Source organism: Pungitius pungitius, chromosome 3 (genome assembly GCF_949316345.1).
Source record: "Pungitius pungitius chromosome 3, fPunPun2.1, whole genome shotgun sequence".
NCBI lineage: Eukaryota > Metazoa > Chordata > Actinopteri > Perciformes > Gasterosteidae > Pungitius > Pungitius pungitius.
The window spans coordinates 26,512,323-26,635,437 of NC_084902.1; the positions used below are offsets into that span (position 1 = coordinate 26,512,323).

A 123,115-nucleotide genomic window follows, 5' to 3' on the forward strand; every position below is an offset into this window, starting at 1 on the left:
AGGACAACAGTTTTTTTTATATAAACTGATGATGTAAGGACCTTTTACTTGTTATTTCTGTTAACATTGCGCTGATATATATTCTGAAGTATATGTATAAAAAAGGAAAAACAAAATAAATCAGCAGACAGGCTGCAAAACAGCAGCAGGTAGGGTGCATGCTGACATGATGGGTACTTAAATGGGAAGGGCCAACGGGGGGGTCAGCAAGTCAATCCAACCCTGGTGTGTGTGAAGCAGTTGTACAATTAGGGTTTCATCAAGTAAGTGTAGTTAAAGCATGTGATATTGTGAAGGTTGAAAGTCATGTTAGGCCACAATGAGCGAAGGGAATCTTCTTATTCAGGAAATTCACTTCATTCCAGTTTCCACCTAAATCTGTCATAATTTAGATTTAAACCCCACTGGGTGCAATGTTTTGGTCCTGAGAAGAAGGGGAAAAAATGAGGTCAAGAGCAGGTGGTGACCGCCACCCACGCAACCATGCACATGCAACGCGCGCACACACACACACACACACACACGCACGCACACACAGGCTTGCAGCACAGAGGAAGCTCGGCCCTGGTGGGAGGTCTGAGGTCTGGCCCTCCACATTCCACAGACAAGTGTCTAGCACCTGCTAGGCCTCAGTCAGCCTTTACTGGCCAACAGATTAGGACGGACGGACACACTCCAAATCCGTTTACTTTACAGTCTGTGTATTTTTACATTGTGTGTGTGTGGGGGGGGGGGGGGGGGGGGGAAGAGTGAATGCAAATCCATTTGGAGAAGTTACTGCTTGAAAAATTTGGTCGATCGCTCACGGAATAATGGACGGTGTGCGGCTCATATATTAATTTGGTTGCAGTAAAAAAGAACAAACAGTGAGCATACATCACAACGCAACAAAAAGCCTCGGAGGAGGAGAATCATGAACACACACACACACACACACTGTACTGCATGGACAGTAGAAATGCACACACCCCTTCAGCAGCCCATGTCTGACAGGTGCACATGTCAGTGGTTAGTTCAACCTGGATAAGAGCATTTGGTCTCACTCTGTAGCAGCCAGGCCCCAAGGGTGTGTATGTGTGTGTGTGTGTGTGTGTGTGTTCAGTACGCAGACACTACCCGTATTGTTTTCTTCAGTGGAGCTAGGAGAAGGGGAGCTGACTTACAGAGCTGTCTGGCACTGGAGCACACAGTGTCATGACTGCCTCAGCCCCCTGATGGAGTTTTCAGCATTTGGATTTACACCTCTCCGTCTCCGGGAGCAACCGTCTCCATCTCGGTGTCTCTCTGTTGTCTTCTCTTTTCAAACATGGCGGCGTGTTCGGGCTAACCATCGCAACCCCCCCCCCCCCAGCTAGCCTCAGACAGCCGCAGCCCGATAACGCTGGGAATCCCACATTTGCGTGTCAACAGGCCTTAAAAATCGGTTTTGTGTGTGTCAAATTGCTGGATTGCCATTGGGGGAGGACTGTGTAACTGCGTACAGCTGCCCCCCCCCTCCCAAAAAACTCTGGTGTCAACAAATGACCCATTTCACAGCTCGCAAAGCATTTAGATCCCAAACTATGTGAACAAATCCATTCCTGTGCTTTGGGAAGGACACCCACTTAGATGTGGATGTCATATTTCAATCACTTCATATTTCCATCATGGTCCAAGACCTTTATCAATCTATCTGGCTATCAAAACATTTAATTATGGCACTACGCCGTCGGCATGATGGCGGCTTTGAAACAAAGAGTCTTTTGATTGTTGATTTGCAGTCAGTTCAAAAGGTGTGGAACACACTGTTCAATGTGTGTGGTTTTTGTAAAGCACAACATGAGGGGGGGGGGGAGACGCAGGTTGGTAGTATAGAAAAGTCAGAAAGAAACTTGAGCATAAACTACTATGGGGACATATTGCAGACTGAAGGAGTGTTTGGTGGGCTTTCTCTATCTGGACAGAAAGGCCTCCGTGCATCAACGTGACAAATGTCAGCAGCCAATCAGAGCGAGAGAGAGAGCAGACGCCATCAGATCCTCACACACAAAACTCGTCCCAAAGTGACAGCACTGGTCCAACATCAGGCTAATGAGCACGATATTGAACTGATTTTCTTAATCCACTTACATTTCTGCAGATTCCCTGGCGCAGTATAAGCCTATTAGGCCGCAGAGCTGTGGCGAATCGCTACGATGAAGGAGGAGCCTCGGGAGGAAGATCGTCTGCCGAAGGGTCCGAGCGGTGAAATGTGAGCTGCAAAAGAAAGAAATTAAACTGATTTATTCATTGCCCACAAATAAAATAACTAAATATAAACATATAGATGTATGTATATGTATTGAGAGATAGAGTAAAAGTATGCTTGGATTTTCCTCTGCATGGATATTTATTAAGGAAAAAAAAAGAGAGAGACGGATCAAGGTCCCTCCCTATAATTACAAAGATAGGACGGTCGCACCCTCTGGTCGGTGGAGCCTCCGAGGCGTCACTCCCCGTCCCCCCGTATTGTATAAAGACTGTTCTATCAGCTCCGGGAACGGCACCTTTGCTTGTAAATTAATTTGGGGTTCCTGTCAGTCGGGGCCCCTTCTCTACTCTTATCTGGCAGCGTAATATGGGAGGCTGGGGAGATACCGCTGAAGAGTTCTGGAGGAGAGGGTGGAGGGTGGAGGGGGGGGTCATGGGGGTGGATATGAGTATTAAAGAGAAGAGAGATAGATGGGAGGGAGAAGAAAAAAAAAGACGAAACAAGAGAGGCGAGTGAGAGCGGCGAAGTGGGTCCCTGCTGGATGTCAAGAGCGGACTCGAGTACCTGACTCGGTGATAAGTGAATGTGGCCCGGTATCCTATTTTCACACACACAAGTTATTTGTTATCCAGACTGGACTCTACACCAAAGAGGCCTTCACCTATGAGCACTATTTGTCCCCAGTGTCACAGCCGGTGGATAAATCTTCTCCTGAGGATCCTCTTTTTCAAACCCACCTCCCTATTACCAAAGGTCCAGCCCTCTCATGACCACATGTGCTCAACACACACACACACACACACACACCTCTGACCCCTTCAGATGTTTCTAATTAACCCCTCACACACTGTATGTAGCCTCAATTCCCTAAAGGCGATGAATAGGCCAGCCTACAATCCCATTAGTGGCCGGAGTGATGATGGCGAATTAGGGGGACATTGACTGAACGGCGGGCCGCCTGGGAGGCGCGGCGAGAGCCCCGAGAGTCACCGCCACGTTCTCTCGGGTGGACTTTAGCTGCACAAATTTGTCCTTTTTCCCTCAATGGAATCATTTCTAAAAAATATCTAGAGCAGGTGGCAATTATATAAAAGGCGTTCTCAAAAAAAAAAAAAAAGACCATGTTGAAATATTTGGAGGCTTGCGACAAGCAGTGTGCGTTGAGCTTGAATTGTTTGTGGGCGGCATTAAAAAGGGAGGAGGCGAAGTGCAAAGACAGACGCTAATTAATAGAGATGTGTTATATCTGAGAGGCTTTTATTTTGCTAATTCAAAAATGTCTGGAGCTTTTTTTTTTTTTTTACATTCAAGCCAAATGTGTTGTGAGGAAAATAGCGGCTCCATTAATTTACGAGCAAATGGGATTAATTGTTGTGGATTACAATGCTAAACATGATGTAAAGTAATTGGCGACACATTGACAGCGTTTAAATGCTTCTTACATGTTAATGCATTCGTTACAATATTGTGGTAATTTTACTATGACTGGGGACATTTTACAAATAATAGATAATAATTTTTAAACCGTGGTATTGGAATTTTTTTATGTGTTAATACTCAACACGATTGATTACAAGGGAAGTAAACAGGTTGCAGGGGGGAGAACAAATAGAAGGAAACCAGTAGAGTTGGTTCTAAATACATAACTCAACCACAGTTTCCACTGCTGCTGAGGCGGCTCTTTGCCTCGGGGCAAACATTCCTGCAAATAAACTGAAACTTTTCAGCATAAATGCACAGTGTGAGGAGACATGTGAATACTGTCTGTAGCTCCTAGACTGTGCTAAAAGAAAAATAAAATGTAAAATAATATATTTCAACCAGGACTAGGTAATTACAGTCATTTTTGTGTGTGTAAACAATAATTATTGCCACATGAAAAAATAAAAAAATCTGTTCTCCGGCGCCAAAAACATACAAACTATTATTTTGAGTGTATACACAAGGCAACAATAAGCAAAACAATCGTGGAATTTGTGCACGCTACATCTTCCGAATTTGGGCAGACCTCCACCAAGGCAAAAAACAAACAAACAATAAGACATACGTCATCTATTGTGGCCCATTCTGCTCAGCTGGAACTGAATCCACAGGAAAAAAAATTGTTTATATCCAAAAACTTTAGGGTACAGCGGTAGAAATCCTGCTGTATTTACAGATAAATAAAAACAGAGCATTTTTGGCAATTTTGAGGACACTATTAAATTCAGTAGTTGCAGTTTATCAAGCAGCTCCATACATACATATTTAAAATAATGTTGCTGAAAACCTACAAAGAAAAAAACATGTTTTAACATGCAATAAGTGCCTTTCATGGTTATTCCGACAGCTACTTGATATGATGGAAAATAAAAAAGGAAATTAACAGGGCTCAGTAGGGGGGAAAAGGATCAAAGTGATCCTCTTTTTTTACCTTGTATTTGCTGAATCTCGCTCGTGATCTCCTGGTAACTAGTGCCACCTGGTGGCCTCCAGCAAACACGCATGCACACAAATATCTACGAGAGAAAAGCCTGCAGTTCGCAGAGTCAAATGTATTCAAATGTATTGTGTTTCATAATTTAAAATGTAGGATTTTATTTAAATTAAGAATGAGATATGGTAGTGATAACAGTCGTCATGGTGGATATCCCATATTTTAAAGATCCCCTTTATAAAGACTTTTACAATGATGGTTGAAGCCAATGACACAATAATAATAATAATAAACTTATTAAATGTGGGATCCATCCAATTTTCTCTTGGTCAACTGGCAAATCAAAAAACGGAGGATGTTTTAAAGCAGGGGGAATGACGGAATGATACAGAAGTCGCAGGGTGCAGAGCAGAATTAAGATGAAGCTGCTGCAGCTCAAATGAACTTCTCATATTCGCGCTTCAATGTGGATGCACTGAGGTTTGCATGTTGTCTAAGAGCGTGTGCACGCTTGTCCACCGTCCAGCCAGCCATGCACGACACAGATTCATCTGCCTGCGTGCCACAGGGAATAAATCATTTGCAGGTAATTAGCAGGGGCAAGGTTATGACTGACAACCAACTCCATCTTAATTACAGCAGGGGGATTCGTTCCGTTCATTTTGTGGAACACACATCTCAACTGAGGTAAATGTTCACAACGACTGGACGTTGATTTATCCTCGTGTGAGCTTTTCATCATTAATAATGAGCAATTATAACGCATGCATTAGTCCGCATTAAATTAATCTAGCCGCCTGTGCATATGGTGTTGGAGGCCAAACTAGGGCCAGTTTATGAGGGGCCACCTAATTCCCTCCTTAAATTAAACATGCATTTTAGCATTTATCCGTTAGGAGTATTATAATTTCACCCACAAGCTACAGTATGCAGTGTGCTTAGCATCCACAAGTGAGTCCACACAGTACGCCAGCGATTAACGATAATGACTCAGCTCAATTTGAGAACAAAGCTAGCAAAGTGAGGCCTAATGACCTACACGACGTCAACGAGCACACACAGGTCAACACACACACACACACAAACACACACACACGTGAAGCCACGGAGAGATGGCGGGCAAGCGAAGAGAAGGATGCACAAAGTTTGCTACTCACGTCCTTGACGTCGAAGGTCATTCTCCCTTCTTTCTTCCCGTCGCTGCTAGCTTAACTTCGGTGTTACTTGGCCTCGAGCTGATATCGTTAGCAGCGACGATAAATAATGCTAATGTAAGCTATTATTGCCAAGTATAGGCGTACCATAACCCTCGGCTACACTAATGTTCATATAAATTATGTTAAATAAAAGTCAAATAAAAGTGTGTTTAAAAGGAGATATCACACTTTTCGCAGAGACGTTCGTTTAAAGTGGCAGGGATACAAGCCCAGGTTGTGTGCCGCTTTTACTTAACTAACGGTAGCTAATTGTTTTTAATTAACTTCTTCCTCCAGATACTGATTTCTGTAAGGGTGCAATGTCGCCTTTTCACCACAGAGCGGGCAACGTTAACCAGATGTAGAACCCGGGGGCGCTGTTTACCCCATTTAAGGAAGCACCTAAGCCAACAAAAGGAAACAAACGTTACATCAATCTTTTTTCAGTATATTTTTTGTCAACGTGACAGCAATAGCTGTTGTGGATAGTAGATCGTGCCACAGAAATGCAATTAAATATACACGGACTTTATTTTGAAAGATTGAACAGGATGTTTGCATTTGGTTAGCCGAGCCTCTCGAGCCGCCAGCCAATCACGGCGCGTGGAAGCTCTTCCTAAGCCACGCGTCTATTTTCATATTTTCTACACAAGCACTGGCCGGGTGGAGGAGTCGCAAGTCGTCTTTTCATTTTTTTCCGATTGACATTAAAGTAAGACATTAATGTACTATCGACACGCGCGTTCTCCAAGCCGCTCCGCTAACGTTCACGGCTAAATTAAAGCTAGCCCGGGTAAAGCAGAAGACCTTCAGCTAGCTAAAGTCCATGCCAGACTGCTACCTCCGATGCTAGCTAGGCTAACGTTACCTGTCTAATGTCCAGCAGCAGGTGGAGAGGCGACGTTACGGCGGTCCGACCCCACACAGGGTCATCTGTCTATCGGGTTAACGTCGGTTAGCCACGTCCGTGTTTCCACACGGGTGTAGTGTAGTACTCCTAAAACACGACGTAATACATTTTAAATAAACGTATGGGTCTTGTACAGCCTGGTAGTGAAGCTGCTGCACCCTATTTAGTCACTGAACATAAAGAATATGGGAATTAGTAATGCAAATGTATACCGTAATTAGACCATAATAGGTAGTACTTCATTATACAATACACCCATTTAATATCAACTGCAGGGCTATTTATTTCTGAATGGGATTATTTTGTGGATGGGATTTGGTTACTTTATTCTGACTCTTCCCCATATGACTATAGGTGGTCTGGAATACATATGATCAAGTATTAGTCAGAAGCAGTAGCACGCTGCCAGAAGCTAATCTTAGGTGTTGGGATAAGACGAGACTCCATTCGCACATAATGTGTAGACTTGATGAACCCTAACATGGGGCGGCCCACCTTTCTGTTCCACGCTCTTTTTTTTTAATGTATTTTTGATTGAAGAAGGTGTGCGACGCTGGGGATGCAGTTGCTGAGGGGCGCAGTGAAGCATGCTGGGAGCGGCGTCGAGACGTTGACCTCTGCAGTACGCGGCTTCGGCTCGTCCTCGCAGCACTTCCGGACAAGTCCCCCCCCCTCGTGCACCGACGCCGATCCCCCCAAAGTCCTCATCACTGGTTTGTCGTGTGCCACCATACATGTTTTTTAGTTTCCGTTTTCTTCTATCATATCGAGTCAAACGCAGTGTTCCTTCTCAACCTTTTCCTCTCACAGGAGGACTCGGCCAGCTGGGGGTGGGGCTCGCCAAGTTGCTGAGGTGAGAAGTGTGTAGATAAGCTCAGATTTCAAATGTTTATCTTGAGTTGGCCCTGTTGCTTTGTATTTGCTCGGGGGGGGAGGAGAAAGTGCCATGGTCTCCACCTCAGTTGCTTCTTTGTCACCCATGACCATGTTGGTGTTTCGCCCTCAGGAGACGCTTTGGAAAAAGCAACGTGATCCTGTCGGACATCAGGAAACCCCCCAGCCATGTCTACCATAACGGTGTTTGTTCTAGTACAACCTGCTCTCTCAAATTCTTTTCCCGGAAAAATAATAAATTGCGTTTGGGTTTTTTTGGCGCCGGGGTCCAGGTGGATAAACGTTCTGTGGACACATCTCCTCCTCCGCAGGTCCGTTCATCTTCTCGGACATCCTGGACTACAAGAACCTCAGGGAGATCGTGGTGAACAACAACATCAGCTGGCTGGTCCACTACTCGGCCGTGCTGTCCGCTGTTGGGGAGAACAACTTTGCGCTGGCCAGAGAGGTCAACATCACAGGTACACGCTCGTACTCGCCGTATTTGGATTTGCATTTAGAGCCACCTCCCCGACACAAGACACTTATGCGCAGCCTCTCTCTCTTCGTAGGTCTCCATAACATATTAGACATAGCAACCGAACATGGTCTGCGTGTGTTTGTCCCCAGCACGATCGGTGCCTTCGGCCCGTCCTCGCCCAGGGACCCGGCCCCCGAGCTGTGCGTGCAGAGGCCGCGCACCATCTACGGCGTGTCCAAGGTCCACGCGGAGCTGATGGGCGAGGTGAGGCGGCCGCGTCTCCCGATACCTCCCTGCGTTTTATCGCGCTGTTTTTTTTCTTTCTTTTTATAAAGCTTTGCGTCTTCCTTTTTGTGGCAGTACTACCACCACAGGTACGGGCTGGACTTCCGCTGCCTCAGGTACCCGGGCATCATCTCGGCCGACTCGCAGCCCGGAGGAGGAACCACAGGTGAGCGCGTCGACCTGACCCCGCCCAGGGACGTGAAAGAGGGCGGGGAGAGAGGTTGTGTAACGATTTTTACACCCTGTGGTGTCTATGGTCTTGATCAGTTTATTTTGCCGTCCCCCAGACTACGCGGTGCAGATCTTCCACGCAGCCGTGAAAACGGGCTGCTTCGAGTGCAACCTGCGCAGCGACACGCGGCTTCCTATGATGTACATCGGTAATGCCAGACTTCATTTTACCTTTCCAAATGCAATCCACCTCTTTCCCCTTCGCCCGTTTCATCCTTTTGTATTTCCGCTCCTCCTCCTCGCCCTTCACTCCGCTTGCCCGTCCAGACGACTGTCTCAGGGCGACCCTGGAGTTCCTGGAGGCTCCGGCAGAGTCGCTGCTCGGCCGCACCTACAACATCAACGCCACGAGCTTCACGCCGCACGACCTCGTCCGGGAGATACAGAAAAGCCTGCCCGACCTTGAGGTCACCTACAACGTGGACCCGATCCGGCAGGCCATAGGTGAGGTTCGCCGCTCGCCAAAGATACCAGCGCTTCACCAGCGCTACTGCTCCTAAGGGTTACAGAACGTGTGCCTGTCCCCCGTGTGTGCAGCGGACGGCTGGCCGATGGCGTTGGAGGACACCGCGGCGCGGCGGGACTGGGGCTGGAAGCACGAGTACGGCCTCGCCGAGTTGGTGCGGACGATGCTGACTCACATCGCTACGGGCAACCAGCTCGCGCAGACCTACTGAGCTTTCTCTAGCTAGTATTCATTTATTTATTTATTTATTTTCCTGCAAAAAATAAGCTTTCTCTGACCGTGAATGTGACACGGAGGATTTAAGAGGACGTCTAGCCCTCACTGTCACACTTCAAACAGTTGAATTCATAAAGAAATATTGCCACACCAGTGGCATCGAACCATTCCAGACCTCCTCACCCGTCCTCCTCCTCTCTGTGTTCTTGTCCGTCCATCCAGCTTTGACGGGGAAACCAATCTGATGCAAGTACATGCTGGGTACAATCGCCAAGTTACTGAGCCGTTAAAGAGGGCTGAGTCCCCTCTCTGTATGTATTTAAGTCATGTATGCAGATGACGCTGCCAGCCTGCAGTTCACGCATGCGTCGTCTGTAGCAGCTAACCGCTTGCCTTTTAAAGCCGCCAGTTATTCAAAGGTTTTGGCCGTTGGCTTCACTCCCGGCCGGTTACAAATATGTACTGTAAGCAGAAACCCTGAAAGGCTTCACCTCCACCTCCACCCCAGCTAGTGGACCTGTAGGGGCAGCCTCAAGGTGCTCAGACCATAGTTGCCTAGCAGAAAAATGAGTGTTTTAGTTTGTGAATGGCTTCTGATGGCCACGTCACTTCTGAACCACCGTAGGTGCTTTTAATATTTATTTTGTTGGGAGTTCTGTTTAAATGGGTTTTTTTGTCGCTTTGCGTCCTCTGCGATAAATATTTATGATTGTTGGATCAACGAATGCGTTACCGGTTCCCTTTTTGTTTATTAAGGCGAGAATCGAGCTCTTCTGTTTGTCAGCTGCACTCCAAGGGCTTATATCTGTCAAGTAGTTTAAAGAAGAAGAAAAATATGTTCTTTATCGTGCTATTCTCTGCAACTTTTTTCAAAATGACTTTTTTTTTTAAATAAATACTTGAATGAAGCCAGCAACCCATCACAGGTCTGTTCTCATTGTATTTGACGATAAATGTTTCTTAAATGTCCAGCACAGCAGCCCACAAGTGGAAGGTTAGATGTGGTTCCATGTCTGACAATACATTACATCCCAAAACACGATCACCCACAAGCTTCTGCGTCTGTGTGTGAGCAAACAGGATCTGCGTTGGAAGCAGCTGCACCGTCCAGCTGTGGGAAGATGCCTTTACTCCTGGGGGAAGCCCCGCTGCTCGAGGAGGTGGCGTCCGAGCCTCTGCACGTCGGATTCTGTGGGGAACACACAATCATTGTTTGACGGGTTGTTTTCAAAAGTCTTTGGATTATGATTCAGTCACTCCACACATTGTCGTTGCTGACGCAGGTGTAGCATTACAGATACAATTTTCACAGAAAACACTTCATATGAGGTCATAGCATTGTGCTGTGGATTAATCTGCAAAGTTTAGCTGTCAAATGAATATAGTGGAGTATAATATTTGAATTCGAAATGTAGTGGAGGGTAAAAAGTGAAGTACTCAAGTACAGTATTTGAGTAGATGTACTTGTGAGGGTTGGTTGCCAATGCAGACAAAAACGGGCGCGCCGTTAGCGTGATTACGTCACATTCACGTACTGCGTGAGGCAGCTGATGGAATGTACGGATCCTTTGCTGCGAAACGCTCATTGTTTACGTTTCTGTCGGGTTAATAATAATCGTATGGCGGAAATGAAAATGCACTACATTAGTACACATTTAAGGTACAAATTGCTCATAAAACATTACGATTTGAGGTTGAGGGGACACCTGTGTACCTAGGTTTAATGGCGGATGTTTTGTTTGACACTAAACAAAAGCCTGTTTAAATCTAAAAGGAGCTTTGGCCAGACACGGTTCTTTAACGCAACAGGCTTTATTAATCCGCCTCAAACAGATGGCTCCTGCTCGGGATAATCCTCTTTGAAGTGAATCCCACTCCTCTTCTCCTTCAACCTCCTCCCTATTTCTCATCCTGCTGCTTCTCCTCCTCCTCCTCCTTCCATGGCTTTTCAAGAAATAAAATCGAATGGAGAGTTGTTTTTTCTAATGTAAAGATAACAGCTTGAGATGAAGTCAAAACAGCCGTCTATAGACCACTTCCGGTTGCGTATCTCAAAATAAAATACGTATTAGTTGAAGAGTTGTCAATTTGTTTAGTATATATTTATACAAATTATTGTGTATTAATCACATTAGAGAGGTAAATATAGTTTTAATTCAGATTTTAAAAAAGGGTGGTAATTAATAAACTGTGTTGATGCGTAATCTCTGCTAAATTTCGGAGCATTTTCTACAAGCTAAATGAATCAGGATAATAATATCTGTGTTGCCTAACCACTCCCTCTTCTAAAAAAAACGTACTCAGGTTGAAGTACATTAGTTCTCTACCCCTTATGATTTGGTAAATTATATCAACTCCCTAAAATATATCATATATAACAAACCAAAATATACAATTATACTGCAAACATGTTTCAGTATTTATACTTTTTTTAATGGCTATTTATGACTACAGTGGCTTTAAAGATCAGAAAATCTATTCCAAATTGTTGTTGGCTTGTAACTACTGTGATAGCCTACAATGGTTCCCATATAAGTATTTAGCCGTTTATTTTAAAAGAGAGTTGCTGATTGTGATGTTAATCATAGGGTCGCAGTTAAAAACTGCGACGTGCGGACGCAGCGCGTTTATTTCGGAGGTCCGAAGCTGTGTACTTCCGGTCTGAATGCCGCGAACCTGACGCGTGTCTCAAGGCGCGCGCTGAAGATCTGCGGTGAGAACTGAAACGCGCAACTTTTGCTCGGGCTGTTCCAGGTGCGTCTCCTGGCTCCGGCGGACTTTTAACATCCTCTATCTGAACATTTATCCTCCGGATGCGCCATTGACCGTTAACGTCCCATCATTCTTCTCGGTATGTGTTTATTTCTTTTCCCTTAATTCAAATCAACCGGGACCTTTAAACTGCTTTAGATTTTGCCAAACACAGATCTGCTGTTGTGGAGTGCATTCATGGAGGTGACATGTTATAGCTATTTAGCCTAAATACACACATACAGTTTGTTTGTTTGTGTGATTGTCGTAAGGCGGTGACAATGAGGTGAGTCACGCACGCTTATTGGATGAGAGACAGGGATTGAGGAGGCCCAAAAGAGTCGGACCTCCTTAAAGTAGGCCAAGCATCCTCGTAATAAAAAAAAGAATCCCCTCTACCCTGGTTTTCTTCCCTCTTTTGTCCTGCCGAATGCACCAATCACACGTCAGCAACTGAGAGGACTTTAGTTTGTATTTACGAGGTGGAACAAAGGTGTCTGCTTGACTTCTCCACAAGGAATACTCATTAGCCCCAACAGTCTTCCTGTCAGCTCGCAACTTACTCCCCCGGCTTCCTGTCTACCCACAATCCTCCTGAGGCCCAACGAGCCGTGAGGCAGACACAACATATGGAGTTGAAACAAGTGGTGTAAATTGGGGTAGGAGGGTGTGGATTGGTTCCTTCATATTCGTGTTTTATAACCTGAACTCACTCTGATGGAATTATAAGTTGGGAGGTAATGTTGTGACAATTATCTCGTTAGATAATCAAATTGTTGCCTTTGCGAGAGAGAAAAACAGACGTTTTAATTTATAGGCCCAGATTCGCGTTAACGAGACAAGGGTTAGTGTTAACGGCACTATTCATCTTGCAGGATTTGAAGTCGGTGTGTGTGTGTTTGTGTAAGAAAGGCATATAAAGAGTGAGAGGGAAGAAGAATACAACAGGAGAGGCCGATTTGCACTGAGAATGTATGATCTCAGAGCGCACGTTTACTCACGCACGGAGCACATCATGTGTCATATTTGTCCACGGGTGATTTTTTCATTTTGCGCCCTCCCGTCCACCGAGTGATGAATTTGAATAATAACATTGTGAATTAGCATGTGCCTCCTCTCCGGGTCAGGTGCGGGGCCGTTCGTAATAACGTCACTTGTCTCACCATAGCAACCACACACACACACACACACACACACACACACACACACACACACACACACACACACACACACACACACACACACACACACACACACACACACACACACACACACACAGAGGCTCTTAAGCAGGCTTTTCATTCTATCCATGGCCTCTCCTCCTATCTTCTCCCTCCCCCTCAGTGCACCTGATTGGACGGCCATTTTGCCCCTAGAGTGGTGGAGACGAGGGCTTTGCTGTACATCCTGGTGTAGCCTGCGACACACACACACACACACACACACACACACACACAGAGACCCAAAACAGTTAGTTTGGATTTGAGCTCTCAGACTCGGCACGGACAGTTTCCATCCCGCCGTTTTCTCCTTTCCTGGGATCATGTTTCCTGAATGTGTGAGTAGTGCATTGAATAGATGGCCGTTCCGTGCAGGAGTTCTTCTTAAGTTTGATGTAGTGATTCACATGTCTTACATTGGGGTATAGTGGTAAAAAATTGGTTTGTAAGTTAACTTTAAAGTTAGAAAGATGGGTTAGTAATTCATATAATAGTGGTAAAATCTGTTTTAAAAAACTATATATGTATACTATATATATATATATATGACTCACCTCATATATATATATATATATATATATATGTGAATATATAGTGATTTATAATGTGCCATAAAAATGGGTCTACAGTGGAATAGTGATAGCGGTTCTAGTTCAAAGTTATTCTCAAATGTCTTATCAATGCTATCACGGATGTTTGGTGTCAACGCCAAGTAAACTGGGCTACTGATTCTGTAATTGAATGCAATTATCCATTAATAATAATAATGTATTTGATTTGTACAGAGTTTTGAAAGTTACTACATGGTTAAAAAAAGAAACAATATATTACAATATAAACAAGAGAGATGACATAATAGTAGGAAACAAAATGAAACACTAAAATATTAAACATACAGAAGTAGAATCACTGGTTAACAGCAGATTTCTTCAGATGAGCTGAGTTTTGGATACATTGTAGTTTGTTGAGGATTCTTGTCTATTGTGACTTTTAAAGAAGGCCTCATTAGGGGGAAATAATTCAAAGGCCTTTCATTGTCGGGCCATTAGCTAATCAAAGATTTAATCAGCATCACCTTAGAGGCCGGTGATTAGCAGCACGACACGTGGTGATGTTTTAGGTATAAAGTGGTTAGGAGACAGGAGATTAAGAAGGAGCAGCAGCAGTGACCTAAAGTCCAGCCTCATTTGACTTTAAAGCCTCGCTAAGCCTGCTGATAATAGTCACCTTTTCTTGTTGTTTTTTTTTTTATCACATGGTTGAGTAACATCATCATGACTCCATCGAATGTCTGAAGCGCACCGTCATTCTCTGAGCGGTAGCCTCACAGAACCAAACTAGACGTTACGCAAGCTGCTCGCCAGCAGGACAGAAAGTTTTCACGTCCGTTCCAAATAGGATTTCTCGAGGAGGTGTCCTAGGCTGCTCCACTTTAGCAGGCTGAGGGGAGATCAGTCCTTAACGTGCACTGAATATAGAAACACACGCATGTGCAGCCGCGTTTCATATTACGTCATGTGACAATGTTTTATCCCTTGTTCGATTGAGAAATGGGAGGGAATCTGGACTCTTTTTGGCACATGGGGCTTCTCGTTTGATTTAGACGACGTTGCTCAAAAGGCTCCCTCTGTGGATTTGTGCAACAACTCCTCTACGTCCTGCGCGTGTCCCTTCAGGTGCGCGTGAGGCCGCGGCATGCACTTGGTCCACGCGGAGATGTGGGACCCCCGGCCCCCGTGTAAACATGCCTCGCCTCTCACCCCGCGGACCCCCTCCAACCGTCTGACCACAGCCAGCCCGGCCAAGCGGATCACCTTCTACAAAAGCGGCGACAGCCAGTTCGGGGGCGTCAGGATGGCCGTCCACAAGCGCAGTTTCAAATGCTTCGACGCCCTGCTGGACGACCTTTCCCAAAAGGTTAGTGGGACCACAGATTTCTTTTTGAAGCTGACTGAATACATGCACCCGTGCTGCGCTTTTCAATCGGTTCAAGGTGCTTAGAGAGACGTGATAAAACTAAGGGTTTCCTGCAGAGCGAATGAAGGTGTTTGAAATGGGATATTTTTATAAAGCACGTGCAAGTAAAAAACAAAAACAAATTCAATTCATGAACCCTAAAAAGGAGAATAATAAATCTCCTTTAAATTACGGACTTCTGAACAAAATGAAACGTGTGTGTGTGTGTGTGGACGTACAGGTGCCCCTGCCATTCGGCGTGCGGACAGTGACCACCCCCCGAGGTACCCACGCCGTCAAACACCTGGAGCAGCTGCAGGACGGCGGCTGCTACCTCTGCTCTGACCGGCGGCCGACCAAGCCGGTCAACATGGAGCTGGCCGGCAAGCGTCCGAGCGGCTGGTACCACCACAGCCGCGGGCCCCAGCGGCCCGAGTCCTCGTCCGCCACGCCGCCGGGCCACTCCTCGAACAGGCAGCGGCGGATCCTGCTGGTGAAGAACAGCGAGCCGGGCGTGAGGAGGAGCCTGGTGCTCAGCAGGAGGTCCACAAGGAGCCTGAGGGCCTTTCTCGACGAGGCGTCCGAGGTGATGCAGTTTCACATTCGCAAGCTCTACACTGCCGAGGGACGCAGGGTACGAATTCTTTTACTAATGTGTGGTCATGATTTAGAGACATTTGTTTTCGCAAATGAGACCCATTTTAGTGGAGAATGACAGAGTGGGAATTTGTTTTCCAGATTGACAGCGTGCAAAGCCTCACGACCTGTCCTGGCGTGTTGGTGTGTGTCGGGCGGGAAGCCTTCAGCCCGGTGCTGGTGAACTTCATCAGGAAGAGCTCAGAGGAAAAACTGCCCGGTCTCGGCCCCAGGACCCCAGGTAACGGGGCCAGATCCCCAGCGAGATCTCCGCCTCACGGAGCTCAGTCCAGCGAGTACAGCGAAGGGCCGGAGAGCAAGAAAAATGGTACGTTTGATTGGGTAAATACCCTGAAACACAAGCCTCAATTTCAAACAAGAACTCTAAGGTAGGTTAAAACGGTGCATTAACATTCCCTTTTCTCTCTTTCCTTCTGTTCAGTAAACTTTGGTCTGGAAACCAAAAAAAGCATCATCCATCCTCGCTCAGATTCCTCCAACCGCTCTGCCCGTTTCTCCCTGTCTTCGGAGAAGTCGTATGGCAACGGTGTCAGCGCCTACTCCCACGCTCGACCGGCCATTATGAACGACGACATTGAAAAGCGGGTCCTGGTCAATAAAGACGGAAGCCTCTCGGTGGAGATGAGGGTGCGTTTTCGCCTACAAAGTGACGAGACCCTCCAGTGGTCCACGCAGGTAAAGAAATCCCCATCAGTGACCAATGAATGCTGCCCGCCGAGCCAGGCGGAGGCTGATTACCTGCAGCAGGGCCAATCAGAAAGCTGCTCGGACCCGGGTTCCGCATCCTTCGACCCTGAAGGCGTGGACTACTCCAACCAACCTCCGCAACAAGTGTTGGAGGGTAACACCTGTCCCTGCTGTTACCAGAGGCCCAAACAGCAGTACGACCTGTGGGAAAACCCGGCGCACAGCCACAGGAAGCCCCCCGTCCCCCCCCAGCACGCCTCTGGCCGAACCCACACCGTGAGGAGACACACACACTCTTCCAGCTCTTCCTCGTCGTGCTCTTCCTCCAGGAGGGTGGTGCGCTGTCGGGCACGGGTCTCCAGCGGCGCCGGAGGTCCGGAGCAGAGCCAACTGGTGCGGGAGGAGATGTTTGTGTCGGAGCACGTGGAGCGCAGAGTGGAGGTGGAGCAGGATGAAGAAACCCACGTCGAGGTGTGCACGGTGAGCCGATGCTGCAGCCGAACTGAAGTGGTCGCCATCGACGAGGACCGACGACCGCTTAGCAGGAAGTCGGTCGAGGATGAGGTAATGATGGAGGAAGAGGGGCAGCGTTCAATGTCTGCCATCAGCTGCTCATCGCACGTCCTCCAATCGCTGAAAGGGGACCAGGATGACGACCTGCCAGCCAGCGCTTCACAGTGCTGCCATAGCAACAGACCATCAACATCCCCGACTCGCCAGGATGACGAACCAACCAGCAACGCAGGTTCCGTCCACTCAACAGAACAAAAGGATGAGGAGACAGGAAGCCGAGCCGTATCCGCAGCTTCTTCCTGTCACTGCGGAGCAGCTGACAAGCATTCGACAGCCGAAGCGATTGATCGAGCTCGAAGCTCCATGTCCAAAACGAGCAGAGCCTCTGGCAGGTCCAGCACAGCCGTGATCACAGAGGAAAAAAGGGCTGCAGAGGAGGAGGAGGAGGAAGAGGGAAACCGGGTGGTCAGTAGCTTGTCTGGTCACTCTGGACTTTCTCTGCAGTCAAGGGCATCCAGTGTATGTCCTAATTGTGGCGGCTGCAAACTCAACTCTGATGCTGACAGTAGGGCATCACAGAAGTCCCATCATTCCAAGCAAGCTTCTCCAAAGCCCTCGAAACCCTTTCTTGGCCAAACGGATGTAAGTAATGGCAGCGACGATGATGATGGCTCCGAAGGTTCAGCTGGGTCAACGCGATCCAACAAGAGCAACCTCACCCAGAACGGGCGCTGCTCTGCGACACCAAACGGCCTGACGGGCGGCGCGCACAGTGCCACGTCAAGAACGTCCAATCCGGAGTTGGCAGGAACAGAGGACGTGAGGACTCCTAGTGCTTCCTCAGCCACAAGTCAAAGGTCCAATAGGTCGCACACGTCTGGCTGTAAAGAGAGTGGTGCCGCGGAGGGAGAGAGGAGAAGTCCCAGTGCCCTGTCAGCTGTGTCCCACAAGTCGCACTGCAGTGCAGCAGCTGGCATAGAGCCGAGAGAGGAGGCGGAGGGAGACAAGACGGAGGAGAGAACGCAGACCTCCTTGTCAGCCAAATCTGGTGCTTCGGCAAAGAGCAGCGCTTCAGCCAAGAATAGAACCAAGGTCGCCTCCCCAATCAACATGGCAGCTGTAGAGGACGATGACAAAAGAACTGCCCATTCTGATAAGCCGGGGCGTCAGGAAAGACCTGAGAGCGTTCTATCCTCTAAATCTGCTAAGTCAAATGCGTCGGCAACCTTCTGCGCCGCTTGCAGTCAACCTGAAGCAACCGGACAGGACGAAGGAATTGAGAAGGAGGAGCGAGCAGTGAGCGCCATGTCGGCCAAATCCAATATTTCTGTGAAGTCCAATATATCTCAAAAGTCCACGAAAGCTCCAGAAAGACCACTTTCTCCCCGGTGTGGAACCGGAGCCGACGGAGAAGAAAGGTCAGCGAGTCAAGTGTCAGGCAGGTCGGTCAGTGGACGTTCTTCTCTATCAGCCTCCTCAGCAAAGTCCCGACGCACAAATTCTCCAGCCAAAGACGTGGCAGAGACAGAGGGCAGAACCCCCAGCGCCATGTCGGGGAAATCGCACGTCTCTGCAAAGTCCTCCACGTCACAGAAGTCCAACCCAGCCACAGCATCTCTAAATCCAAATGATGCTGATATTCCTCCTGCTGAGATGAACGGAGATCCGCAGACAAATGAAAATGGCCGGGTGGCCAGCGTCCTCTCTGTGAAGTCGAAAGCATCAACGAGGTCCCGTGCTTCTAACAAATCTGGCAAGTATCTGAAACCGTCGACACCAAATGCAAATGTCACCATTAAAACACCAGATGGGGTCGATGAGGAAGGAAATGTGCAAACAGAGCGGCCACAGAGCGCTGCATCTGTTAAATCTACCGTTTCGACTTCATCGTGTAAGTCCCAGCACAACGCAACTGCTGAAACGGTAGATAAGAATGTGGTGGAAGAAGACCCACCTAGAAGCAAGTCTCAGGGCCGAGAGCTCTCACCCAGGAGTGCGTGTCCCTCACAGACCCGCTCACCTAAAGCCGAATCTCCAGTGCAACAGCTGTTTCCTGCCCCCAGCCATGGAGAGACCAGAGGTCCCAGTGCCTTGTCGGTTCCCTCCACCGTTTCTGCAAAGTCTAGCAAATCCAAATGCAGCTGTGGAGCAGCTTCAACAAAGGATGAAAGGCAGAGGGAGAAAAAGCGATCTGACGAGGAGCTGGACAACGAGGCTGCTTCAGATCGGGCTGCCAGCATCCTGTCGTCCTCAACCAGGAGGTCGAGGAGAGAATCGGGAGGCACCGAGCAGCCGCTGAGTCGGAACTCTTCAGGGTCAGTCTCGCTCGGGTTGCCAGAAGACCAGGACAGTGCTGACTCAGACAGTGGGAAGTCCAGTGTTTCTTTTCACACAAACGTTGAGAGAAAGAGCAAAGTGATGACAGCTACTCCTCTCGTCCCCGAGAGCACTGAGCAATCTTCTCCGAAGGAGGAAACCCCCCACAATCACAGAGCAGTCGATATCCCTACGATTGAAACACCAGGAGGGAGTCAGCTCAAAGGCGAAGAGGATGGAGAGCAGACGACCGAAAGAGGAGCCAGTGTGTTTTCGGCCAAAAGCAGCAGGTCCAACAAGTCATCATGTAACTGTGGAGTCAAAGCAGCCGAACCAACCGAAACAGGAAATTACCTAGAAACCAGCAGTGTGAAGTCTGGTTCATCGTCCAGCAATGCGGGTGCGGTTGACGGCGGGAGGTCATCGGCACGCGCTAAAGGTCGGAGCAAATCCCCTGCGAGTGCTAAAAATGCCTCTGTGAAGAGCAAAGCAGACGATTCAGTCAAAGGTCACAAGGCCAAAGCCAGTGGCAGTGTCCGATCGTCCAGTTCTCAAAAGAGAGAAATCAAATCCTTGAGCCCGAGCCCCGTCCACAGCAACGGAATCGGCGACATCAAGGTGGAGACGCACACCGAGAGCACCCTGTCTCACTCGCTGTCCGCCGCCGACCTGCTGAAGGAAACCATGGCCATGGGTGTACGGCCCCACAGCCAGCAGTCGAAGGCCAGTAAAACCAGCGCGAAGTCCGCCGCCAGAAAGGGGGCGAGGAGCAGGAACGGGGCGGATCGGGAGGATCCGGAGCTGTCGCCCGCCTGCCTGCCCAACGCCTCCCCCAACGAGGTGGTCAGCGACTGGCTGCGGAGCATTCCAGCCAACGGCGGCATGCTGTCGCTTGGCGACGAGCCAAACGAGGAGGAGGAGGTGGAAGAGAACCCCAAAGAGGGGGGCGCGGAGGAGGAGGAGGCTCTCGTTGAGGTTGAGGAGCAGGGGAAAGAGGAGGCCGAAGAGGGGGAAGAGGAAGAAGCCGAATGCGGTGGCGTCGAGGAGAAGCAGGGCTCAGGTGTGGCTCCGCATGATTCAGTGTCATCACGCCCCAAAACCCTGCTGTTGAACGACGACTCTCTGCCCAGGAGCTTGCGTTCCTCGGCTGCAGTGATGAAAATACTCCTGAGGTCCTCTCTGAGTCGATGTCAGAGCATGCCAGAGGTAAGCCAATGAATGGGTGTCAATGGGTTGTAATCACAAAAAAAGATTTGTGTCTCTTGGATAAATCTTAATCAACTGTTTTGCACTTTGACAGTAAAGATTCATAGCCAAAATGTTTAAATAATAAGTAAATAATATTTACATCAATTCTGTAGGTGTCTCCGGTTTATGGGCGTAAACTGAGCTCGTCAGCCCGATGTCTCCTAGACTGTTTGGCCCAGCTCCAGGTCATTGATCCGTCATTGAGCCCTGGCTTTGACCCAAAGAAGGACCAGCACTACGAGGATATCATGGTCATCCTTCAGTCCCAGTGGCTAAACGAACCCAGGAACGTTGAGATAGATGCGGCCAAGATCCCCGGCACAGAGCAGGTGTCTCCGCCGAGGTCCTCGTCCGGGTTGGGAATGAGCAGCGGCTCTGGAGGCTCGGGGAAGGACAAGGAGAATGGAAACCAGCCTGCAGGGGATACGACACAAAGCAAAACAAACGAGGCGGAGAAGGTTGTCCGGGGGGGGACACCAGACAAACAAGGTTCACTTCCTCCGGGTGTGGACGCAGCCAAAGGCGGCAAGAGTCCCTCGTCGTCGGGCAAGAGCTCCGCCAACGGTTGCTGCAAATCCCCCACCGACAACGAGAGGGAGACCACGGACGACACCAGCTCGACCACGCCCTCCACCGTCCTGCGGGCGCCCATGTCAAGGAGAAAGTCCCAGGACCCCGACCCGGTGTGGGTCCTGAAACTACTGAAGAAGCTGGAGAAGCAGTTCATGGACCACTACGTCAGCGCCATGGCGGAGTTCAAAGTCCGCTGGGACCTGGACGACAACCTCGTCCTGAACGCAATGATCGGCGAGCTGAAGGACGAGGTGAGCCGACGCATCCAGAGCAGCGTTGAGTGCGAGGTGAGGAAGATTCAGAGTCGCGCCGGCAGGGGGGGGAGGTTGCCCCGGCCGCCACAGAGAGGGAACCTCTCCAAGGAGTCTACCATAACGGAGAACAGGCGCCGGATATTGAAGGTAATTCCACGGAATCCCCTTCACATCCGTCCAGATAGCGCAACGGGAAGAAGGTGAGAAAGATAACATTCTATTGTGTTTTTCAGGTCATAAAGAACCAGTCACGGAAAACCGCCGAGTCCCTGAGCGACGGCGAGACGACGGGCGACTGCAGCGACCAGCGGAGCGACGACGAGTACTGCCCCTGCGACGCTTGTGTCCTCAAGAAAATGGCCGCCCGGCCTGTCAGGGAGAACCCGCTGGCGGCCGAAGCCCCAGTGATGATGGAGTTTGACCTCCTTAAGATACTGCAGCTGAAGAAAACACCTGCGCCCGCAGCTGTGCCCGCACAACCCGCCGAGGGGGGAGAAGACAGCAAGGTGTCAGTAGAGGAGGGAAGGAGTTTAGAGGTACTGCAGGAGGTAGAGGAGGAGGACGAGGAGGAGGACGAGGAGGATGTAACTAAAGAGGATATCAAAGCTTGTGTTGTTTTAGAGGAGACAATCCCAGAGGAAGATGAGGAAATGGGGGAAGAAGAAGAAGAAGAAGAGGCTGAGGCAGGAGTCGAGGAGGTAGAAGCTGAAAGGGAGGAAAGTAGTGCAGGTGAGGAGCAGGTAGAAGAAGAAGAAGGCGGTGAGGAGGCAGGGGAGGAGGAGACATCAGGAAATGGTAAGGAAGAGGAGGCAGACTGCAAGTGCCAGTCAGCAAGAAATGAAGAGGGAGAGGAAGAAACAACAGAAGGAGATGATGCTGAGGAGACAAGCAACAACTCAGGTGAGGATGAGACAGGGGATGATGGGATGGAGGAGGGGGAGACCGGATCGGGGGAGGAGGAGAGTGACATGGACACGGTAAAGGAGGCAGATGATGTCGGGAAGGAGGAGGAGGCAGAGGGGGACGAGTGTGAGGTGTCTGATTTTAAGGAGGACACAGAAGAGACAGCAGGCAGGGACAGCTTAGGGGAGGAGGCGTCCGGCGAATCGGAGGGAGACGATGCTGCAAAGAGAGAGGGGTCCACACTGGACGAGGAGGGAAACGTCAACGCCACTGCGGGAGACGAAGAGGACGGCGATGATGGCGCCGGAGAGGGGGAGTCCAATGGAGACAAAACGGGGGGAGAGAGTGAAGAACAGGGAGGAGAAGCATCTGAGGAAGAAAGAACCTCACCAAAGGTAGGATGAATAAGTTACAGCCTGAATAAACACACTTTAGAAACAGCACATAAATTATAACATACATAAGTTAATATTATATATTAACATATAATATTGGAATAATGTTCTTTAACTTCTTTTATGTGGTTAAATATTCAGCAATGTTGTTTGATGGCATAAGCGACCGATGCAGCAGGAGAACGAACTGACGATCTAGTTGTTTATTCTAATTGAGAAGCGCCTATATTTAAACACCGCCGAGTGCCTGAACATGACCCGCCGGGTTAAAGTCTGCTGCACCTCAGAGAGGAATCTGACCCACTGCAGCCTCACTGCTGATTCTAAGCCTGCAGGAAAGGATCATCTCGCTATCCAATTAGAGGGGCCGAACAAATCGGTTTTGTCCAAACAAACACAGCGCTTCTACTTATGGACGTCTGCTGTTGTTGTGGGTTTCAAACTGACATTAACTCGGTTGCTGCAGCCTCAACTGTCCGAACAATCTTTACTTTTGTTAATGGGTGGAATACTGAACAGGCTTACCGTGCTCAGACACAGGTTTCCATGGCTTCGACCCAACCGCAAAAGGAGGCAAAAGGACTAAAAGTAAAAACATCCTTCAAGAAACAATGTGAATCACAAAACAATGACTCTCAACTCTATAGAGACATAAATTACTCAAATGAGACACAAAACAAAAACAAAGACTACAAAAGGGCTTTAAAAAAAAAAACTACCAAAACTGACACAAAATGACCTCAAAAGGTCACGTGAGACCACAAAGAGACATGAAAGTATGACAAAGAGAGGCCTTTTGTCCCATAACCCTTTGTGTAAGCCACATGTAGCCATAGAAATCAGCAGCTTACAGATCCTTTCTTGTCGGACCCTCAGGGCCCGTCTGCCACCGAGGGAGAGGAGGCCGACGGCAAACGGCCGAGCGACACCAGCGGCGAGGAAGGAGAAGGCCGAGGGTCGACCATTAAGGGGGGCGGCGCTCTCCTCCACCAGTACACCAGGACCTCCGTAGAGTCCCAGCCCGGCTCCCTAGAGGACGCCGACGCAGAGGCGCGCCGTCCCGCCGTGGACTCCATGGCGGTGCCCAAAGCGACCGGCGGGGGGTCGGGTCAGAGGAGGAGCCGCTCACCGGGAAGGGTCCAACGGCGCAAACCCAAAGAGGCCGACGGCGAACGGGAGGACTTTTGAACTCTCATCCCGCTCCGTCAGCGACCACACGGGGAGAAAGAGGTCGGTTTCTGAAGACCACGGACTGAAACACTAGAAGCACTTTATCCAGATCGGGGGTAGCGTCATATCCTATTCCATTCTATTTGTATATTTTATTATTATTTTACTTGTTAACTGTACGTACAAAGGGATATCTATATTTCTGTATTCTAAGTGTATGAATAAGGTATATTTTTGAAGCAAAAAAAGAAGATTTTGACACCTATGTGTGTATTATGTGAACCCAGGTTTATTGAATCATATAGCAATTAATTTACCAAGTACCTCTGGGATATGTTAGATGGTATTGGCCTGTTTCAGCGTATTTATACTATCAGTCCAATTGTTTGTGTATATTCTTGGTCTTGTTTAATTCTCTGCCGTTAGGAAGGTCACCTCCTAGCTGTTACACAACCAGCTGTTACACAAATCTGTTGTCCCTAATGAAGCCCGCTGCTTAAACTAAAGCTCTGTGAAGTAACCTGATCACCTTAAAGGAGTAGTTTGACATTTTTGGGACGTGTTCGGTTGAGAGCGAGGTCGAGAGGTCCAGTGCCGCTCTGTAATTTAAGTATGAAGTTAAAGCGAGGAGACCGTTAACTTAGGACAGAAATTGGAACTTGATCTTTCCACTTGGTTCACTTTCCATTCCAAAATTTAACAGGGAAACATTTATAGATTTGCTTCTTACGTGCTGTATTTTAGTAGCATTATTGTATCATATGAAATTCAGCAATTGTACTTGCTTGAACAATTTATAAAATCCAATCAGATTTATTTGCAAATTTTGCAAACTCTGAGGTAAGCGTCAGATTTTCAGGATAAACTCCTCACTGCTGCTTTAGTATGAGAGGTGTGCGCTTGCATGACCAACAGTGCGGTTTGACAGCGTGAAGCTGAGGCCTTACCGTAGCCATGGTTACGTGGCTGTAGATCGACAGAAACAGAGGGGGAGATTGTGATGAAGTCTTGTTAAATGACTCACTCTCTCTCTATAACCAAGGTTGTTAAGTTGGCTGTAGTGGATCAAATCTGCTCTTTAATACTGAAAAAAACGTTAAAACAGAATTTCTCCTGTTTAACCTGCTCAGCGAGATGAGTTACAGCCTCTCTTCTTAAATGACAAGATCCTCCTGTATGTGGTACCGAGAGTGTGTGCCTATGCTGCTATCAGTGCATCAGTCTGTGACGTCACCAAGTGAACATCATGTACCTCGAGCGGATGGATGTAATAATGTTAATGTGAATAAACGAGTGCACAGGGAGAGGATTCTCGTGTTCCTAGCAAGGAGTGGCAACGATGTGCTCCCTGATCCACATCTGATGTGTAATTCACCTCCCTTTGCTCCCCCCACTGCGAGTGGCTCCGCTCCAAAGGTTTCCAAAGCTGCTCAACTGCTCTCAAGATACACGGGCGTCATGCTAATCCCGTACCTGTGAGTGTGTGCGTGTGTGCTGAGCCACAGAGGGATTGAGGGTGATTTACATCACAGGGACAGATATGGTAGAGCCTGTACCTGCAGAACACAGCACACAGGGAGAACCTGTATGCCGTGTTCTGCCTATCAGCTATAGACATTGAAATAGGATTTATATTACGGCAATCATTTAAAAAGTGCTTCAGATTGAATTTTAATCCATACACATTTCAGATTTTACTGCACACACTATAAACTGTGAGTAACTACATAATGGTTACTAGAAACATTGGTGTTTATGCTTGAGTTGTCAAGCCTGCCCTCTAGTGTTACATCATGGTGTTGCATTTAAGGCCTCTACAGGAAATCGCTTCATCTGCTGACCTATGACCTCACCTTAGAGGGTAAATAGAGGGTTGATCACATGATTGACTGTGCTGATGCCATTATGCCATGTCGATTATGACCGGCACGCTTCCACCGCCTCCCTCACGATTGGCTCTCGCTCCAGACGAGCCGCCGCCTCCAGGAGAGAGCAATCGCTCAGCAAACAGACCAAAGCCAGCGGGACCGCCTAAACGAGGAGAAGATGAAACAGAGACGAGCCTCGACCAATGCGTTCCTCTTTAGGCGCCGCGCTGCCTCCTCACCTTGGTGGCGCTCCTGGCGGCACGTGTGCGTTCGCTGACGTCGGAGGATGTGATGTCCGCCGTCAGCTCGTCCACCCGGTAAATGGCCTTTAGGAGGGCCTCCTCACACCGTGGCTCCGGACAACCGGACAGCTTCTGGAAGCAGAATGACAGCAGTGTGTCTGGGTTTTTTCCAGTCTATTTCACATCAGGTGCATTTTGTACAAACCTGGAGTAAACGCGTGGCTCGGCGGTAGAGCTTGCTGTTGGTGACCTGCACGTCCACCATGTGGTTCTGGTAGATCTTCCCCTTCAAGACGTGAGCGCCGGTGCTCACGGCGTTCAGCACCAGCTTCGTGGACAGCTCCCACTGCTGAAAGAGAGAAAGCGGGAAACAATGCAAACATGAATAAAATACACAACTGCGTCTAATGTAACATTGTGTGTGTGTGTCTTTGCTACCGCACCTTGTGCAGTGAGATCCCTGAAGCAGTGGACGGCCAAGTGAATTTCAGTGACAATAAACACAGCCTGTTGATGTCATCCTGCGCAGAAAGTGTAAAGAGAAAAAGCCGACATTAGACGGATGGACGGGCGGACGGAAAAACAGACGGAAGGACGGTTACTTGTTGGGCCGCGGCCGCCGCGTCTCCGTCCACCCGGTGGTAAACGGCGTGGACGTTGGACGTCTTTTCCCTCGCCGCGCGCGCCAGCTCGGCCACTTCGCTGACGCGGTCGGCGTGTGTGTAGAGAAGCAGAACGAGGTCTCGGTCAGAGAGAGAGGGCAGGACCTGACGCAGGAAATCCTCGTGGGCTATACTGAAGCCGGGGCCCTGGAGGATAGAAAAACCCACGATATGTTCTGAAGACCACGCAGCAGTGTAATTAAGACTCAAGCAGATTCACTGAAAGCAGACAAGTCCTACTGGGTTTCATAAAGCAGGTGAATCCTAATCTTGCTCCGGGTTAATCTATAAAGTCAAATACGGCGAAGGGAGACAGATGCGTCATCCCACGCTGCAAAATGAGAGCTGGATTTCTTCTTAAATGGATTATTCTGGATTCCAGTAATATTAATACTTTGTAAAGCCATGTAAGTCTTTTCTTAACGCCCACAGACGAGCGGGAACAAAGGGCTTCGTGTTTGGAGGTGGTAGAAATGTTAAACCGCCGGTACAAAGACCGCGCAGGTCCATCAGTGTCTTTCTATTCTTCACTTCTGGACGTTGCATGTTCATAAACTCTTTCCCTCGTTTGCTTGAATAGGTGTTAACCCGTTGCTTCTCTTCACATACCAGTGGACCTTCTTTGTTGTTCAGCTCGCTGTATCCTCCACTGATGAAGCCCCGAACATCTTCGCAGCCTCTCACACACACACACAAAGGATACATGATATAAAGATGTAAAAGTAAACCTTGTAAAACGCATCAGATCGTTGCCCACAGATGTTTCGTGTTTCAATCCAAAATCACCCAAGAAAACGTCCCGCCTCGCCTCACCTGCTCCGAACGTGGGCACACACTCGCTGGCGTCCACGAGGCCCAGGGTCCCCAGGGGCCCCCAGCCCAGGTAACACAGACGCCCGCCACGCCGCAAGCTGAAACACGCAGAGTGTTCAGGTCTCTCGACAACAAGTTAGACAGGTTTTATCGTCTTAGAGGTTTTAGACGTCGCACGAGAGGAAAGGCGCGTGGTGCATCTGTGTGGGTGTGCACGAGTTATCTCTGGCCGAATCCTCTGTGCAAAGAAAGGGCACAATCGTTTCAAGAGACTCATTTCCCACCGTGCAATTGTGAAATTGTTTGGGGGAAGAATGACGCTTGGAAAGTAGCAGCCAAAGAACCAGGGTCACACAGTGAACACGAGTTGAATAGAAAAACCGAGGTTACAGTGACAGCTGAAAAAAAAAAAAAAAGAACAGGATGTACCGACCTTTGCCCGGCTGCCTCCAGCAGAGCGCCGAGCCCCTCTGCCTGAGCGTAAGTGATCTCCAGAGTTTTCTCGTGTGCGCCCATGTGCTGCCGGATGCCGCTGTCGGAACACAAAGGGGCTCCCTTCAAATCCTTCTGCTACATTGGGTTTTCTTTTACTAGAACGACTTCTTCTTCTTCATCACTCATTAACGGAGAAAAGGCTGGTGTATTATATATAAATATAAAACCCATTAGTTTCGGTTCTGCATGAATTTTAATGAGGAAAACACTCCTTTTGGCTATTAGCTAATGAAGCATGAAGCTCACGAAAGTCTGTATCCATGAGGACTAAAGGTCCCGCCGGTGCTCACACGGGACTGATGGGTGTGTCTGCGAAGGCGGCGGCGTGGGCAGCGGACAGCGCGACCTCCAGGAGAATCTTGGTGGCGCTGCCCCCCTTCATCCTGGACGAGCCGCTGACGGCCTCTGGCTGATCACACACACACACACACACATTCAGAGCACGGACGCACGCGCAGCTCTCTCGGGGTCATGCGAGAGCGCGAGCGGAGGCTCTCACCCCGACCGCTGGGTTGACGAGGAAGGCCCCCCGCCGCTTGGCGAGCTCCTGCATCCTTCGGACCACACTGCGAAAAGTGAACGAGCAGCCGGGAATGCGCTCGTCCCTGAAGCGTGGTTCATTATGACAAAAATAAACTATAATTGAATACAAAATGGATATTTCATTATGTACTATTAATGCACACACCTGGCCTGATGTGTAGGATTGAAGCCAATCAGTACGGGGGTGTAGACCTCTGGGTGCTGCAGGCAGAAGTCCAGCTGACCTGCAACAAATGGGGCCTAAAGGCAGCCAGAAGTCACATGCACATGTAAACCAATTTATCCGCATGGTCCCGACTCGTCAATGGAGTCCAATGCCCAGCGTAGATTTCAGATTGCGACCAATTGGAGTGACTTACAGATAACCCACAGGAAATACCGATGAACAAGACACTCTTGTGTCCCTCACATGCCTGGAAAGAAACATGCAGTGGTCAGATAAGGCCCCAAATGTACAATCCTATCTTCACACACACACGTTCACACACACACACACACTCTCCCTCTCCATTGTCTCGCTGACCTTCTGTAGACTGAGCACGCCCAGTTCGGCGTCATCTTCCGGAGCCTCTTGGGAGGATAGGAGAGCTCTGGGGAAAGAAAGTTCAGACAATATAACTTATAAAAGAAGAAATAACGCTTTCTCCCTCTCACAGACGACTAAATAATGTCACCCAGCAATTTCCATCCATGGCTGAATTTCTTTCATTTGCTACCAATTGCTGCAGTAAGCAAAATAGTTTTCCAATAGTGCTTCTTGTAACAAAAGCAAGACATACCTGTCTCCTCCTGCAATAATGTAGGAATAGACCAAACTGTGGTCGAGCTCCCTCAGCGCTCTGTTATAAGCGGACTAACCACACACACACACACACACACACAGCAAAAAACAACACAAGATGTCCCTTCTTCAATAAAACAAGTGACATTTGAACAGAGATAGGTAATTATATATTACTGTTATATGATCAGTTTCAGTTCTGGAACAAATTGTTTGCATTGGGCTTGGATCACATGTGAGGACAGCTCTCACCGCCATGAGGAACGCCAGTCGACCAGACGTCCCACAGCCACTCAGTACAATCAGACTGTCCCGCGGATGCTGTTAAAGGAAGCCCACGCTTTAACAGCACTCCTCACCGAGCAGCACAAGCATAGACGGGCAGAAAAAGATACCTTGAGGATGTGCTCCACTTTCTTAGCAACCTCCGTCAATGTTTCCAGCACGGGTTCACTCAAAAGCCTCTGAAAGTTCAAATAATCACTGGGTGAAAAGAACATATTGAGGATAAAAAAAAGCCTGGTTGCTGGAACATCTGTACCTGGTAGGTGGTTCCCGTCCTGCGCTGAAACATCTGAGCGTCACAGGCCTGCAGCATCCTCACAATGCACCGGGCCGAAGCCCGGTCCATGTCCCGCGTCAGGGGGTTGGACTTCTCTGAAACGGGAAGTGCCGGCTCGTAATCTGGGGACTGAGAAATGTCAAATAATCCATTTCTAGAACAATTCAACGCATCTGCTGCATTTAAGCTCTTTTCATACTAGCCAGTCAAAGGAATGGATGAAAGTATTTTAACAACATGAATAATTTGTTAGGAGTTGATTTGAAGGATAAGGATAGCTTGTGGCTTGTGACACGCATGAGATACTGATAACATAGCTTTAAAAAAGGTTTATATACAATTATAATATATTACCAGCAATCTGTTTACCTTAGCTTAGCATAAAGACAGCAAACCAATGCCGCAGCTAGCTCCTGTATTGCTAAGCTAAGGCTAACAAGTTCCTTACTCCAACTGTTTCATATTCAATGATACAGACATACCGGACAAGAGAGCCTATATATTAGTGTTGCATCACCCTGAAAAATTACCTCCCACTCATGCATCGCAGAGAGACTGTAAGTCCACGCTGGACACGCCATGGTGAGCGCGTTTTAAAAGAGGTAATCACAAGAAATGCTCCTCTGTAGCCTGTTCTCGTGTTGCCCGGCGTGAGGGCAGGAAAAAGTGACAAAGTTCACTTGAGGACCTTTGAGACCGAGGAGGGGAAAAGGAAGCGTGGATCTCTTTGGCGCGCAAAACACAAAAGGCAAACGAGAGAAATTAAATGTAATCGTTCAAAAGAGCAAAAAATTAAAAAGGAAAAAGAGTTAATAAACAAAGTTTAAACTCCAACAGCGAGGAACAGACGGGCCGGGCAGTAAACATGCTTTTTCCAGCCGTACTGCACAAAACAACCGAAAACATTCACGCCCCAGCAGGCTGTGGAGTCTAATACGTTTCCATGGCGTTCAGAGGCAGACTGTTTGCTCCAGCGCGCCTCGCCCACCCGAAGGCGAAGAAACAACTAACGTTATTCCTCCTCCTGCTTTATAAACAAATCCATCTTTTGCTTTTTATTTTGTTTTTCCACACAAAGTGAATTTTACGCACTGTACAGGCCCGAGATTCGTACGTTTTTGCTGGCTTATCGACGATGTCGGACATCTGAGGCACAGCTTGGCGCTAACCTCTCTGAGTCACTTCGACACCGGGGTGTGATGACTTAGTCAGAGCCCTCTGTTTCTGTTTTTTTATGTGCTTCACAGCAACTCCCTCCAAGGCTTTGGACAACAACATGTTTTCAAGCTGTGTTCACAAGAGAGCTTCATAAACAAGTGGACCAGTTCCTCTCGAGCCACCAAAACTGGACTTTGACCGTGGGTCCAAAACCTCAGAGGGGCCTTGGGTTTGGGGGTCACTGCTGCTGATGCAACCCACTCTCCAAAAAAAGCATTAAATGGCTACGTTTGTCCACCGTAATAAACGTAGTCTTGTTACGTTTTTCCCCAAAATAACGTTACTATGTCACGTTTCTTTTGGTCCATTAATTTACATTGCTTTGCAAATAGGTCACGTGACTATCAAGTTTCCCGTTAGCGAAAAGAAAAACATGGCGGACGGTCAGCATATTATCTGTGAAAAACACAATATTTTAAGAAAGCATCAGCATTTGTATGCATTTCGATGGCATTTCTAGCAAGATGTATGCGTTATTCTTTCATAATCTTCTATCGTGACATAGTAACATTATTTTGGGGGGAAACGTAACAAGACTACGTTTATTACGATGGACCAACGTAGCCATTTCATGCTTTTTTTTGGAGACTGGGTTGGCTGATGGCTTATCTCTGGTTTATGCATTTGCTCATAATTTGCCATTCCCGATTTGAATATTTGTGTTCAACACAATTGAAACCAAGTCACCATGACGCGTTTGATCTCGGCGCTTCAGCAGATTGATTTAGTAATTGCCACCTTCATGGGAGGTGGGTTCTTGTCTGGTTGCAATTGTACGTAATGTGTGTAATTTCCCATGTTTTAGCTCCACTACTGTTAAAAAAAACCCAGCTGCAGCCTTGAATTAAAGGATGGAACGTTTTGATTCTTGAAAATAAACATGCAACAAACATCTACATCTATAGTTGATGATGATGAGGAGTGTGAGGGGTCGGACACACACCAAACACACACATCCATCGACTCCCTCCAGCCGCACATCCGCGGTCGTCATGGCAACCAGGAGGTAAATCTCCAGCGGACAGAGAGAGAGAGAGAGAGAGAGCGAGCGTGATTTCAATTCTCTCAATTTCTGTCTCGTTATCATTTCCTTCCCCAAATCATCCATTCTTTTATTTGACACTTCCTTTTTTGTAACTTAATCCCTCTTTTACCCTCTCTTCTGTCCCGGACCCCCTCCCTCCAAAATCTTCCAGCTTTCTCTCTCTTTGTTGTGCATTCTCCCCATCAATCCTTTCATCCTTTGGAGTAGCTCCCGCGTGAAGCCGCTTTTCTCTTTTACGCTCTCTCTCTCTCTCTCATATTCCTTTCATCCCTCTTCTAACACCTAAATCCACCCCTCTTCTTCTCTACCGGCTGCCCCGAGGCTTTCTAACTCCTTCACTTCCTATTCTCTCTTTCTCTCTAAGTCCTCTCTATGTCGCTGCAGGGATCACACACACACACACACACACACGTGTTATGCTTGATTAGGGTGGCGGAGCCACGGGGCAATCAGCCCACTGGAGGGAGGGATAGTGCAAGGGAGAGTTGGGAAGGGCAGAGAGAAGGAGAGAGGGAGAGAGGGAGGGAGGAAGGAAAGGATGATGATTGATAACGAGGTGAACGTCAGATGCTGGGAGTCTCATTTTCCCTCCTTCTATAGAAGAAACTAGTGGATTTCATTAAATTAGATCAACAACCCACCCAAATACAAACCATTATGTGCTGAAGCACGTGCGCGTGCCCGCGTCCAGATGTGAATTCGGGGGTTGAGGTGACGCGTCCGGTAGGGGGCGGAGTGAGAGGAGCGAGGAGTGGGGAAGCCAGAGCTGCAGAGGGCTGGGAGCTGCGGAAAGGAGCGGAGGCCGGCTACCTGCAGCAGGGAGTGCGGGCGGGATGAGAGGCGGAAGCCGGGAGTCCTGCGGTTCCCCCAACTAGAGTTTTTTTTTTAAACTAGCACGGAGTCGTGGCTCCTGGTATCCGGTGACTAACGCGCACATCCACGCAGTCCACTCCGCGGGTTCCCAAGAGATGCATTACGTCATAGCCCCCCATCGCCATAGATGACCGAGCGCGCAGGACGGGACGATGCAGGGCTGCGGGACTAGAGCGGGTGCGGATTCCTGTGCTGCGGGCGAGCGCCCGGTGGCTGTGTCCCGACCGGACGGGAGACAAGGGGAGCCGCCGTACCGCGGCCGCCGGCCCTGATGGCGCCGTGCGCCCGCGGCGGGAAAGAGACACAGCAGTCGCTCCTGCGCGGGAGCGAAGGGGACAGCGGGTATCTGGGAAGTGACGTGGTGTCCGCGCCCCGCCGCGTGAAAGCACCACGGTGCGGTTGTCGTGCGTTTCGCAGGAGGGCAGGAGCGGCAAGGGGAACATGGCCGCACAGTCGGACGGCGGCAAAGCCCCCGGGGGGGTCGGGTACGGCGGCGGCGGGTTCGCCCAGCTGTACGACGTGGACGGCGAGGAGCCGCTGGACTCCGCCGCGATCCACATCTGTCAGTGCTGCCGCACCTCTGCCTGCTACTGGGGCTGCCGCTCAGCCTGCCTCGGCTCCCTGCTCGGCGGGGGCCAGCCCCTCGTAGGGGTCGGCATCCGGGAGACTCACTGCCCGCCCCGGGAGCAGCTGTGGCTGGACTGCCTCTGGATCATCCTCGCCCTCATCGTCTTCTTCTGGGACGTCGGCACGGACCTGTGCCTGGCGAACGAGTACTACCGGAGGCAGGACTACCTCTGGTTCGGCCTCACGCTCTTCTTCGTGCTCGTGCCCTCCGTGCTGGTGCAGATTCTGAGCTTCCGCTGGTTCGTGCAGGACTACACCGGCGGGGGGCTCGGGGAGGTGGAGGGGCTGACCAAGCGGGGCGCGGTGGCCCTGGGGTGCTTGTATCCCGGGAGGGACCGCCTGCAGCTGGCCACCATCTGGCTGTGGCAGGCGACCATACACATCCTCCAGCTGGGACAAGTGTGGAGGTAAGACGGTGTCGGGGGTCAAAAACAACGACACGCACCTGATCTCCACACACACGCTCCCCCATCCCCCCCCCCCTCTCCCACGCAGACAAACACCCACTTAATGGCTTGAGTGGTGTCTACATATACCTGGAAGAGGACAAAGCGTGCTTCACACTGACAGGGACCCTCTCTAACCCCCCCCCCCCTTTCAGTGCTTCACTCACTATGTGGGGATGAAGGACAGTTAGCTGATTAAGGGAGACAGTCAGAGAGGCAGGGAGGAATTCAGAGACACTCTGATCCCACAGAGTCAAGCGGGACTTTATGTTCTTTTTTTGGGTCCCCGTACGAAAAGTGAATTCTGCAACTCATGCTGTACTATCTGTAGTCGGGGGAACATTAATGTACCAATGTGCCGTGATATGCCCTCAACCAAGTGTAATTTTCAGCACCATGGACAGCACCCCGATTTGGGGTCCTTTGCTTCATTTGAAGAACAGAAGTTTGGGCTGTGTGTGTGTGTGTGTGTGTGTGTGAGACGAGTGTAAAAAACGGTGTCACGGCCCTTCATTGAGTGTCAGCATGCATGGAGAGTACAAAGAGGGAGAGCATCTGCCCTTCTGGCAACACCTCTCCCTCCATCTCCGTTACTCGCAAACGCACGCACAGTTGGACAGGGGTAGGCGCTAATGTGGTGCTAAAAGCGCTGGCGGAAAAGCCCAGAAACACACATGTACTCATGGTTACGCATACGCACCTCTTATTCATGTTGTTACGACAGAAGCTGCAGCAGTGAAATACTGTGTCTCCTTCCTAGCTTAGGACAGCGTTCACCCTCCTTCCCTCCCCCTCCCCTCCCTCCCTCCCTCCCTCCAAGAAGACTCCTTAATGGTGTCCACTTGCCTCTGGGCAGACAGCAGGGAGAGTGATGAGTGTGTGTGTGTGTGTCTTGACATCCTGCTGTGCTACTCGGCTCCTCTGCCTCTCATTGGTTGTAGGGTTAAAATTGTCCCTTGCATACGCGCACGCACGGACACACCCAATTCTCCTCTACCTCTGTGCACCCCGCCCAGTAGTCCCCCCCACTCTCCCCTCAGCAGGGGAATGGACTCTCCCCCGTTGTGGGGCAGGGATAAGGAGAAGAAAGAAGGAGGAGGGGGGGGGAGTGGGGACGTTTGTGGCTGAGGAAATGGTACAGCCTGATTGAGACGGATCGCTTAGAGATGGAGAAGCTTTGGGGGGAGGGAGGGGGAGGAGGAGGGAGAAAAGGTTGCACATACACTACGAGTAAACTGGGGGAGGGGAGTAGAAAAGAGAGCAAGAGTAGTGGGAGTAGGACTACTGTATTTGGTAGGTCTAAAACCACTTCCCTTCATGTTAGGCATTAAGTGTCTGCACATTAAAGTCTCAATCCTGAACCTGGACGTGAAAACCAGGACTTCCTGTTATTTGTCCTTGTTTGTTCTCAAGTCAAGGACAAACAGAATCTCGGTGTACATTATCCTTTCAATTGGCTCTAAACGGTTTGGTTCGAAGCATTAACGTATCTGAAGAATATAGGAATGGGTTGGAATATATGCAATAGTCCCTCAGACAGGATCAAGATGCAGGAAGTCAGGGTGAATACCCTCGTGTTTATTTCTGCAGAACATATTTCAAATAGAACTTTTTCACAAAAACTGGAAATGCGTAAACAATGTGGAGGTGGACTTCCTGTCAAGCGCCAACAGGCGCCTTTTTCAGGAGAAAAAGGAGTCCTTTTTTTTCAGGAGAAAAAGGAGTCTTCACAACTTCGCTCACAGATTTACCTACAATTACATTTGCTGACATTGCAAGACTGGTGGAGGAAAACTCACAAAAAAGAATAAAATAAATAAATGGTACACATTTTTCCATGAGGAATTTGTCCATCAGTATCAAGTTTACTTAAGTGAGAGCGATCAGGCTAACTGTTAACTAACGTAGAATGACAAATCATTCCACTTAGACATAATGTAGAGTATAGAGGATATAGAATACCTTAATAAAGCTTTATAATCTGCTTTTAATTAAGCATGGTTGTCCAAGTGAACGTCTTGTGTGTAGCGACAATAATGTCAGCCGAATGCAGACGTCCCAAGTGAAATCATTTCAAGGAAAAGGGCTACAGCACATATGTCAAACCCGCGTCCGTACTGTTCGGCGGTCAGATCGCAAGCGCTACACCCCCCCCCCCGCCCCCCCGATCGCCAATCACCAGTAGCCCGCGTTTGCTCAAAGTGGGCCGTAGGGACAGGCTCTGGTTTCAAGCGGCAAACAGTGAACCCTAAAACGTAGTCATTTGATGTAAAGTGTCTGCTGCAGACATAGAAAAAGGTCTGTACCAAACTCAAAGGGCATCGTGAAATATGACGAGAAGAAGAGCTGAAACGCAGCCACAACTGCAAATACGCTCAACAACCCACCCGCCAACTGGTCGTGTTGAGTCTTAAGATCCACTCCTGCTGTCCCAGCATGAACACCTGAGACCCAAGATCAATCTGGGTCCAGACACAGAGCGTAAACATTGGCAGAGTTCAGGCCAGTAACCGCTGTGAAGATCTCAGTTCAAGGCATTTATAGGGTTGGCATTAGGCTTTGCCCTTGACCTACTTTTCCCTTTGACCTAGTTGTGCTCCCATCGCATTGGAGTTCTCAGGCGGAGGACACACCCTCCTCCACGCGCCGCACAACCAGAAGCCCACGCATCATCGACCTCCCACAAGTATCTGCCCATTTTGTATCGAGGACGCCGCATTATTTATGTTCTATGAATTGAGCCTTTATGTTTCAAACATGCTCACAGAGTCCGGCGTAATGCAGGAGGCCACACGCCATGACGCCCGCTCACCTTTTATTAGTCATGCGCTCACGGGGAACCCAGAGGATTTGCGCACATACATATGGATACATAAGTACATGCATCCACACACACACACACACAACCTGTGAGTGCCGGTGGCCATTTAATGCACACCACTGCCTACATCCCGCCCACGTGTGCTGTAGCTTCCCACGTTTAGAAAATCTACTCAGTATGTATTGATCAGAGTTCTGTCAAAGAGGTGTGTTCATAAAGATGCTCATCTTAATGAAACCCGGGAAAGATTAAACAGTGCAGGTTTTGTAGAAACATCTGAGACCGAAATATACTCAGGGTACTGTAATTAAATAAAGTAGTGAGAGAGAAAGGAATTGGAGGATCAAAACAAGAAGTGTTGGTAATTAGCGCTCCAGCCTCTGATCTCCCGCAGGTACATCAGGACTCTGTACCTGGGCATCATGTCGCGGCGGCAGAAGGAGCACCAGCGGCGCTGGTACTGGGCCATGATGTTCGAGTACGCGGACGTCAACATGCTGCGGCTGCTGGAGACGTTCCTGGAGTCCGCGCCTCAGCTGGTCCTGCAGCTCTGCATCATGATTCAGGAGAACCGGGCCGAGACGCTGCAGTGTGGGTGGACGCACACATTTACAACAACAACAAACAAACAAAAAAACACTCACAATGCCCGGTTTTCACGTAGACCGCACAGCGTGTACAAATCCACAGGTGCACAAACAGTAGTTGGCAGTTTGTACACATCACTTAGAGGTAATTTGGGCCTGCAGGTGGTGCTGGGCGGCCACAGTGCTTCTGCGTTCAGGTAGTCATACAAAGCAAGCTCAATCTTAGGTGTGAAGGGGGGCAAAGTCAAATCGGCCTCCTCTTCCATTCAGAAACTGAACTCCCTCTGGAGTTTAAGGACACTGTTAGGCAAATATGGGACTAGTATAGGGGGCGGATGCACACAGCAGCTGGGACATTAAAAATAACAACATGTTTCAGGCTCACACAATTAAGCGTCATTACCAAATGTTTCTGTAGCATAACACATCGCTTCTTATTTAAGAGTGTGCTTAAATTGTCTCACAAACCTCCCCCCTGGGTGACTCATAATCAATTTGTGTGCTTTTTGTTTCACGGACCATAAAACCCTGATTCTACTTTGTTCTGATTGAGTCACACTTACCCCCACACACACACACACACACACCACACACACACACACACAAAAAGGTGCTTAGAGGCCACCACGTCATCATCCACCTCTGCTCCCCCTCTGTAGGCATCTCCTCCCTGGGCTCCCTCCTGTCTCTCGCCTGGGTCCTGGCCTCCTACCACAAGCTGCTGCGGGACTCCCGCGACGACCAGCGCAGCATGAGCTACCGCGGGGCGCTGCTGCACCTCTTCTGGCGCCTCTTCACCATCTCGTCCCGCGTGCTCTCGCTCGCCCTCTTCGCCTCACTCTTCCACATCTACTTTGGCATCTTCGTGGTGGTGCACTGGTGCGCCATGGCCTTCTGGGTGGTGCACGGGGGCACCGACTTCTGCATGTCCAAGTGGGAGGAGGTGCTCTTCAACATGGTGGTCGGCATCGTCTACATCTTCTGCTGGTTTAACGTGAAGGAGGGCCGCACGCGCTACAGGATGGTGGTGTACTACATCGTGGTGTTGGCCGAGAACACCATCCTGACCGGCCTGTGGTGAGATTTAAGTTTTAATGAAAATATTGAGAGGTTACAGGATGAGTACAAGCAGACAGCTGATTTGTGTGTCGCCTGCTGTCCTGAAGGTACACCTACAGGGACCCGGCGCTGACCGACTCCTACGCCGTGCCGGCGCTGTGCGGCGTCTACCTGACGTTTGCCGGCGGCGTCCTGGTCATGCTGCTGTACTACGGCTTCCTGCACCCCGCCAGCGCCCACCTGCAGCCGAGCCCCGCCTCCTCCTGCTGCGCCCAGCTGCTCTGGGGTCTCCCCTTGCCCCCGTCGGCCCCGCCCACGGCCCCGCCCACCCCGGCCCACATGTCCAAGTCGCAGACGGACGAGGACGTGGCCGAGACGTGTCTTCCCGTCTTCCAGGTGAGGTCGGCGCCCATCACCTCCAAGCCAGAGGGCCCGCTCATAAAAATCGACATGCCCAGGAAGCGCTACCCGGCGTGGGACGCCCACTACGTGGACAGGCGGCTGCGGAGGACTATAAATATCCTGCAGTACATAACACCGGCCGCGGTGGGCATCCGCTACCGGGACGGACCCCTGCTGTACGAACTGCTGCAGTACGAGTCCTCGTTCTGACGCACGCGCGACGTCACCACCGTCGCCGCACAAACATTGAGCACACACGAGCACGCCCCCCCACCCCCCCTCCCCAAGAGAAACACGGACGTACACATGGATGTTCAGATTTAGAGGACGGTTTGGACGCACAACGTCGCACTTGATGAAAGCACACAGACACAAAAGCAATCGACCCCACTTTGACGCACACACATTCCGGCGCGAGTCCTTCTCCTTCTGACGCTCCATTTCCAGCTCCCCTGATCACTCGTCACCTGGTCTCTATGAGCTGTCACCTCGAGTTGGTGCTCCACTGTGAGATATATAAATACATATAAAATTAAGAAAATAATAAAATAGAAGAGGCGAGCGCGGCTTCACGTCGAAGCCGTTTACGTTGTGCCGCTCGCGCTTTCACAGGTTTCGGTAGAAGAAGACAAAAAAAGATGTGAGAACGTCACTAAGGAATTTGTGAACGTGTCGTCGTTAGTCTAGTCAAAAGGTAGTGTATTTATTTTCTATCTACGGAGGGGATGTTGTTTTTTATTTACCGTGACGTTATCGGCTGGAAGCAAAGCAGTTTTTCTTGGGGGGGGGGGGGGGGGGGGGTATGTTGAAGAGGGAGAGTAGCAGAGCATGATGGGAAAGATGAAGAGAGAAAGCACACAATCAAGGAATTTCATAATTTCACTATAAGTTTGCGCTACAGGAATATTTGGACATAGTATATAATAGTAGTGCTTTAGCTTAGCTTAGCATTGAAACTGAAAGCTGGGGGTGATCCAGCTAGTCTTGTTGGATAAGATAGTTGAGATATTAGCGTATATCATGTTCCCAGCTGGAGCCATGATAGTAATGCGCCCAAAACTGAAACAGAAGAATTGAATAAAATCGAAGTGGCACCATCACCGTACAAATGAAGAAATGAAGTGTGACTGGCTCACTAATGTGTGGTTACATCATAAATATTACCAAATGCAAGAGGGAACATAAGGCCGCACATACTTGTTTCACGGTTTGTAAACAATTACGCCGTCTGGTGATCCAAAAGTTCATCCCCATCCACTCCCGTCATGCTCGGGGCTTTTATGTTAGTCACTCGGTCTTAATCACTTGTTTACCACATCTATGTATACGAATGAGGTCTGTGTTGGCCTCACGCTAAGCCAATCCGACACACACCAGTTTGTCTCCGATGGTCCGGACCCCCGCAGTGACTCGTCACTTACTGGAACGAGCTGTGATGTACAGCTCATCGTCTATGTCTTCGCTTCGTTGGTCCCTGTGATCCAAGCTGTTACATTGGCAGACGACGAAGCACGAGACGAGACATCGGAGGACGATGGTACCGACACTACGCTGAGGGGAGAGATTCGGGGGGAAGGTTTTTGTTTTGTTTTGTTTTTTACAACAAATAATACATGCATGCTTCTCGTTATGGCCGCTGTCCAAAAGGGTCGGGCATGTGGAGGAGGGAGATGCATTTCAGAGCAGGTACGTCCACATTTTTACATTGTTCTCAATGAGTAAAACGGACCATACATTGTTTTTGTGCTGAAACAAGAACTTGAGTAGTTGGTTGACAGAAAGATATCTGGCTGAGCGCTAACAGGGTTTATAAAGTTCAAAGAAGATGGTGGAGGGATTCTTCAGTAGTCAGCCTCAACCCAAAGCAACTCTGACTCGATTAACATCACTCGACCTTCCCTTATCATAATCTAGCGCCCCTAAGATTTATCTAGGTAGCATCATTGGGTTTGGGGATCAAGAAACATGAGACTGACCCGCAAAAATGTTGACGTACCCCTTTAAGTTATACCAACGTAAACGGACAGAGAGCTTACAGTAACTTTTTGTGGTGCTATAGCGGTTCGAAATATTTTAAAAATTGGTCAGTTTGCTGCCAACTAGATTCATTAGGTGCAAACACGCAGCAGCAGCATCGGTGTTCATATGGTGCAATGAGCTACGGAGTCAATTTGCTGCTAATTCTACTTCCTATGGTGCAAATATTACACACACACACACACACACACACACACAGACACGCACTTATGGTGCAAGAAGGGCAGATTGTCTCTTTGAATTCCATGGTGCAACTTGAGTACTACCTTCAGTCACCGGCCAAGGCTGTGCCAACGGCTCCGTCCTGCAGAAGCTATGCAAGTCTACCACGCAAGGAGATGTGCTTAGTATGCACACTTAACACACACACACACACACGGTTTCCCCCACAGAGTACACAGTGAGAAATAGTGCACACACACACACACACACAATGTCCAATAATCTCATACCCATTTATAATTTGGGAACAATATTCACATGGTGCTATCCAGTAAAGACAGATGTTTTTTCTATCGCCATGGTCACAGTGGGATGAAGGAAGCCAGATGTGTTAAGAGTGTTCCACATTCAAACGGAGTCATCCGGTCAATCGAGTGTATGGGGTTAAAGATGAGCTGTTGGAGGGTAGTGCTAATTCTTTGGTACACTCTGACATGAACGTTAAGCGTGGGTTTAGATGTGTCTGAGCACAGAAGTCAAAAGGGCAAAAACACAACAGCAAACTTCAGATGGTGATGTCATTGCATGAATGTCTTACGTTTTGAGGTAATAGATGGTCACGGCTCTGTACCTACTTCTGTGTTGTTAAAAGGGAGATTTACGTTGACCTTGTCTCGCTAGCTTCCCCCTTCTCGCACACTGACCTCTGACCCAAAACCACGGCCAACCTTCCCAGAGCTCCAAACAATCAGGGAACAGGTTCAACCCAAATCAGGTCCGACAGAACCAAAAAACATCACCAAACAGAACAGCATTGCTTCGCTTCTTTACGCACACATTTTCCCATGTGGCATTGAGACTCGGCAGCAAACTCCTGATCAAAATTGCAAGTGTCATACCTTCTTGCTGTCTCCATTTTGTTTTGAATCCCCACTCGCCTTCATATCTGGTAAAAAAAAGAGGCAGAAAGAAGTAAATCCTCAGCCCAAAACCAGGAGCCTTAGCCAGATCCACTATGTAGAAGACACCAGAGTCAGTATATGGCTTCGCATCCACAGCCATGCAGGGTTACAGAGAGAAAGGTTCTGGGTTTGAATGACCTTCACAAAAAAAGAAAAAGGACATTGATGTAAATGTTTTCACTTTTCGTCTTTGTTTGCAGGAAGAAATGACAAAGTGTTTATGTGCAACGAGTGATACGCCACGAGTTGACTTTTGACATTCGGTTATCACGCATTTCATTTCGATGGAGTTAATAGGCGCTTTTCTCCATCGGGTTTGCTCGTTGTTGGGTTCAATTGGTCGGGGGGAGGGGGGGGGGGAACGTAATGTACCTCTAGGGAATAACCAGGATGGATGTAGATATCTGCATCCAATTGTGAAAACGTAAAAAAAACTGGAACTCATTTTTTTTGTTCTTCTTTGGATAAAATTGTACAATCCAGCATCAATCCAGGCAAAGCCTATGAGGCCTGTGGTTAGGCTGTGCGTATGTTTGCGTGTGACAGTAATGCTTTTTTCTTTCCCAAAAGTTCTGCTTGGTCCGGAGCTGTGAAATCACCATCACTCGTGATGTTTCTTGATCTGCCGCCAAGCGGTTTCTGATCTCGGACCAGTTTTGACCCAGATCTGAGTAAAAAAGCGACTGAAATCCTCTATAGGAACCGGTTTGGCTCAGGTCATGGTACTATAATCGCAGGACAGAGTCGAATAAAACCTTGACGTGGATGTATCTATCTATCTAATATGTACCATGAGCTTTTATTTTGTTAGGATCGTGCTTTTCTACCATGTTCTTCAGCCTGGAAAAAAAAGTAGCTCTAGAGATTTTCGATGTGCTAAAGTACCTTTTGTTTTCTCGTGGTTGGCATTTTGATTGTAAATACCTTTTCTGGTAACCCTCCTCAGTTGGATCTATGTTCCATGAGTTGGTTAGGCTCTATCAAACGTAATGATAGTAAATGTTCCTTATAAATATCCAGAATGTAAGAAGAGAGACGTTTTTTCGTAGGAGTCTGTGCCATCGTGTTGTCTTGAGAATAAGCACACTGATATTAGATCTGTAGGGAGGGGCCGCGTCTGGAGGGGACTTACCAGACAGCCGCAACCAAGCTTGGGTTCAGTTTCTCTGGAAAAGGACCGTTTAGGATGAACGAATGTAATACTTGTCTCTCACATTCCTGATTAACATTAAAAATGTGTTTGTAATTGTTCTGCAAAGAGAGACCCTTGCCACAGGATTAAAGAAGAAGTCAATTAATGTATCTATTAACAGTGCAAAAATGTCCATTTTGACTACTCTTTATCTAATGTTGATGCTAATGCTAAAACTGCTAATGCATCGGTTCTCAAACGAGCAGCCTCTGAGCCAAGCACAAAGCGAAGATGCCAGCTTTGAGTTTGGAACAAGCAAAGCTAGCTCTTTCCGACCTTTTAGCGGGTGATCATGCTAAGCTAAGTCAACGGCCTACTCCTTCATATTCACTATGTCAGTGAGTGTAGAATCAGACTTTTTGCAGGAAAGCAAATAAGTATTTTCAAAATTTGGTAACCTATCTTTTTTGGGGTTAATACCCCAAGAAACAAAGATGGAATGGAATACAGTATTATGCAATCTAGATACGTACAAACGTATCCAAGTTTGGTTTTTTGGAACCAACTCTTGAGGAAAACCAAGTCAAGGAGCAATTTAAGAGTCATATTTGTTAGGATGGACATTTTTGACTTAGGGGCGTGGCTAAATAGCTTGATGGTCCAATTCACAGCGTGCAGCTACATGCCAAACCGTTCAATACATAAGCACATTCTTCAAACTTAAGGAAGGAAATGTTCAAAGCGGAACAAAACTCACACAGTTTTTACTCCGATGAAAGTCTGCCGGGCTCACATCTCCTGCCTCACTGTAGAAATGATGGCTGCTGTCATCGACCGTGTTCAAAGCCGCTCCTGCGTCAGCTCAAGAAAAATAAACATTCAGGAATGTTCTTGTCATTTCGGGGGAGGGCAGGGCGGGGTTCCCGAAATCACAGTACCCGTATGTTCTGTGTCTACGATAACCGTTAACGCATTCTGGGGAAGGGTTGAATGATATTTTCAATGGCTCCATGTGGCCAGCACTAGGAAATGTGTTATTTTTGTTACAATACCTCCTGAAAATAAAGTCTATTTATCTGTGAAGAGACAAAGATTTACAATTATACAGACGAGTACATAGAAAATTATGAGATTTTAAATGTGAAAAAGTTCTATTAATAAAAAATAAAAAATGTACAGTTCATTTGGTTTTGAACACGATACAGAAATGTATCACGCATCAGTATTGAGGTTGATTTTATATATTTATCATTTTATTACATTGTAATGTTGTGACTGCGATGGAGGAAAAAACACATAAAGGAATATAAATTAATTTTTCCAAATGTGTGTCGCCTTTACTTTCCATTGACAGACACGTGTTGAGATTTATTATATATAATCACAGCACAAAAAAAGAAAAGATACATTTCTTCAACAAACTTTATTCATTTTCAGAAATCTCTACGGGCCGGGGAACATGCCAATGGTTTACCAGTTCTGAGAACTAGAAGTCTAGGAACAGTAACTTTATGGATAAAACACAGCATGGATGCAGACAACATGGAGAAATAAAAGACCAGACACCCATAAATATGAAAAACCTTTGGACCCTGGGGTGGTTCCTCTTCACATTATCAAAAAAATACATACTCACGCACATGAACAGATGCAAGGACGCCGTATAGATATAACAATGCATGCCAGCAGCACTGCATCAGAAGATCAGGCTGATATCTTAAAATGTTATTATTTTTCAATAAACCTCACGAAACGACCACCACTATTCTTTTGGAGGGCACTCATAATAAACTCACCATCCTCTGAATAAGCTAACTAAAAAAAGAAGTTGTGCATTTGTTAGGGTCTACTTTCAGCCTTCTGCTCTAGTGAGTACTTTGAGGCAGTGGGAGTGTTACGGCTTTGATGCGCAACCTTTGACCGAAAAAAAGAGGCATCATTAAGCATAAGAAATACTGAGAAGAACCTGGTGCCCCTAAATATTTTGCATTACTTTGAATTCATTGTAACTTTAATATTTGCATAGAAAAGACTATTCCACTTCACGTTAAAGTAACAACTGAAATGGGATTTTTTTTTTCATGGCTTAAGACTCAATGTAACCAAAACAGTAACAGCATACACGGATCACAATCAAAGGATTTCACAACAGATGATCTTCCAGGCTGTCTTCTTCAGTGAGACACAAAATACATCATAATTTAGCTACTGGCTCCCTCTGCTGACAACAAGCAACACTACAAGTACAACAAAATAAAAGTCAATTCAGCAGATACAAAATAAGGTTTTTCTCTGAATAATTTCCTCAGGGAAATAAAGAATACATCTCATAAATCTTTTTAAAAGTTCCCTTTCTCAATGATCACCACCTCCACCAAAAAAAAAAAGCAGCTGGGGACTCGGTCAGTAAAGTGCATCATGTGGAGTACCTCTGGAGAGCAGGAGCAGGCGACAGGGGTTAGGCTGGAGGTAACCGGCTCGGTTCACTCCAGCAGGGGCTCGTCGTCATCGTCGTCATCGACCTGCAGCCTCTGGAAGGGCCGCGCGCTCAACGGGCGGCGGTTCCTCAGAAACCTGAACAGAACTGAAGAGCAAGTCCGGTGTGTGAGTGTGTCATATTTGTATATTTTTGTTGCTAACAAATTATATGTATACAGGAAGAGAAAGAACATTTTTTGAAGCATTCACTGCTACAAAATTAAAATTACACAATACAAAAAAACGCAAAACAAATATGCGTAAGATATGACTGCATAAAATAAGATTGACAAGAAGGTTAACAAAAGAGAATTGTGTTGATGTGTTAGAGAGAGTGTGTGGGTGTGTTTGTGCGTGTCTAAAGACTAGTATGTATGTAAAGACGGACTGAGTTAATGATTAAAAACATATGATAAGAAAAACACTACATGTCGACCCGAGGTGGCTGCAGGGGCAGAAGCTCCAACGTGGCTGTACAGAAGCCACCGTGTATTTGAGGTGAACGCGGACTCACCGGTGATCGCGGTCAGCACCAGCAGGACGCCCACCACCAAGGCGACCACCACGGGCACCTCCCAGCAGGTCTCGTCGACCAGCAGGCACCGCGCCCGGTTCAGAGTGCCGTTGTTGAGCTGCGCCGGCACCGACAGCAGGTGGCACATCAGCGGGTAGACGTCCACGCTCTGCATGTTGCCCAACCGATAGCCCTGGCGGAAGCTGGGCCCCGCCGCTGCCATGAAGGGGTGCATGCTGGGCAGGGAGTTGTCGTAGCCGTGGTCGCCCTCTGAAAGGAGAGGAAGGACAGCGGTGGGCTGAGGCGATCAAATGGCGCCACAAAGGAAGCAAACAGGATACGTACGGCGAGGCAGCTTGTTCCCATTCTGCACAATGGTCCAGCCCTCGGCGGCGATCAGGATGATGGGCTGGGTGCGCTCATTGTTCCGGTAGTGGAGCCTGTCGGGGATGGCCGACTTCAAATACACCGTCATGTGGGGGTGGCACTTATTGAGCAAGGCGAAGACGGCCTCCCGGTCTGCACGCGCACAGGAAAAAGGGCATTTGTGTAAGCTAAGGTTGCCCCTTAAAAAAAGAAACAACCTGTTTCCGTCTCTCGGGGACCCGGTCACCTTGGCGTGGGATGAGGGCCGTGACGGCGGACAGGTCCACCAGCGTGTAGTTGTCGGGGTGGAGGCAGTCGTCCAGCCGTATGAGGCGCTCGGCTGAGCACTGGGCCATGCCGTGGTCGCTGGTCACCAGCACGTTGACGCGGCCCCAGAGGCCGGTGCGGGTCAGCTCCGCGATCAGCAGGCCCACGTTGGCGTCCACCTGGTCGCACGCCAAAACAGTCACCTGACTGAACTTCCATGCGGAGCTAATGTGAAGCAGGGCTTGATCTATCGAATCTTTGTCAAAATACACATCCGCCGAGCCAGAACACGTAGAGCATATACAGTTGAGACAAATCGGTTTGATATTGCACCGAAATGGTATGTGGCCACAATTGACGAGGCTAATTGACAGCTGCTTAAAATTGCGCGACATGACTTCTGAAACATATTTGTGGCTCCAGGTCAAACCACTAGGAGATGCTGATGGAAACAGGAGAATCTCAAAGCAGAACATTTAGGAGCCTTTTTTATCAGAATCAAATGAGCTTCTTCAGCGAAAAAAATGACAGTACCTCCTTCAGCGCTTGGCTCATGGCAGTGTCGTTGTCCGGGCCGAATATGTGACCCGACCGGTCCGGTTCCTCCCAGTAGAGCGTTGCGAACATCGCCCCTGGCTCCTTTTCGTCTCCCAGCATCCACTTGGTCACGTTTTCCAGGCGCTGTTGGAAGGTCACGTGGGAGTTGTAGGGCAGGAAGTGCGACGCAGTGCGGTTGCCAATGGCTACGTCGGAGCCGGGCCACATGGCTGTCGCCGTCTTGTAGCCGGAGTCCTGCGCCGTTACCCAGAGGGGGCGCGCCTCGCTCCACCACATCGGGTCGGAGACGTTGCCGCCCACGTGGAAGGTCTTGTGGGTGACCGGGTCGTACATGTTGCTGGCCAGCATGCCGTGGGACTCCGCGTACAGCCCCGTCACCTGGAGGAGGAGAACCTGGGTTCATTTTTGTCCCGTGATACTCAATCGGCTCACAACATCTGAACAGGTCTCGCGGGGGTTACCAGGCTGTAGTGGTTGGGAAACGTCTTAGTGATAAAGACGTTGGTGAGCTGCTCCACCAGGACCCCCTGGCTGTAAAGACGTTTCAGGTTGGGCATCGGGAATCGCTTCAGGTAGTCCGCGCGGAAGCCGTCAAATGAGACCAGCAGCAGGGGCGGGGGGCCTGGTCGCGCCGTGCCGTTGTCGGCGCCCGAGGCCCCGACGGCACACAGAAGGCCCAGGAGCATTTGGAGCAACATCCTGGGATTCAGTGGGACTGTCATAAACATCAGGAATCAACAGTTCAGCAGGTAAATTCTGACATGCAGAAGCACAGAGAGAAAGTGAAGCCACTTTTGACTTAATACTGTAACTGGAATGCAATCATCCAGCTCTTATAGTTCTAAGACCGATAGACACCTGGGCTTCGGAGTGTGTTATTAATAAGACGTATGACTCACTGTGTGGGCGTGACTTCTTCAATTTGTAAAACAAATAAATTCATAAAGAGAAATTAAATGGGGGAGGGTATTTTATTTGTATGTGTAAAGAGTAGAACTGCCATTAACGGATGCTTAATGGCTTTCTTTTCCTCACAATCGCTAGCCGTTTTTACATCTCAAAAGTGTGGCATCCAGTTTGGTGAGTTTTTTTTTTACTTTAAGAGAGATGCGCAAACCCCCATCTGCATCTCATGTCACCTCACATCCGGTTTCAATTGCATCGTATTACCAGTCTAAAAACAGAAACGGTGGGTTTATATCCGCATTCTCAGGAGCCAAAATCCCAAATAAATTTCCCAAGAAACTGCGAATAGCTATTTCCACACAATATTTGAATTGCCCGAGCAAACTCTCTTCATTCTATAAATCGTATTTTGTTAATTATTTCAAGAACTGAGGGAGTCAGTAAGACAATTTAAAGCAAACGTATCTCAAGCTGTGATCTTTGAGATGCGCGTTATTGGAGTCAAAGTAAAGAAGCTAGATTAAAAGTGAGCGCACCTCGGACGCAGATGGAGGACAGAGGCACAAATCTACGTCTCAAAAATTAAATTAAATTAATTAATGCTGAAGACAATGCGGAAGTCGAAAGGCACGAAATACTGAAGAACAGGTGTAATTTATTTCCACTCATTGCGGACAAGCCCGGTTAGCATATGTTAGCTTGCTGACGTCTCAGCGTTCACGTAGCGCGAGAGCAGTTGAATTTACGACGCTACCTGTAAGGGACGCTGACAGGCAGTTGTCCTCCAGGCAGGGTCGATGAATAACTTTTTTAAGTCTAATCGGTCACTTTCCCAACGACATCGTCACTGGACTTCCTCAAAATGAACAAAACGCTGAGACGTTGTCGCGCTGACACATCCAGTTACTTCCGGTAACGCATTTCAGAATAAATCTAAAACTAAGAAAAATCCGTTGACTGCGTTACAAAACAATTCTATCTTTTGTCCTCTACGGTTTCGTTTTCCATATTATTAGCTACTGAAATCATTATACTGTGATAAAAAATTAAGTGACACAGAATGCATTCATTAACGAGTTTTAAGTACACACGGCTTTTGTTTTGACGTAACAACTGGCTACTCTAAAGACAGGTACGGCCACCTTGGCGTCAAATTTGATAGGACGCCTGGCAAATTTGACAGCTCAGTCAGCGAATCAACTTTTGGGGGTTGGGGCCGGAAGAAGTTTGTGGGTGTTTCTGTTGCAAGAACAAGTTGAATTGTTGTGCCTCCAGTTTCCATCCAATTAATAGAAACTCTTGAGAGATGGGACACACAATGACCCCTCACATTGAAGCATTGCAATTTGCCAGGTAGGCAACCAGGGGGGGCAAAACATCTTCAGGCTAAACTGAAATAGGCCAGCTACGTTTTTGTAGAATCTTGGTTAAAAATGTTGAGAATGGCCCAGTGCATGCTCACAGCCATTAAATGATGAACCTCTTGAAGCTGCTGGGCTCTCTGCAGCAATAATGTGCCATGTAGTATTCTCCTTTAAGGATCATCCCCGCTGTCCTCCCTTGGCATCGCCTTCGTCCCTTCCCCGTCCAAAGTCCTGGGCAGCTTCTCTGATAAGGTGGAACAAAGCCGGCATCACGTTCACTGTGCTGACACCCTCGCAACACGCTCCACCAACCCAGTACGACCTCCGCTCTGACCCCTTCACCCGCAGAATGGATCCCGTGTACGAGAGCCCCGAGTCCACCTACGTCAACCAGTCGTCGGGTGTGTACGACTTGATCTACGAGGCGCCATGCGACGAGCCCTCAGAGCTGACCGCGGAGTACGAGAACACCGGACGGGCCAAAGGTCAGATGCCGACTCCCCCTGCTCTCCCCCCGCCTCGGCCTCTCGCGGAGGAGAGGCGAAGCAGTTCATCCTCATCCTCTTCATCCTCCTCCTCCTCCTCATCTTCAACGCACGCTGAAGCAGAAGTGAAGGACTATAACAGGGAGGATGACAAAGAGGAAGAGGAGAAGAAAGAGGTGGAGGAGAGCAACAAGGACCTGAATTGGGGGAGGGGGTCCCCGGAGGCGAACGGCGGCAACTTTTCCCGCAGATCCTCGTCTTCGTCGTCATCGTCTTCGGCGGCATCTGACAAGGAGGAGCCTGAGAAGAAGCCAGAGCCTGAAGAAGAGGAACCTAAAATCCAACTTTATGTCAAGGTAGGGAGGAAGTGGACTCAAAACAAACCCGTCTTTGAACGGGCCACAGTCCCATGTGTGCTTTTTTGTGTATGAAGAAGTGCCCCAAAGTCAATGAGGCCAAAGTGTGATGAGATGATCTGTGTATGCTTGTGTGTGTGCGTATGTGTGTGTGTTTGTTGTACATCCAGGGATCACTTTGGTTCTAAATGTAAGTTAAGTTGAACTGACAAGAATGTCCTAACTCACAGCACAGCCGGGGTAGTTTGGGATGGTTCCTGTCTCATGGCCATGTAAATTTGTGTGTATGTCTGTGTGTGTGTCCTACGCTAATTGATTCCATCATTACAAAAATCCCTTAATTTTCCAAACGCCAAATTCCCACTCTCGCACACAAACAGCCACACAATAACTGAATCGATGACATAATATGCACATTGCACAGTAAGGTCCACTGGAGCGTACAGTCATTGTAAATCAGACACTTTGAAACTACAAACTGAGATTACAGCACTATAATCCAGAGGTTATTGCCGTACAGTAGGAGGGGCCGAGGTGTTGGCAGCATCAAACTACCATTGACAAAGACAATCTACAGCAAATGAAGTATTATCGAATGTCAATAAAACTCCGATGGTCTGTCACGAACCTTCTGGAAAAATACTTCAGCGGATCTTGATCACAATCAATTGATCAGCAAATTATTAACATTTACAACTGCAACAGACTCGGTGTACCCATCTGTTTTATCAATGATTCATCGGCAGGTATGAGGTGACCAGATTTCAAGGTCTTGAGAAACTTGAGGAAAAACCTTTGTGGTTTCAGACGCCTTCAGCTGGCTAACAAGAAGACACAGCAATTACGATGCTGGAGGAGGATTCTGCACAAGCTGGCAACCCAAAATATTAACGCTGGATTGTAAATGATGAAGAAAACGTTTGTAAACTATAACAAATATAAACCGGGCACTGTTGTTTTCAGCAAGCATTATCCAAACAGCAGGAAATATCATATCAGTACGGGACTCTTTTCTGATGCGAATGAATACAGATTTGGTGCCGTAGCGTGCAAAGAAAGTGGGGAAGAGGATGAATCTGGCTTGGATACGCAACACGTATTAGTCGCTAAACTGGTTGTTGGTTTTGGTCCTATGGGTGCTGATGAGTCTGAGAAAGAGACGATATCTCCCATCGTGTCGTAGGTCAGAGCAGGAAAAGTTGGGGCGGGCTCCCCTGGGTGACTTGTTCTGCCCCACATCACCCCAAGGGGGTTATTTTTGCCTGACAGTGTCACGCCTCACTGCTGGGGCCTCTGGTACAAATTGAAGCTCTTAAACACACACACACACACACACACGTTCTCTCACTCGTCCTCAGCTGACACGGGTACAGAGCTGCTATGGGACCAAGCCGACTTCAACACATGGACCTGGAGGAGAATCTGCTGTAAACTGACACGGCTCTCAGACACAAACTCACAAACGCACACACCCACCCACACACACACACACACACAGCCAAGTACATCTACACACTCGTGGAAACAAAACACACAAACGAAGCGTGTTTTTTCTTGACCATGACGGATATCGCGGCCGAGGAGGACAAGGACCCTGATATTGAGCTGTTTGTGAAGGTGGGGAATCTTGCGTGTGTGGTCTCGGTGAAGTTAGTGCACGTCGCAAGCAAACTCTACATCAGTTCTATTCTGACATTTAAATTACACTTGTGTACAAACTGGACTGTCTCACTCTGCCTGTAATAGCTTTTGTTGGTTTGTTACAGTAAACTTGAAACTACTCAAAGTGGGCTCACTTTAGAAACTGTTGAGTGTGTATGTGTCTGTGTGTTATTGGGGGTGGGTCCTTTAAGCTTGCGCATGCCACGGTGTTGTTGTTGTGTGCTGATTTTCCATGTGTGAACCTGACACCCACGTGCACGGACAATCTCTCGCTTTCTCTCTTCCAATGAATTATTACTGGGGTCCTTTCAGTATTGAGGGCAGCGGCTCTCGATGGCCTGAAGGTATGATACTGTATTGTGAGGTATGCATGCGTGCATTCATATTAAAGTTTTGGCATCGTCACTTTTGTTTGTTGACCACACAGTGTGGTCACATTGCGTACATATTGTGTTACTTTAGGATAGGAGTGTCGTAGTCTCTGGTGCACTTATTTACACATTTTACTTAACTTGCAACAACATTTATGTCAATAGTTCAACAGTTTCTGCTGCGATTTGACGAGAACATTTATTCCACTCTCATATGTGTGTGCGAAATTTGGCATGTTAGCATAGCTCAGCCTGCAGAATGGAAACAGCTGTCAAAATATGACTACCATCCAAAGTGTGAAGTGTAAATAAGGATCTTCTTCCACTACCACCTTTTACATCGAGCGAGGAGGCCGCTTTCCCACGCCATTGATCTAAGCTATAGGCACACGACTTCCGGCTATACCTAAAAACAAGTGTTGGTGTCTTAAAACGAGTAAAGCAAAGCCAATGCTGGTTGAAGCTCAGTGGAGATAAAAGATATCAATAGCTCCGTAGCTCCTGTACTGTACAGCAGAAACCACAGGTCCAAACAGGCAGTGAGGCAGCAAATGAAAGCAGTCTGGATTATTCATGTGGGTCTCTGGGTCTCATTACAGTGTCCTATTACACCCACAAACACCCACACATACACAAGGTGTACACAATAATACTGTATTTGGTCTTATGTCAATGATAAATGCAGTCATGTGCACAAACAGACCCAGCCGTCTACTACTACTACTAAACTAAAAGTACTGAATGGTCTACTTGTATTATGTATGTTTTTAGATTGAGTTATTGAGTACATGTGTGCGTGTGTGAATCAGTGTATGAAGTATGTGTCTTACTGTGTTTTCATGTGTGTGTGTTTGTGTACGTTACTTGCTTACAGGCTGGGAGTGATGGAGAGAGCATCGGAAACTGTCCCTTCTCTCAGCGCCTCTTTATGATCCTCTGGCTGAAAGGTGTCGTCTTCAATGTCACCACTGTCGATCTCAAGAGGTGATAATGACATCACATCATACTGTACGTTCCCTATCTTCGCAGCGCTGTAAAAGAAAAAAAAATCTGCATATTAAAATGAAACCCACAAACACAAAAAATACATTAACGTATACTTAAAAAAAACGTAAGTACTGTGACAATTGAAGTACTGCATGGACCAATAAACACGGCATCCCATAACTCACTGTTTGATTAAGCAGCTTAAGAGCAGCTTTAAGATGTTATGCTCCAAGTGCTCCTTTGAGCAATACGTGAGGGTAATGAACAAAACATGAAATGGAATAGAAATGAGGCCCGAGGGTAGTCGGCATTAGCAGCAACGAAAGACAAACAAAAGAGCACCGTTGGTTCACTGGAATATGCAGAAATGCAGTGGCCTTTCATCGCAGTTCGATAGTAGAGGTTGTAAAATGGTTCTGCTCCGCTTAGGAAACCGGCTGACCTTCACAACTTGGCCCCGGGGACACACCCGCCCTTCCTCACCTTCCAGGGGGAGGTTCTCACTGATGTCAACAAAGTAGAGGAGTATCTGGAGGAGATGCTGGTTCCACCAAAGTGAGCCCCACACGCGTAAATAAGAAAAGAAAATAGGGCGAGGCGAGGAACATCCTGACTGACGCCATGTTGTTGTTTCTCAGGTATCCGAAACTTGCATCAAAGAATCGGGAATCAAACACAGCAGGGAACGACATATTTGCAAAGTTCTCCGCTTACGTCAAAAACAAACGGCCGGATAAAAATCGAGGTAAGCTCTCTGTACACAAACCCAGATGAATTAGAGGGAATTTGCTTTTCACAAAGACCATAAAAAAATTACAGAAAGCACATACATGATCATACACGGGAGAGAAATATGAAATGGCACAAGCCTCATATATTGGGACCCCGACTCACACAAAGTACCCCTGCATTCTATTATCTCCACTATAAGGACATCAGAGAGGGTACTTTAACGGCACATATTTTTGCTTATTTTCGTTTAAAAACCTTTATGACCTGCGTGTGTGTTTTGTTTGTGCTTCAGCATTAGAGAAAAGTCTAGACAAGTCCCTGGCTAAGCTCAATACATATCTGGAGAATCCTCTTCCCGACGAGGTTCAGGTGGCACACCACAGAGGCGAGGGCGAATCCAAGCGCAAATACCTAGACGGAGACGAACTGACGCTGGCTGACTGCAACCTTCTGCCCAAACTCCACGTCGTCAAGGTGACCCGCTTTTGAATTTGGCTCACTCTGGGTCACTTGAGTTAGAATTCTGTCTTGACCTAAAGTATTCCAATAACATGTTTTCCTGCAGGTGGTTTCGAAGAAATACCGGAACTACGAAATTCCCTCTGAATTCCGAGGATTGTGGCGTTACCTCGGCAACGCCTATGAGCGAGACGAGTTCACCAACACGTGCCCAGCGGATGTGGAAATCGAGCTAGCTTACAAGGACGTGGCGAAGAGGTTGGGAAAGTGAATGAGTCCCAAAACGTTCACTTCAGTACCGTTGTCTCCTTTTAGAGAATCTACTGAATTAAGTATTTATGCAGTCTTTGCAGACGACAAGTCATTTTTTGTGCAGAAAGGTGGTTAAATGTAGCAAACATTTAATGGTATCAAGGAAAAGACGGTTGATTATTTTTAAAGTTGCTGCGCACCATCTTAAATCTGTAATCCTACCAACTGTGAACAAAATTGTTTGTTCATGGTGATTATAATGCTGATATTTCTATTTGAGATGTCAAAAGTAAAAAAGGACTTCAAAATCAATAATACAGATGTTCCTTTTACCACAGTTCTGGCATGAAACGGCTCAAAACACTGTGTCTGAATTATCTTGAGTAACCGTGACAGGATTTCTGGAAAGAGGCATTTCTGTCAAATCTATTTTTTAAATGTGATCTTTAGAGCTTTGAGCACCACAAGCTCTATGACCGATATCGTCAACATAAGGTAACTCACATCTAAACAGATAGAGCACTGTAGTTAAGACAGGAAAATATGTATTTTTGGGGGGTGAACTGTCCCTTTAAGGGGTAAGGAAAGGAGGGTTATTTTCTCCTTACCTGGACTGAAGTATTACCGATTTCTGTTCACAGTTAATCTACTTATTGAACATTACTATTCATGTTGTAAGCTTACATATGCATTAGCAATAAGGAAATGCATAAATCATTGTTTTATTATTTGACTAAAAAGCATTATTTGTGTTTCAGCCAAAGTATTTTGTCTTTTATTGGGGCAGTGTTAGAGATAGAATGTCTCCCCTTCTTTTCTTTATAGTTGAATGACCGACTTTATAGGTGTGACACCAGACTTGGTATATCAAACAGACCATAGTCTCACTGCGTGTTTTAGATTAAAAACTATACTTTAAATTTGATAAATCAGCCTCTGGTAAAAACACAAAGCACCCAGTTTACGACTGCTGTGTTGTGAAGTTGATCTTAATCATGAGTGCCTTAGTGGGAATAAAGCTCTCCTCTGCCTTCAGCTCTCTATGTCTGTACAGTTCATAGATATATACATTCAGACATTAGACATTTAGATGTCTGGATATAATATGAACAGGATGTCATTGAAGGACTTGTACCCACAGAGCCGTGTGGCAAAAATATATGCTTTGTATTTCTGTAATGATCGCAGCTCAACTATCCTCATATTCTCTAATGATTAGAACCATGAACCCTCTGTGTATAAGTTGCTTATTTGAAAAATAAATCTATTTTCTCAGAGACTAAGCTTGAAGGTTGTGTTTTATTTTGGAGAATGAACATTCAGTGTGTCTCTACCCTGCAAATGCTTTGTTTATGAAAATTCATGCAAGGTTGTCTGAGGTGTGTCAAGCTGGTTAAGTTTGCTTACCGAATCTGAGGCTGAGCAGTACATATTTAGCCATTCAAACAAACGCATTCCTGACCTCTAACAATAAGCCCTTCATGATCAATAGACAGGAATACAGAAAAGGAAACTATAAATTCAAGGCCCCAAGAATGAGCAATGCCTTTCCCTGAAGGCACTGCTGCATACACAGATTTTATCCACTTTTTTACTTAAAGCGTAAGTTATTTCTTCACAGCTGGTCCCACGCCAGCCTCTTTTCCTCCTACAGCATTAAAAGTTTCACACTAGTATGAATAATCAGCATAGAAGTATCTTATTTCTTCCAAACTTCCAGTCAACTTCTAAAATAATCCCATGTAGCCCCATATCATTACAAGACAAAAACAATAATGCTTGTTATACAGCATTGCTGTACTTTACATGCACTTAAACAATGCATATCTTATACTCTCTCTCGCTGGATTCCTGCATCTCTACATAAAAATACATTACAAAGGGCACATTATGTCATGTGACAGCCTGCAGATGGCAGTAAACACAAAGCTTCGGTTGGTGTCTGACAGCGTCACCAAAAATGTAGGGATTGTCCTGTTCTATGGCTCTGTTTTTTGTTTTGAATACCTTGAGAATGAAAATACTGAACATACTAAACATCTGTCACTGTGGCTCATGATTATATTCACATACAGCCTTTGTTCTTCTTAGCCACTGTACTGCAGATGTAACCCTGTAATATAACACGTATACTGTATTTGTGCAGTGAATTTACTTAAAACACGCAGACGGTCCCTAAACCGCCACTCTACGTTCCTGTGGGCGGGCAACACGCAGACGGTCCCTAAACTGTCCCGTGCCTTTCCTGCAAAGAGGGCAGAGCGAACGCGGAGGATCGTGCGCACGCTGCGCCGTGCTGGAAGTCCCCCCCCACCCCCCGAGGTCCGCTCAACACAACGACGTCTCCGCCCCTGATCTTCACTCACTCCGGACTCTTTAGGACTCGTTACCACCTCGTATCACCACCGTGGGCCACCGACACAAAGGTAAGCGGCGTCCGCGCCTACAGCCCTCGAATCCCGAGCCCGATCTTCTGCCTCAATTGTGAAGGGAACCGGGGGGGTTGGTGGTGGTGGAGCTCGGTGGTTAACGCTAGCTGTGTTTGCTCGCGTAGTGGGGGGACCTTCATTGAGGAGGTGCGTGTTTTGGCTTTCGACCGAAGCGGCTAGCCTGAAGATATGTGTTTACAAAAAAATCCAAACCAAGCTATTGTAGCAGGAAACGGTCGGTAGCTCGCCGGTTAGCCTCAATAACGGTAACGTAGCCGCGTAGCTACGTCAACGCTCGGGGTAGTTTTTTTGTTCTTCTTTCACCCAGTTATGGAATTGGAGCGGCTTTAACCGCAACGAGCACACGGGGGTCCCCCTTGTTGTTGTTATTGTTGTTGGTGCTGTTGTTACACGGTCCGGTTCAGCTTGAGGTAGGACGTCTCGAGTCGAGCCGCATCGCCGTGTCCGTACCGCGTCTCGAGCGGGTGGTTTTCGCCCGGAGTCTGTATCCAGCTGGTAACAAACCGGCGTGTTTTAGAGGTTATTGCCGCTCTATAACGAGTGCGGACTTCATTGACCCGAAGAGAGGCGGGCGACATTGACCCAAAGACGAAGGTTCCTCTCAGCGGTTTAAACCAACACGGGTGAACCCGGGGAGACGTATTTGCTCCAGGGGGAGGGGGGGAGGTGGGGGGTGTGTTGTCTTCTTTCTCTCTCATCTTCCAGGGGGCCGATGACGTGGACTCACTCAGGTAACCTTCAGGGTGACTCCTCGGGAGGCAGGCAGGACCTTTACTCTAAGACAGCATTGCACGACTCGACTCCTATTTTTTGAAGAGTGGAGAGTGATCTCGGCGGCAGCGCCGGGTTGAGGAAGAAGGGATTGAAGGATGGAAGGATGGAGGGTCTCTGTGTTGATATGGACGCTGCGCAGGCAACACGTAACACTTCTGGTTTCATAGGATTCGAAGGGGCTCCTCGTCTCTCCGCGTGCACGCGCAGGTCTGTTTCAGCAGTGCCAACGAGGGATGGGGTCAGCTCTCTGGTGGAGGGAGATCGGGCCATGTGCTCGCCGGGCGGAATCGCCACTCGGCCTCTCCTCTGTGGAGAGAGGCTGCTTCTCCCATCACGTAACGCTCATATTGCTTCCCTACAGTCGGCCTACTGTTCGCAGCTGCACTCATCTATTCGTGCCGCACGCAGAGACGCTCTTACTGGTCGGGCAAGTCCCAAAGCCTGCTCTAAATCCTCCTCTTCAAAAGCTGTTCTTTCACATGACGGGTAAAATACTGAAGATGTAATAAAGGAAAGATAATAGAATTTTAAAAAAGGCCTCTGCTGTGACCTCGAGTGAGAACATTTGTTTAAGTTTCCTCTTTCAGTCAATCCCGAACCGGAAATACTGGATTTTATGCATACAGCTCTGCGGTTGGCAACAAGAATCTGTTCTATCCCACATGCTGTCATAACGTACTGTGGCTTCCCTTAATGAGCCTTTGTCAAAATAATCTGGCAAATTGCTTGGCAGGATGGCGGTGTCCTACACGCAGCGGTGGTGCATTTGCAATGAACCCACGGGGACAGAATGTGAGGGCCTTTTGCCAGGGCGGACTTCTTTGAAGGTTTTTTTTTAGAGGATTTGGATTGCATTAAGAGCAAAGACCAGCATTAGGATTAGTTTTATGTCTGGCAAAGTGTTCGAGGCATGAAGCGCACTGCAGAGGGGGTTAGGCTTTTACAATTTAATACAGTCAGTGAAGATCCTCACAGCGGCGGGTGGCAGCATGTTTGTAGAACATTCTGCTCCTGTGTAAACTCTTATTTGAGAGCATATAAAGATGGTTTCTATATCTGTGTGTGAACTTCTTTTTTACAAAATCACTCAAGCGCCCTCTTGCATAATGTAACAAGGCCGGCTGGCGTTAGCATAACACAGCGGTGGTGACAGGGAGAAGTGTCGCCGCCGCCCTCAGCAACTCATCTGCAATTCCTCCCCACACTTTTCGGCGGCGCCTGTTTTTTGACATGCAGGTCAGGTTTTCAGGGGCCTTGTCCTCTCCCTCTGGTCTCGTCTTATGCGGTGGCGGGTTAAACTCGTCCCCCGGCAGTATGAGGAAAGTGAGGCCTGTTTTTTCCCAAGGGCTTTATAAAGTTTTTCTTTCGTATTTTAGCGGTCTGAAGATCCTAGCGTCCGCGATCCAAAGCGAATCCGCCTCTTACAGGCCGGTCTCACAAATCTACAGCAAACCTTTACAATTTCTTTAACGGAAATGGCACATTTCCTGCTTGGACATTTTTATCTGTTGAATGACTTGTGGCAGACTGAGGAGAATAGAAAAGGAAAGTAAGAGAGAGAGGACTAGACGTGGTGACCTTTTTAATTTGAATGCCAAAAAAAGGACCAGGTTTGATGAAAAACAGGCATTCATTTTGACATGGCGCTTTTCTATTTTCTATGTAAATTGTTGCGGACACCGATCGCATCATCTGAAGTCTTTTTGGTCATATGAGGGCTTTTAAAAAAATCTTATGAATATGTGAAGAGTTCTATGCCAAAAAGGCTGAAAATTGGTGCCCCTTGAAGAAGCGTTTGAGGCCATCAGTGACTCAATAAAGAACACATTACCATTGATCCGTGTGCTTCTCAGGTTTTTAGATAAACTCGTCCCCCGGCAGTATGAGGAAAGTGAGGCCTGTTTTTTCCCAAGGGCTTTATAAAGTTTTTCTTTCGTATTTTAGCGGTCTGAAGATCCTAGCGTCCGCGATCCAAAGCGGGTTTAGCTCTCCCTATCTGCTCACGAGCTGGAGAGTTGAGTGGCAGAGGTGCCCCCATTCCTCCACAGGGCCCGACTGAATAATTGAGAGGCGGGGCTCCTGTGTAGAAGCCAATTAAGATGCAGAGTCACACCGCGTAGCCATGGCAGCGGGGGCATGTTGTCAGGATCACGTCTCCTTTGGGCGGGCTATGGGTGAGACTGGCCCAGTCCTTGTGGGGGGAGAGGATGCACATCGACTGGCGGGACCGGTCTCTGCGTCCTGGACGAGACTTTTTTCAAAACGAACCGGAGCCTTTACATGTTTGTTAGCGTTTGTATGTCCCCAAATCATCTGTGGATGTGAATATGGAAGGAAATACTCACGTTTGTAAACTATTCAATGACTTTTATAGATTATCAAACCCCATTCTTTGGAAGAGAATGGCTGCTGCCTCTCATTGCACTTAGGTGGCTCTGAACTAACCTGATGCTCCACGAGTGCCTTTTTATACTCAATAGAAAAAATGGATACTTGTTCCCAAGCCGATCCATAATTGATGGCCAAAGCTCCATCTAGAGCTTACTCCTTTGGTTATGCAACGGGGCTCTTAGAGTAAGTTATTTCAGTCCGGCAGAGCGCTTTCTCTGTTTTAGACCTGGAGTAATGCACTGGAAATAATACGGTGCCCCATATGCCTGCTCCACCTTTCTAAAGTACTTTCACAGGAGATATTTCCAGCTCTGGTCGCAGATGCAAAGGAAATGGACAGTCTTTACCTTGCTCGGCCATCTTGCCCCGGTCCCAACAATCCAGCACATGACCGACAGAAGGAGGGCGAAGGCTGTGTGATGGTGGAACCTCTGTTGGAGATACATTAAACGACTACCATTATTATCATATCTATCATAACACTAAGTCTTTAACATGAACCTGTTACATCTGTGCACACAGCGGAAATAAAGCAAGTTGCATTTATTGCAAATAATAAAAACCACTCCTACTTGGTAAACCTTAAACTGACTCAACTGTGGGTTTGTCTGTCATCATTGTACACACTTGTGTTGTTTATCTTCAGCTGGTTATGCAACTACAACAGTGTCTCACTTTTTGGACCACAGAAACCAAATTTGTAATTTCAGGTTTTTGGCATCATAATCCCCATTCCTGTTTTTTTTAAGCAAGGCTTTATGCTCCTTCCAACAATGATCAAACAGAAAACACTCAGCAGGTTGTTACGTTATCATCTCAAGTTGCCAAAGGTTTGTATGTTCTCAATCTCAGCTGGCTGTCAACACAGTTTTCACTTGGCCGTTGGTGCAGAGAGCAATGGGGCTTCCTGCCAAACAAATAAAGATCCCGAATTAGAGACCAGAAGGTAACTGAGAGCTGATATATTGTCTGCTGCTGCTGCCGCCGCGGAGGGGTTTGGTGGGGGGGGGTCGGGCTGCGCAATAAAGCCGACTCTGACTGACAACTGTTCAGACCGGTTCCTCAATAAACAGCTTCACACAAAACACAAACTCACACCTTTTGTTGTTTCCTAACTAGCAGCAGCCCCGCCGCTCCCCCCTTCAATAAGAGGCATCCACCGTTAACAGCGCTGCAGATTGCACAGCGTCACTGCCGAGGGCCCGTCTCACGGACTCGCACTGCGGTGCAGAGACAACCCTGCCACCCCCCCACCCCCCAACGCCACCACCATCACCAGCCGAAAAATAATCTTTGCTTTGCACACATCACAAAGCAAACTATAGTGAGCAAAATGTAATGAAAAGATAAAACAAAAAGGAGGCGACGTGGCCTTCTTCCCTTTTTGTGCTTTCTGAGAATAAAAAGAGCACAAGTCTTTTGTCTTGAATGGCTGGACAAAACCTTCTGTGGTCAGAGGCTGTCACCTATTTAGCTGATGGCTGGAACGTGAAAGGTTTTGTGTGGCTCCCTTCTGTATTTTTCTCGCAAATATTTGATGAATTTCTGGTTTCTATTTCCTGCTAGCAGTCTGTACAATCCATTATTACGTCACTCACAGCACTAGCTGATCAGGTTCTAGAAAAAATTTACATGTTCTGTGATTTATGCGCCCCCCCGGACCTTCCTCCAGCTGAGGCGGAGGAAGGCCCTGACCTGGTTGAAGCCGCTGTGAGAGTCAGTTTAAAAAGAAATACTGCGGAAATCCCCCCCACACACATACTTTACCAGCTTACCGCTGCAGACGTTGGATGCAGAGAAGAGAACAATAGAGCGTCTTTTTAAAGTCAGAGGCATTTCCTCCGCCGTGCACGGATCGCCTTGAGGTCACCATTAAAGCTTTGTTGAACTATTTAACAGCTTCTGGGGGGGGGACGTACTTGGCATTTAAGGGTTTTAGCCAAACGTCTTATCATTGATGCGGTTGTCAAAATCTGACATTGCAGTTTAATGTTTGCACGAATCTGCCTGGTGGGGATCTATGAAGCAGCTGGCACGGAAGACAAAAAGCTAATGGGTTTTATGTTCTGACATGGACAGCTTTTTAGGAATACTGTCTACTTACATGTTGTGTTTGCGCTGATCGGATCAAGCTGAATACGGCTTAATAGAATCTTGCGTGTGTGTATTCACATCATACCAAAATGTAATGTGGCCTTGCTGTCGCACACAGGAAGTTTCACAAATATTGTATGCGTCATCAGAGGCAGACTTAGTTGTCTTTTGATTGTGTGATTGACTGAATCTGTGGGTAAGGAAACAGGAAACGCTGTGGTTTTATCTTCTGAAAACGTCTCAGTCGCTGTAGACCTGTGTTCGGCTCCGCCTCGTTCACACTTCGGAGGTGTCAAAAATTCGGATGAATTCTAGACGAGATAGAGAAATGTGGAAATGCATATGTAATGTGAGATGTGCTTTTTTTCTCTTTCTTTCTATTTTTGCATTATACATCACTATATATTACTAAATGATTGACATATTCATCAATAATTAAGAATTTTTGTAGCCCTGATTTTACTTTTGCTGTTTGCTTAATTCTAATGTACTTAACATTCTGTCCCAGGTCTCGCCTGCCAGTGCGGAAGATAAATCGGAGGCTATCCAAATGTTTATATTTTTACTCTGTTGCATTAATGCTTTGTAGCTCCATCAGTCATAAGGACCAAAACGCCTGAGTGGGACGTGGCGGCACTGCCCGGCCTCTCTTTTGAGAAGCATTAACTTTAAATTACTCTCGAAGCTCCTCGCTGCTTTTTCTTGCTTAGTCTGTATTGCGTTCACGTCAGACCTAATCTATACCAACATGCTACTAATACTTAGTTCTCCTTGTCAAAAAGAAAAAGGATGTCTGGCCCTTTTATTATGCATTGTTTTCTTTTAAATATGTCCATATATTTTTAATTTAAAAAAAAAGAAGTTCTCCCTGCATTCTGACTGTGCTGCACGCCACTTTTCGACCTGTTCCGTATAGTCAAATGAGCCGAGGAAGCGCGTTACTGGTTTCAAAACTCCGCCAATCACTCCTACCAGCTTGTCGAAGGTTCTCCGCATCAATATATTAATTCAAAGCTAGAAGAAGAGGCGTATTCTGACCGGCTATACGCTCTCATTTAACTTCCGCTTAGTTCATGTCCAATACAGTTTGTTAATGTACAAATGTCAGCTGTCTATTACGGAATCGTAGACACAAACCACACTGATGGCATAAAATGCCAGTAAACGTTCAACATTCAGATACATAATTTTAATGCATATATGTATTCAATCACCTTTTTCTTTCAATACCCGATGACACAGACTTACTTCCATACCCCCCCCCCCCCCTGCATGCATACCACACACGGCAGACGGCAGCTTTGCGGTTTGCTGCACCGAGAGACCGCCGGCTCCGCTTAAAGTAACAGGGAGCCGTGGCGGTAAAGGTGACTGTGCCATTTAAAAAAAAAAAAAAACATGTCACTGTAATACGTCAGTGGCACCTCGGTGATACGGCAGAGCGTGTGGACCCACAATGAAGTGTGTTATGACGTACTTAGTCTGGATCACGGCTATGGGTGGGGACTCACAGTGATAAAATGACTTATCGCACACAATCTGAAATCATGTGCATTCCTTTTACTTATAAATGAATGTCATCAACATTTAAGTTGATTGAGCTGCCTCTGTCCTTTTTCCTTGTGGAAAGCGTAGGCGGGGCTTAGGAAGGGCGCACACAAAGCTACAGAGCGGACACGGACCATGTTGTAAAGTGTTATAAAGTGTTGTTTATCTTAACGGTTTCAGCTGTAGAGGTTAAGAAAAAGAAATCCCAATGGACTTGATTTCGAAGACACAATGTTTGGCTTCAGTTTGGTAACATTTTGGCTTTAAGCCGAATGGGAGAGGAGAGCCAATCAGTGTGAACCAGCCGGTGCGTTAACTTTGTTCAAAAACAGTGGCAACAAAAAGCTAAAATCTCACCTAAAACACCAACCGTCCACCCAGTCTTTCAACCTGAACTACTGTCTAAACTGTTCGCCTCTTTGGCCGGGAGGAAGAAGGGGAATTTGGAAGATTTAACTAACGTAAAAGAGATTTAGAGCTACCAGAAGCTGAGGACCTTAGCGAACCGGCTACGGCGACTAGATCTGCCACGACTTCAACGTCCACTGGAGCCGGCAGAAAGGGAACATATAACCATAACCCTAAAAAAACCACTGTGCTCCTAAGTTTTTTTCATTTAGTAGCACATGTCTACTACTAGCACTGCCATTTTATGGGGACAACAGCGTAGAGCACTGACTCATTGTCTTTGTCGCTCATCTGTGTTTCGTCTGTGTCTGCAGGATGCAACGTATCGGACGGAGTCCGGGGAGATGCTGCTGAGCGCTGAGGATGGGCCAGAGAAAAGCCGCCGCCGCCCCACCGACTGACGCGGTCATGCCCTGCCTGCCCTCCTGAGCCCCCACTCCCTAAATTCTGAAACCCCACCCCCCCCCCCCTCCGTGATATCCGAGCCGCTGCGCCACCCCTTGTTGGTCAGCATGGCCACACCCTTCCTGTGGAAGCTGTCCTCCCAGAAGCTTGGCTTATTCCTGGTCAGCTTTGGCTTCATCTGGGGCATGATGCTGCTGCACTTCACCATCCAGCAGCGAGCCAGCCACGAGAACAGCGCCGTGCTGAGGCAGCAGATCCTGGACCTGAGCAAGCGCTACATCAAGGCGCTGGCTGAGGAGAACCAGAGTGTCATGGACGGGCCCTACGTGGGCACCATGACTGCCTACGGTGAGTGGCCAGCTCGGGGGAGTAAGAAATGGAGGTCAAATCTGCGGTGCTGGCGGTGCTGGCGAACGCCAAATCCACAGCTCCTCCTCCCCGGGATTAGAATGCAATTAACAAAGCAGGTGGGAACCTATAATTTGATTTTAGTCAAATCACTACCATGCCGTAAAGCAACAAGAGGCAGTCTGAACAGAGGAACAATGTAGGGCTGTTATGCGTCCCTGTGTCTCTTTTTACATCTTCTTTAAATGGCAGCAACTAGTTCCACCTGTCTTCCTCCCAAGTGGGTGCAGCAGTGCCTTACACTCGAGGAAAAACATGGAGATATAATGCTGATTCAGCCACACTATTATGTCATAGCACAGGTCCAGGAGTCCCGTCAATAAGTTATTCATGCTGTTAATAGACCTGTATGGCTCGATGGGAGGCTTCATTAGGAACCTGAGATTGGAATCGATTGTCCTGTAATGCCCAGGGAAACAACAAGATACAGTAAAGGTCCAGGAGATTAAAATAAGCTCCCAGAGAACGTAAAGGAGAAGCCAGACTATTCAAATACACCGGCGCAATACTTGCTTTGCTTCCTTAAAAGCACACTGTACATGCAAACCAACTCTATAAGCTACCTCTTTACCAAACATATTTTTTATGGCTGTCATTCCCACAAATACCTTTTTTTTATGTCAGGAGATAAACTTCATTCAATGAAACATCATTCTCATGAATCATGTTGTTAATTAGATGTTTGTATGTTTCCAGTTTCCAGGAAACGTGTCCGGTCCAGTTTCCCCAAATATGAAGGATAGATTTACTGTAGTCTGTTCACTGGTGCTTCCTGGGCGCTCTCATTTTGCTCGATGATTTTGTCTTTTAGAGTTTCAGGCATGGCCCATAAATAGGAATGTATTTTTGTTCGACGTTGCGTCTCACGAAAGCCTGCAGTTCCCGTTGAGTCAGTTGGATAGGCATGATGCCACACGTCTTTCTTGAAAAGCTTAATGCAACACATTCCTGTCATCCTCTGCTGATGTGAAGGAATGCACCTGTTGTAAAGCACCAAGCTGGCGGACCCGCCTGTTTTCACCCACCCAGGACTTTACCTCTTACGCTGCATCCAAAAATATGTTAGTTCACATGAAGAATGTCCCCCCTACCCTCACAGAAAGACAGGGCAGGGACTGACGCAGCGTGTGAGCTTCATTGCCGCTCTAATCCTCCCCGACCTCCCCAGGGTTGGAAGGTCATCGTGTAATATTAGGCTGGTACGATACGGAGACCCCTCCGACAGGCCCGGGCCAGAGCGGATGACAAGAACCAATCGGAGTCCCTGAAGAATGCCTCGGACTTATGCCCCCTCCCCCCCCCCCCCCCCCCGTGTAATCACTTCTCTTTAATGCTCATGGGCTTAATGAAAAAAACCACAGGAACAGACCATTGTGAACACAGATTATTACCTCCTATGACATGGTTATCAAAAGCAACGGTTCTGTACAGCTCCAGGGTTTATTTTTTTCAGAGGCGTCACCCCCCGAGAATTGAGACGCAGTTTGAGACGAGCAGAAATGTGTCCCTTGGTGCGTTGTTCCGGTTATCTAATGCCGTTACCTGGTAGCAGCATTGGTGCAAGTCGACGCATTGTGCCGCCGCAAAAGGTTCACATTTAATTGTTGAAGCCTGCCGCTCCCGATTGTGAATGCAAGTGCAGGAGGGAAATGAATGCAGTTGCTGTTTATGTTGCTCCGTCCCCCCCCCGTCGGGAGCGTGTTGACATGAGCGAAGGAGCTGCGATATTAGACAGCCCCGGCGGATCCCTCTTGACGTACAACCCAGGGTCAGCCGGCACATAGAAGGGGTCATTAACTCCGAGCCACGCCCCCAAAATAGCTTTGGCGAGGCAGCAGCTCCAAAAGCTGCCGTTGCCCTCGCTGCTCCCCTCCTTCCTCCCAGCATCAAGTTTGTCCAAATCAGACAAATTTTTCCTCTCCCTGCGCACAAATTGGGGCGCTCTGCCAGGTCTTCTTGGCCCTTGCCGATCCCTCTGATGTGATGAGAGCTAGCGTGTCGATTTCATCAAGAAAATAAAAATGGGCCGCTTGGATGTGATGGACACGATGAAATTGTCATCATCTGAGGGTAGCAGTGAGGCAGTTTACTGCTGCAGACAACCGTCATGTCACTGGTATCGGTACGGATACAGCAGCTCGGGACAGCTTAACGCTTCTTGCAAATGTCACTCGCAATCGCTGCTGGTTGCAGTATCAAGCGGCCGGCACCATGCCTGTTTTTCAGCTTCCCTTCTGACATTATCTGTGTCATGTGCAGAGAAAATGCTTGTGTGAATGCAAAGACCCGAATTCAAACGGGTCACACGCAAAGTTGCTGCATTCCTGCACTGCTTATAAGACTGGCCATAGTCGTGGGATGGGAAAGTCCTTGTTGTATCCTGAATGAAATGAGCTGTGATCAAAGTGGAATAATTGGTCTTTCTTCGTGATAATGTGGAGCCCGATTGCCCATTCAATCAGATACAGATTGACCTGTGACCGTGAGAAGCCAGGGGCATGTTGGAAGTAGCAGTAGTTTTCTTTTTCTTCCTATATTTAAAGGTTGCACTCTCAAATAAAACATGATTGCTCACCTGAAAGATTCAATTATTTGATATACACTAAATAAAATAAATATTTCCCTAATCACCCCAATAATCTGATTGTGTCCTTATGCACAGATTTGAAGAAGACCCTTGCTGTGCTGCTGGACAACATCATGCTGCGGCTGGGCAAGCTGGAGTCCAAGGTGGAGAACATCTACAACGGCACGGGGGGTAACCTGACCAACGGCATCAGCACCGCCACACCCAGCGCCACCAACTTGGAGAAAGTAAATGTGGCCGGTACGTATCTCATCTTCTCTTTTTGTGCTCGGAAAGGCTGAAAGACACAAAGTTTTATCTTAAGTCTGCCGTAAAGTTGGAAATCTCGGAATGGCCAAAAATCTATATCACGGCTTCCCAAACAACTGTTCACCGCTCGCTAGCCAACTTGCTCACAACTGGCCAGCGAATTATTAGTATTACAAAATCTTTTTGTGTCACAAGCTGTTGTGGTGTTTTACCCTGTAAAGAGTTTATTGTAAGTTATTCATTGTTATAAAGTTATAACCACTCTCAACACACGTAAGACAACAAGCTCCAACGCCAGCTGAAGAGCAACTTCAGATGTTATGGCGTAACACCGGTATGAACGGTATGTGAGAATTTCATACCGTAACAAGATCTTATACCGTGCAGCCCTACACCATGCACACCTGCACTTTATGGGACCAGACCACATTCATGGGCATAATTCAAATAAAGCCTCCATTCACACTGCGTGACCCTTTTATTAGTTTTCATTGATTTTCCTTCCAGCTTGCAGATGACAAATTCAGCCCAGTTGAGAGAGCGAAGTGTTGGTTTTCCAGGAACCCACAGACTCAATCGCAGTTGTTTACACAGCATTAGACTGTAGGAATGTGCTCTGAGGCGCTACGCAGAATGAGATTAGGCTCATTTGGTTGTACAAAGGCACATTTGAATGGATGTAATCCCAGATGACAGCTGCTCAACTGCCACCTTGTTATCCAATGTGCGCGTGTCCCTTCCTTCCTGGCAGAATGGCAATAAGTTTTTCAAGTGAAACTGCTTTCAACACAGCCGGCGTGATGTCCCACAATGACATTTTGACTTCCTTGACTCTGTTCTACAAATAAGAAATCCTATTAATGTTAGTGACGCCTGATCTGTATCTGCAGGTCCCAATAGATTATTTATTAAAATAATTAATAATACTGTAAAAATAAAGTTGAACAGTATTCAGGTCCCTCGAGAGACCACCTTTGGTCTCACTAAAGCGCGTTGAGTGGACAAAGTCTAACGCAACCCTGCGCCAGTCTCCTGGCTTGGACTGGGTGGCGGCTTGGTGCCGCCCACAACTCCAGTGCTCCTCGCGACTGGAAGGCAATTACAGAGATAATAATCTGGACTGTGAGTGCAACACGACTGGCTTCCAGAGAGGCCTCTATCAAGATGGAGCTGCACTGCTGATGCCGCCTCTTTTGAATACTTTTCCTTGGCCAAGGACTCCGGACAGAAGCTGGGTCCACAGATGGTGTTTTTTATTTCATTTTTAAAAAGGAATTGAACAAAAAGCTTCATCCTCACGTTGACGTGTGTTCAGTGTAGTAGTCCAACTGGTGGTGATCTAACAGCTGTGATGGGTTCAGGGTTTCTCTCGATTGGTCATCTCTCAAAAATGTGGGCTCGCTCTCATTGTCGGTTCCTTTTTGTTGGAGGTGGCAACAGGCCACGTTTCTTAGTTGTCTTATGCGCTGCCCGCCATCAGCCAACGACAACAGGCGCGGGATCAGAACACGCCGCCGTGGCCTGGGCTGCTGATGGGTCAGCTTGCCGTGTGTGAGCTGTAAAACGTAATACACACACACTCTCAGACGTAGAGTGGCCATGACATAATGGTGATTTGCGGCCGCATTCGTCCCTCTACAATTTAGTCCTCCTCCTCCTCCTTGTGTTTAAAAGTCATCAGCGTGCCCCCTCCTCCACACACCCGCTGACATCTGGCAGATTTGTAGCGCCGCTTTTGCCTCCTCAGTGAACGGAGACCTGTGCTTTCACAGCCCAGGACGTCCTTGCTGCTTTGTCTCTCTCAGCTATTGATCCGCTCGCATCTGTCTGCCGGTCACAGTGAAAGATGAGACTCAATGTCAAAAGGACGCAAGGTGGGGGGGTCTGCAGGGGGGTTTGGGGTTATGCTCTGCCCCGTTACCTCATAGCGAACCGCCACTCCCTGCTGTCCATCCATGTACTTAACACAAGTCGCGCACGGTGACAATTCTAACGGCAAAAGCATCTCATGGTTCAGGATTAGGAGGAGGCGGATTCTCCTCAAGGCCGGTTTACTTCCTGAGGACGCAGATCGATACTAATAAAGTACACAGAGAACTCACTCAGGGAAAACAAGATGCTGAGAGATGCTGTCCGATCCCGCGTGCTTTCAAACACCCACATGAGCGCCAACGCTCGCCCCCCTGCAGCATAGACCTGGCATCAGAAATGATTCGTTTCCATTTATATTGGATTCTTTTGTCGTCTTTTATCTGCAAGTCATAGAGAGAAAAAAAGACTAAAGACAAAGTCACCGAGGGAAAAAAGTGAATTAGAGATGGTTTGTTTGTATCAAATTTGTTTTTTTCTTGCATACTATTGGGGACAAATACAATATATTTTTGTGCGGCTCAATCACAATAAAAGCCACCCTGTAGGTCGCCATTGCTTTTAATTTAAAGCAGCAGTAGTTTGAAATGTTAATAAGATTATTCTGATAGATCGGGCTTTTTGGTTCCACAATGCAAGTTTGTCAAAATTACAGAAAGCAACACATCCAAAAACTTAAACCTGACTCTTATCAGTTGCATAAGCTTGCCACTCCCCCGGAAGGCTAGATCTCTTCCTCATTGATGCAAGATCACGATGACTTCCTGTACAAGCGTTATCGATGCTGCTGACCTTTGCGAGCCGTACATGGTGAACACCACACGACGCAACCTGACATCAATCCTCGGGATCATTTGTGCTGGCTAATAAAACATTTGATCGACTTTGTGGAACCACGTACGAGGAACAAGGCCCAGATCTTCTACCACTGCTGCATGCAAACAGACTGCTTTGCTTTCATTACGTTTTGTTTCCCTTCCATTTTAAGCTCGACGGGGCTCGTTGGATCGACGCCAGCGAGCTTGTGATTGCGTTCCACGTCCCACTCACTCAAAATCACGCTTCTCCTAGAAGGGAAATACTCAAACATTCCCTCAAATCCCTCCAAAGTTATAACTTGGGAGACATGTCGGGGACTCTACTATCTCCGATATGAACTGGGAAGGAGAAGCCGTGTGATTTCACACAAATGCATTGAGCTTTTTCTCTTGGATTTTTTTATTTTTTATTAGGGAGGATCACTCTGTTTAATTGTTAAATGCCTTTGACTCGGTTTCACTGGTTCTGTGTTTTTTTTTAATGTAATTTGTTATTTATTCCAATGAAGGGTGTTGTTGTTTTTTACATGTGAAACCAAAATATAATTTCTATAATTCTGGTCGCAGCCCCATTAGCCAACCTCCAAGGGACCCAGCTACAGTGTGAGCACACTAACAAGTCACAGCGCCTGGTGGAAAGGCACTTTTCAATTTGAGGAAAAGCGCCTCTATCAATGCCTTTTTATTCGTTTCAATTCTTTCCCTAGAATTAATTCAGCAGCTATATTGATTAAGGCGCAGGAGTCTTGACTCTAGATGGTGTCTGTTTGGCCGATGTAGAATATCAGCATCAACTCTGCAGTGTTTTCCATCACTGAAGCAAAGCGCGAGAGCCAACTGCAGCATAACAAGAGCTCTAAATAAATGGTTTGCACTCTTCAGCTGGAATCTGAAGGCCACTCCATAAGTACAGACACACACACACACACACACACACACACACACACACACTCCACGCATGGGTGGCAGGGGAGGAACATCTGGGTCTACCACACCATTGGCTGAGACACGTGCACCCCTCTGCCTTTTGTTTTCATTCCCTCTGTAGTTTAATCCAGGGACCCTTTTGCAGAATGGAATCTGGGAGATGTAATTTCAGACATGGAATAAAAAGGGAAAACCTGCATATAACACCAGTGTTTTTCAAAAGAGCAAAGGAACTCTGTATCTCTCTCCCCCCCCGGTACTGCTTGTCTCTGCTTCACACCGCATCCTCTCTCCTCCATTGTCTCCTCTCCCCTCCTTGCGCCAGTATTCTTGTTGCGCTGGTTAAAACCACAGCCCCGTGGGAACATCACCCACACTGCCTGCTTCTACCAATTGTCAACTTTTCCTTGGGCAATGCCCCCCTCCCCTTATTTTTCCACACGCACACAATCGCACAATTCCGCCAGTTAACACATGCGAGGACGGATGTCTACGCTTTGAATGCGTTCACACAATCAGCTAATAAACGGACAGATTATATTCTAGGGTTATGCGTCATGCAAATCCATGGCGGATCACTGCACACCAGTGCGCTGCGGAGTTCAGACCGAAGCCCGCCGAGTAGCTACCGCTCACAAACGAAGTCTTTTATCAGAAGGAACTTGCGCAAGGCCGTTTTTGTCAGTTCTCTGTTTTACTTAAAGTCCCGTGTCATTGCAGCAGCAACAAGAACGCCGGCAGCCTAAACCCGCAGATTTCCAAACCAGATCCACCACAGCATTTGTCAGAGATGCCGGTGCAAAATCCCCAAAATCTTCCTCCCATGAGGGTTAGGGAGAGAACAGTGGGCCGATCAGATTGCCTGAACTCTGAAGAGGGATTGATTACAGCTTTTTTCTGGCGGTAGAAAAAGCCAGAGAAAGAGGAAACTAAAAGTGGGGTTATGTGGGGGTCTTTTGGACAGTGCGAGACATGTGTTTTGACCGGCTCCCAACAGGGGGCCCCTGTCACACAGAGGAGACCCGTGTGGTTGAAAGAGAAACGGATTGGCTGAAGCAGGGCCACGTATTGTGTGTTAATCATCATCTGCCGTCGCGCTCAGATATGATGTCATACAATTCTTCCTGAGCTACTTTCACCTTCTCGGCCTCCACTCCTTTTGTGTGGGGCCATAAATGTGACAAGGAAGTCAGTGACTATTTTTTTTTTTTTTCAGGAGTGTGGGGAAATAAATGAGCCCAAGCATAACGGAACAGAAGGCATCACCCAGCGCACGCGAGGTCGAGTGAGCACTATGCAGCTAGAAAAGGCTATTGCTTACAGCGAGTTCTATGGTGACATGCTACTTCCTGTTTACACCTCCCCCTCTGCCTTGTTATTAGTAAAATATGTTACTTTATAAAACAATGTATTCACATGAACGCGACCGGTGGATTCTCACACACACACACACCCACGGTGTCTCTGAAGATACACTGATACTGCCGCTATGTCACAAATGTGCATCTAAAATGAGGGTGTCTGAGCCAGTGGGTCAGAGAACAGAGATGATGAAAGCTGCCACCCTTTTTCTTCTCTCTAAAATTCGATGTTTCATGTCACCTTTGTTTGGCTCAGTGACAAACCTCGAGTAATTGTCATGAAACGTATCATAACATTGCTTGTGTGCGTCAATAGATACGGTCACTGTCGGTCCCATTTGGCTTCAGCTCGGTTTTTGTAGTTTTGTGCACCTGAGAAGAAAGTCAGAGCGAGAGTGCACAAGAGAAAGAATAACACAAACCAGATGTCCTCAATCTAATTCCGGTTGTCAATTTTACATTACCTCATGGACTTGGACACACACACTCCCACAGGGAGAAAGCGGGCAAAGTAACCGTTGTGTGTGTAGCGTCTCTTGTTGTTCAGAGAGAATACTATGCTTCAGGGCTCTAGATGGGCAGCTAACCGTGATCTCATGTCTTTTTCTGCCTCTGGTTCGCCATATAATGCACTGAAAAAGAATCCTTCCTTCATTGCCATTATCTCTGTCCTGTTTGCTTTAATAATTGCTGCACACCCTATACTCCCTTTGACCTCTCCCTATTGTGCTGCTGTTATATAATCGTCACCAATGTTTGCATTGCTGTCTTTGTGCTTTTGTCTCAGAGGCGCGATGGGCTTATCGCTCAGGTGCAACAATCACTCCTAACGCCACTCTGTCGGACTCTTCCGTTCCCCCATTGTGTGTCACTTCGTCACCACGTCTTTCTTCTAAAAAAGGTTCAAATGACGAGAACTGAGTCACTTTTGACACCTCCAAGTGAACCATATTTAGAGGTGACCATGGCACAATAGATCTGTCTGCATCATGGACAATGGCACGCTGCCATGTAGCCACATCCGGCAGTTAAAAGCTGAAGATATCCAGTATCATGTAAATTAAACCTGCCTGCACTACCCATTGTTTACCGACAACGGGAAAAAACATACAAACTCCTTCCCCCCCCTAGTCATCTTTGTCATGCCCTGTGTCGGTGGCTTTCCATCTAACCCGTGTGTTATTATTTCTCCAGACAGAAGCTTGATCCAGTGCTGATTAGCTTCATATAAACACCCTCCTGCAACACCACACACAAACTCATTACACCAGCTTGGCGTTTGCTGCTGAGCTTTTATCTACCCGCCTGCGGTCATGCATTATTTATGTTCTGGCTGTAAAGGTCGGCGTCCATGACGTTAGCGTCTCTGAATAGGGATTTCAAAAAAGGTGATAATATAGGAAGGGAAGCAAACACGGATATTGGCTTTCTTGGATATTACAGGCAAAGTAGGAAAGGCAAAAGTTGCTTAGAAATCTCAGGATGTTTTGAGTTTCAAAACATGTTTCATTTTGGGCAAAACTAGCTGAAAATGGCAAACCACAAGCAATCACATTTACAAATAAAGTAGCTTTCAAACGCCACTTGGGCCCAAACGGGTATGTGACATCATCAACCGACACAATGGTCCCAAATACGTGGCCAGTATTTCTGCTGCTTGTGTACGAGTTACTGGAGGTTCTCTCATAGGCGTAATTTTTAAACTCGCCTTATTCATTTGCTCAAATAAACCTAAACCTATCTTTCCCTTCCTCCCTCTCTTCCTCCAGACCTCCTAAGCGGCGCCCAGGAGAAGTGCGAGCTGCCGCCTTTGGAGGGTTTCCCTCACTGCGAGGGCAAGGTCAAGGTGAATCTCTCACACACACACACACACACACACACACACACACACACACACACACACACACACACACACACACACACACACACACAGAGGCAGCCTCTCCACCTCACTGTCCTGTTTCTGGGAATGGGTCATTTAGGAAATTGGTGGAAAAATAGATGGCAAGAAAAACAGCACCTGCTACACTAAAAACACCACTAGTGTAAACAATAATTTAGTTTCATGCCACCACCGCGAACATATTATACTTCTGCATGCGATGACACAGGTGCATGCAGAAAAAAAACATGCACAGATGGATGCACAATTTCAACCCGAAGTCTTTTTCTTTGGTTTTGTTATCTGCGTGTGTGTGTGCCCCCCTCCACCCCGGCGCTGATCGGGGCCTATCATACACACCATCTGCTCACCCGGTCCCAATCGTCCACCGGCACGGTGTGTGTCTCCGACCGGGCGCCAGGCGTTGCCAAACGTGCGGCGCACTCGCACATGGTGTTACTCTTCCATTTAACTGCTATTTGACTGCAGTTTTACACAGTACACAGACAAGTCCATTTTCCCATTTTATAGAGCTCTTAAACTGCTGTTTAAGCAAACACAGTGTAATCTTTGCCAGTCCAAGCGAGTCAGATGGAAACCCATCTGCCAGCCTCCCCTGTAGTACCTCGGCTCCCTTCGGCCGATGGGCAGGGCTGTCCGTCTCCCAGCGCGATGAAATCCGCCTGCCAGGGATTAAACCACGAGTCCAAACACCACTGCATATTCTTCCTCATTGTTTTTATTTTGGTTTTTACTCAGGGAGATTTCTAGGTCCAGAAGTTTTAGTGTTGATTCCCCCCTCTCCACACCCCAGAACAACCTCCCTCTCTTCCTGTTGGCTGCAGCTCCACTGACTTGCACATGTACTCGCCAAGAGGCACACAGCCTCCGTCTTTTCAAGCCCTCAATCTGTTTTTACTTCCCAATTTGATTCTGGGGATTAAAGCCGGTGACTTTTTAAGTCTCAGTCCTGCCTCTCGAACCTCAGAGCCGCGGATAAAAAACATTTTTCCACCAGGAGAGCGCTATAGATGTCCCGACTATGCGTTATGTATTCTTCTTTTTTCTTATTTCAAAGTGCTCCGTTATCAGAGGGAACAAAAGCTCCCAATGACATTTGCGTGGCTGTTGAACAGCAGAGTGGAGACACTGAACAGCTAATGAAAAACATTTAACTGCTCATTGATTGACCTTTTCCTCCTCTTCCTCAGTGGATGAAGGATATGTGGCGCACTGACTCCTGCTATGGAAACTACGGCGTGGACGGATCCACCTGCTCCTTCTTTATCTACCTCAGCGAGGTGAGCCGTGTGTGTGTGTGTGTGTGTGTGTGTGTGTGTGTGTGTGTGTGTGTGTGTGTGTGTGTGTGTGTGTGTGTGTGTGTGTGTGTGTGTGTGTGTGTGTGTGTGTGTGTGTGTGTGTGTGTGTGTGTGTGTGAGAGAGAGAGAAACAGTGTGCCTCTATAATCATTTTTGGACGACAACAACGTAGCTCTACGGCACACACAGGGCCGGCGCTAGCCATTTGGGTGCCCTAAGCACAAATGCTTGGTGGTGCCCCCCCCCCCCCAACCAACGAACCAACCAACCACCACCACCACCAAAGGAATAACAACCATTCAGAATGTCTTAGGTTCTCTTTATTCCCCAAATAACTTCTAAACATAAATAATTTACATAAACAAACATGAAAAGAAATAAATTATATAAAAGATAAAATGATAAATTATAAATACCAAATACCACCACAATTACCAAAAACACAGATTTGGAACTGAACATTGTAAACGCAGAAAGTATTCAAGTATATAACCGTGTAAGTAATAATGTGCACATTTCTTCAGTAAGTACAAATAATAATAATAAAGTGCAAACTGCACAGTAGAATTTTACTTTACCATCTCTATAAAAGAGACCATTCTGCTATCCGATAGAACAATATTACAAACATTTTCACTACCATCAGTTGTCAAAGGCCCTACAGAGGCACACGCCTGCATTTCCTAGCTGCAAAATCAGCTCTCAGGTCATATGACAGTTTCTGAGCCACGTCCCATTGATCTTGATGACAGCCAGACCACTTAAACGTTCCTGTCCCATTGATGAGCGCAGGTACGTTTTGATTAGTTTGAGCTTTGAAAAGCTTCGCTCAGCAGAGGTAACTGTGACAGGGAGAGTCAGTGCAATACGAAGAGCAATCCATAGATTGGGATATGCCTCTTGAAGCCGATTGTTATGCAAAAACGTTAATGATAACATAAAAAACAAATGATAACAGAAACGGTAACGGTAACAGAAACTTCAGGCGGCCCGCGGAGGAGTACCGAATACGACCCACCGGCGGTCCGTGCGGACATTATGAGGCGAGTACATGTGGGCAGCCGGCCGCCCGGTGGCCGCTAGCAACGGTCCTCACGAGACAAAGTTTGGGGACCCCTGATTTAAATAATTGTCTTAGCTGAGAGCGACGCGCGAGCATCATCCCGCTGTCTCTTCTTTTTTCTTTTTTCCGCCCCCGACTCTTGATGCCTTTTCGAAGCCGTTTCAAAGCTGTCTGCCACATTTGAGATTTGAGGCATAATGGAACAAACCACTGGGAGGTGGGGGGAGGGGGGGCCGCACAGGAGGTTCCCCTTTTTCTCCACTAATTTGGTCTAGGGCTATTACTTTTTTACTTTGTATTGAATTTGCATATTAGCATGCTTTAGACATATTTTATTTGTTATTTATACTAGTAGCCTACTGTGATGATTTTTCACGTCCCAGATTTTTTGGTGCCCCCCCAGTCACTTGGTGCCCTACGCGCAGCGCGTGATGTGCGTGTGCGGAGCGCCGGCACTGGGCACACATCTGAAACCCATAAAAGTGCTACAAATACGAAGTAGAGGGAGCTTTCTTTACAGAGAGCAGATTAGAGTGCGTTGAGGAGCACACTATGGGAGGAGGAGGAGGATTCAGGCGGGAGCCCCCGGCGAAGACGTGGAGCGTCTCGGCAGATCTCACGGGGAAAAAGCATTATATACTTTGAGACTTTTAATATTCCATGATTTTGAACAGGCCTGGTGTCATTAATTGAAAAAAAGTTTTTGTCAGTCGCGAAGGTCAGCAGCCTGTTATGAATATTGCATGTGAGCTGAAAGCTTTGCGGCGAGCTAAAGAAAGCAGGGAGAGAGCCCTAGTTGTGGAAACAGAAGTTCGATGGACAACGGCGAAACCCATTAGGAGAGAACCGTCTTCTTTCTCTGTGTTGGTCATCCGGTGTTTACCGAGCAGAGATACTTCTCCCCTCTACGCGTTTCAATTCAAGTTCAGCAGAAGCAAACTATTTATTCTGAGCTCTGTTGCTCTTCCGATGTTTGCAACATGCATGAAAAAAACCCACAATCACATCTCAGGAAAACAAAGCATTTAGAAACCACTCCCCGTGTTGAGGTAGTCAAAAACTAAATGTGTTTGTGCGTATTTCCTTTGTTTTCTTTGATAGGTGGAGAATTGGTGTCCCCGTCTGCCCTGGAGGACAAAGAACCTGAATGAAGAATTGGACAGGAGGGGACAGGTGAGCCCCCCGACCTCCTCATCTGCTCTTCAGCTTATGAGCCTTTTTGTTTCCCTTGGGGGCTCTCACTGCGAGGCCGAAGGCAGACTGTCTCTTTGCTCTACTGCGAGGTGATGCTTTGGAGCAGCCCGGTTGTGATCCAAGTGGCCTGCATCATTTCAATGAAGCGACTCCAGACTTTTATGACAGCGAGGACACCATTAGCATACATTTTTTAAACCGTTAAGTCCATCATTCCGACACTATAGAAGAAAACTGCTCTCATATCCCGTCTAATAGGATTTTTTAAATTTAAGTATCACCTCCCTTTAAAATTACGTTTTGCACTATTCACGAGAGCGTGGCGGCGGAGGAAGGGGCAGGATGAGGTGTCAACGGGCCTCCTTACTCATCAACGCAATGCAGAGAGTTCTTCCATTGCCATCAACGCACCAGCTCACTCAAATCCCACTTAGATTGCCTCCTCAGGGCGCTCGTCTAACTAAAACACATGCACAGAGAGACACACACAACACACACACACACCTGTCTCTGCTTGCGGGTGAATCAATATTAAGCACTCAACTCTCTGGATGCATCAATAGCACTGAGCCCTCTGCGGTGGGGAGGCGCTATTTGACAGGCTTTGGAGATTTTAATTTGGGGGCCCGGGTTTTAATAGGATCAGTCCGAGGAAGTGATTTCCTGTCGTGATGAGAGATGCTAATGCTCCACCGCTGCCCCTTTGTTTGAGCCACCTTAGGAGCTGTTAACGGCCGCTCGCTCCGTCTCGTCCATCTTCTCTCCAGGGCCGTTCTTAAATTTCCACATCTGATATTTACACCTTTATGGTGCTCCGTATGGTATTCTAAAGGGTTTTATTACTGTGCCGCGCCAACGTGGTTGTCAGTAGCCTCAGTTTCACTTCCATTTTTGGTACCGCGGCGGCGTGACTGACTCATAGAACTTGGTGTTTGGAGATCGCAAACATAATTTCCCTTGAAAACGTATCTCACAGCCTCCAGTGGTTATTATCACCTCAAAACAAATACCTGAACTCCAGCTTCAACGATTATTGACAGGTTTCGCAAAACAAATAGGACACAGAAGGCGACAAATTTTGCAACATATTAAACCTGACTCTCCCTCATCCACCCTTTCTATAAACAATCCCTGCTCTCCATCTGCCAATCTGAGGTGGTCAAATTGAATAAAATGGCGGTCACCCTTTTACCACTTAGCATGCTCTGTTTACCTCTGAGCGCCGCTGTTCCTCGCTTGTGTCTGCAGGCGGAGGTCCGGACCACTTTCGATGAGCTGTACCGTGTGATGTCGCAGCGCGAGGAGTTCCGCTGGATGATGCTGAGGATCAAGCGCATGGCCGAGCCGTGGGTCAACGCTGTCCGCTCGCTGGCCGCCAAGCAGAACCTGGCCCACCGCCGGAGGAAGAAGGTGAGTTAGTGATATCACCGCTGAATATGAAGGAGGTAATCAGCTCAAATGTGCACCCTAATTGAGGAATGTTAGTCTTGAAAGAGCTCTACCTGAGCTGTCAACCTGTTGAAGGTACACACACATCTTTATTCACAGCTCAGAGAGGTGATGGTGGTGGGGAGGGACTGACACGGATACTCCATCGCTTACCCGGCACTGTACTATGCACTCCACGCGTTCCACTGGTGCACAATTCACATTACACTCCCACAACACCTTGCAGTACCCCGCCTTAAACAAAGCAGAGAGGACAAGGAGCAACAGCCCTCATCCGTCCTTCTGCATCTCCTCAGCGTTCTGTAAGCCGGTCGTTAATTACACAAAGACTGCTTTTCCCAACGGATACTTTCAAAGCTATTTCATCCACTAATCTCTTTTGGATACTAATCCGCACGTATTAATCCTATACTTGTGTGCAGCCACGGGGCCACGGCCGACTGTCTGCAATGAAAAATATGTCGGCCACTTCAAACGGAGTCGTCTATGGCGACCAACGTGTGTTTGTTGCATATGTACTCCTCAGCGTGTTGTGTTCACTGTGCACCTGACCGCACACAACGAGCAGCCACTTTCACGGTCCCCCGCTATGATTAATATGCTTCTTACAACACAATGTTTAAATCTTTTTTTAATACGAATCCAGTGTGGTGTTTGTGAATTAGTCGTCTAACATTTTTCTGTAGGCATTTACTACATTGTTGTTCCACCAAATCTGTGGAGAGAATTAAAAGGACCTTTAGCTCTCTCACTGTGACGCATCTCCAACTGTAGCTTTTATCAATCCGTTTTCTTTTCCACTAGCCGTGGTTAGAACTGTCCCATAAACCCACTTGTCAAGTATGCAACGTTCTTATCAGGTGTTTCCCCTCCCTCCTTCCGTTAGATCCTCGTGCACTTGGGCCTGCTGACCAAGGAGTCGGGCTTCAAAATAGCGGAGAACGCCTTCAGCGGAGGCCCTTTGGGCGAGCTGGTCCAGTGGAGTGACCTCATAACCACGCTGTACCTGCTGGGCCACGACGTCCGCATCTCGGCCTCCCTGGCCGAGCTCAAAGAGTCAGTACACACCGAGGGCTGCGACCTTCTTTAAACTTTGTTTATATAGGCTTACTTTTATAAGCCAGTAATACTTGGTTTCTTACTTATTTTTAAACCAATAACTACGCACTATTTGTTTAGGTTTATTTGACTGAGGGTAAACAAATAAGGCTGCCGTTTTTACTAGTCAAATATTTGCTGTTGGCTTTTCTAGGTAGATAACGCTATTGTTTGAACTAGACTCGCAGTACTACAACTGACGTGTTTTTTTGCAATTGTATCCAAAAGGACAAAAATCCCATAGTATTAAATGAGAAAGTTTATTTCATTCCTGAAAAATTTCTCCCCCAAGGATCATGCGCAAGGTCATGGGGAACAAGTCCAGCTGCCCGACCCAGGGCGACAAGGTGGTGGAGCTCATCTACATTGACATCGTGGGCCTCACCCAGTTCAAGAAGACGCTGGGACCTTCCTGGGTCCACTACCAGTAAGTGCTGTGACATCGATCCAGCTGCTTTTCTTCCCGGTGGGGGATGGGCTCCACACTCAATGAGGCACTCAAGTTTTTGAGTTTTTTTTCTCTTAAAAAAAAAAAAGTGATGTCACAAATTTAGCAATATTTAAATCAGAATATGAATGAAAGTGTTGCACATTGACTCATGACTTTTTAACGTCACTCACAACTACTTAATGAGGATACGATTTTCAGCTTTGCCAGAGGCAGTTGATTATCTCCACCCGTCACTGCCTGTTACGTCTGTTTGTCGGCGTTCTATTTTCTCCTCGGGACATCACCAGTTTGTTGTTAAACATCACGCTGCCACTGCCAAACGGCTTCCCTCACACATGCAGAGCGGCTTTGGGTGGACTCATTTGCTGGGACAATTTTCCTCTCAAAAAGTTATGCAATTTCCCAGAAGGCCACGGATACCATTCTTTACCAGATTGCTCTTCTGAGGAAACCGGTTGAGGCCTTCTGGTCTGGTTGTCTATTATTATTTTGTTGAATAGCTCTCATCAGCACCGACTGACAGGAAGAGAGAGGGAACAATGTGTCTGGTGACAAGCAGGTGGAACCAGCTTGTCACCAGGTTTTGTTTGTCTGTGACACAACGCCTCAAACCACATCCGCTCCCTTTTGTGCCCCAGAGGAAATATATGCCGCTTTGGGCGTGATGTAAGGTCCAGATGCTGTACCCACCCTGCAATGTTTCTTCTTGGGAGAGAGGGAGATATTTAATGGACACAGCGCTACAGATATGTTCACACAGCTGACCCGCGGTCCTTTTGAATAAATGCTGCTGTTGCCATGCTCCTGCTTCTCTGGTTTATTCTCCTTGTTTGAGGGGACAAAGCAACCAAGTCCTTCAGGCCCCCTCCGCATCTGATTCATTCATTTGTTTATCAGCCTGTTCTTCCGGCCACCCGTCTCACAGCGCTGCATCTCTCAACTCTGAGCCAATGTCGCCCCGTTTTTTAATTTTATTTAATCCCTTAATCCAATACCCAAATTGGCCGTCACGCTCTCAGCTGCATCAGTGAGGCTGCAGGGAGAGAGCCACGTTGGAAGTCGATGATGGAGAAACGAAACTGGACAGAAAAACAGTTAGTCATCAGTGGCGTGCGTCCACAAGTTTGATTTCATCATTTCTCTTAAGGCCGCGGTTTTAGTCTGTCTATTTAGCCAGGAATTCTTTTTCTTCTTCTTTTGCTTTTGACAGAGGACTATATGTATTGCTTGTGTGTTCGTGTCAGAGTGTGATTCATGCCACGGTTCATTTCTTAATGTCAGGGCAGAAGAACAACTGGCTTTGGAGAAGTGTGAGGAAGTAAAAGCTGACATTGTTCAACAGCTTTGGCAGAAGATTGTGACAATGGTTGATTCTTCATTGCGCATTTACGCGTCAAGATTTGCATCATAGTCGTTTACAACCATAACACCGGAAATGTGTGATGGGAAATTGTTGAAATGATTAGCTAGTCCATCGTGAAATAATAAAATGGAACACCACAGTTCAAATGAAGTTTATTAAATGCTAAGTCTTGCCAGTTTTGGTTAGCTTTGGTGCTAATGTTTGTCACTAATATTTCTGCATGCTATTTATCTAGTGCACGATCAAATGACTCAAACATGTTTAAAGCGTGTATTTGTTGCTTGATAACAGTTATAAATCAAGTCTGAAATGGAAGACATTGTCCATTAAAAGAAATATTTCCAACACATGTCAGAGTAGCTGAATAATCAAAGATTATAGCATGATGATAATCGCGGTAAAACAACCAATAACCTATTACAGTGTACATCTTGTTTTAACATCTAACCAAGCTCAGCTCTTTAAAGACGCATCATTAATTCATACGTCTGTTTATCGTGCAGCTGTTTGTTTAGCCTCGGGGCTTTGCCGACATAAAGCAAACCCCCGAGGTACTCTCACATAAGACATAACCTCCTAACTGATCGCTGCGCATCCTAATCACCAATACGGGACCATCTATTTACGTGGCAGGAGCGGAAGGCTGATGTGATACATTATACATTTGGGATAACTTTTGGTGAATCGCATCGCTGTAAAACTCCCACTTCGACAACAACACGCAGGCACAGCTGGATTGAGTGAAAACTCGTTAAGCCTTGACGGCCGCCGCATGCTCACTGCGGCCGTGTCCACATCCTGCCACGCCTCCATCTGCTGAGGTCAGATCTACTGGGGACAGATGAGGCTTCTTTTGTTTTTCTTGCTCCCCAGAGCCAGTGGAGATGTGGCATGTGGGCTTGTTTTTGTTGTTGTTGTTGGTGCTGCCTCATGGTGGATGTGTTTTCCCAGGCTCTGTACTCTCTCAGGGCCTTTCACAGTTCACACAGCCAGCTGCACAGCATCTGTCTGGGCAGAGGGGCGATCACTAAAAGAGAGCGGGCTAATTTAGCTGCAGATGATGTGTGTGCAGGTCTGGTTTTCAACTAATACTTTACGTATTAGTATTTGGAGTCCGTTACTTTTTTAAATATAGTCATCATTTGAGGATTTAGTTTGAAACATATTGGTACATCATCACGATTGTTAGCTTGCGATGGAGGTGCAGATTGATACTAGCTTTTATGTCCTTTGTATCTCTTTCCAACTAACAAATATGTAGATGACGAATGGCCAACCAGCATCTATAAAATAGATGTGAGTAACAGTGAGCAAAGGAGTTAAAGGTCAAAGGGCGCCTCCCTCTCCCGGCTGGGGTCCACTTAGTGCTGCGCTGTGACCTTTGAGTAAGCCATGCTGTTCATTCAGTGTCCAGCCACACAGGGCATGATTTCACCATCTTGCTGTCAGAGAAAAGGTGTCGTTGTCATTGTTTTTATTTTATGCAAAATACACATGGTTTTTGAGAGACATTATTTAAGACGTTGGTACGGCGTATTTGCTCTAAATTAATACAACGAAAATGCTAAATAGGTGTTTTTGTTTCATACCATTTAAAATGCTCCGTTACACACATTATTAAAGGCAGCCTCAGTCTCCCTGCACACATCTGTATTGGCTCTGATAATTTGCTTTTGGTATTGAAATTATTTTTTTCATAATTGACTCAATGACGTTCTAAATGTGGGTTACCCTTCAATAATCTCTCAAGTAAAGATAATGGTGGAATTAATACATTAAATATTGTTGATGAGCCACAGTTTGGGTTCTAAACTATATATCCTAAGCAATCAAAACAAATGTTCTGCTTCAGCTTTTTAACCAGCAGCCCAGATAAACACAATGATGTTTATCTACCTGCTGCACGGCACCAACAAGCTAAGAGCGCGTTGGTGCATGCTCACCGGGCTCAGGCTCAGTGAGCAAATTCCTATATGTGAAAACATGCGTTCAAATGAATGGCTTCTGATTCTGACGTTAACACCATGTCAGCGACTCTGCTTCTGTCGTGGAGCAGCCGTTAAAACTAAACTTGTCCCTTTGTGCTACGTCACAGGTGCATGCTGCGGGTGCTGGATTCATTCGGGACGGAGCCAGAGTTCAACCACGCTCACTACGCCCAGTCGAAGGGTCACAAGACGCCCTGGGGGAAGTGGAACCTCAACCCGCAGCAGTTCAACACCATGTTGCGTAAGTCAGCCGGACGCCGAGATGCGCGTGCACGCACACACTTTAGGTGGTCGAAACAAAAATAATCTTAACTGCAGGGTCAGTTTTCTGGTTGTTTCAACTTCGGATTCAAGTACCAGCAACAAGTAAACCCCCTAAAGCAGGGGTGTCAAACTTATTTCATGTTCGGGCCAGATACTGGCCAGTTTGACCGAACGCTGGCCACTGGCGATCGGTTGACGCTGACGGTCTGGCCAGGGGGGGTTCACACTGACGGGGGGGCGGCGCGCTGGCTGACAGTTCACTGACTAAAAGAAATCTCAGAAAGTTTGTCACTCACTGTTGTTTGAACAAGTCAAACACTGCCAGTACGAATCAGTTTTCCCATCATAACACACTCCTGCAGTGCCTAATATATACCTAATACATGAGATGTTTGTGTTGGAAAAGAGACCTAATGGAAAATCCAGCGCTTTGCTAATGGAATATCACCGAGCCGATTAAAGGAAAGTACGAGATCAGAATCTGTAATTATGAATGTAGGACGTACGGGTTTTATTGCTCTGTGTGTGTGTCCCTCCTGCTGTGAGATAAATCTGTAACTGGAGTCAACCACATTTCTCTGAGGTGGATGAGCAGCGTCGATGAGGAGAGAGAGAGAGACGCTGGGGTGTGTGCGTGGGTGGGTGGCAGTCCCCTTTGGGTATTGACCTTTTCCCCATGGCTGAGAGAAAGTGAAATGTTACCCTTGCGGTCCCCGCTTGGGAGGTGAGGGCCTGGCCTCGTCCAGAATGCTGCGGCCCCTGAATGGGGCCCTTTGTGCGCTGAATAGGGTATGTCTTTCTCACAGCACACTGGGGCCTTTGCACAAAATCCAGTCGAGAGTCGCGAGGTTAGATGATATCGCCGGTGAAACAAGCGCACGGTGGTTCGGCGGAGTGTTAAAACCGCAGATTGACATCGCCGCCGGGCACCAGAGACTAGCTATTGCCTCCACACGTTCAGTCTGAAGAGCAGCGTGCGTGCCTTGCAACTGAAAATGTGAACATGAACAGCGCTGAGGATGGGGAGCAGATATCTCCGCATTGTTACATTGAATCATAGTGCGGACACATTTTTAAACAAGCGGTCTGGGAATCTAAGCCGGTGCTTCCATCAGCGCCCATTTACAGCGGTTTACTCAAGGGTAAGAAGGTTTTCGGAGCTAAATGACGGACATATCACAAGTAGATAATCCATCCCTGACTGGTGTTGGTTCATTTGTTACGATTAGTTGGTGCTCTAAAATACCTTGGTCAGAAGTTCGTGGCCTATGTCCAACACAACAAGGCAAGGCCAAAATGTCCTCGTTAATCCACGTCAGAGTGGAGAATTGGAGTGGCTGAATTCTCTCCGTTTCACAGCACATTTACAGTCATCTATAATCAGGGTTGCTGAGTTGCAAAAAATAATAAAGTATCTTCTGGGGGGTCAGAATGTCAGTTGTAGTTCATCAGCTTAAAAAAGACTTAACACAGGGCTTTGGTCCGGAGCCTTACTGACATATCTAGACTATCCATTAACATGTACAACTCTTTGCTTTAATTGAGATGTATGGTATACGTAAAAGCCTGTGACGCAGTGGTTTCTATGTGTTGTAGCTCAATGCTTTAGCCTTCATAGATATTGTGTGTTTTCTTGTGATGCCCTTAACGCTGATTCAGTGAGACTTCCCTGCCTAGTTTAGGGCACAAAGTTCCTAAAAGGTCCCTGTCAGTCACCCTGTCAGAGAAGATATCACGCTCTTAAGGATCTTACCTACACAGCACCTCTCTCTTATCAGGGAGGTCTCGTTAGCGTAGCCACACCCACCCCTCACACAGATCTGGTGGTATCTTTATAACATCCGCCCCCACATTCCAGTGGTCTCCTACACACACACTCGGACAAAGTGGTTAAACTGGCGTGAAGGAGCAGCAGTCCTTCCACGACATTATAACATGGAAATTACGTTACATAACACCATTTAGCTGACGCTTTTATCCAAAGCGACTTACAATAAGTAAGTACTTCCCCCCCCTGAAAAGTGTGCAATTACAAAAATTCAAAAAACATTGCCATTAATATGTTGCAAATATGCCCGTGTGGCGCTTGCAGCAGCGGGGCAGAGAGCACCAGAGTGACTACTCCGTTTGCCCGACTACTACCCCTGAAGTTTTAAACCTAGGGGAAATACGTTAGAACAAGTCCAGTCAGGTCGCTGAGAAGCATGTCAGTTCAATATTTAAAGTATGAGGAGCATCTCACCAAAATTCCGGTGTATTTGTTATTGTGAAAAGTACATGGTCAAATACACTCGTTCTCATTTTGAAGCGTTTGAGGAGGTATCGGTCTGCACATTTTTGCTGTGTAGTGTCAGGCTTGTTTGCTCTGTATAACACATTTCTGGCTCCTTGTTCTATTTGTTTTCTTCTTGTTTTATCTTTGCCCAAAGATATGTCGCTGAAGCCAATATGGCAACCGCCTGGAGAGACGCAGCGAGCAAACATTGGCTCTTTGTTGAGCCGGCTCGGGACAAAATGTCACATTCCAGCCAACACGGATTAAAAAAAACAAACGCGTTTGTTTAAAGACCATCACCGTACATCATTGTGTATTGTGTGTCATCATGACACAGCAGATATAAATGGCTTGATTCATTCCCTTTTATTACGTAAGGTGGGATCGGTCCAGGCGATGTTTGCAGAGTTTAAATGGCGGCAGGGGCCAGAGTGTGCAGCTGATTCCTTTTTTTCCTGAAATGTTCTCCAAAAGAATCCTTCTTTTATTTAGTATTCCAAAGCCAATCACATCTCCCTCTGAATGACTGACCCTAATTTGCCTCTCTAGTAATGGTGGTGTGGTAAAAACACAGAGCCCGACCACAATGGCTCCCCTGGGGCTCAGGCGCAAACCACAAACGCGCAGCCGAACAACCTCGCCTGCCTGCTTCATTCGCTCCAAGCGGGTTTTTGTTTTTGGACTGTGTCTTTTCTGCCCACGATAGTCTTCATGTTGCTTTTACAAGGCAGATGGCAGTCGGGAATAGATAGCTGCCAGCTTTCCTGCTCGACACTTGACCAGCTTCTCTCAGTTGTTCCCATAGTAACAACTGAGAGAGTCATCGGCAGGCAAAAGGGAACAGTAGAAACAACTCTCTCAGCATCATGATCAGTGCTAAATGCAAGTGTTGTGAGCTTTATCCTTTAGGCCTTTGAGTGCCTTTAACTCTGACTCCAGCACTACTATTCTTTTGGATGCAGCTCACACCCCAGACAACAGCTTCCTGGGCTTTGTAGTGGAGCAGCACCTCAATGCCAGTGACATCCGGCACATCGACGACATCAAGAGGCAGAACCAGTCGCTGGTCTACGGGAAGGTCGACAACTTCTGGAAGGTACCGTCTCCCGTTTAATGCACCCACCAAGACATTGACATTCTGCACACGTACACTTTTTAAAATACTTCTGACGTACACAATCTATGCTCCGAGACGTACTTGCAGACCAAAAGGCCCAACCACACTCTTTTAAACAACCTTGGGTGAAAACTTTCACAGGGAAAACCAGTTTAGGGGATTAAATTCAGCTCGTCGCCCTCTCCGTTACGTTTTTCTAATATATGCAAATGCATGCTCACACTGCGGCACACAGGCCGAGGGATTACTGTGTCCCAGACACACACAAGGAAAAGCAGACTCCGGGAGGGTTCATTGTTCGGCACGCCAGCTCGGGATTACGCGCCCTGATGACGTTACAGCACAGCGAAATGTACAGGTCAAACTTGAATCTTTCTCCCTAGTGAGTGATGTAACCAAAGAGGAGTAGGAAAACATCACTAGCAACAACACAGTCCACCTTTTAATCTGAATCCAAGTTACCAACACTTGAATGAGAATGTCGAAGCCACATTGTAAGGCTTTAAATATAGAGATATATATTCATTTTTTTTTTAATCCACAGGGAGCTGCTCTGCTTTATAACTTTCAATACTAAGAGAACACACAGCAGTCTAGCTTCAAAAAGGGCAGAGACCGGGGTTGGGGGCAGGGGGGCTCACAGCAAGGGGCATTAGTTGCTAATCAAGACTCCCTAGCGTGTTCATTACCTCCTGCTTTTAATTAAAGGGCCATGTTAGAGCTGACTGATAACAGGTTCCCTCCACTTTCCTTCCTTCATCCTTTCAAAAAACGCTAGAGTCTCTTCCTCGCCGCTCGAGAGGTTTTCATTTGAAAATTATACACCTTCCATATGAAATAGAAAGTGGAAACAGTTTTAAAAAATAGTTTTCTTGCATGAAGGTAAAAGTCATTATGGATTCAAATTCAGGTTATGGGTAGGGATGGGTAGTAGTCTGCTGGTATTCTGTTTGCTGGTGCGAGCACCACGTGCATACGTACCTATTCATGCAAGTTTCGGTGCGGAACAGTCATTTTTATTTTTTCAATACAGACCTATTCAGGGGTGGGTGCCCCCCAGTTATAATAGTAGAAGAAACACTGGTATATGATCCATCTACGGTATTGCTTTTCCTTTTCTGGAGGTAAAATGTTAAAATAATCATTTTAAATTTATTTTTCCATCACAAGATGCAGAATTAGGGCAATTTTTCTTGAAAACTGTCTGGAGTCAAAATTGTATAAACATTGTAATGAAATGGCCACCTCTGAGGGAGCCGTTTCCATAGCAACCGAGTTAAAGAGTTGTGGGAGTGGAAGAGCAGAGCTCCCTCTTATTCTCTCATTCCATGCACATACACACAAACACACCACAAAATGAGGTATTAAATGTATTTTGTCACACTGTCTCTATCATTAAATCAATCAGTGTGTGAGAGAGCATTTGATGTGGCAGAAGGGAGCATGGCGAAAGGTGAGAATGAGTAGGAGTTAGAGAGCTGTGGGCATTTGGCAGCAGAACAGAGGATGTGATGAAGTATGACAAATCACACATAGCTGACGGACGGACGGACGCACGCACGCACGCACACGCACGCACGCACGCACGCACGCACGCACGCACGCACACACACACACACACGCACGCGCGCGCACACACACACACACGTATGCAGAGCAAGATGGACGACCATACCACGATGCTACCGTTGCAGACTCGTTTCAAGATTGATAAGCTGTTGGGACATTGTTGGACTGAACATTAAACTGAGTTGAGTTTTGTCATGTCTGGCTTGTCTGATCTGATGAGGCAATCCCGAGTGCCGTGCGAGTGCCGGCTAGAAACCGGAATTTGACGTTTGAGGAGCGAGCCAAAGCAGAGCAGGAAATGTTATTGCGGTTACAGAAATTGACTCCTCCTGTCACAGATGTTTGACCGAATTAGGCTCAAGATAAATCTGGAAAGTGATTTTCGCTGCTTTATTTTAAAACTGTACAGGGAAATTGATGGTGTTGTTGTATTAATATGTGGTAAAGAATGTACATGTATTTTTCTGGAGGCCCTTTAGTCATGCCAACTGCAGAATATTCGCCCTGCAGACATAGTTAAAGTGTCTAGTGCCCAAGTCTGTGTGTCGGTGTTGAATGAGTGGAAACTCTGAAATAAATGAACCTGCTTTCAGCTTATACTCCTGAAGTTTTAGCATCAAAAGCTCTCGCAGTGGGTGTGAACAGTGTGGGACATGGAAGGCTTTATTGTAGTTCAAAGATGATAATCTGAGCCCTGAAAGGGTTCAAAGTCTAAGTGGAAGTAGAAGCATTAAAAGCAGATAACGTCAGGAAAAAAATAAATCTTGGTTAGCATGTAGAAAGCAACTGTGTTGACATTTGACAAATAATAAACGTCAAGCGAGAGTCACATCCAAAAGCCGCAAAAAAGCATGTTCACGTGTTCAAAACTTGTTCTCAAAAAGAGACCGACAGAATGATTGATTGTCTGGATAAGTCTGTGTCCTCTTTGTGCGCATGGGGACAGGACGACCTCGCCCCGATCGCAACGACCCGAAGTGGGTCGTGTCGACACTGCTTTTCTTCAGTGATCATTCACTGGAGCAGCAGGCAACCACAGAATATGAGGCTTCGTCAGAAAGTAAAAGCAAGGTTGATTAGAGCAGCTACGTTCGGTGCAACAATGCGTCAAATAAATAAAAATCCTGCTTTGTTTTGATTGAGCAAGCAGCCTCGGCTCATACAACTCTGTCCCAGCTCAGCGGATTTTGGGACAATTAGGAGCGTGTGGAAGTTTAAATGTACACAACAATGATGCATGCAGCGTTAGAGGTGTTCCTATTGCTGCCGGACAGACGGGAGTAATGTTGCTGCTGCACACGGTCATTTTTTTTTTTTAACTGGGCCTGTAACACTTTGATGATGCCGCTGCTCTCGGATGAGCATCAAGGACGCACCTTTAATCAATCACAAAGCGCCGCCTCTGCTCTCGAAAAGCTACAGCAGGTCACACGCTGTTGTTTCTAATGGGCCGTTGTGTGGGCACTGGAGTAAATAACATCCTCTGAATGCTGCGTTGTTCCTCTGGCGGTTTCTAAGCATCCGACAAAATGGATTTTTTACAGAGCGGATGAGAGTAGTTGGTTATAGTTTGTGGTCGGAGGAAAAATAAGTAGATTAACAGATATTATTTCCTATATATTCCTAGTTTAAAAATATTAGTCCCTGCAATAGTAGACCACTTGTTTGTATTGAGGAATCACCACATACAAAGCCTTGCTAAAACAGTTGATTTGCTATGAATGCTTTTATATTGAAGCAACAAAATTAGGTGTTGATATAATTTCAATACAAGTTTATGTACACACACAAATTGCAATACTTATGAAAATTATTTATGACCGGCTGCATATTATAGCTGCAGAGATTTATGTGCGTTTGTCATCCTTCTCTGAAGAATGGGGGGAGCACATTTTTTTCCTGACTGACAAGCTTCCAGTTTTGGGCTCCCAGTGTCAGTTGGAAATCATTTGAGTGGGGGAGACAATCAGAGGTGCGCTTGATGGTTGATGTCGAAGGCAGTCTGAATAAGACAAACTAAGCGCACTTGTGTGCATTCCGATGAGGCAAGAAGCTCTTTTTGTATTTTGAGGTTACTGGAGGATATTTTCCAAACTATTACGCATATAAGGAACAAACTTGAGGCAGGCCGAGTGAGAAGAGGATCATTTCCGTTGAAATGTGCAGTTAAAGCGAGATTAATCTTTAAAACAGCTTGAAGTCCATTTTGATATTAAAAATGTACTAAAATAATTAATAGTAAGCATTGTCATCGTGAGCATGACGCTATCCATTCACCTACGACGAGTCTACGACAAGTTTCTAAAGGAAATAGCTGTTGGACACAAGCAAAAATGTACAAGCTTTTGTTGACCAGTTCTTCTGAAACCAGCTGGTTCCAGATGGTGAACCTGACAGGCACACGTTAAAGCTTCTGTCTGGTTAATAAGCTGGCGAGGGCTGCAACGCTCGCGGCCACAAAGAGGGATCAATGTGCATCACACCTCTTTTTTTTACCTTTATTTCGTGGCTTTGCCTCTCGGCCTGTGAGCTCCCCCCCCCCTCCCTTCCCCTCTGCCGACAGAGAGCAGCCTGCCGCCTCTCCTGTTTCCTCTCCGAGTGAGGGTTTACAAATTCCCTCTGATTTACAAGGTCATAAAGCTCGCCTTCTCTTCATCCTGCTTCAATCAACCTCTCCAGCTAAAGCTGTAATTTTATAACACCACAAAGCACGCGCTCCCAAACAAGGCCACCGCAATCCATCCGCTTCCTGGTTTCATGTCGCTTGCTGCCTGTGGTCGGAGGCACACGCGTCGACCCGGGGAGGGGGGGCACATGTGATGTTAACGGTCTTTATACCCGTTAGTGTTTCTAACGCATCACTTCCTTTTCTTGTCATGCTTTTAGCACAAATGGGATTTCTCAACATGTTTCTAGGTTGTTCTTTATTCCATCACAAGTGCGTCTTAGTGTGCATGTATGTGTGACCAAATCCAGCCATGCTCCAGAGAGCACCGGGCAAGTGATGCCCCCTGACCGTGAAGCTTGGTGTACTGCAGAGACAGCCTCGAAGGGTCGTCGCAATCTATGTTACTCTTCAGCACGCACACACATACACACACAGACATGCGCAGCCACTCATGCGTTCATGATAAACACATCACTCACATTATGCAGCCTTCAGAGATTTTTCAATCTTTCCTTTAGTAATGTGTTTTTTTTTCTCCTCCACTCGTTGATTCCTCATTTCCACAGCATATACGATAATATTTATCTTCAGTATTCCATCTTACTGTATTTCAGATTTTGTGCAGAAACAATGACATCAAATAATTCTATTGTTTTGTGTCGTAGCAAAAAAACATTCCCAATCCAACTATAGAATGCGTGTATGCCTCAGAAGGCTCAAACGCACGGAAAGCGATATATGTGACCGGCAACAATGGAGGCTGCGCCTGAAAATGTATTCTTTTAACAGAATATCGTCCTCTGGGGAAAAATGTTTTATCTGTTTATTCCTTTTGTCTACCTCCATACAGTATTGCTTCCGTTGATGAAAAAGTGCAACAAGTATTGTTTTTTCATTGGCTTTTTCTCATGTCATGTAACACAGTCTATATATTTTTGAAAGTGTGTGTGTTCTCAGTTGCCTACCTGCAACACTCATTGTTAAATCCCCTCACACCCACACAAGTCCTAGCTCAGCTCCCCTGAGTGAAAAAATTACAGGGTAGTGATTTCGCCCTCTAATTAGCTATTTCTCTAACACACACGTAAACACACACACACACACGTAAACACAACAGACTGCTTTAGTTACAGCAGGTTCGCTGGAGGCATCTGATAGCCAGGCCTCCAGGGACCTCGACGAGCAGCTACCTGAAATTTAAGCCCAAAAGGGAAGCACTGAGACACACACACACACACACACACTGTGAGGGCAGGGAAATGTCCATGAGGACCATGGAAGCTTTAAACGCTTGTGTTCAGGAGTCGTGTGTGAGCTTGAAGCAGGATGCTTTTAATAATAGTGGCCTTGCAGCCCCGTGTGTTAAAACTATTGTTAATCGATAATATCTGTGTGCGTGAGTGCGTGCGCGTGTACATACTGGGGAAGGTGCCTCTGAGGCCTCCCGTGTTTATGGAGAAAATGGCCAGCTTCCACCTACGCTGCCTCACTGGGCTGTAAGAGCGTCCCTGGACAAAGGGGAAAGGAGCATGGGAGCTTTGTTGTTCCCTCTCTACCCTCAGCAGGAAAACGTCATACAAAATCCTCTTGAAAAATGTATTTAATATCTATTTGTTTTTCTTTTCAGAGTTTCACTTTTCACCTCTTCCAATATGAAATCAGCCGAGCGGTGTTATGGCTTTATTTTCATTTCATCAAGGACATAATGGATCAGGTCGACTTTTAAAAATGACTGCATCTGTATTGTGTGCACCCGTGCTCCTCATGCAGAGCTATTTTTAGCTCTGCTTTTGTGGCCAGATGGTCAGTCAGGTAGCTCAAACAAGAGCTCACCAGGCCTTCTTCAAAATAATGTAATCCAGAATGGATCATTCCAGGATGGGTGTTGTGGATTGGACCGTCTCGATGTGTTTTTAACCAAATTAATTTCAATTTCTGTGTGTGGGGGGGACCGGGGGTTGTGGGTCATCACAATAATTTTCATCTATATGACTAAAATGATGCTGGGTTGTTAGTCTCTAAAACAGTGGTTTTAAGCAGGATTTTTTTGAGGAAAAAATAACTAAATGTATTGCATCTCTGTTTTTTACCAGGACAAAAAGAAATATCTCGACATCATCCACAGCTACATGGAGGTCCACGGCACCGTGCATGGCTCCACCACCGTGCACCTTCCGAGCTACGTGAAGAACCACGGCATCCTGAGCGGCCGAGACCTTCAGTTCCTCCTCAGAGAAACCAGGGTGAGTCTGCCCACCTGGAAATTTGTCTCGCACAGGGGGGAGGGGGGCTCAGCTAACCTGCAAACTGCAACTGCTCCCAGATTACGGGATGTTTTTTAAATGCAGAGGGCGTGAAACGTGCTCGGATCATTCCTGAGATAGTGACTGCTGTAAGAAACCGATTCACAAAAGCACCCCACAAAGCACCCACAAAAGCTGGGTTACATAATAAGGCATTCACTTTGATTCATCAACAACTAACTTATGTGTTAATGCAAGTAAAGTAAGTAGCGAAGTTTAAAGCACATTTAAGTGAAAGTCCATGTGAATGGAGACCTTCGCTGTGTAAGACGCAGCTCGTAGTGCTTCCCTTTTCACTACATGACTTGTCTCTTCCCCACACTACTCACACTACTCAAACCACTCTCATCCACAAAGACAAGGACACAGAGACTGAAGCCCAAGCCGGGCTGTACCGCCTGGAGCGAGCTCTCAGAGAAAACACCCACTCTACAGCGTTGCCACAACGGGTGTCGAGCAGTTTAAGACAAAATAGCTTTGTTTAGTTGGAAAGCAGTGAAGTGGAGAAGCATTCACCTCGAGAGTGTCCCTCTGGTAGGAATCCTTTACTTCAAACTCTTAACCTATTAGAGCAGAGAAAAATCAAGAAATACAAATTGAGGTACGATTAGCTCTGTGAGCTGGTTAAAAATGACGTCTCTAGTTGACATGGAAAGGTTCACCATGTTTTATTTTGAAGATAGAACCCTGCTGAAAGGCTACAAAATACAGAAACGGAACAAAACAGAACAGCTGCATGCTAACGGTGAAAGGTCAATTTTCTCAGCAATCAATGATACATGTAGAAGACCTTGAAACATTGTTCTTTTATTGCAGTGTAGAAATAGTTAGTTAGTTCCGGTGGTATAAGTATGAAAGGCTGTGAGAACAGGCTAACTTCAGTCCTTCTTGGCAATAGCTAACCGTGGCTCCCTGAATACAATAACGAGTGGAGCTTCTAACTATTTAATAAAACGCAGATAGCAACAAATACGGGCTTCCAAACAGTGCCAAACACTGGGTGCTGTTCTCGTAACACTACAAACCAATGCAGATAGTTAATGATAGGCTCCTTGGCCTTGAAGTTAACGCTAGGTTATTGATTGCGGGAGTAAATTTCCATTCACTTTAAAAGAGCTGCCCATTGCCATAGAGGAAAAAGATTAAAGTGACATGTCCGCTGAAGGTGAAAAACCATCGTCTGTGCTGGCATTGAAAGGTGGAATCCGTCTTTTTGCTCGGGTTGGTGCCCTTTTCAGGAGAATAAGGTTGGAGAGAGCTTCGATTTCTTGAGCCTCTGAAACCAGATCCCTCCGCATTGAAGCGCAGCAGAGGCAGACCTCAGACAGGAGCCGGGGCGAGGGAAGCAAGATCAAAAGATCCACAGATCACACTACAGAGATTTAAACCCCCTTTACTGTGGCGCTCTGCTGGGCTGGACACCCGTTGTGTCGGAGGTGCTGACAGAGCAAAGCTAAGGCGTATTCAGAAGTGAAGCGGATCACTGACGTGTTGAAAACAACTCACTAAATACGGAAGGAGACCAACCCTTTGCCTCAGTGCCACATAGAGCCAACGTGGACGGGCTGGATTCATGTGGCCGTGCAGGTTAACTCTCCCCAGGGATGGGATACCGCGTAAGCTTTCATGACCTGCGGCTCTGCATGGGAAAAACCCAAAAGAGGAACGGCCAATTAGATCCCACAAAAGGCCCATAGTTTAGCCGCGATGGGAAGGGGAGGCAGTGTAGGCCTGCCTCTCACCACGTTCACTGTTGCCTGCAATCAGACCGCCTGAGCTAATTGGCCTTCGCAGGGTTTAACTGTTGACAGAGCGTGTGTGAAGGCATTCTGGGGGTGGAGGCGCGCCGGTGAAGAAGATTAAGAAGAGCCTGTTGTTGCCTGCGTGTGACCTTTGATTTTCCATCAGACTGAATTTCCTGAAATAGACTGTCAGGATTGTATCGTACCAAACCAACTTTTTTTTAAAATTTCCCTCTTCCTCATACCCACCACATTAAGCATTAACTATAGAGGTTGCCATTATGGCTCCTTCCTCTTACACGTCATTATTATCAGGGTGCTTCGCAAGTTTTTTCGCAAGGGGGTTTTTGTTGGGTTAAGCCCTGATGCATTACCAAAATCCTCTCACTATGAGAAGTGACAAGAGTTTGAAAAAGCAACTAATTGAAGTCTATGTTTAGAAAATTACTTTACACTTTAATGTAATACAGCCTTTACATAGAGGAAAAGACAGCTCAAGCCATAGCAGCATATCCTATTTAATAATATATATACAACAAAATCCGGGAGCGCAAATGAGGTCCATGCGCACATGCCAAGCAGGCTTCCAAAACTGCTTGTTTGCCAGTTTTTTTTCTCTTTGACAGTAAGAAAGCACAGCCAGTCTCTATGGTATTTCTACATCTAATTGGTCTGGTCTATATACATATGTAGCAGTGAATTGTATATTCATTTTTTGAAAGTATGTGAAGATTAATGAATACCTCTGTAAAAATAAATAATAGAAATTCCACAAATCTTGCACAGTGGTGTCTCATATAGGCAAGGCTTTCAATCCAAGCAGCAGAGGTATATTTTCCTTACCCGGTAGACCTTGATAAACTCAGTTTTTCACCAATGTAGAGACTGAAGGCTTTTGTCCTGTAAAAATATGAAGAATAAGATTAAGGCAAGTATAGACATTAGATTAGAAACTAACTGCGTAACTGTGAATTTGAATTTGTTTATTTATTTGAGCAGTACACATGGTGCTCAAAAGGAGTGGACTGAAGCAAGAGCTTATAAGAGCCCACCCCTAACTGTTGTTAGTACGTGCCTCATTCGATTGTCAAATGTCTCCTCGAGTTTTTTGTGGACAGCTCTTCCCTTCCTTCTGTACAGGCTCAAAAGCTTGGGCGCGTATTCGGCCAACTTCCCCAGTAATGTGGACTGTAGTGGCTCCTAAATCTGAGAGAGATGGAGAAACATCACAAGATAATTACAGACCTAAGGCAAGAAAAACTGTCAAGCCAGTCAAGTATATGATTTGTGCTTAGTCAAAGTCAAAAAGTGACCAACAAATAATTTGTCCAGGATTCTTAATTCTAGTTCAATTGCAAATGTTTCTTTTAGAATTTGCGTTAAGTCCACAGTATGAGGTAATCCTTAAGGCTCAAGATCTGGCAGTCATGTGGATTATTCTGTAGTTGGAACAAAAATAAGACCGCAATTATATCAATTGTATTTTATTATATTTAGACGTGGAAGGAATTACATTATAATTCAAAGATACATTTTTGTGTTTTACGTTTTGTTTTAGGTTTTTTATTTTCCTATGTTTTATGTCATTATTAAAAAGTCACTTTAGTGTGTTGGGTTACATCCAACAAATGGTGTTGTTTTATGACAAAAAAAGGCTTTATGGCTTAAAGGGAAGAAATGTGAACTGTGAAGCCACCAGCAGGATGGGTATCATTAGAATTAACGGTTAACGTTAAATAAATTTAAATTATTATTATCAGCCTGTTTCTTAATCAATAGTGTTTTGGAATGCATTTATCCAGTAATTAAAGACATCTGCAAGGCTGTACACGCTAACGTTAGCTTACAGCTTGCTTTAGGCTTGTGTAACTTAATGACTGAACATTATATTATATATATTACCGGGTATTTAAAGTGTTTATTAATGAATTAACTGCTGAATACCGCTGAAACCCCAGTCTAGCTCTTCATTTATTTCACAAGATAACCTTAATGTTACCTCGGAAGGTAACGTTAGCTTAAAGTCCAAGCTAACGTTAGCTTCGAGAAAGGCCAGTTTTTTATTTTAATTTTACTCGACAAAGAAAAGTATGAAAACTGGAAAAGATGTACTATCCAAATAACTCACTTTACCAGCGTAATTCTCTCTTTGAAGTTCAGTCCTCCGGTTTTCTGTCCGGTTCCGTCGACTTTACTTCCAACGTAAACGGCGGAATTGGCGGTAAATGACGTAATGAATCTGATGCAATGAAACCGAGTCACGTGTCCACAAGAATAATAAAACGTTTTCTGCGTGCGTTGAGAGAACATTGTCTGAGATTACACGGATAACGTTTGTTCAAGAAGGAATAGAGAATGTTTTTTCATTTAAATATAAACCGATTAATTACAGGACTATCCTTGGATATTATTCTTATTATTGAACCATTTTTTTGGTCTCCCAGAGACACGCTGCCATCGCTCATTTCTCCCACATCACTGCTCCTCTCTCCGTCCCCCCCACCCCTTCCTCACCTCCTCCCCGCAAGAAATAGTGGGCGACTGTTCCTCGGCATTGAGGAGCTTTTTGCACACAGACACAGACACACATATATGCAGAATAAGTGAGCTCTGCTGCCCCCTGCCGGCAGAAGTTGGCCACAGACGAGGTGGTAGGTGTTAAACAAGAATCCTTTGAGTAATGTCCACACTCAAGTGTAAATCAGTATAAAATCCTAACCCAAGTTATTGAAAATATATCCGACAAACACCCCCACACACCAGAGACGAATACTCACAGACAGGCCAGTGTAGCTGCTCGCTGCCACTGCTCCACAAATATTTGCTTTTCCCATCCAGGAGGAGGGAACTTGTTGACAGAGCCCCACTTGTTCTTCATATGTGCATTACATTAGAGCTGTGTCCTCATATACCTGGTTTCTTTCCCTCCCTTGTTTTAGAGTGATATGTGCTGCCCTCTGCTGATAACACGGGAGGGTCTATCTCAACTGCTGCTCTCAGCACACATGAGAAACCAATCAACACCTCCCCAACTTTTTTTTTTAAACGACTCAATATTTTTCTCATTATATTTCTCCCCTCTGCAGCTGTTTGTGGGTCTGTCCTTCCCCTACGAGGGTCCCGCCCCCCTAGAGGCAATCGCCAACGGCTGCGCCTTCCTCAACCCCAAATTCAGCCCTGCGAAGAGCAGCAAGAACACAGACTTTTTCAAGGGCAAACCCACGCTGAGAGAGGTGAGAGGAGGAGGTGTCCAAGCCCCCCACCCGCGCCCCACCCTGCAGACGCTGCCACTGCATAGGAGGCGTCTAACCTCTTCCCTCTCTCCCGTTGTTGTCATCGTTGTCTGCAGCTGACCTCTCAGCACCCGTACGCTGAGGTGTATATCGGGGAGCCCCATGTGTGGACGGTGGACATTGAGAACTCTGTAGAGGTGGAGAAGGCCATCCGCTCCATCCTCAGCCAGAAGGTAAACACAGAAAAATGCTCTTTGAATTGTGTCGCAAAAAGGACTTGGAAACATCAAATGGTACAGTTTCTACTTTAATTTCTTATTCAACATCCTAAGTGTTTTATTTATCATTGAGTTTAAGTACGCAACAACAAAACAGAATAGGTCTGTGACTCAATAATTAGCTTAATTGGATTATTCGCATATCAGTTTCCACAGGTTGACAGATTGAAAATCCTTGATCATACTAGGGATTTAATGTTTTCATTTTTGCTTAAATAACCCCTGAAACTACTAATTATTAATGCCCCTAATTGTTTCACATGTGTTCTGTGGCCCTGTGGCGAGTTACAGCCTAACAGGCTCCAGGGCTCCCTTCCCCTCCTCATCTTTCCCTCCCCTTTCTCCCCTCCTCATCTTCCCCTCCCCTTTCTCCCCTCCTCCTCTTCCTCGACCTCACACAAAGAATTTGTGCCGCCACAAAGGCTTCGGTTGTTGGTCGTCCCCGTTTAAAGTTTCCCTAAATCTGAGTCTGTTCAGATCTTTTGGCCTTTACAGGGGACGACTGGAGGGCTGATGTTTCCCCGGGCTGAGCTCTCCCACACACACACACACACACGTCTCTGACCAGTCTTGTGTTTGTGCAATCAGATCGAGCCCTACCTGCCCTACGAGTTCACCTGTGAGGGGATGCTGCAGAGAGTCAACGCCTTCATCGAGAACCAGGTAAACACATCGACTGCACTGGAGGAGGTCACTCACTCTGACTGCAGAAAGAAAACCCGTTTAGCCGTTAGCTTCTTTGTCAGCGTCATCATCATCATCATCATCGTCTCCTATCGCCGGTTTTGTGTTGCCAGGACTTCTGCCACGGCCAGGTGATGTGGCCCCCTCTCAGCGCCCTGCAGGTGAAAGTAGCCGAGCCGGGACGCACCTGCAAGCAGGTGTGTCAGGAGGAGCAGCTCATCTGCGAGCCGTCCTTCTTCCAGCACCTCAACAAGGATAAGGACCTGGCCAGGTGGGACGATCGCTCTTTGCTCCACGTCCTGGGTGTGATTTTAAAACTGGCCATGGGGTGGCAGCACACGACCGCGTTAATAATAAAAAATGTACAGTTTGTCATCCAGTGGGGAGAATTGAAATGAACTGCAGTGTCGCGTTAAAGCCACCGGAGGGCCCGGTTTGTTCCCTGGGTTTAAATGGGTCACGGCTCAAGTGTGTGCTCATGTGTTCATCCTCCCGTCTCTCCTCCTCGCTCTCGATGCAGGTTCGGCGTGGACTGCCAGACGGTGGAGTCCAGCGCGGACACGGTGGTGCCGGCCTACAGCGAGACCCGCCGCCACTGCGTCTTCCAGGCCGACCTGCTGCTGTTCAGCTGCGCCGGCGCCCACCAGTCGCTGCGGCGCATCTGCCCCTGCCGCGACTACATGAAGGGCCAGGTGGCGCTGTGCAAGGACTGCCTATAGCACCAACATCAGCAGGCCCCCGGGGGACGAGGGGAGTCGAATGAAGTGGACGCAGCCCAACGAGCTCTCCATCGCACAACGCTTCAGTGGGACCGCGTCTGGACAGAAGAGACTGCGTGTGGCCACCATATCTATTGTCTCCCCCCCCCCTCCCCCCTTCCACCCCCCACAGGTGCAGAAAGTGAAGCGGCCAGCCACATAAACGCTCACACCGTGATTCTGCGGAAGTGGGTGTGAAATTACTTGAATCGACCCCCCCCCCCCCCTCCCCCTAAAACAAGTGGGCCGTCGTAGACTTTTGCAATTGCAGCAGATGAGCAGCGTGCTCCCTCAGACGCAGCACTGAGCGGGCTATGGCCTGATCGTCTTCACGTTCAAGGGCAGCCAACGACACTCAAACCCGCCCCCCCCCCCCCCCAGTTTCTTCTTTGGTAGGTTTGCACTGGAGTCCCCTCCCCCCTTCCCCAAAAACACACCTACATGGCGGCTAAAGACAAACCAAGTTTTACACTGTAACGGACTCGTTAGAGCAGACGTGAAGAGTATATATCTAGATTTTCATCCCGACGCTTGACCCCGGACGCTGAGGCGGCGGTCCTCTTCGACCCGTGAAAAGGCGGGAAAAAGTCCAGGCATAGATCCGCCACATTCTTCACCTCCAAAACGCACACACGTTCCTTGTGAAGGAGGAGTGTCGGTGACTGGAAGTTACCGAAAGGTTTGAATTATAATTAAAAAAGCACGGATCCACACTCGCCTCCCAATGTGTCAGAAACCGTAACGACAAACACGCCAAGGAGAAAAGACTCGCAGCTCCTCGTTTCCTCTTCCACAGTCGATCAGATTATTATTATTATTATTATTATTGGTGAAGAGAACAAGAAGATGTAGATAAAAGTCAAATTCAGAGTTCTTGTGGTGAATTGGGAATAAAATGCACTATGGTAATCGATGGGGTTTAACAAGATATTAGTAACACTGTATAAAGTTTTTCTTTTTATTTATTTTGTATACAAATCTTTGTTTTGCTGGAAATCTTTTTTATTTATAGGAGGGGTGTCTTTTTTTTCTTTTCTTTTTTTTATAGATTTTTATTTATGAAGAGTAACTTAAACAAAAAGCTTGCTTGTCTTTAAGTGTGTGATCAACAGGTTGGAGGCTTCATCCGCTTCTTTTCCAGCTTTTCCCGCAGAGACGAGAGAAAACGGAAGGTTTTACGCCTTGATAAGCTAAAGCAGGGCATTGGGCGAGAACCTGTCTGAATCATGGCAGCGACTTTTCATCATCCTCGCTAAAGATGGACCGATCCGGTCCCCCGGTGAGAGGCGGCAGAGGCCTCGCACGCGTTTCTTGTTTCAATTCAGTCGTTGTCGTTGTGTGAAATCAGCACCGTCTCATTGTCAGCTAAGACTGTTTTTACGTTTCTTTAATTTTTTACTTTTGTAAACGGGGTTACGTGATTCTGCCGCCAAGTTAGCGCTACAAAGAGAAAATGATGTGCCTTTTCCACGGTTTAGTTCTGTCCCGTCAGAAGAGAAAAAGGAAAAAAAGAATGAATCGGTCTTGTGATGCAGCCTTCTGTCCCAAATCTCCAAAATAAACTTCACATATCAAAGGAATCTTTTTTTTCTTCTTTCAAAGTCAGTCACGTGAACTCAAACCATCTAATTCCAACCTAATACAATTTAAAAAACTGTTTCAATTGAATCAGTCCGAGCCTTGTGATGTGTTACATTTGCTAGAGGCGCTCGGGTGGGTCCTCATTGGCTATTTAACTTGACCATAAGAAAGAACATGCGGCTCACAGTGTTCCCTGTTTATTCCTGAAAGAAAGAAGAAAGAAAAAAAAATGCGCTAATGTAGTCTACACGTTTTACAGTAATTGCGATACTCACGTTTTATAAACATCACCCGGTGTCCTTTCTTCCCCAGTGAAGCAGTGGTCGCGTGCAGAGCCTCCTTCTCATTCATAGAAGCATGTCGTGTATCAGACTGTCAGCCGTTCTGCAGAAGCAGGTCGTCAGCCCTCAGCATCGAATGTCTCCGTCGTACAAAAGGGGGAAAAAACTAAACCGAGCCGTCGCTCACAGCCACACAAGACATGTGAGAATCCACCAGTTGGCGCCCAGCGCGTGATGCCGTTGTGGTCCAAGCAGCGCACGCATGAGTAACGCAACGACAACTTTTTGTTTTGTTTTCACAGGCCATGACGAGTAAGAGGGATATAACTTTATTTTTAAATAAACCTTTTTTTTCTGTGACAAAAGGCTCAGACTCTGGTTTAATATTTGTTTCACATCACAGCAATACAGGTTCAGTATTTACATTGGCACAGAAGAGTATGTTTGAGGTGTGTGTGTGCGTGTCCATCAAAGTCGTACAATACTGAGCAAAAATGTGGGTTCATTTTGGGCCTCAAACATTTTCGGCACAAATATAACTGCTAACTTTGCTAAACCGTTCTTACAACCTTAAAATACAACTTTAGTATTCAAATAAAAGTCCTTAAAAGGGACAAAACACAGGATCAATACGCTGGCACATTTTGCCGTGTGTATATTTGGTTGCAGTGAGACGAGACGTCCTCTCGCTCCTGCTCCTGTAGCCATGGCGACCAAACGCCATGTTCCACAGTGCTGCAGTAACTCAGGTTTTGTGCTTTTACATGTATTCACTTAATGAAAAAAAATGAAATAAAGGATCCTCTGTGAAGCGCCAGACCCCAATAAAATCATCTTTCTTCATAGTTTAAATCAGAAAATGAACAACATCAACCCATTTTAATTACTCCACAAGTTCTGAAAAAAAATAAACATGAGGACCACAAACAACCATCAGGCGGACCTGTCCCTCAGGCATCGAGACTAGAAGAAAGACACTATAATATTACTTTAGCCAGACTAGTTCACAAACCACGAATAAGACCACATGTGCAGTGGTGGAAAGTAGCACTTGTACATCCCTCCCCAGCTCGCAAACCAAGGGAGCCCCGACTCAACGCACAATCGATTCGGCACATTGACAGCGAGACCGGGTTGTGCAAGCGAACATAATAAATGTCGGCCCTCGTCGGCCTTTGACTCCAGCGCGAAATACCGCGTTGTGCATTGGAGGCCTCGCAGCTGTATCTCTAATGACCCGAGTGCAACAGTAGATGGCGCAGGTTGTGAATGTAAAAAGAAGAAAAAAGAAAAACACATTTTTCTGTCCACCTGAAGCTGCCGTTTCCCTCCTGTCACGTTTCCGGGGAAGCAGAGGCTGAGGTCACAGCTCTCCTTAGCGACCGGATGCAGATAGATTTATATCGTCACTGAAACAGAGCCAACAACAATCTAGATAAACATTGTAAACAGCAACTCGCATGTCACCCCCCCCCCCCCTCCACACACACACACACCCGGTGTCAAACGAGCCTTGTAATGATATATCCTCCGGCCACAAAGGTAAAACAACATTAATCTCCACTGCTACACTAGCTACAGCATCACTTTCACTGGAGCAGAGGCCTCTAAGAACCACAATGAGGTGCGACAACTCTCTGGTGTTCCAGGTACACCAAGCTCCACCCCTCAATCGACTGACTCTCACCCCCCCCCTTCCACGTTTGATTGTGGAGGCATGAAACGACACACAACCCACGTTTAGTGTTAATAAGACGAATAAATATAATTGTAAAACACTTAAAAGGCGGCGATAATTTCCTCCGTCTGCGTTGGCATCATCAGCCTGGATCCTCAGTTCAAATGAATGACGGGAGTCAGGGAGCGGGGGCTCGAACCCCCGCGCTTCTCCTGTCGGCCGGTCAGTCAGCCGCCCTCCCGTCCTTCCCCGAAACCCTCGTCTTCTCCCCCCCATCCCGCCCCCGCTCCACACGTCACTCGAAGCGCTCGTAGTTCCTGGTCTGTCGGAGCCGTGGCACCATGTCCAGCAGCAGCCTGCGGAGGGACGAGAGGCTTTTCAGCGGTTTGAAGGTCAAACAGGAAGTCGACCCGACGCACCCGGCAAACGCAAGTACTTTTCTATGGCCCGCCATAGCTGTTCCAGAAAGTGCTAAACTTTGACCTCACATTAGGTGACGTGAGCACAAACAATGCACTTGCAGGAAGAACCGCTCACTCACTTGACTCCGTAGGCGAGGATGATGAGACCTATGAGGACGCCTATCGCCCCGTCCAGGTACCACACCTGGGGCTCGTGCTTGAACACTTCAGCACTGACGAGAATGGAGAAGCCCATGACTCCGCCCACCAGGGAGTTGAATCCTGGAGAGACCAAACAAAACGTGACTCACACATGGTCAGCTGATGGGTGGGTGGGGGAGAGGGGAGAGGGGAGGTGTTCTATGCTGTGTTGACCCCACCCCCTCCTGCTGAGAGTTTCCCATGGACATGTGATACTGCCTGCTCGGGCCTCTAACACTATGCAAAGTGTGTAGCGCTGGGCATGCGACATTCTTTAAATGTCTCTCGCGTCTGTCAGATGACTCAAAGGTCATCTGAAACTCGCTGGTTTAATTGACGAAGCTCTGTGTGACCCCCCCCCACCCCCCCACCTGCCCCATACGTCACATTCCAAATAACTCACACCGTATGTCAAACTGTGATGCTGTTAAATGGACACAAATGCACTTAATGAGTCAAATGAGAAGGTGTGTGTGTGCGTGCGTGCATACCATCAGTGATGAGGGCCCGGCTAGTGAGCACTCTGCCGAGCATGAACTTGACTGCAGCCAGCGTGATGCACAACAAGCCGCTGATAATGGACACACTGAACAGGAAGTCGTCCTGGGGAAGACGGAGGGAGGAGAGGAAGGTGGATAAATGGTTTATTCCCATTTTAGGATGTGAACCGTCTTCCCAATTGGAAACGGTACAAAATGTTTTGTTGATAAAGGTAAAAGTTTGTTGTAAAAATAACAAAAGATGCATAGTATAGTATGTTGAAAATACTAGTAGTAGTCAAAAAAGTCTAATAATTGTGTTGAAAAAAAGTTGTATCGTATGGTATGTCAACTTTTCTTAAGTAACAGAATATCATGTCGAAATGTTTTTATATAGTACAGTATGCTGAAAAAAGTCAACTAGTCAAAGTATGTTATGTTGAGAAATGAGATAAGTAAAGCTATGTTAAAATAAGACGTTATTCCATACTATGTACTAGTAAACAAAAAGCCACAATACAGGATGACACTCAAATGTCCCAGAATGCTTAACAGTGAGAAGTATTTCATAAAATGGCAAAATATATGTCACAGTACAATAATCCAAAGAAGAACTACACACCCCAACAAGCCCAACATCTCATCACTTTAACCAGCCAGACATTTATCTGAGCTTGTTAGCTAATCAATTCTCGAGTTTAAGGCCAAGAATTACACAGTGACCGCCGCCTTTGGCCGGCAAAATCCGACCGGTCCTCCCTTGTTGGTTTGTATTTGTGCCAACGTGACCCAGATGTAACGCGTGGACTGAGAAAAAGAGGAAGGGCGGCTGCAGAGCACTCAGCGCCTCTGCGGCAGCATTAATATTGCACCGCGGGACGGATTCACTGCGCCTTCCAAAAAAAATGAACATCCCAGCTGCAGTGGCGGCGGAGAGACGACTGCACCTGTGGCTTTGGCTGCTAAATGACATTAATTGGACGCAGAGGACGAGGCGTCAGGAACCTGACGCGCCCCCAGCCCCCCCCGTCTTTCTGTCTCCATCCCCCTCCCCGGCACCGCCGCATACCGAAGCAGCTCCTTACCGCATGAAGCATCTGAGTGCCGTGCGCCGGGAGGACAAGATGCAATATGCAACAGTTGATGCTGAAGAGACAACCAGAGTTTTTTTGTTCTTCTAATTTACAAAAGCACACGAGGGTGAATTGGATAATCGAGCCAAAGTGGAAACAGGCAGTGAGACTCTACGGTCTTTCAGCACACCAGAGCATGATGATCCAAAGTAATGATCCAATATTTACTCATCATCATCATCATCATCGTTCAGATCCTTTGAGGCATTTCTAGTGACATGATGATTGCTCTGCAAAAGGGCAATGAAAGTATTTCAGGAGGTGTGAAAGCTCAGTCTTCACACCTGACGTCTGTGACATTCTTCATCAGCAGCGGCAACACCATCAAAGACACACACACACACACACACACACACACACACACACACACAGACCCTCACTCTCATAGTAGTGCTGGGGAAGCAGGGGAATTCTGGTAGAAAATCGAATGCTTTCAAAGATTGTATTTAGCTTGAATCGGTTTAGTGTTTGGTAATTAATGAATAACTACTTACCACTTCGGGTAGCAGCTTGGTGGCCAGGTCGTGGATGGCCTTACCCATAATGCACAGGGAGGACAGAATGAAAACCACGCCCAGGATGACACAGGCTCTGTGGAGGAGAAGAGTATGAAGTGAACTGCCACACAAGCACATTAAGTGATGATTACAAAAATAATAATAATAAAAATAAAAACACCGCTAAAATGATTTCCCCAAGACTCTGAGACGATCCCACGTGACTGTTAACTTAACGTACAGGGCGAAGACAAGAAGCAGCAGATGTCCTTTCAAAACCGTTACCCAATTAACACGGTCTCCAGGGAGACACAAACACAACTGGAGCATATGGTCATCCGTTGCTACCGGCGAGTCTTCCTTCCAGAATGCTGTTCTCACACCAAGTCCTGTGCTCCGACCGGATGGGGTTACCACGGCAACGCCGAACATCACCCCAGGGAGTCCACAGCAGGACCCACACGCACAAAGCATCTTTCTGACATTACACCCGGCCGTTTGAAACAAGGCGGCTTTCTTTCCTCTGACACCTTGGCGCTTGTTACCTAGGCAACCGCTCTGTACCCGAGGCATCACCTCCCGGGCCATATCTCCTCTCTCAGAATAAGATCTCAAAGAATAATGTCGATTCTCTGGTTGTCGTTGATTTTCCTCACCAAACTTCCAATTACACGAAAAGCAGCTGGAGGAGAAAAAACGGAAACACAAGGCCACAGTATGTGTGTGTCGCTTAAAGCATCTGTCTTTGCCTACATATATTATAATGATTTTGTGTGATTACAATCTATGTGTGTGTGAGAGATAGTTCTGTTTCTTTCATTCGGTAACAGATGCTTTGGTTTTGATTGAGTCCCCCCCCCCCAAAGATCAGCTGCTTAAGTCCTTTTATTTTCTGTCTATCTTCTCTGGTTATCGCTGAGTCTCATCAGAGTGGGACACAACGCCGATGCTGTGACAGACACTCGCTTTTCTTTTCTTTCCCGCTCTTTCAGTCGCCTGCCTGCAGCTCCCTCGCCATTCAGCCGGCGCTGAAAAGGCCCACCTGACCTCAAGACACACACACACACACACCATTGTCAGCAGGTAGAGATAAGACACGAGGCGATCGGTCCCAGAGGGACTCACAAAGCTGAAGAGGCCAGGTATCTGACACACTCCTATACTGGGCGAGGCTGACTGCACACACAAACACACACACACACACTAGGCGTTGTCCGGGCACATTAAAGAGGATCACGTTTACATGTTTACAGGATATATGGGCAGGCTATAACTAATTAAAGACAATATAATGCTAATTCCACGTGAAACACTTCCAACTTTTTTCAGGCTCTTTTAAGCGTACTCACATGTACTCTCGGTGGGCCGAGTGTACGGCCGCGGCGTTGCTGTACCGCCACAGCACGATGGCCGAGGACAGGACGTCGAGCGCGGCGTCGAACTGCAGTGTGTGTGGGGGGGGGGACAGGGACAGTGTTACGGAAGGAAGCAGGTGAGGGGTGGGGGGGGGGGGGGGGGGAGTAGGTGTTCTATGGTCAACTTACGGCAAATCCAAATGCTGACGCGCTGTGGCGCATGATGGAAACAGCTGGAGAGAGGAAACAAAAAGAGAGAGAGAGAGAGAGAGAGACCGGACGAGTCACATTTCATTTAATGGGGAAATATGGTGTTGCTGCGTCAACGTCTTTTATTGAAAACATGCAATCACCAGCACACCTGCACAGTGGTGGAGGGAGACAAACAAGATGAAACACAGATAGACGGTGAGGGTTGGGTGTGTGTGTATGGAGAGGGGGGGGGGGGTCCTCTCCTCTCCGCACAGGTTTATTTTTAGCGATGCTCACTGGGGACCAGACGCTCGGGCCTGCATGCAGAAGCACAGCGTCTCTTTCCCTCTGCCTCCACCCTCCACATTCTTTCTTCCTCTCTCTGCTGCGAGGAGAGCAAAACCATGACCCCCCCACCCCCCCCCCCGCACAGCCTCACACATCCTTTATTTTCATTCTCTCCTTCTGCAAAGCTCCTCTTTCCTCCATCCATCCTTCGTGGCTTTATTGTCTCATCTCTCTCTGGGCCGAAGGAGCAATCATCCACTTCCGCGGAGTGAAATGAAAACCGAAAGGAAGTCTGCCTTCGCGGGTTTATAAAACACACACAAACGACCACCTGAATACAAATGAGTCGGTGGGATTTCTTTATTTATTTCTTATCACGCCAGAAATCTGCAGGGATGCGGCATGGAAGCGCAACAACGGATCGTATTGGTACGGTCTGTGCCATCGATCGATTTGGCGACGAAAAAGAAAAGCCACACGAGCAAATAATACAACAACAGTTATGACAACCTGTTATGTCACAGGATCCCCCCCCCCTCATTATTGACAGCTAGGAGAAAGTAGCAGGAGGTGTCATGAGGCTATTGAGGCACCACCCTCTACGTTACACTCTTGCTTTCATGCAATTTTATACAATATTTTAGTTGATAGTATCTGATTTGGGATGGAAGTAAAAACAAACGCCTCCCCCCCTCCTTGATTCTCCCTTTTTCCTCTCCTCCTCGCTCCTTCGTTAGGCGCTGAGAGAAAAACGTGCAAATGAGTCGGCCGCGGTTCGTCAAAGCAGAGCCCGGCGTCGGCTAATTGGCTCCCAAGAAAGCTGTCACGCACGCGCACACACACACACACACACACACACACACACACACACACACTCTCAGACATGCCAAATGTTGGAATGCTGCTAATGTTTGACAGGGTTTGATACCCAGCCGCCATCACTGTGTCATTGTGCAGAGCTGACGGGGAACTGCAAATGAGTGCGTTTCTCAAAATGTTGACTTATTCGGTTCTAAATCGGAAAACGAGGATTTTTCTAAATAAGCGCGATGCGAGGCGAGGCGAGCTCGTCTCCGTGTCTAACATCCAAATGATGCTCTAAAGGCGACACTTCACCGCACAAAAAGAAACCAGAGCATCGTGTCTCCAGAATTCAGCTCGCCGATGACGTGCCAGTTGGACTCTATTGTTGACGACGTTCCCTCGTGCATCTTAGAGAAACAGTAGTGTGATTTTAACAGCTGGTTTGAAACAGGATTCTCACACTCACACGCCTCGGCCCGTTTGAACAGCCCTTGTTTACAATGGCGCTCCATTGGCTCGGCGACAGAGAGACTGAACTGAACAAGGCTCTTTCATGGAGAAGAATTTAGCACAAAATCAAAGACGGAAGACACACACGAACACCAAAGACGGAAGTTGGCCTTCCAGTCCCGCTCGGCCTACCAGCGCTCCCTTCCATCGGAACAGGAAGTGGGCAAAATGTAGGAAGCAACACGGACTGAACTCTAGGAAGCGGCATCCAGGACACAACGCCTCACCATCCCGAGTGGTCCAACTAATCCAATTCCAATACCTAATTTCGTCCTCAAACAAGACTGATTCATTATTAAACCGCCTGTGCCTGTATTTCCCCGGGGGAGCGCCGGGAATCGAAATCAACCGATTAGGTGTGAGCGTATTGGCGGATGGTACCAAAGAGGGATCCCTGTCCGAGAGTCTGCGCGCATTCTCTAAGAAACAAACAAACAGAAGGTCGTGTTTCTCGCTTGTTGCATCACAGGAAATCTGCACATCTGCAGAGCGACGTCTGAGCGCACCAGCGCGCATTAAACCGCAGAGCAGGAAGAGAGCAAGAGGCCGGCAGAGTGCTTCGATGCTTTCTAAAAGCGATCTGACGCACGATCAAATTTGAGCCCTTAGGAATCTAATATTACCACGAGAAAGAAAACCCGAACGTGTGCGACAAACGACAAAGTTGTTCTGCCTCTTACAGAAAACAAATGTTCCCCCCCAAAGGTTTTATTGAAGCGTTCTTCACGTCGTCCCCTGTCGATCGATCGAGCAGGAAAGAAAGCGTCACTTCCTGTGGGCCCGGAGGACGAAAAGAAAAAACGGAAACAGAGGAAACGATGAGCGTACTCACTGAAAGCGGCGATGGCCAGGATGATCGTGATCACTATGGAGACCATGGAGACCCAGAGAGCTTTCTTGCGGTAGCTCTGCGCCTCGTGGGGCTTCAGGCGCACGCTGCTTTCCAGGAGACCTGCAGACAACGACACGGGGCGCCGTGACACGCGGAGAGTTCAGTTTCCACATCGAGAAAACGTACATTTGTATCATTGTACGGATAAACTGAGCTGTATTTTTTGAATACGCAACAACAACTTTGTGCTTTTTGCTAACATCATTGGCGCGCGTACATGCTAAAGTTTTAAAACATTTATTTGGTTTTATTCATATTTATTTAGTTCTAAACTAAACTAAAGCATTGGACCGACTAAATGTTTCACCTGACAAACACCACACGGAAAGTTAAGGGATCACGAGAGGGACTGCGGTTCATCATGTGGGGAGCATGAATGTCTTAAGTTACCTCCATATAAAAGTTGTCTTGGCATTTCACTCAAAAGAAGTAAAAGGAAGAAAAGTGAATGAAATTTGAACTCTGGGGACCCTGAACAAAATGTCAGGGCCCCACGTCCAAAAGCTGATGAGATATTCCAGTCGGGACCGAAGCGGTGGATTGGAATGAAACCATGTGAGAAGTTTGGTAATGCCCAAATAAACTCTTTGATCTCTTAGAAAGGAACATGTATCCTTATTTTTGTTATTACACAGACAGACCCTTTATTACACAGGCAGGGTTATCAAAAAGGCTCCAATGTTCTATAATAATAATCAAGTTAGAGTTGGAAAAATGCATCCAGTCCATTACAGTGACAAAGATATATTGCCCATATCACATTCCAACAGTATCCACACAGAAAACGGTGAGCACCAAAGGGACCATGAGACTTGTGTGTGTGTGTGTGTTTTACCAACTTTACGACACATTGCCTACCTCCGTCCTCCACGCTGTCCGAGATCTTCATCTCCTGGTCCATCTGCAAACCCTCGGCCGGCGCCTCCGCGTCGGTGTGCCGCTGCTGGGACTCCGTCTGCTCCGCTACCACCGGGTCCGGGGCGGCGGGGGGGTCTGGCGGTGCGGCGTCTGTCATCGTGGGGGCCCGGGGGGGAGAGGGGAGGAGGGGGGGCGGGGGGGGGGGGGGTTGGGAGGGGTCGCGGTTCAAATTGAGCCGGGAACTCCAAAAATGTCACACCTGAGCGAGAAGTGCAGGCTTTATTTGCCCTTTTCTTCTGTTTAGACACCCAGAGGCGGAGAGGAGGAGGGAGACTCCTCGGCGAAGGCTGCAGGTCCAGTTGCGATAGATTTGCGCACCGTGAGGCGAAACAAAACCGGAAATTAACAGATGGAGAACTTCAAAACAAACGCCTGTGTGTCGCCGGAAAAAAGGAGAATGTGAGAGTGTATATTTTGCTCAACTGTAAAATACATTTAAGCCGTTCATATTTTCATCAATTAATTATTTTGGATTTACAAGCTTCTGGTATTTCACTCCAAAACGCACATATATACCGGATACAGTTAAACGGTAAAGAGCATTATATGGTCAAATTGGGAAGACAGAACTTACACTTCTAGTGTTTTTTTTATTTCTTTGCTTTTGTAGACTTTTTTGCTCATGAAAATGTCTGAATTACTATTTCGTCTCATGTAGAATGTGTCAAGGTGCAAATGCAATTGTTTCCATTGAAAGTAAGACTTATTGTGAAGGCGGTAACCGGTGCTGGTTTCGGTGATGTTGCTGTGGAAGATGCACACCGCAGAAGAAAAACACACACACATATGCAATATTCAGCAATTTGCGACGTCGTGAAAATAGCCACACCGGGACCATATGAAAATAGCCATACCTGGGTATTTATATATATATATAATTTTTATTTTTTATTGGTCAGGGTGCGATAATAAAAATGTGCTTTCAAAATGTGGATATTTCCCGAACAGACTGAAAATGAACTCCATCCTGTAGCATGTATATTGTTATTGTCCCTACTTCGCTAAAGCTACGCTTCACATTGTCCATTGTTGTGATGGATCACCTGGGACCCGAGGGGCTGTTTCTCTGGGCCTCTACTGCCGTTCAGTGGTATAAAGAGAGAACTGCAGGCCAGACGATGCTGTGGGTATTATTGATAAGTGAGTCTTTTTTGTTCATTTAAGCGGTGTTTGAAGCCCCAACTCAACGACATCATCAACAACAACCTCACTTGTGTTCTGGGCCCCGTTTCTCGTACGTGGCTAACTGACTTATCCGGATAATTTTCAGTATGAGATGACGTAGATCAGGCTTTTCGGTTCCCCGAAGCAGGTTTCGATTAATCACCATAGCAACACATGGACGCAGGTTCATTTGAGCTGCTGCATTAGTTCATCTCTCCCCCGACAAAAAAGCAGCTCACTTCCTCATTGATGAAGGAGCGATATCAGTTAGATTCATGTTTTATAGGGAGACAGTTCTCCGACATCACAAAGACCCATTTTCACGTCGCGTTGACGTCCTGTACAAGCGCCATAGATGATGAAGACAGGAATCATTTATTTACAAGATTTTCTCGAGCCGTAACGTCACGTGATGAACACCACACGCTTAATAAGCTTTCACGTTTCACTGCTTCAATTGATCAAATGTCTGATTATGAATAATATATATATATACTGATTCGCACAGACACGGATTCACACACACATAATAAAAACTCCTAGCTTTATATGGTTATCAACACATACCAGAGGTGTCAAAAGTATTCACATTCATTGCTCAAGTAGAAGTATAGATACTAGGTTTTGAAAATACGTTTGTAGAAGTGGAAGTATCAACTCATCATGGGACATTTGATCGACTTAGTTGAACCACGCACGAGAAACAGGGCCCTGGTTCGCACATCGTATTGATTCAAATACACACTTGTGTCCTTGCTCTACGTGTCCCCAATAATAATTCAATACAGGGATACATTTAAAGAAAGTTTAAAAATAAACAATGTTTCCAAGAGGTCTCGTCTCGTTAATGCAAAGCACATGTTACCCCCGACGGTAAGGACACACTTGAATTACGACACCATTTTTAAAAACAAATGATTAAGGAAAACCCCGAGACGGACTATCACGGATGGTCAAAGTCCATCCGTCGTAAACATCTAAAAAGAACCCATTTATTTCTGCACAGACCTAATCCCACACATGCACCATTAAAGCACGGCCATGTGCACCTTCAGCCGCTAGTGGCGCTGTTCAGAAAAGGACCAACCGGTGTCGTTCAGCCTCGCTGCTCGTCTCGTCCTTCCGGTGCCCCCCGTCGCCCCACTCCCTCCCGACGCTAGCACCGTCGGGCTTGGCTGTGGGAGCGTAATGGCGGTGCACCGGGGACCCTCTACGAAATGGCTCTTCACCCGGGAGCAGCTCGAAAACACGCCGTCACGACGCGGCGGAATAGAGGCGGACCGGGAGCTTTCTTACCGGCAGCAGGCCGCCAACTTAATCCAAGACATAGGCCAGAGACTCAACGTGTATCCTTTCTGAAAGCGAGCGGCTAGCCGGCCGGGTTAGCTCGAGTTAGCGTTAGCTTGCTGTAGGGCCTGGACCACAAGGCCGGTTTGAAAATGTGTAATTACACCTCGGAAACACACAACACTTTTCACCGTCACGTACAAAACGTACTCCGACGATATGTGGCATTTAAACCAATTGTCTCTATCTGTATTTAGGCTATGTTCGCTAGAAGCATTTAGGCTAGCTTGCTAGCCTAGCTATTGTTTTGTCCCATTGTTAGCTTTGTGTCTAACGATATCAGCGACAAATAATTACAGATCCTGTTTTCTCTTGTGAATTAAACACACAGCTCCGTTATTAATGTTCTATTACGTGTGTGTACGAGTTGAAACGCGTGAATAGACTGTGGCTTTAACTTGCATGTTACACGTTTCGCTAGCTCGATGGTAACGTGTCACGGTTTTCTCACCATGACTGTTAGCCAGGATGTGATCACCGTATGTTCTCCATGTATTCCGCCTTAACTTAACACTCAGGTCTCAACTGATTATCAACACTGCGATAGTCTACATGCACAGATTTTATATGATCCACTCCTTCAGCAAATTCCATAGAAACGTAAGTACCACTGCAGTGTTGGCTGATGCCATAATTACGGGTGGCACCGGCTGTGAAAACTGAGCTGAGATCGTTTTTTCTCTCGCTCTCTTTAGGTCATTTCTCAGACAACGTTGTTCCTGGCAGCAAAAGTTGAGGAGCAGCCCAGAAAGCTGGAGCATGTCATTAAAATAGCCCACGCCTGCATTAACCCACAAGAGCCAGCTGTAGACACTAAGAGCAACGTAAGTAAACCGGGGACAGAGGAGCCAACTGGACCAAATGCAATTTATACCCAGTTGTGACGCTCTGGAGAGAAAAGACAAGGTTATCTACAGTGATTGATGAGTCGTTTGTTCTAGGGCCAAATGTCAGATTTTCTTTGAGCAGCATGCCGGTCAAATCCCAATTATGTGGGTTATGGACTTGTCCTGCCATGTTTCACTGAAATATCTTTAATTTTATACAATTTACGGTGTAATAAAGAAAATTCCTAGTTGTATACAGTTCAAAAAATTGTACGTTAGGGTTAGGCAATTTCTCTACTACGTGGATATAAAGTTGGAATCATGTCATGGTTGCATGAGATGTGATGTAAAAGCCAGTCTTACGAGTTTATGTGATACCCTTACATCAAGGTAAAAGCCAAGTTTATAATGTGATACCCTTACATCAAGGCACAGATCCAATGCATGTCCATCAATGCTTCCCCCACACATTTCAAGGCTCTGCTATGACGGTCCAGTTACGCTTTTGTATGCGAATGGCATAAAGTGCAGGAGTACCCTCCTCAAACCATCGTTCTTCACTACCCTTTACAGTTTTTGGCTGGCAGCGCTTTCATTTCGTAAAAAGTTGAATCAAGCCCATTTCAAATTCTTCATTGAACCCTTCCAGGCATTCCAGCAGCAGACACAAGAGCTTGTAGCCCTGGAAACGATAGTGCTGCAAACGCTGGGTGAGTGCTTTTAAAGCTAGTTAGTGTGGGTTTTGAACTGTGGTACTGCCAGCCATCGCAGCGTTAGTAATTTACTCACTAATTTTAATAAAACTACAAGGTCGCAGGAGACGCCGTCCTATGGGGCTGGCGCCAGTGGTTGATCATCTTCCTTTTAACATCTTCTTTTGCAGGTTTTGAAATAACAATTGATCATCCACACACAGATGTGGTGAGGTGTTCCCAGCTAGTGCGAGGTACAACCTTCTTTCTCCGCTTTTCTCACCTCTGAATCGAATGATTTACCTGCTGTTTTGAATGACTCAAAGAATCTGCTCAGTTTCTAAAACGAAACTTTCTCCTTCTTTTGCAGCGAGCAAGGATTTGGCACAGACTTCTTATTTCATGGCTACCAACAGGTTATTATCCTGTTCCCATTATTGCACTTTAATGGCACACTATAACTTCCTGTCCTGCAGGGCCCCCCTTCCTGTGTCCAACGCCCTGTTTGCGACCTGGGTCCCCGGGAACCCCCCAGTGTGGGGCAGTACCGGCCAGGCCGCAGTGTGCGGTGTATTGTACAAGGGCTCCCTGTTGGCACATAGGGGTTGAATGCACAATGTGGAGTGTAGTGGTGCTGTTTACCTCTCCAGGTTGTTTGGTACAGAGTGCATATGTCTAAAGCGAGAACTCATGGTAGCCTGAATATAGATTGCCGCTAAAGATTCTTAAACTTATAGAGTGCTTTGGTAAGTATAGTTTAGTTGCTTTTTCAATTTTTTTTGTTTGTACATTTTTCACCCTAAAAGCGCTAACAATCAAACAAAATACACTGCAAACTGCTTGTTCTGCGTGGCAATGCAATTAACAGTAGTTTTGGTCCTATTGCGCTGTTGAGATTTTCCTTTAGTTTTTAAACAGGCTGCCAGTTTAATGCAAGTCCAGGTTGAAGTGCAGTGAATAATAGTTAATAACTCATTTGTCAATAGGGCAGAATAATGTTATTTTAGTTAAAAGTTTGGCATGGTTGGTGTGTTTCTCCATGACTGGGTGACATTACAGAAGATGCAAACGTTTCTGTTTGAAGTTATGTTGCACGTAAGATTGTAAATCATGTTGATAATTCAACTATTCACCGCAACGCAGCCTACATTCCAGCACTGTTTAATGTCCTTAAATGCCACTCAAAACAACGTGCCAACTCAATTTCTGCTCTGGTGTTGTAAAGCAGCCTAGCGGGAGACGTTGTTCTCTCCGCCGGTAGAAGTGCGTCTGAAGTCCCCGTTGGACTTTCAGCGTGATTCTGAGATCCTTTAACACGCAGGAGCCAGTTTGCAGTGTAGTTTGGGATCCAAGGTGCACAGCGCTCAAGGGTGCAAAACGCAGCACCATCCCATGTGTGATGTGACTACTGCATTTACCCTAATTCATGTGACTGGATTTAATATAATTTGTGTATTTATCGTGATTGCCAGTAGTTAATGCTCATAGAGAGATTGAGAAACATGCCATGTTTTGTAATTTCATTTTAAAATGAAAAAAATGTGGCTTAATCCACGTTCAATACACCATGGAAGTGTGTGTCATTCATACACCTAGGAACACATCCTAACAGTTTTCTTAGCTGTTCCTGTACACTAAGGTAAGTAATGTGAAGGTATTGCTTTGATTATGTTGCCTCGATAAGCTGTCTAAAATGTTTATTACGTACGCATGTTTAATAAAAGGCCTCCAGTTGACGATGGTGTCGTCCTCTTTCCCCCTCTGCAGTTTGCACCTCACCACCTTCTGCCTGCAGTACAGGCCCACGGTGGTTGCGTGTGTCTGCATCCATCTGGCCTGCAAGTGGTCCAACTGGGAGATCCCTGTCTCCACGGACAGCAAGCACTGGTGGGAGTACGTGGACCGCACGGTGACGCTGCAGCTGCTGGACGGTGAGAGCTCTTAAGGACGGTCCGTCCGTCTCCTGGGACACGTACAAGCAGCTCGGCCTGTGTAGCCGTAAGAGTTGTGCCGTCTGCAGAGGCGATCACTGACTGTTCGTCTTCACGGTTTACAGAGCTCACTCACGAGTTCCTTCAGATCCTGGAGAAGACGCCCAGCAAACTGAAGAGGATACGAAACTGGCGGGTACGTCCTTATTACTGGTGTTGGGGGGGTGGTGGTGTTAGTACCAGTGTAGTGTCCGTATGTCACGTTGAGTTTTTGTTTGTTCTTAGGCCATCCAAGCAGCTAAGAAGCCGAAGACAGACGGCCCATCGGTGGACGGTACCTTCCAGGGGTCCTTGGACGGCTTTTCCGGTGTCGCCAGTTCCTTCTTCGCCTCCACCTCATCCGACTCGTCGGACATGCCCTCCCTCAACGGCATCGCAGCCTCCTACGGGTCCTACCAGCCGCTGAGCGACCACTTCTCCGAGCCGCCAGAGTTCACGCTGGTGAAACACGAACCCAAAGCCGCGGGCGGCAGCAAACACCAGCAGCTCGGCGTGAACGCAGCCGCTTTCCCGCGGCTGCAGAAAGTCTTGACTCTGGAGACGTACCGGGCGAAACACGCGGCGGCGGGGGACCCGGCCTCTCAGAATGGCGTGAAGGACGAGCCGGACATGTACGGGGCCCCTCCGGCCGCCTCATCGCACCACCACAAGAAGCGCTCGCAGGCGCAGCAGGGGGGCGACGGCCGGAGGGACAAAGGCGGCTCGAAAAAGAGCCGGCTGCCGCCCTCTTTCGCTGAGAACGGCTCGGCCACGGGCGAGGAGCTCAAGATGAGGATAAAAGTGTCGTCGGAGCAGACCGGGGCGCCGCCCGGCAAAGACAAGCACAGGGAGCACCGCCACTCCAAACACGGCCACTCGCACTCGCTCAGCGGGAGCAGCCGGGGGTCGATGGACGCCGCCTCTCTGTCCGCCAGGCCCTCCGACGGGGGCTCGTCTGGCTCATCTCGCAAGAGGCCTCACTCCGACGCCGGAAACCACCACCACCACCACCACCATCACCACAACAACCACCATCACTCCCACCATCACCACTCGTCCAAGAGCAGGAGCAAAGGGGGCCTCGGCTCGTCCCACTACTCGGCGGAGGGCGGCGCCAGGATGGCGGAGCACCACGACGGGAGCAACGGCGTGCTGCCTGCCAACGGACAGCACACAGACTACAAAGACACTTTCGACATGCTCGACTCTTTACTAAGTGCCCAAGGAATGAACTTGTAACCTCAGAGTCCGCAGCGTGGGCTAGAATTAAGGTATTATGTTGAAAGAATTTTAAAAGATTTTATTTGTCTTAAGTTATCGCGCGTCGCCCCGTGTGTCGTTGTCCACACACTGACTCAACGATTCTCGTATAGCTGTCAGTGTAAGAAAAAAAGTGTAAAAAGATATGCATATAGCTGTATGCTACTAGCTTGCAACAAGGCGGCAGCTGAAATAATGAGATTCTTTTAGCTGACATGATTTTAATGTGCATGTTTGAAGTCAAACAGAAGTGAAGGCGGAGCTAGTGACGTTTACAGACAGTCCTTTTTTCTTTTTTTCCTTTTTGGTATGTTAAGACATTTTGTTCCACTGAAAATCTCAGGTCTTAAACTTTTTTGATAAAAGAACGAATCTTCCTCTGTTTGGGTTTTATTACCTGTATCCATGGAGATGCATCACCTCAACAGAACTCCGACGTCGGTCTTAGGAAACACTGTCTGCTTACCTTTTAAAGAAGGTGTCACTTGTTAAAAAAAAAAACCTAACAAATGTGAGGTAGACCTCATTTGCTGTCTATTTGCTTTGGGCTTCCGAAGTGCAGACTCTTTACAGAGCTACAAAGTACACGTTACATCTGCTGTGAAAGTGCATTTATGATACGGCTAAAAGCCTTGTGATGATACCTCGTCAATCGCTATACAGTATGATACATGTTATTAACTATCAGAAAATACAGATCTCTAAAATAAGAATGTGTATATAGGACTGTAGGTGAGATACCAACCTGTTGGTTTATTGCATCGGTCCAGACCTTCCTCCATTCAGTGTATCTTGAGGTCTAAAGCAGACTATGTATCGATGAACATGACACGATTTGTGTATTGGGAGCCCAAATAAAGGTGAAAACGTAATTTTTGCCCACCAGTTATTTTCTGCTCATAAACCATAACTATTGATTTTACCTTCAGCAGTGGTTTCTAGTTGGGAAGGGTAAATATTCTGTGGGGTGAACAAAACAAGCAACAAACTCATGTACTTATAGCAGGATCTACCAATACATTTCTCAACATGTCAAGTAAATAAGCAAAGTAGCCTGATTTAGTGCACTTGTCTGTATCAAAAAAGGTCATAATCACTGGTATGTATTGATGAACAATGAGTCAAATACTCATGTACAAGAAAACCGAGTCCATCGCCTTTCCTTGTATGCAAAGACCTCCTCCCCGTCATAGTGACATATCTGGGATGGCTCTTACTCCCAGTTCCACTCTGGAGTTGCAAAAACGCTGTCCTCTGTGCAAAATAAAACTCATTTTGGCCCCCGGGAGCACGCGCAGCATGCATAAATGAAAAGAACTGCCAAATCATGCAGATGGTTTAATCCCGGCCGCACAACATTGGATTTATTCCCCATTGAACACAAGCCGCTTTCTGCCGGTGGAGATATAATTTAAAAAAAGGAACGCATTGCTGTCTCCGCTGCTTACACACAGCGGATTGATCGATTATGTTGCGGGACACACTTCTCACGCATCAGGGATGCCGTTAATGGCAGCAGTAAGGGACCACTGGACGAGCAGAATACTGATATTAGTTAGGACCTTTTACACCTGAGGATGCTTTTGTGTCTTTCAGCAGCTGAACCACCACGAGGGCACCGTGTTATTGCTTTTGTTTTAGCCGGTAAAGGCTCTTCTGCGGGTGCAACATGAATCCAGTTTGCTGATAATTAACCAGCAACTCGGAGCGCAGACGCAACACTTTGCACCGAGTATTACCTTCTAATTTTAGCGTGGAAGACAATGGGGAAATTGAGCCACTGAAGACTCAACCATCTGGACCTCGTGGCGCGCTGGTGGGAGGGTGATGATTTATTTTCAGCAACCTCACGGGCTGAACATGAGACGCCTACTGCTCGATAAATCCGCTACAGATCCGAGAATGAAGAGCCATCTGAAACCGAGAAGCACCGTCCAAGCTGTTAATTACGACCGAAGAAACGGGGACGGCGTCATTACCATTGTGATCAGTTCCAGCAGCTAAAGCGGCACATTAAAAGTTAGATGGAGGATTGAGTCACACTTTTAAAAGATGAATCAAACAACGTCTTTCGGATGTGAGCCCAGGTGTAAAAAAAAATGGGACGGCGTCATTTTCTAATTTAAATTGAGAATAAAAAGGAGCCATTTGTCTGCGCAGCAATAAATCCTTTTCATAGACAACGCTGTTCTACCACCTCACGGCCACTAGGTGGCGGTATTACCTTTTACCGCCGACGGGGCAGGCCGGCAGCAACACAAACATCCACTTTTTGGGCTTTTGGGAGAAATCTTAAAAAAAAAAAATGTTGTATGAAGTGCTAACAAGACGCAATGTTCAATAACCTTGAGAGAGGGAGGAGAAAAAAAAAGGTTTCCAGGCCACAAATCCAAGGTGATCCTCAATCACAATAATCTCACGCGTGCGCGTCGGCTCTCGCGGGACCTGATCTCTTCTAATTAACAGATTCCGTTAACTGGCGGGCGCATTGGCTCGCGGGCAACTTCAATGCTTCCCGCCCTCGTGCCCATATGGGTCTTAATGCAAATGATGCCCAGGAAATTGTGCAGGAAAGTGGCCTAATTATAAGCCATTGGAAGTCCATTGTCATTCCTTT

General features: G+C 47.0%; 10 protein-coding genes across 17 annotated transcripts; 7 read left to right on the top strand and 3 right to left on the bottom strand.

The window, feature by feature from the left end:
* The first annotated feature begins 6,418 nt into the window (after nucleotides 1–6,418).
* Nucleotides 6,419–10,212, top strand: LOC119200545 (L-threonine 3-dehydrogenase, mitochondrial-like). Of its 4 annotated transcripts, none has more exons than XM_037457020.2 (10): nucleotides 6,419–6,554; nucleotides 7,293–7,465; nucleotides 7,563–7,605; nucleotides 7,759–7,829; nucleotides 7,958–8,107; nucleotides 8,198–8,370; nucleotides 8,467–8,557; nucleotides 8,679–8,771; nucleotides 8,890–9,066; nucleotides 9,160–10,212. In XM_037457020.2, the coding sequence occupies exons 2-10, from the start codon at nucleotides 7,312–7,314 to the stop codon at nucleotides 9,297–9,299; spliced, it is 1,092 nt and encodes a 363-aa protein (XP_037312917.2). In that variant the 5' UTR covers nucleotides 6,419–6,554; nucleotides 7,293–7,311; the 3' UTR covers nucleotides 9,300–10,212. The 4 variants fall into 4 exon arrangements, with proteins under 4 accessions (XP_037312917.2, XP_037312918.2, XP_037312907.2 ...); XM_037457021.2 differs by having other exon boundaries at nucleotides 7,296–7,465; XM_037457010.2 differs by having other exon boundaries at nucleotides 6,419–7,465.
* Nucleotides 10,213–10,335: 123 nt separating this feature from the next.
* On the bottom strand, nucleotides 10,336–30,639 carry gckr (glucokinase (hexokinase 4) regulator). 2 transcript variants are annotated; one of them, XM_062561407.1, is made up of 19 exons: nucleotides 30,444–30,639; nucleotides 29,893–30,042; nucleotides 29,747–29,815; nucleotides 29,604–29,672; nucleotides 29,350–29,423; nucleotides 29,094–29,160; nucleotides 28,930–28,983; nucleotides 28,716–28,810; nucleotides 28,527–28,632; nucleotides 28,318–28,436; nucleotides 27,966–28,064; nucleotides 27,533–27,630; nucleotides 27,329–27,396; nucleotides 26,660–26,866; nucleotides 26,501–26,578; nucleotides 26,263–26,406; nucleotides 26,055–26,189; nucleotides 25,801–25,978; nucleotides 10,336–10,493 (listed from the first exon to the last, which is right to left on the bottom strand). In XM_062561407.1, exons 1-18 carry the CDS (start codon nucleotides 30,492–30,494, stop codon nucleotides 25,865–25,867), a joined length of 1,797 nt encoding a protein of 598 aa, XP_062417391.1. In that variant the 5' UTR covers nucleotides 30,495–30,639; the 3' UTR covers nucleotides 10,336–10,493; nucleotides 25,801–25,864. The 2 variants fall into 2 exon arrangements, with proteins under 2 accessions (XP_062417391.1, XP_037312854.2); XM_037456957.2 differs by lacking the exon at nucleotides 10,336–10,493 and having other exon boundaries at nucleotides 25,850–25,978; nucleotides 29,893–30,008.
* Nucleotides 11,966–25,079, top strand: rp1l1a (rp1 like 1a). 2 transcript variants are annotated; one of them, XM_037456746.2, is made up of 8 exons: nucleotides 11,966–12,155; nucleotides 14,952–15,192; nucleotides 15,473–15,865; nucleotides 15,970–16,195; nucleotides 16,310–20,610; nucleotides 20,766–21,626; nucleotides 21,713–22,777; nucleotides 23,654–25,079. In XM_037456746.2, the coding sequence occupies exons 2-8, from the start codon at nucleotides 14,971–14,973 to the stop codon at nucleotides 23,963–23,965; spliced, it is 7,380 nt and encodes a 2,459-aa protein (XP_037312643.2). In that variant the 5' UTR covers nucleotides 11,966–12,155; nucleotides 14,952–14,970; the 3' UTR covers nucleotides 23,966–25,079. The 2 variants fall into 2 exon arrangements, with proteins under 2 accessions (XP_037312643.2, XP_037312679.2); XM_037456782.2 differs by lacking the exon at nucleotides 11,966–12,155 and adding an exon at nucleotides 13,503–13,613.
* A 2,822-nt stretch (nucleotides 30,640–33,461) lies between the features above and the next one.
* LOC119199697 (XK-related protein 6) lies at nucleotides 33,462–39,780 on the top strand. Its single transcript, XM_037456966.2, has 4 exons — nucleotides 33,462–34,083; nucleotides 37,338–37,534; nucleotides 38,190–38,607; nucleotides 38,697–39,780. The coding sequence occupies exons 1-4, from the start codon at nucleotides 33,491–33,493 to the stop codon at nucleotides 39,199–39,201; spliced, it is 1,713 nt and encodes a 570-aa protein (XP_037312863.2). The 5' UTR covers nucleotides 33,462–33,490; the 3' UTR covers nucleotides 39,202–39,780.
* Nucleotides 39,781–44,690: 4,910 nt separating this feature from the next.
* On the bottom strand, nucleotides 44,691–49,338 carry enpp4 (ectonucleotide pyrophosphatase/phosphodiesterase 4). Of its 2 annotated transcripts, none has more exons than XM_037456976.2 (7): nucleotides 49,128–49,338; nucleotides 47,929–48,166; nucleotides 47,444–47,845; nucleotides 46,890–47,088; nucleotides 46,622–46,795; nucleotides 46,277–46,546; nucleotides 44,691–45,868 (listed from the first exon to the last, which is right to left on the bottom strand). In XM_037456976.2, exons 2-7 carry the CDS (start codon nucleotides 48,163–48,165, stop codon nucleotides 45,768–45,770), a joined length of 1,383 nt encoding a protein of 460 aa, XP_037312873.2. In that variant the 5' UTR covers nucleotide 48,166; nucleotides 49,128–49,338; the 3' UTR covers nucleotides 44,691–45,767. The 2 variants fall into 2 exon arrangements, with proteins under 2 accessions (XP_037312873.2, XP_037312870.2); XM_037456973.2 differs by having other exon boundaries at nucleotides 47,929–48,182; nucleotides 49,128–49,336.
* Nucleotides 49,339–49,907: 569 nt separating this feature from the next.
* Nucleotides 49,908–56,318, top strand: clic5a (chloride intracellular channel 5a). 2 transcript variants are annotated; one of them, XM_037456989.2, is made up of 6 exons: nucleotides 49,908–50,578; nucleotides 53,486–53,595; nucleotides 54,028–54,153; nucleotides 54,237–54,343; nucleotides 54,623–54,804; nucleotides 54,896–56,318. In XM_037456989.2, exons 1-6 carry the CDS (start codon nucleotides 50,087–50,089, stop codon nucleotides 55,058–55,060), a joined length of 1,182 nt encoding a protein of 393 aa, XP_037312886.2. In that variant the 5' UTR covers nucleotides 49,908–50,086; the 3' UTR covers nucleotides 55,061–56,318. The 2 variants fall into 2 exon arrangements, with proteins under 2 accessions (XP_037312886.2, XP_062417392.1); XM_062561408.1 differs by lacking the exon at nucleotides 49,908–50,578 and adding an exon at nucleotides 51,941–52,195.
* A 1,018-nt stretch (nucleotides 56,319–57,336) lies between these two features.
* mgat5 (alpha-1,6-mannosylglycoprotein 6-beta-N-acetylglucosaminyltransferase) lies at nucleotides 57,337–102,254 on the top strand. Its single transcript, XM_037456818.2, has 17 exons — nucleotides 57,337–57,467; nucleotides 65,021–65,459; nucleotides 68,182–68,346; nucleotides 75,100–75,176; nucleotides 76,424–76,513; nucleotides 78,696–78,767; nucleotides 80,037–80,198; nucleotides 81,124–81,293; nucleotides 81,628–81,762; nucleotides 85,245–85,378; nucleotides 88,639–88,772; nucleotides 95,124–95,273; nucleotides 100,162–100,308; nucleotides 100,425–100,541; nucleotides 101,175–101,249; nucleotides 101,384–101,541; nucleotides 101,791–102,254. The coding sequence occupies exons 2-17, from the start codon at nucleotides 65,219–65,221 to the stop codon at nucleotides 101,987–101,989; spliced, it is 2,226 nt and encodes a 741-aa protein (XP_037312715.2). The 5' UTR covers nucleotides 57,337–57,467; nucleotides 65,021–65,218; the 3' UTR covers nucleotides 101,990–102,254.
* A 2,106-nt stretch (nucleotides 102,255–104,360) lies between these two features.
* On the bottom strand, nucleotides 104,361–113,852 carry LOC119201033 (transmembrane protein 163a). The gene is made up of 8 exons (XM_037457028.2): nucleotides 113,179–113,852; nucleotides 112,261–112,380; nucleotides 109,824–109,867; nucleotides 109,629–109,720; nucleotides 108,277–108,373; nucleotides 106,662–106,773; nucleotides 106,110–106,251; nucleotides 104,361–105,924 (listed from the first exon to the last, which is right to left on the bottom strand). The coding sequence occupies exons 1-8, from the start codon at nucleotides 113,333–113,335 to the stop codon at nucleotides 105,864–105,866; spliced, it is 825 nt and encodes a 274-aa protein (XP_037312925.1). The 5' UTR covers nucleotides 113,336–113,852; the 3' UTR covers nucleotides 104,361–105,863.
* Nucleotides 113,853–115,480: 1,628 nt separating this feature from the next.
* On the top strand, nucleotides 115,481–117,897 carry LOC119201193 (cyclin-T2-like). Its single transcript, XM_037457032.2, has 6 exons — nucleotides 115,481–115,748; nucleotides 116,268–116,349; nucleotides 116,445–116,573; nucleotides 117,226–117,286; nucleotides 117,460–117,522; nucleotides 117,639–117,897. Exons 1-6 carry the CDS (start codon nucleotides 115,591–115,593, stop codon nucleotides 117,875–117,877), a joined length of 732 nt encoding a protein of 243 aa, XP_037312929.1. The 5' UTR covers nucleotides 115,481–115,590; the 3' UTR covers nucleotides 117,878–117,897.
* A 1,064-nt stretch (nucleotides 117,898–118,961) lies between these two features.
* Nucleotides 118,962–121,370, top strand: LOC119200380 (cyclin-T2-like). The gene is made up of 3 exons (XM_037457008.2): nucleotides 118,962–119,199; nucleotides 119,325–119,395; nucleotides 119,485–121,370. Exons 1-3 carry the CDS (start codon nucleotides 118,962–118,964, stop codon nucleotides 120,475–120,477), a joined length of 1,302 nt encoding a protein of 433 aa, XP_037312905.2. The 3' UTR covers nucleotides 120,478–121,370.
* Nucleotides 121,371–123,115: the final 1,745 nt, after the last annotated feature.

Bases quoted from the DNA above. Each gene is read 5' to 3' on its own strand.
- LOC119200545 (XM_037457010.2), top strand. From the start codon at position 7,312: ATGCAGTTGCTGAGGGGCGCAGTGAAGCATGCTGGGAGCGGCGTCGAG. The intron at 7,466-7,562 runs GTTTGTCGTGTG...TTCCTCTCACAG, and splicing joins CCCCAAAGTCCTCATCACTG to GAGGACTCGGCCAGCTGGGG. The intron at 8,108-8,197 runs GTACACGCTCGT...CTCTCTTCGTAG, and splicing joins CAGAGAGGTCAACATCACAG to GTCTCCATAACATATTAGAC.
- rp1l1a (XM_037456746.2), top strand. From the start codon at position 14,971: ATGCACTTGGTCCACGCGGAGATGTGGGACCCCCGGCCCCCGTGTAAA. The intron at 16,196-16,309 runs GTACGTTTGATT...CCTTCTGTTCAG, and splicing joins GCCGGAGAGCAAGAAAAATG to TAAACTTTGGTCTGGAAACC. The intron at 21,627-21,712 runs GTAATTCCACGG...TGTGTTTTTCAG, and splicing joins ACAGGCGCCGGATATTGAAG to GTCATAAAGAACCAGTCACG.
- gckr (XM_062561407.1), bottom strand. From the start codon at position 30,494: ATGGCGTGTCCAGCGTGGACTTACAGTCTCTCTGCGATGCATGAGTGG. The intron at 28,633-28,715 runs GTGTGTGCATTA...ACCACGCTTCAG, and splicing joins AATCCTACACATCAGGCCAG to GGACGAGCGCATTCCCGGCT. The intron at 26,190-26,262 runs GTTTGTACAAAA...TTCTGCTTCCAG, and splicing joins GAGCCACGCGTTTACTCCAG to AAGCTGTCCGGTTGTCCGGA.
- LOC119199697 (XM_037456966.2), top strand. From the start codon at position 33,491: ATGGCCGCACAGTCGGACGGCGGCAAAGCCCCCGGGGGGGTCGGGTAC. The intron at 37,535-38,189 runs GTGGGTGGACGC...CCCCCTCTGTAG, and splicing joins CCGGGCCGAGACGCTGCAGT to GCATCTCCTCCCTGGGCTCC. The intron at 38,608-38,696 runs GTGAGATTTAAG...GCTGTCCTGAAG, and splicing joins ACCATCCTGACCGGCCTGTG to GTACACCTACAGGGACCCGG.
- enpp4 (XM_037456976.2), bottom strand. From the start codon at position 48,165: ATGTTGCTCCAAATGCTCCTGGGCCTTCTGTGTGCCGTCGGGGCCTCG. The intron at 47,846-47,928 runs GTAACCCCCGCG...CTCCTCCTCCAG, and splicing joins TTCCCAACCACTACAGCCTG to GTGACGGGGCTGTACGCGGA. The intron at 46,547-46,621 runs GTACGTATCCTG...CTCTCCTTTCAG, and splicing joins TGGGAACAAGCTGCCTCGCC to AGGGCGACCACGGCTACGAC.
- clic5a (XM_037456989.2), top strand. From the start codon at position 50,087: ATGGATCCCGTGTACGAGAGCCCCGAGTCCACCTACGTCAACCAGTCG. The intron at 50,579-53,485 runs GTAGGGAGGAAG...ACTTGCTTACAG, and splicing joins AAATCCAACTTTATGTCAAG to GCTGGGAGTGATGGAGAGAG. The intron at 54,344-54,622 runs GTAAGCTCTCTG...TTTGTGCTTCAG, and splicing joins ACGGCCGGATAAAAATCGAG to CATTAGAGAAAAGTCTAGAC.
- mgat5 (XM_037456818.2), top strand. From the start codon at position 65,219: ATGGCCACACCCTTCCTGTGGAAGCTGTCCTCCCAGAAGCTTGGCTTA. The intron at 80,199-81,123 runs GTGAGTTAGTGA...TCCTTCCGTTAG, and splicing joins CCCACCGCCGGAGGAAGAAG to ATCCTCGTGCACTTGGGCCT. The intron at 101,250-101,383 runs GTAAACACATCG...TTGTGTTGCCAG, and splicing joins ACGCCTTCATCGAGAACCAG to GACTTCTGCCACGGCCAGGT.
- LOC119201033 (XM_037457028.2), bottom strand. From the start codon at position 113,335: ATGACAGACGCCGCACCGCCAGACCCCCCCGCCGCCCCGGACCCGGTG. The intron at 108,374-109,628 runs GTGAGTACGCTT...TCTCCTCCACAG, and splicing joins TCGGCCCACCGAGAGTACAT to AGCCTGTGTCATCCTGGGCG. The intron at 106,252-106,661 runs GTATGCACGCAC...TGGTCTCTCCAG, and splicing joins CCGGGCCCTCATCACTGATG to GATTCAACTCCCTGGTGGGC.
- LOC119201193 (XM_037457032.2), top strand. From the start codon at position 115,591: ATGGCGGTGCACCGGGGACCCTCTACGAAATGGCTCTTCACCCGGGAG. The intron at 115,749-116,267 runs GTATCCTTTCTG...CTTAACACTCAG, and splicing joins ATAGGCCAGAGACTCAACGT to GTCTCAACTGATTATCAACA. The intron at 116,350-116,444 runs GTAAGTACCACT...CGCTCTCTTTAG, and splicing joins TCAGCAAATTCCATAGAAAC to GTCATTTCTCAGACAACGTT.
- LOC119200380 (XM_037457008.2), top strand. From the start codon at position 118,962: ATGTTTATTACGTACGCATGTTTAATAAAAGGCCTCCAGTTGACGATG. The intron at 119,200-119,324 runs GTGAGAGCTCTT...CACGGTTTACAG, and splicing joins GACGCTGCAGCTGCTGGACG to AGCTCACTCACGAGTTCCTT. The intron at 119,396-119,484 runs GTACGTCCTTAT...GTTTGTTCTTAG, and splicing joins AGAGGATACGAAACTGGCGG to GCCATCCAAGCAGCTAAGAA.